The 144,179-nt window shown below is 43.9% G+C and overlaps 1 protein-coding gene and 1 long non-coding RNA gene across 3 annotated transcripts; one reads left to right on the top strand and one right to left on the bottom strand.

Moving 5' to 3' along the window:
- Positions 1-24,504: 24,504 nt before the first annotated feature.
- Positions 24,505-47,816, top strand: LOC115644322. The gene is made up of 3 exons (XR_003998473.1): positions 24,505-24,609; positions 45,650-45,653; positions 47,805-47,816. It is a non-coding gene; the product is annotated as an uncharacterized LOC115644322 (long non-coding RNA).
- Positions 44,036-139,073, bottom strand: NTN4 (netrin 4). Of its 2 annotated transcripts, XM_030548514.1 has the most exons (10): positions 138,402-139,072; positions 132,507-133,036; positions 95,977-96,255; positions 76,456-76,582; positions 70,364-70,552; positions 60,152-60,365; positions 57,558-57,670; positions 54,702-54,770; positions 51,787-51,957; positions 44,036-46,089 (listed from the first exon to the last, which is right to left on the bottom strand). In XM_030548514.1, the coding sequence occupies exons 1-10, from the start codon at positions 138,523-138,525 to the stop codon at positions 45,953-45,955; spliced, it is 1,953 nt and encodes a 650-aa protein (XP_030404374.1). In that variant the 5' UTR covers positions 138,526-139,072; the 3' UTR covers positions 44,036-45,952. The 2 variants fall into 2 exon arrangements, with proteins under 2 accessions (XP_030404374.1, XP_030404375.1); XM_030548515.1 differs by lacking the exon at positions 51,787-51,957 and having other exon boundaries at positions 138,402-139,073.
- Between the last annotated feature and the right edge of the window lie 5,106 nt (positions 139,074-144,179).

Here is a 144,179-nt window from a genome sequence, read left to right as displayed (position 1 = left end):
TCTGTCATTACCAATGTTGCTGATGTACTTACTCAATTTCCCATCTATTCTCTCATTTCTCCAGTTCCTATTGGTTTTCGAATAGGGGCAAGTGTTTCTTTGTTTTGACTATATTGACTTCAATGGGCTTACATCAGAGGAGTATTTAGGCTCATAGTTCTGAAGACCCGTTGGCTAAGATATGAACAGAAGTCTGCATAGTAAGATTTTGAACTTTTGCTTTTATGTCTTATTCTGAATCACTTGGAAGTAAAAGAGAAAGCTTTCTTAAAACGCATGCTACCAAGATTCTATTTCTCTTATCTGTTCCTGTGGTGAAATTACTCTCCAGAATATCTGTTTTAATACTAATATTTTTACCGAAGTGTCTCAGACACTTCTATCTAGGCTGCCACAAAACCTAATTAAACACACCTTGGAATAAGCCAAAGACAACCTTGCTGTAAGGCAACATAACTCTGTTAAAGTCAGTGGAGTTGATTGCTTTACAAGAGGGCTGACCTTGGCCTTAAATATTGTCTATAGTGAGCACACTGTACCTTGCTTCTAACATTTATGGTGTGATTCAGGGCCCAGTGATGTGAAAACACACACACACACACACACGTTTCCCTTACTGCTGAAAACTTGTCTGTCTTGATGGATTAGGAGCTGAAACACAGACGTGGAGTGTAGTGGATTCTCACCTAACGCATACGATTCTCAAAAGGGTTAAATATTATAAGCATAGAGGCTGGCAGGCACACATTTCTTTATGATTTTGGAGGCAGCAGACCACAGAAAGGTTGCTCTTGGGTTTTTTTTTAAATTCTGGGCCAGTTTTGCGCAGTTTTAATGCTCTTCTAGGTGCCCGCCCATAATCATCACAGCACCTTTCTTCTTTGAGGCCATCATCAGTGCTTCACCATATACTAGATTATCAGTGTGGCAGAGTGCTGTAGTCAGCTCACACCCTCTCTTATTCTCTTTCCCCACAATCCCCATACTCTGATGTGTGTGTTCTCCATCTGCCTGGAGTGTCATCATCCCCAAATTCCCTCCAGAATACAAAGCACCATCATCACAGCATGAGACCTGGCTGCCCTGCCAAATGGTAACATCCCTTTTTTCATGTGTTTGTGTGTGGTGGTGGTGGGGGGACGGGACCCTTAGTGCTTGTTCTGCTGACAGTGATTTTGGCTTCACTCTGACTTCAGTAGAAGTTGCATCCAAGGGTACAATTGGACCTGTGATTTTTCAAATTGGCAAAAATCGTAGGGAGGGCTTGATTTATACCTGGTATTGAAATAGTTATACATACGGCAAATTTGGCCCTTTTTACTATACATCTGGAGAATATTGCTTTATATTAAACAGATGTTGGGACACAATCTGTTTTATAAACTGATTGCATTTTTTCCTTTCTTTTGATCCAGTGCCTGGGTTAAATAGCATTGGCTGCAGAATTAACAGTCAGCAAGCTAAAATTTACAGATATCAGCCCTACTGACTCTGTGTTTGCTAGCTAGATCAGGATGCCATTGAAATGCATCTATAACTAAAAACAATTATATATGCAAAAAGAAAATTTAACTTTTGGGAATTACTGTTATGACTACTCTGAAAGACACAGTGACAGTTCTTCTGGCTTGTTCAGATGTAAATGGATGTGAGACCACGGCTCTTAAATTAAGCTGTAGTACAATTCACTGAAGTTTAGCCAAAGAATGTCTTTAACTGAGAACGCTTAAGTGATATAGTAGGATTTGGTTACAGACTTTGCATTTGTTTTCTCAACCAAGTGTAAAACAATAATAAAGTGATCTATAGGAGAAAAGACTGTATTTAGTTTTTGTTTGAGTGTCCATGTTAACAATCAGAGCTTGAGTGTTTTAGATTTCAGTTTGAAATTAGCAGTTCCAAGACAACAATGAATGCTTTTCATGGTTGTCAGCTTTGATTAATGTAACATTAAACCCCTAGAGTATAGTGCATTACACGACTGCTTTATTTCAGGACTGGCAAGATCAACAATAATGAAGACCTGATTATTTTGCAGCCAGAATCTTTTAAACATTCCAATGTTGCTTTTTGTTCACTGTTAATTATTTTAGTTATTTGGGTTTTGTTTGTTGGTATTTTCCAAGGTATATGACAATACTGGTTATGATTTTCCCAAATTATACCCATTCCAGCTTAATAAAAAGTCTTTCTGATTTATGGATTGTGGGCCTGATCCTGCTGTTGCTGTACTCAACCTCAGGTGCCCAGTTCACTGCCTTCTGCTCTGTTCTTTGAAGGAAAATAATGCTAGGCATATGCACAGGATGTCCATACACGTCTTCCTTGTGTGGAAAAGTACAGAGAAGCACAAAGAGAGTCAGGGAGCAAAAATGGTAGCTGAACAAGCTGTAGGACTCAGAAAAATAGCACAAAATTATTTCAGCAATTCTGCAATAGAAGTATTTCTCTGCCAGCTAGGTATACTTTTGCTGCCATTTCCATGGCTGTGGAATTGCTGAGTATATGAGACATGGATTATTATTCCCCTTTTACAGAGGGAGAGACTGAGGCACAGATTAGGGGACTTTTCTAGGGTCACACAGGAAGTCCATGGCAGAACTGGGAATAAAATCCAATTTCCCTGACTGCAAATGCTGTGCTTTAACCACAGACTACAGCTTTATGAACTTTTAATTGAGAGACACACTATACTGCGTATGCAATTTGTTTAATAGTGTGTGGATTTTTCACAGTTACTTTATGGAAATGTTTGTATGGCTATTTTAGGAAAACTGGATGAAGAGAACGTCAGCTTCCAAATCTGCAACTATGAGATAATTGTACTGTCATTCCACAAATTCCAAATGTTTCAGATATAATCTTTGAATATAGAGGTAATATATTCACTCTCACAGAGAATACTATGTGTGTGAAGCACACAGCATAAAAGATGAGAAGTTGTATAAAGTAAATATGCTCTTCCATTTGAGGTACTGTACTTGTATCTCTTCATCTATTAATTCAACTTTTCAAAGAATTAAAGTTGAACCCGGTCTTACTTCCCTCTCATGTCACCCCCCAAAACATGAATGTGTGAGGGCAAAATGCTGCATCACATCAGACCAGTATTGCACAGCAACCCAGTAAATAAAGCATTGAAATATCTACTTGATGTGCTGGGTCCAATTCTGCATTCTCAGCACACTCCAAACTCCCATTGAATTCAGTAAGAGTTTGGGGATGTGCAAGGAATGTGAAATTGGTCCTTAGCTTTCATATGTGTAACTCTCTCTGCCCCATTGCTTTTGTGAACTTAAAAGAATGTTTACACATGTATATATGGTATAAACCCTCTTCCCCCTCACATATGATGGTGTAATCCTTGTAATAAATCATCATTTATAATGTGTATTATGGTAGTGCCTAGAGTCTCCAACTGAGAGAAGGGCCCTATTATGCTGGACAGTGAACCCAGTATTGCCGAACCCAAATGTTCAAAAATCATGAGTCAGGCTCACTAAAAATCATGAGATTGGCTTTAAAACCCTGAGATTATGTAGAAGTAAGAGCTTTGGTGTTCTTTTTATATGCCAACTGCGTTTTGAGCCTTTTGGTGCGGGGTGTGTGTGTGTCACATTTTGAAGCTTTCTCCACAGCCACAATGACTAGAAACTTACTTTTTCTTTAAGAATGAAGGCTTAAATCATCACATATCCACTTGATTCCAGCAGCTAAGGCTTTAAGGAAAACAATATTTATCGTGGGACTCATGACAAAATCATCGCATAGCCCCCCCAGAGCACTGCCAGCACAGCGCGCTGATGCTGCGGAGGAGGAGGGAGCAGGGGAGGCTCTGGCTGCTGGAGGCCCCGATGCGAGCAGCTCAATCCGGCCCGGCCGCTCTGTCAGCTGCGCTGCGCTCTGCATTGGGAGGGAAATCCTGGACCTTTTTAGATTTTTACAAAGTTCTCCCGGATGGCTATTTAAAACCCAAAAATCCGGACATGTTTGGGATAGTCCAGACGTATGGTAACCCTAGGAGGGGGCCCTCTGAAGAGCTCAGGAGAAATCTGTTTCCCTAGCTTGAAAAGACTGGGCTGTGAACATGGGTGCAGTATCTCATTTGTGCCAGTAGGATAGCTGGCAAGCAGTTTGGGGGAAATATCACAAGAGGTCTTAACTGCTTAAGTCTGGGTTGGAATATATATGAAAAAACTATCTGTGCTGGCATGACAAAGCAGTGGGTACCCACAGAGTGGAACTCCTTAAAACTTACCTAGCAGGATTTTCTGGCAATTGTTTCCTCCAACAGAAAAGCTTTTTGAGGGTATTGAAAATGAGAAAAAGATGTGACCTGGTCCCTGAGACCCAGCTACACGGAAGGGCTGCCTCTCTTTGATGTTGCTCCAGTGCCCTCCCCAAACCTTCAGAAGCATGGCGCTAGCAGGAGTCATACTGCCAATGAGTGATTTTCTTGCAGCTGACAGCAGTTAATGCTGCTTGAAGTAGCATTCATTGCTGATGGAATAGCCACATACTTGGCTAGGATGATGCCGCAGAGAGCTAGTCCCTCTCTGACCCTAGTTCTGTGGAGCCTAGGCCCTGTGCTGCACTCATAAAGACGCTTCTACTCAGCCACCCCTGGATCCAGTAGGATTTCTTTCCTTTTTCAGAATGGAGAAAGGTAAATAGTGGTGTCCCCTAGGGCTATACTGGGCCCCATCCTATTGAACATATTCATAAATGATCTGGAAAATGGGGTAAACAGTGAGGTGGCAAAATTTGCCGATGATATAAAACTAATCAAGACATTTAAGTCCCAGGCAGATGAAGAGCTACAAAGGGATCTCACAAAACTGAGTGACTGGGCAACAAAATGGCAGCTGAAATTCAATGTTGGTAAATGAAAAGTAATGCACATTGGAAAACATAATCCTAACTATACATATAAAATGATGGGGTTGAAATTAGCTGTTACCACTCAAGAAAGAGGTCTTGGAATCACTGACAATTTTAGAGAATTGTTTTAAAAGGCCTCCCATCAACTTAAAAAATCATACTTCTGAAAATATTTACTCTATATTGTTACAAGTAACTCCTCAGGCTAAAGCTTGCAGCAATTCAAGAAAACATTTTTTCCCAGTCTGTTTACTGTATGCATTTGACACCATTTTGTATGGAGCCAGTTTCAGTGTTTCCACTATATAATCAGTCAGTAAATCAGTTACCTCTTTGGTATATGTGAAAGACTCACCCAACAGGGGAGAGAAAAATAACGTAATACAAATATGAATATCGGCTTGTAAAACTTCAAGAATTGGCTGAACGAATCAGGCAGGTATCGTGTCTGAAGCTCCTTTAACTAATTTTTTTAAACTGACTAGATTTCAGGTTGATAGTGTCCCTTTAGCTTGAATGTTTCCACACAATCAGTACAAGTTTTTAAAACTGCCCTGCGCAAATATGTCTTGCTGTGCTTTTCTTGCACTATCCATTGACCTGTGAATAAAGTATTGAAACTAGTTCCTCTCTCTCTCTCTCTGCCATATCATTAAAAGGCTTTGTGTTTTTAATCTAACCATACTATTATTATGTTCCCAGCAATAAAATATCATTAGAGCAGAGAACTGAAAGCCAGGACTCTTGGATTCTTTTCCCAATTCTTCCACTGACTCTCTGTTCAGCCTTGAGCAAGTCAAAATGCTCTGTGTCTGTTTACACATCTGTAAAATGGTTTCATATTTACTTCACTTGGGGGTTGTAAAACTTAGTGTGTAAAGCTCATAGAGCTCTTCAGATGAAAGGGCAAAATACTGTTACTTTCTAGGATCTAATCTTTAGAACACAGACTACACTTCTGAAGAGTCAACCAAGAAATAAACAGATAAATATATGATCTTCTAAAGCATAAAGTAGATCTGCTTAACATATTTTTTGTATCATTATGAACCTTTCAGACCACATCACACATGCCTTTGGAGACCCTTGAGAAAGGCATACTGGCAGTTTTAATAGGAGTTACTGTGCTGGGTTGGCCTGGTGGCCTTCTGATAGCCATCAGAACAGCCATATAGTGTTTGATGTCTGTGTAAGGTCTCTTGTTCTTCAGACTTGCAGTCATAGGGTTTGAAATGCTACTATTGCAGCTCACTAAGCACTTGGAGAAACCAGATTTCCTTGGGTAGCTCAACGGCAATCTCTCCTGATGGTTATGGAGCAATACTAATGGGTTTGAAAGGAAATTCTATCTGTGGTGATTGCCGCAGTCTATGTCAGTGTTTTTCAAACTGCAGGTACTGGGTCACGGAATGTAAGGCACTGGGTCGCGGCAGCTCTGGTCAGCACCACCATCCGGGCCATTAAAAGTCCCATCAGCGGTGCTGCCCAGCTAAGGCAGGCTAGTCCTTATCTGTTCTGACATTGTGCTATCCCCTGATAGCAGCCAGCAGCACGTGCAGCTCCTAGGCAGGGAGGCCATGGGGCTCTGTGCACTGCCCCCACCTCGAGCACTGACTCTGCACTCCCATTGGAACTGGCCAGTGGGAGCTGGGGGGGGGGGGGCCTGGCGGTGCCTGCAGGCGAGAGCCGCACGGAGCTGCTTGCACGCCTCCACCTAGGAGCAGGACCTGATACTGGCTGCTTCCAGGGTGCCATGCAGTGCACAGTGCCAGGACAGGCAGGAAACCTGCTTTACCACCCCCGCTGTACTGCCGACAGGGAGCCGCCTGGCGTAAGTCCAGACTCCAACACTGCACCCCAATCCCCTGCCCCAGCCCCCCAATCCTGGAGCCCCTTCCTGCACCCCAACCCCCTTATCCCTGACCCTACCTCAGAGCCTGCACCCCCCAGCCCAGATCCCTGACCCCCTCTTGTACCCCACCCACCTGCCCCAGCCCAGAGCCCCCCCCAAACCTGGAGCCCCCTCCTGCACCTCAAACCCTCATTCCTGGTCCCAGACCCACCCCCACCCCAGAGCCTGCACCTCCAGCGCAGAACCCCTCCTGCACCCCAACCCCCTGCCTCAGCCCAGAGCCCCAGCCCACAGTGAACCCCTCATTCCTGACCCCACCCTGCAGCCCTCACCCCCACACCCTGCCCCAGCCCTGCCCCCCTCCCACACACCAACCCTTTGCCCCAGCTCTGTTGGGTGGCGGACATCAACAATTTTCCTGAACTGAGTTGTGAGAAAAAAAAATTGAAAACCACTGGTCTATGTAATATCACAGCCATTCTAATGTAGGGAAATATTGCAGTATTTTAGGCATGATGCTGGGGGCCTTCATGTGGGCTCAGCAATTGCAACCAGGGCTACTAACAGGAAGTTTTGAGAGGGACTTCTCCAGGTGGAGGAGGAGGAGGTAAGTGGCTGTCTGTAGGGTGTGTTTGTGTTTGGGGGTTACTTACTGTGTGCTGAGCTTGTGTTTGTTTGTCCGTCTTTTGTTTGTTCATTTGTTTGTTTGATGGACTTTGTGCTGTGGCTGGCAGTTGGAAGCTGTGAGCTTCAAAGTAAGGTTTGAAAGCTAGAAGCCTCTGTTAATTGGCTGAGCCTTAGAGGATGGGCCTATCAAGAAGGCCAGGGCTTTATAAAGCAGTGAGCAAGCGACCAGGGAGCTTTGCAAACAGGGCTGCTAAAGGGGAGTTTCGCAAGGGAGTTTAGAGCGGGAGTGGGAAGGGGGCAAGGTTCATTTGCCGTCCTTTCAAACCTGTAAACTAAACTATATTCAACTTTTTGATTTAAACAAAACCCTTTCACTAAGCTAGGTAGCTGTAGGAGAGAATGCAGTTTTTTGTGCTCAGAAGGATGGTGACTACAATGAGGAGCTTTAAGACCAAGCAGTTTAAAATGAGAGGAGAAATAATGGGAGTTTTTGTGCCTTATACAGAAATGTTGAGGACCTCTGGGAGAAAGAAAAGAATTATCCTACTGCCAGGAAATACGTGTATTTTTTTGTACTTGGTGACAAAAATATTTCCTTCAATTGGCAGCATTGATTATTTTTAATACTCAAAATCTGTAGGTGATTATTCTTTCCCTTCTTTTGTACAGTGTATTAAAGAAATATATTTGTATTAATTGTTATTTTCTGGTATAGTCTGACCTCTAGTGGTACATGACTGTACTTATCACTTCAGGAGATTGAAGGTGGGCAATTGATGTGGGCCCCGTAGCATTAGCACAATTTTTGGTCACTGGCCACTTAGTATATGAGTTAGTGACTTTAACAAATCAACTAAAGGAGTTAATAAGTCACATTTCTGTAGCACTTTTCATCTAAGGCTATCAAGACACCTGAGAAATGTTAATTTCTCAAACTTCACAGAACCCCCTCTGTGAAGCAGAAAAATACGAGGTGACAGATGGGTAAACTGAGGCAGGGCCAGGTTTTGATTTGCTCAAGGTCACACAGTAATTCAATTTATAACGAAGAATATAACCTAATCCCCCATTCTCAGCAGCAAATCACACTCCATTCAGTTTTCCAGCTCTCAATAATTACAAATGCGATTTGTCATTTTTGTCCAAGAGCATCTGATATTCTCTTTCTCTCCTAGATACTTCTGTAAAAGAGCCTATTTGGAAACTGTTTCTAGGGTACAGTGTAATATTTATGCTATGTCTGGCTGTACCTGTTCCATTTTTCTTTCATCAAAATCAAATAAGAGATTGGTTTAGGGACACACAACACATAAGAAAGACTGAAAGACCAGAGCCATGGCTGATATTGTCAATTTCCAAGAAATTGACTTTCTTTTGTGTTTTCTGATAACTTAGTGCCCAGTCATTCCTCTAAGATCTAAGCACAGGGGAAAACACTTCTTACATAGAGCTCTCCACTCCCACATGGAAAGAGGGAAGAGTTGCCCAGCTCTGTGAATTTCCCTTTTCCCAGGGCTCCATCAGTTGCTATCTGTGGGGACAAACAATGGGTGGAGGAATAATCATGTCATCTGCCCCCACTGCACCATCTCTGCGGGGACTACCTGGGAAAAGTAAATACATATGGAGCATATGGCTCTCCTGCCTTTCCTGCAGAATCACCCCCAGGGTGGGGAACTCCTTTTCAGGTAGTTCATGGGGGCAGCCATGGCCAGGGATAATCCCTCATAGTATGGCTGCATTGGAGTCTTATTACTAGGGAAAGGGAAGGTGGAGGAAAACACTGGCTCCAGGGCCGGGGTGGAGGAGGATGCAGATCTTCTGTGTAAATAGTCTTGGCCGGCTATGGATCTGCAGGTTTGGGGGTAGACCAGCTTCTCATTTGGGGGGGAGGGGGAGAACCCTGGCCTTGGTGGATCAATCAAGGAAAAACCCAAATGGGAACCTCAGAGTTTTCCTTTCCTTTATCCTCTTCTCCTGAATTTTTCTGTTGGATGGGGTGAGCCAGAGTTCAGTTTTTATTCAAACCTTGTACTGTTTTGGGTTCTTTTTGTTCCAGATCTAATGCTGGTGAAGTGTGCCAAGGCTATCATTCCTGGAGGTGGAAGCCCTCCATTTATTCATGGAGAAGGCACAGCATATATGATAATGATAATAATTCCAATGTACATAGAACCTATCATCTGAGGGTCTCAGAGCACTCTACAAAGGTAGTTATTATTCTTGTTTTACATATAGGAAAAATGAGGTTCAGAGATTAACTGGCTTGCCCAAGGGCCTGCAGCAAACCCGGCAGCAGTTACGAAAGGAATCCAGCCCTGCCAACTGTGTTATACTTCCTGCCAATAAAATTCCCCCTCACCTCACCAGCGCTGAAGTGATGACCATCTCCAGTACTGAGGAGATACAGAATTGGTACTATCTTTTCAATCCTTGATCTTGCTGCTGAGAATGCTAATTAGGGTGCAATTTAGTACCCTTTTGAGATGGTCAGTTTTGTAACATGGACACCTGCTTATTAGAAATAAATCAGTTTATTATTTATTTAGCTTTCACAGTGACTTAACTCTGTTGAAGTTTCATTTTCACTGCAATGGTGTATCAGTGATGTACTGTGTGTATTTTTAATTGAAGCAATTGGTATTCTGCTACATTGTCCAGTTTCTAATTTAAATTGAATGTACATCTATTGAGCATGCAGAGACCCAATCCTCAGAAATGTTGTTTGTGGATATAAGTGTGATGACTTCTCATTCTGAGCAGGAGTGTAATGTGCAAGCAAGATGACTCCCATTTAAAAGTAGAAAATGGGGCTATTTCTACTCCAAACTGCAGGTTTAAATGAAAGGATGTCAAGAATAAATTACTTCAGTAAAAGTAGCATATGCTGAGGACTGGGAAACCAAATGTGACTGACTAACATTAGATTCAATTATGTGTTCACCTTTCATCTCTATTTCGCTACAGATAAAGCAGGCGTAAGGGGAAATAACTCTTCACAGCCAGATTGTAGTGCCCTCCAGAGTCTATATATCCCTTCACCAGTTCTTTGTCTGTTATAATCAGGTAAAAGTTCTGCCTTCAAAATGATTTTGCTGTTTGAGAGGTATAATCATATCTGTGGATTATATAATCATAAATGTCTCCAAGGTACTGGATGGCTCAGAGGGACTGGTAATGAGATGTGGAGCTTTTTACTTCCAGGTCACCAGTTAGCATAATTAGTGTGATTAATGCAATTTCCCAGCTCTGCCTGGTGAGATATGTGGGAATAGGCTCTCTGCTAGTGGCAAATTCCTCAGCCTCTTTCATGGTCCTGGAGCTGTGAAAAGCATAGGGCCCTAAAGGTAAGTTGCACAAATGGTGACTTCAGCTGAGACAAGTTTAGCAGAGTGTAGAATCATAGAATATCAAGGTTGGAAGGGACCTCAGGAGGTCATCTAGTCTAACCCCCTGCTCAAAGCAGGACCAACACTAACTAAATCATCCCAGCCAGGGCTTTGTCAAGCTGCGCTTTAAAAACCTCTAAATGTACTGTGGTAGCCAAGGAAAAACTATTTTTGGCTCACTTTTTCAAAAAAATAAGCCAAAACTAAATCTAGGAATTCTGTATCATTATAGACAGGTTCCTATCAAATTCACAGTCCATTTTGGTTGGTTTCACAGTCATAGGATTTTAAAAATAATAAATTTCATGATTTCCGCTATTTAAATCTGAAATTTCACAGTGTTGTATTGTAGGGGTCCTGACCCCAGAAGGAGTTGTGGGGGGGCTGTCGCAAGGTTATTATAGCGGGAGTTGCCATACTGCTACCCTTACTTCTGGGTTGCTGCTGGCAACAGTGCTGCCTTCAGAGCTGGGCAGCTGGAGAGCAATAGCTGCTGGCTGGGAGCCTAGCTCTGAAGGCAGAGCCACCGCCAGCAGCAGTGCAGAAGTAAGGATGGCATGGTATGGTATTGCCACCCTTACTTTTGCCCTGCTGCCTGCAGAGCTGGGCCCTCAGTCAGCAGTCACTATTCTCTGGCCACCCAGCTCTGAGGGCAGCAGTGCAGAAGTAAGGGTGGCATGGTATGGTATTGCCACCTTTACTTCTGTGCTGCTGCTGGCAGGGTGCTGCCTTCAGAGCTGGGCGCCTGGCCAATAGCCACCACTCTCTGTCCGGCCAGCTCTGAAGGCAGCACAGAAGGGTGGCAATACTGACCCCCTTAAAACAACCTTGTGACCCCCCCTTCCCTCTTGCAACTCCCTTTTGGGTCAGGACCCTTAATTTAAGAAACACTGGTCTCCCCGTGAAATCTGTATTGTATAGGGTAAAAGCACACAAAAGACCAGATTTCCCGGGGGAGACCAGATTTCACGGTCTGTGACGCATTTTTCATGGCCGTGAATTTGGCAGGGCCCTAATTATAGGGCTACTCTGTCTGGGAGGACCTTATTGTCAAGTGTTATAGCAGTTGCACGTTACTTTTTGCTTGCATGAAGTGAAGGCTATAATGGTTACACAGTAGTGCTTGAGGCTAATTTTGCAGTAACAGTGAGTTTCATCCAACTATCCAAAGGTGAATAATAAATTTGGCAAAGATATCTTTTTGGCATATTCAGTCTATAATAGATGTGCATATAAAATGTGCTGCACATATGTATTTACACAGCTAATAAAGTATTAGGTAGTTTATGTGTCTACTACTGGACTCTACTGAATTCGATCAGAATTACTCAGATGTGTGTTATAGGCTCTATGTTGCCAACAACTAATGGAAATTCTCTTTTAGTTCAATAAGCCTTTACCTGTCTTTCACATATAACCATACCATTACCAACATGACGGCCCAATGCTTGGACGAGATCAGCTGGCAGAAGCTGAACCTGAGGAACTCAGCGGTTATACTGGTGGGCAGAGGAAAGCACTTTGAAGCATTTGCAGCCATGTCTCCTTCAGTTGAAGGTGCACACCCACAATTGGTCAATTCAGTCTATAACTTATGAGTGCTTCTGTATTCCTTAATGATAGTAAGGTCTCATATAGCAGCACCTTGGAGTAACATTTCTATAATCTCTTGTTGGCTTGGAAACTCCGTCCCATCCTGGGAAATGATGACCAGGCATCACTTATACACACTTTTGTCATCTCTCAGTTGGACTGCTGCAAGGCAGTATACTAGGGCACAAAGCCTTCAGCAGTCAGGAAATGCCAGTGAGTATGGAACACTGCAGTACACCTCCTCAGCAACTGTGAACACACCAGACCTGCCTTTACTCTCCACAGTGGCTTCCCATAGAATACAGAATCAAATTCAAGGTCTCTGGCCTTATCTTCAGGGTGCTCAATGGCCTGGGCCCAGGGTATCTAAAAGATCACCTAAGGGTCTGGAATGAAGACTGTGGTCAACCACTTTGCTCTTTTGGCACAATGGAACTTTCTCCCAGGAGGGTAAAGCTCGTCTCTGTGGGAGATAAAGTTTTCTTGGGCCTAGCTCAAGACTGCAGAACAAAGTCCCACAGGAACCAAAGACTATTACAAACCTCACCAATTTCACTTCCAAGTACAAGGCTCATTTCTTTGACCATTGTTCTCTAACAAACACAGAGGAATGTGTGTTCATGTGTATATAGATCATAAAAAGAAATACAAAACACTGCATTGCGCACATTTCTGCCTCTTGGGGAAAGAATGAGAGAGCAAACGTAGCAAATGCTAGGGACATAGCACTGCTGGAAGACATTCTGATATTACAGTTATGAGCATGGCATATGAGCCTATATAAAATAGAACCGAATCAGGATATCTCTTCAGTGATCTAAAAGCCTCCAACATTCAATCTCTGCTTGCAAAACCTTTCAATCTGAAGAAACCAGTCTTATTTCTCCCTCTAGAGTTTTTTGTTTTGCCATAAGGGGGCACTCTGGGATAACCACACAGAGAAGTTTTACTTTGTAGAAATGTATTTTTGTTTGTTGAAAACCAAACCTATGATTTGATTAATTCTGCCAAAAAAGTCATGTCTTTAAATTTAGAAGGAGTTTGTTCTATTAACTAAACAGATACAGTGTAAAAGAAAGTGGCTTGAAATAAGAACAGGTGTTTGACTTTCCTCGTAGACAAATAAAAATGAAGGGCTGAGTCCTGCACCTACAGAAGTCAAAGGCAAACTCCCATGTCCAGTCTACAGGAATGAGATTAACCATTGCACAGGTGTATTCTTCAATTAGAAATAATGATTAATATTTTCCCTTCCGAGGAAACACTATGTGGGCTAACAGATTGAGTCTGGGATTGAAAGCCGTGTCTCCATCTGTAAAGCAGATATAATACCTTACCTGAAAGGGATGGGGTCCATTAGTTAAAGCAGGGTTTGGCAATCTTTGGTACGCGGGCCGTCAGGGATATCCGCTGGCAGGCTGGGACAGTTTGTTTACTTGCCACATCCACAGGTTTGGCTGATTGAAGCTCCCACTGGCCACAGTTCACATCCCTTGGCCTGCACTGCTTTCCGCAGCCCCCATTGGCCAGGGACGGCAAACCGCGGCCAGTGGGAGTCACAATCGGCCGAACCTGTGGATGCTGCAGATAAACAAACCATCCTGGCCAGCCACTGGCTTTCCCTGACGGCCCGCATGCCAAAGGTTGCCGATCCCTGAGTTAATGCTTGTACCGCAATTTCAAAATATTGAGCCAGATTTGACTCTATAATTTGTCCCCTTTTTGCTGCTGTGGTACATGGGAGAATCTCTAGGGAGCAGAGTAAGCGTAGCAGCTGTTTCCTACCATCCCCTCCACAGCATAGGGGATGTGGCTGGGGAAAAGTGGGGTCTAGCTAGAGTGCCATTGCCTTCTGTTAATTCCTGGCTCCTGGAATAACAATTTGGAGCTGATGGCAACCATAGGTTAGAACAATCCTGAGATTGCTCTGAATCATGTTGAGTACCAAACCAGCCCCAGGCTGGCCCCAGAATTGGGTCGGTGGGGGAGAGATAGTGTGAAGCCAGCATTTTCCCCTCTGAGTCATGCACTGAAGCAGCTCAGCTAGACCCAAGAGTCAGGGCCATGCAGTGCTAAGTATTATTAGAGAAGAAAACATTTTTTTCAGTATCATCTTTATTGAAAACATGGTACATCTCATTATCATTAGCTCAACTAAAAATATTTTCTTCATGACACATTCCAAGGGCAGCTGTTCTGGCAATAAAAGTAGAGAAGAATGCAAGTGTTGTCTGTGTCCTGCAAGCCCCCTGCAGGATGAAGATAATGCATCTTGGTTTCCTCCAAAAAGAGACATGCTAAAGGAGTAGGGTGACCAGACAGCACGTGTGAAAAATCGGGCCAGGAGATGGGGGGGGGGGGTAATAGGTGCCTATATTAAAAAAAGCTCCAAATATTGTGAAAGTCCCTATAAAATCAGGACATCTGGTCACCCTATAAAGGAGACAAGCAGTAAATGCTGCCAGTAACTCTGGGACTCTTATGTCTTGAAGCATGCTTCTCTCCAGAGAGGGAGAGCTGGTGCCTAGTCTCCAGCTGCAGAACAGGAGTCCACTCTCACTGAAGTCAGGAGGGGAGGGTTTTTTTGCCTGTGTTACATCATAAGAGGTCAGAGTAGAATCGGATGATCTTTGACCTAAAACCAGTATATCCATGAATGGGAGTTACTTTTATCCTGCTGTGAGAGAATTTGGCTCCAGTTGTTGAAGGAAAATTCTTGTGTCTAATACATGGAAGAAATTGTTAAAGAATGGTGCGTCTTAATGACCATATAATCCTAGCTATTCTCCCGCTGTCAACTAAAGCCAAAGGTATCTGTTAAATACGTGTCACTGATGTAAACTTAGTATTTCTGGTTGAGTGAAGTTGGAAGCTGTCCTGACCAGCACGGTCTGCGTTAGAACATCAAAGTCTGTGGGAGGTCTTGGTTCAGAACCAACTCTAATTTTAATTGTGCCTTCTGTGTTTCTCAAATTTCAGAAATGTTTGGTAATGAGACTATGGTGACATATTCATTTTTCTTTCCTCTTTCCCATCTCTATTTCCGACATGCACACTTCTCAAACATGTACAGTGTATATTATTCCTGGCAAGATTCTTGAGAAGCAGCACCATAGTAATTAACCAAGAAAGACTCATGCCACTATTTGTTTTGTTTTGTTTTGTGCTTAAATTGTCCCTAAATCTATGCTTCATAGGTTGTTAGCAAGATAGTGAGCTTGGAATAAACCTAACAACCTCTGAATCTTAGATTTAGGGACAATTTTTTTAAAAGGTCAGTTTTTATGATAAAATATAGTAATTCAGTAACAAATTACTAAAGATTAAACAGCACTAACTTAAAAGTGATAGAATCTGCACACTTGGAAAAAAATGGAAGATTTCACAACCTGTTTCAGCAGGCAATACCTGAAAAAAGGTGTAGTGATTGGAAGCATTTTTTGAAAGGACAGAGGGGTGTTAGAAGTTTATGCTTGTAATGCACCATTAACATGGCTATTTGTTTGTCATGGCCAAAAATGTGAAAAGACATCATTTCAGTTCTGACCGAAAGGTCACAGCACATGATATTTTAATTAATATTAAGTTGTTCATCATGGGAAAATGAGAAAATATAGTTTTAATCTTACAATAAAAATTGCTTAATAATCTTTAACTAATAGCTTAAAACTGATATCCTCTGTTTCTTTCACACAACTTCTAATTTTAGCCACTCTCTGTTCATACCTAAAGGATGAAATTCACCCTTGTGCCAAAGGAGCAGAACCAGGCCTATGTGCCACGTAAGCTGTATTTTGAGGGTGTGGAAAAGTCTATGCAAGGCAAGTGCACCCCCCTTTGTGGCTGGGCAGAGTGCAATGGCTCTCCCCCTCCTTTAGCACCCTCTGCTGACAGTCCTGCTGGCCCCACCGTGTTTTGCTGCGTCCTGAGGCTCAGCCCTCCAGCCAAGTCAGTTTTAGTCCTGCCCCTTCCACAAAAGCCCTAATCCAGTACGACAGTGGTCTTGCATAGGGTTACCAACCTTCTAATGGCACAAAACCGAACACCCTTGTCCCGCCCCAAGGCCCCATCCCTGCCCCGTCCCTTCCTAGAGGCCCCACCCCCTCTCACTCCATCCCCCCCATTCATTACTCGCTTTCCCCCACCCTCACTTGCTCATCTTCACCAGCCTGGGGCAGGAGGGGGTTCTGGCTCTGGCGTGCGGCCAGAAATGAGGGGTTCAGGGTGCAGGAGGGGGCTCTGAGCTGGGGCAGGGGGTTAAAGTGCAGGAGGGGGATGAGGGCTCCAACTGGGAGTGTGGGCTCTGGGGTGGAGCCAGGCATGAGGGGTTGAGGATGCAGGAGGGGACTCCCACAGCCCTGAGCAACAGAATTACACTGACATAAGCACACGTGTGGACAGTGCTAAGTTGGTGGGAGATCTTCTCCCATCGACATTGCTACTGCTCCTTGCGTGGGCCAGAGTAGTTAAACTGATGGGAGAGCTCTTTCCTGTTGGCTTAGAGTGGTATGTTAGAGAGCTTACAGCTGCGCCACTGTAAACTCTCTAGTGTAGCTGTAGCCTTAGGTACATGCTCCCAGAAGTGTCTCTGGCCTGGTGCAGCTCCAATTATGCTACCCACTGCTGTCTCCTGATGGCACAATCTGGCCCACAGAAAATAGAATGGAATGTTAAAGGCAACATGCCTGATTTTGCTCTCACCAGTTTTACAGCAGTGTAACTCCACTGACATAAGTGGAGTTACCTCTCATTTACACCAAAAATGGCTCATTGGAGCAGTCACAACTTTGTATCTTTTTAACCCTTTTGATTATGGTGCTATTGTAAAGAGATCTGGGTTCCTTTTCACTGTGATTGAGCTTCCAAGATGATATTACCAAATAGCTGAGATAGAGGAGCTAGTTAATATCATGCCTTCTCTTTGCATATTATTCCAGAGCCGGGGTTCTTAAAGGAGGTTTGTTATTTCACTAGCATGCCCATTTGAGCTTGAGATGTGCCATGTATACCAGTTATTTGGATAGATGTCACATGACATGAAAGGTCAACTTATCCTCATTTATACTGGTGTGGTCCCATCCAAATCAATGGGGGTGGGGGGCGGGCCCGGGTAACTAAAAGGAGATTTGGCCAAAACCCACTTGTATAATGCAATCAGCTAGCATGGACCCCTGCACCTATGGAGCATCTCATCGCCTTCAGGGGCATGTGCGCAGGGTGTCCAATGATTGACATTAAGGCTCGGGTCCTGGAGTGTGATCTGCTAGCTCTGCTTTACCTTGCGATCCAAGCATCCAGCTCAGCTGCTCTTGGCTCAGGGCTTGAGTGGGGAGGTAAAGGTGGTTTTAAGCCATCATTAGGCTGCCTCTCCCACACAGGCTTATGTCTGCCTGTAATTGCCTCCAAAGGCTATTCACCAGAGGGGTAGCACTCCTGCTGTGGCCCTGCTGTGCCATCCTCACTGGAGGCTACAGGGAGTGTGGTGGAGGATCAGACACACTGGGTCTAGGCTACTGAGAGGATTCCCCTATGTAAGAGCAATCCTCAGCTGGCAGGTCAGGCCAGCTTTCTTTCTGCTTTGTGGGGCCATAGCGAGGTAAAGCAGATTTCACAAGGGCCAGAATCTGGCCCTGAGTGTTTACTCCGAGGAAAAGATTTTGAGGAAAAATAGGACGTTAAAATTAAATGGCTTTTGAGCTGCCTTATTTGCTATGTATAATAAGGCTATGAATAACATTTAATTAAATGTATGTTTCTGCCAACATAACAAGCCCTTACCTGCAATTGTGTGTGAACCACAAATAACCTTAAGGCATCATACTTGAAGGAGAAATTCCAGTCCCTTGCATAAGGCATTAACATTTTTAGTGTCCATTTAAGACAGCTGATACACTATTAACAATGTAGGCAGGGCCGGCACTACCATTTAGGCAGCCTAGGCAATCGCCTAGGGTGCCAGGATTATTCAGGGGGCGGCATTTTGCTAGGGGGCAGCAGGCGGTTCCGGTGGAGCTGCAGCAGTCATGCCTGTGGACGGTCGGCTGCTCGCGCAGCTCCAGTGGACCGCCCGCAGGCATGCCTGCAGCAGCTCCACCAGAGCCACGGCCCAACGGACCCTCCGCAGCAATGACTGCGGCAGCTCCACCGGAGCCGCGGGATCAGCGCAGGAGGAGGCGAAATGGCCGTGCGCCTAGGGTGCGAGAAACCCTAGCGCCGGTCCTGAATGTAGGTACTGGTTGGCTTGATTTATAATCAATAAGAGGCAGTCGGGAAGACTTCAGCTTTCATTTTATGACTTTTAAAGGTGCATCCTTTGTTGAAATCTGTTGGCATAAGAGAAGACTTTGGGAAGTCAGCTGGAAAAGCAGGATTTCATCATTAGTCAGTTGGAAAGTTCTGGGCAAACAGATGTATCTTGCAGTTCTTCCTAAGCAGGGTCAGGTCTGTGTTTCAGCATATTTCTGGAGTCAGCAAATTTCAAAGATACTGGGCAGCTAGCAAAAATGTAAGCCCTCCAATAGCCCTGAGCTCCACCTTTGGGAGTGAGTCCCAGAGTTCCTGATAAGGATAGGTCTTATGGGAGATCAGAAATGGCAAAGCAGTTCTTAGGGTAGTCTGGGCCTGGGTGAGATCTTCACATGGCTGCCTCGTCCGGCTCTGGCTACACGAAATGGCAGCACAAAAAGTGAGAGCTCCCTAGTTGGGGTTCCCTTGGCATGGGGTAGTTCTTTGCGGGGTACAGCTGGCCTGTGCCCTTCCTGCCCCCCCCCCCACAGCCCCTAGTGTAGGAAGGTGTTGGGGCCGTGAGGAATGGGGAAGGGGCATGGTTGGAGCAAACTGTGCTCCAGAAACCACCAACTGGGTGGCAGCCCCCTGAGCGCTGTTACTAGCCAGCATATTTTATGCTACGTCTACATGGCTGTGGTGATGTGCAATTCCTGGCTCGTGTAGGCAGACACATGCTACCTCTGTTTGAGTGAACATGCTAAAAATAGCCATGTGGCGGCAGCAGCACGGGAAGCAGCTTAGGCTAGCTGTCCAAGTACAAAGCCATCAGACCCCGGGTACGTACTCTGGCGGCTAGCAAGCACAAGCATCCTACCTCAGGCAGACCTAGCATGTCACGCTTGGGAGGTCACGCTTCCCAGCTGCTGTGTAGACATACCCAAAGGCTGCTCTCAAGTCAGATGATGCAGGGCTGGCGTAGAAGTGGTCCAAGGCTAAGAGAGCTGCAACCAGCTCCTTTGCCGCCCCCTACACTGATTTTTAATCTCAGCTGAGACTCTGACCCTTTCTGCTGGGCGACTGGTACTTGAATTTCAGCCAGCCATTCACAGGCAGCCAATTCAAAGCACAGTGGTGAGGTGCTCCCATTGGGTCACCTTATTCAGAAAGTAGGAGGCTGTGTTCTGAACTTGCTGGCATTTCCAAATGGCTTTCAGAGTCAGTCCGTGCTGTGCTTGTACTGGGTAGGCCCACAGGTGTGAGGGAAGAATGAAGTGATAGAGAATGGCCGTCCCCATTGCCTGGCCCTCTCTAGTCCCTTCTGGGTCTTGGCACTTGAACCCCTTAAGAGAGGCTTTTATGGGAATGGGGCGTAAAAAGGAAGTGTACTGTAGAGGTATCATGTCTTTCTGCCCCCAGCTGGATCCACAGGCTGCTGGAAGCACAAGGGAAGCAGGCCTATATTTGTGAATGTGTTCATTCCTGAAATCAGGCTTAATTTCAGACTTACTGTATATATCTAGTTAAGGGAAATGGCATATTAGTACAGTCACAATGTAGTGGTTTTATCAAAAAATACTTTAATACTTAACATGCAAAGAAAAGTGATACTTTTTCTTTCAGTACATATTTGTAGCAAGGTTCTCACCAAAAAGAGAGCTGGAGCAATAATGGCAACCAACAGCGAGAGGAGCAGTGCTGGAGTTCAGCTAAACAAAATTTACTTGGCAAGAACAAGAGGACTGAGGCTTTTCAGGAATGACAACAGTATAACGGCAACAGTATAACGACAACAGTATAACGGCAACCAACAGCGAGAGGAGCAGTGCTGGAGTTCAGCGAAACAAAATTTACTTGGCAAGAACAAGAGGACTGAGGCTTTTCAGGAATCCTTGCAAATGCTAATAAGGTCTTTGGAACTATGTTTACTTTTTTTTTTTCAATCTGGGAAATCTTTCTCCTTAATATTGGACACATATATTTAATTATTTGAAAATAAAATCCAAGATTGCAGTGGACCGAGCCCATTTAAATTAGACTACAGTTTGCATCAGTTTTAGAAAAATTGCACAGTACTTTTACCTAGATGAGCTTTCCATTCTGAGGAGCAGACACTAAAAATCAGTGTCTCTATTTGCATTTTTGAACTATACTGCCATGGAGATGGGGACACCTCATTTGCATCCATTTTTCTCAGTGTTGTGTGAATGTGAATGAAATACATTTGCAATGTGTAAATAGTTGACTCAAAGCACCAGCTCTGTTCGCATGAATAGGTCTTTTAAGCTTCTCTGCCCTTTCTGCCCCATGGTTGCATAGATAAATAAAGAAAAGGCCTTATTATTTTTGTGGTGCCTTAATTTAAAGATCTTTGCTAAACCAACTATAAACTAAGCCTTCCCACATGTACCCTATCACTTTCTGCTTCTTAAATCGCTTGGCACAAACTGTATAAATAACCCGGTGAAAGAACACTATTTTGAGGGTGTGTTAAAACTAGACATGCTGTTATGTCCCAACAACAGCAGGGTCTTTCCCAGACATAAAACATGAAGTCTCACAGCTGATGGGCTTCAGCCCCCTTACTGGTATAATTAGATGGATGGAGCTTTTATCCTGTGATTTATTTTCTTTTTCAGAAGCATAAATCCCACAAAAAAGGGAAGATAATCTGCGAAGAATTCCCACAGAAAAGCACTTTAAAATCTTGCTGTTTTGAAAATGTTCAATGGGGACACAATTATTTGTGGAGTAACAAAACAGAACAAAAAAAATCCAACCGAACCCCCTCCCCCCATTTCAATTATTCCATCCCAATAAGCTGTGCTTCTCCTCTTGACTCTCATTTAGGACTAGTAATTCCTATACAGTGGAACCTGCTTATAGTAAATTTTGCGGGAAAATTCCATGTGTAGTGAAGAGGAGTCAAAGTCACCAACATTTTCTGTGCATTGCTATGTGCAGTTCTGATTTATAATTAATTTCTATGTATAAAGCCAAATTCTGCTCTCAATTACAATTGGCCAACCCTCATTAACTTGAATGAAGTTGAATGAGTGTAATGAAAATTGCATGTTGCCAGTATTGGATACATATAGTAGTCCCTTTCAGTCTTACATTTCTGTGATTCTAGAACCAGTTTCTGAAGCTAAGTAAGCTATTGGGGTAAATTCTCCATTGGTTTAAATGGGTAAAACACCACTGATGTCAATGGAGCTGCACCCATTTGCAGAAGTAGAGAATGTAGCAAATAGATGTATTTATAATAACCCTACTAGTCAAGAGTTTGCAAATGTTTCTTTCAAACACGGACGTTGCTTCCATGATTCATGCCTTTGTCACCTCTAGGCCTACAGCATGTGCTCTCCTGGAACTACTTCTTAGCTCTATCTAGAAGCTGAAGCTAATGCAGAATGTGATGCTCTATTTAAGTGAAGTGCTGGCTTCTAGCTAAGAGTCTGAAGTGTTGATTGTGACCTCAAAAGCAGGGCCGTCCTTAGGATTTATGGTGCCTAGGTGGGATTATTAAACTGGTGCCCCTGTGCCTGACTTGCTCTGAGCGACACAAACATAAGCTTACACTATTGGAAAACTTGCACATGCATGTTATTAAAACCAGTTTAACTTAGTTAAGCACACTGTAATGCTGATGGACTAGCACTAAAGAAGTAGCACTATAGAAAAAATTCTGATTTGACAGAATGGTGCAAATAATATAATTTTTTTAATTTGTCAACATTTTATTGGAAATTTATATGAAGAGGTATTGAAACAAGGATTTGTTTTTAATTAAAAGCAATCTTTCTGGCTTTTTTGGCTGCAAAATCAGTAATGTCATCGTATGACAAAGACAAAGTGATGTCTTGTTCGATTGCAAGAATAGCAAGACCAGTCACGTGTTCCTGACTCATTGTAGAGCGGAGATAGTTTTTAATGAGCTTTAGTTTTGAGAAACTCCATTCTCTTTATGTTACTATTACAGGAATTGTCAGTAGAATACGAGTGGCAATTTACACATTAAGAGATATATATATACATATATATCTCAACAAGTTTGCTGGTATGAATAAACTGTACAATGTCCATCATTGATTTTGCATGTGGCAACACTGATGACAGTGTACTCAATTTTTCATACAGTTCAAGTCCATTTAAATCAAAACTATCACCGTGCTTCAGGAGACTCTCTAGGTTCTTGCACTTTGTCATTAGTTGCTCTTGTTTTCCTATTTTGTTGAATTTAGTCCCATTCAGCCTGCTGCCAGCTGAGTGAATGGAACTCCAGGCCGACAGTGGGTTTAGTGGCTCAGCCCGGGTGTCAGCCACCAGCCTGCTTAGCCTGCTGCCAGCCTGGAGTTCCTTGGGGGTCCTCAAGCCAGCAGCGGGTGCTGAGTGGGGCCGGCGGCCAGGACTCCAGCTGGCAATGGAGCAGCAGCCGGAACCCCAGAGCATCAAAAATCCGCTGGCATGCCATCTTTGGCACGTGTGCCGTAGGTTGCCGACCCCTGGTCTATACCAGTGGTTCCCAAACTAGGGTTCGCAAACCCCTGGGGGTAAGCAGAATGTTACAGGGGGGTCGCCAGAAAAATTTCAGTAGTGGCAGCCAGAGGACCCCGGGTATTGGAGACAGCAGGTGGGACCCGGTTGCAGGGCAGACACCCCAAGCCCCAGGGAGAGCGGGGCCGGGCAGTTTGGGCTGGCAGCCCGAGTCCTGGCGGTCAGCAAGGGAGCCAGCAGCCTGAACCCCAGTGTTCTGTGCGGGGCTGGCAGTCCGAGTGACAGGAAGAGAGGGGCTGGGCAGTTGGGGCTGGCAGCCTGAACCCTGCCCCCTGTCAACCCGAACCCCAGCCTGAGCCCCAGGAAGAGCAGGGTGGGCAGTTGGGGCATCCATCACACTGAGGAAATTTAAACTTAAATCCCTGAAAATATTCATTTGGGGCGGGGGGGTTCATGACATTTCACAATTTAGCGAAAGGGGTTCACAGGCTGTTAAAGTTTGGGAACCTCTGCTCTATACGCTAGTAAGGAGATGAGCATATTACAGCTGCTGGAGGGCTCTATTTAGCAGTAACAGGGCTACAGGAAAGTCAGTCAACATTTTTTGTTTATCTGATGAAAACTGGCCCACTCCCTTCCCCATACCAAACTTGTCACAAATAATTGTCAACAACTTAATTTTCTGTTTTTGGCTAAGATATTGATTTAAAAAAAACAAACAAACTTGAAATTGAATTTAGGATTGTTAGCAAGCATTTTTGGCAAACAAATTTGTTAAATGACAGTCTAAATGGCAACACAGCACTGCTTTCATGCTTGGCTCACCCCCCAGCCTGCTGGTGCAACAGCTGCAGTAGAGGAGGAGATAGGTGGAAAACTGCAGGACCCCAAAATCCACCTCTTGGGGTGCAGAGTGGCAACAGCAGCAGCAAACCCTCAGGTCCAATCACACGCCAATAGGCACCACTGCCAGCCCAACGGACCATGGTGAAGTTAGCACAGCATCTGATCTCAGGGATGGGGCACCCATGGAGCCACAGCAGCTCATCCTGTCCTTTGCAGCTCCGCCTGGGGGAGAGATGCGCTCCCCAGCTAGGGTGACCAGATCCAGATGTCCTGATTTTATAGGGCCAGTGCCGATATTTGGGGCTTTGTCTTATATAGGCACCAGGAGCCTATATAAGAAAAAGACCCCAAAATTGGGACTGTCCCTATAAAAGTGGGACATCTGCTCACTCTACCCCAACCCCCTGTCCTGATTTTTTGCACATGCTATCTGGCTGTCCCCAACCCAGCCCTGTGCGACCATTCCAATCCTGGCTGCCTGCCAAGGAAGTGAGTTACTTTCACTTTCATTCCTCAGTAGGCAGCCAAGGAGGGGAGGGGGGAGAGAGGGGTGCTGCATGGGGGGAGGGAGAAAGGAGGGGATGCTCCGTGGGGCAGGGGGGAGAAGAATGGACATTATGGGGGACAACAAAGGATACTGCCAAAGCCACCAAGCCTGTCTCACCTCATGCTGGGGGAAAGAGTCAGACTCACAGGTGAGTTCCTTCCCTCATCCCTTCCCAGAGACCCCAGCAGCCAATCCCCTCCCTCAGACTGTGCTGTATTTGGCTCTCTCTAGGACCTAGCAGCCCTGCTCTTACATGCTCCACCGCTTCCCGTCTGGCTCCTGGCAGAGTGGTGCCCCCAAACCTAGTGGTGCCCTAGGCGGCTGCCTATGCTGCCTATGGCTAAGGACGGCCCTGCTCAAAAGTTCTAAATGGCTTCCACTCCGCCTGCTTGAGAGAGCCTGCCTCTTACCTTGTGTGACATCAGTGTGACTGTGAGTGGCATGGTTTTAGCTGGAGTGCCTGTGGTTTACAGCAAGGAAGCTGTTGACAGGGTTTTCTCCCTTTCTCTAGGCATGCTGAAAAGCTCATCTTTTAGGCAGGAATTTGGGAATCACTGAGGCACATGGGTGAGTAGAGGATTCTAGGGCTACTGGCGGATGGGGATTTTTTGTTTCCTTCTATAGAAAGACACAGAGCATCTGGCTGGGTGGGTTCTGTTGCTGATTTTCTATATTCTTAAAATGGTTTTCTGCTGCATCTTATTGTCATGTATTGTATTTCAAATATTTTGTTATGGCAATCAGAATCTGGGATAAAGCTTTTTTGTGTCTTTTAAATTGAAATAAATAAAATAAAATAACATTCTCCTTCAGTGATAAATTCCTGTTTTTTTAAAAGGCATTTAGAAAGGACTCATAGGCACTGGTTTAAAATCTTAAAAGTAGAGGCTATGTTACTTTGCTGTTCTTGACCCATATATTTACATTGCTGATGAGAGGAGATATTTCTGAGATTCAGGTGTTCATTGGGTCAAAGATACTGGTACTTTTCCAAGTGTGTTGTTACTTTTTCACTGTCAGAAGTGTTACAGTCCATATCGAAGGCAACCTGCTATTCTGGGAAGTGTCCGGAATTGTGAAATAAGTCTAATCTGTCTGACTGTGGTCTTTAGATGCCCTGTAAAGCATTGTGATTCCTGTAGGCCTGTGTTTTGGAGATGAGAATTAAGACCTGCTGTCCATTTACAGTGGAATTGAATGGCCCATGCATGGGGTTAAATTCTGTCACCCTTTTTGAGCAAACCTCCCCTTTGAAGTATCTTTAACTTGCAGCCTAGTAAGACCACAGCCCAAGGTGTATTGCTGCAGGCCAGGAAAGTACACAGGAACCACATGGCTATTTCTGCCTTTGAGGTCATGATTTCATTTTGTAGCTACCAAATGTAATCATTGTGATAAAGTTCCTCCTCTGCCTTGGTGAGTCCTGTGCTTATTGGTGGATTTGCTTGCCTCATTGATTCATGGCAGCCCTCAGTTTGGCCACTTTTGGCCAGTGGCTCAAACCTGCCATTCAGTCAGCTAACCTCATCACTGGCCAGCATGGGGAAAAGGAGGAGAATAATCCCCACAGTCTCTGCTGGCCCCCTTTGGTGGGACCCACAGTCCAGGTCAACTCCTCTTATATCAAATAGGGAGTTGGGGGTTGAGGGGAACCCGGGCCCACCCTCTACTCTGGGTTCCGGCCCAGGGCCCTGTGGATAGCAGCTGTCTACATCATCTCCTGTATCAGTTGCATGACAGCTACAACTCCCTGGGCTACTTCCCCAGGGCCTCCTCCCAACACCTACTTTATCCTCACCACAGGACCTTCCTCCTGATGTCTGATAACGCTTGTACTTCTCAGTCCTCCAGCAGTACGCCTTCTCACTCTCAGCTTCTTGCTCCCAGCTCCTTGCATGCACCTCACTAACTGAGGTGAGGTCCTGACTCTGCTTAGCTTGTGAGGCCTATCACAGATCCAAGTGATATTGTTGCACAGCAATGCTTCACACCATTTTGTTTGGATACAGTCAAAATGGGTTTCTGAGACTTCTAAAGCATAACAATCTTTTTGTTTTGTTTGGGTTTGCTTAGGCTTATTGTGAGTATAGTCAGGTAGAGATTTCCCACAGGAATTCACTGAGAGGCCCAATAAGCAATTAAAAGAGGGGGAGAAGCAACTCTTTGCCTTAGTTAACTTTTTGCCATGAAGTGAGCCAGTTTATATCAGACTTCAGTCACATTCAGTTTTGGTTGCTGTTATAAAGCAAGAGCACTAGAGGAGGAAGCACCACCAGCACAGTGCACTCCTCTGCTGTAACGCATAAGCAGTTAAAACAGGGGTCATGGTGCCTGTGATAATCACACTGAAATCCTTCCTGACCTCAGTCTTCAAAGCAAAGTGATTTTCATTTTGGCGCATGTGGAATTTTTTCCTCAAGGTTGAACTCAGACACTTTCAATGTGCTTCATCCCCCCACAGATGTTGCCTGTGGATATGTAATCAGTGCTCTGCAGAGAGAACACCTGTGCCTGCATGTTGAGCCAAACCATTTGGGAATGCTTATTATTGTACAATGATTGCGATTGGCTCGTTTAGATTCAAGTCTCTTCATCAACAGGCATCTTTAATAATGTTAAATGTGAGTTAAAATAGCCAAAGTTAAATCTGTTTCTGTGCTACTCTCTCACATCAGACTGCAAACCTCCAACGCCACCCTGAAGGAAGACTTTGATTTCCTGGTTCACCAAGGTCTCAGGATAATGGTGTGCAGATGAAATTAAAAAACATGAAATGACCACACCAGAATTGATGCTAACATTTCCCAGGAAAGAGAGAAATACAAAAGTTTCTGAATCTGCTCACAAATTCCAAGAGACATGAGGAAGGAAGGAGTGTATTTTCTGGGTGGCACGGAAAGTAATTTACATTGGCAAAATGTGTAGGGTCCTTTTTCACTAGTTTGGTTAAAGATGGAGAACTAATGTGAGTAGTCAGTGTATGAGAACTGGTGACCGAAGATTTCAAAGGATGTGCCTACAGTTAGGCAGCGATGGGCAGATTTTCAAAGGTATTTGGGCACCTAAAGATGCAGATAGGCACCTAGTAGGATTTTCAAACATATCTAACAGAGGTTAGACACTTGACTCTCATTGAAGTCAATGGGAGTTAGGCACCTAAGCAGGTCAGGAGCTTTTGAAAAGCCCACTAAGCACCTATCTGCATCTTTAGGCACCGATGTACCTTTGAAAATTGGACCCTTAGGGCCACAGCCTGCAAGATGCTGAGTGCTTCCAAAGAGTGCTGCCTGCCATCAGCTCTCATTAGCTTTAACAGGAGCTGAGCATGCTCCCTCTGAAGTCCTCAGTATCTGCAGAACTGTGGCCTTAAACCCATTTCCAGACAACTAAATACATGTTGAGATTTATAGACTTGCTGAGCCTCAGTAGCCCCTCTTCATTTCAGCACCTCTGACAACTAAGGCACTTAGGTAAGCCCTCCCTTTTGACGTGTCTCTTTGGTATTACATCACTACAATAAAATTCAGTTTTGACCTTTTTGTTCCCAACAAGCTATTTGCTTAAAGGGAAAATGTTCTCCTTTAAATAGCAGTCATTAATATGGGTGTCCTAAAGGCTAATATGAGTGCAGTGAATTCTTTTCTTTGTTCTTTATTGTTTGTTTCACCTGCTGTGAAGTTTGGTGGTCAGAGAACTACATAGTTCTAGTAGCAGATTGGTAACTGCATACTTTAAAATACTGATTTGTATTGGTTTGGTTGGTCAGAAAGGGGAAAAACAACCAGGAGGTGATAAAAACATCAAGGCTATAAACTTCATGGAAGCTTTCCGACAAACATGGAATTTTTATTAATTCTTTAAATGCAAATAGCAAGGCAATGTATGCACGTTCCATACCTCCTGCAGAGTGCCTGGTAGGAACTTACCATTAGTCCTCCAGAACCATAGCATGGTCCAGAGCACAAGGAGCTCAATTCTGCTCTCAGCTACCTGGATGCAAGTCCAGATGAACTCCATCAAAGCTATTATAATTATTAGAACTAGTCCAGATTCACTCCCATGTAAGTGAGAACAGAAACGGGATCTGGCTGCTTCCTGCCTCCAGACAGTTTGGGTTTTTGAATGATGAGAAAATGCTTCCAACTCTTGCACTGCAAACTTTCTAGATGCTACATTGGACGCATAAAATGCTTTGAGGATTTGGAACTGGAATCAATGGGAGTTACAGCAGTTCAACATCTCTCAGGATCAGGTGCCGAATGTTTAAACTGTTCAATACAAACTTCTTCGAGGTTATTATGTCACAGCACTGGAAAGATATTTTTTCCTAAATGTGCTCATAGTGATAATATGGGCATTGTTAATATACTTACCTCTACTATTAACACTGAGATTGCTTAAAATTGTATAGGTTAATACAGTGGTTCTTAACCTCTTCCATATCAGTATCCCCTCCATTCTACCTGGGACCTACCCCCTGTTTAGCTATAACCTTCTGAAAGTCATGGGCCCCAGGCTGAGAACCTCATGGCTAACATTGTTACCTTGAATTGTACCCAGAAATGAAACTGGAAGCCACAGGTGTAACATGCTCACAACAGGAAATGCTCCATTACAAATGGGCAGCTGCATTTTGCTCCAGCTGAGGTTTCTGATGGTCTTAAGGCTAGCTCCATGTAGAGCACATGTCAGTAATCCAGACCTGAGGTGACTTTTGTGTGGACTACTTTAGGAAGGTCAGCATCAGAGGGAAAAGGTCATACCATTCTGGTCAAGTATCAGTGATATAAACGTGTCTTTCTCACAAGCTGCTACCATAACATCCGGAAGTTGCTGAAGATCCAAGAGGACTCCCAGGTTTTGGACCTAAGTAACTAAAGTCAGGCTGAGGGTTTTATTGACTGTTTAATTTTTTTGTTTGTGGCATCAGTATACGTACTTCTGAGTAATCAGTCTTTTTTCACTGCATAATATATGGGACAAAGTCAGAGTGGCTTTTACTGCATGCCTCTTACATTTTACAAAAATATTTTGTTTGCCAATATTTAGCACAATGACATACTGTTGTAATTTGTTCCCAGTGCTTAATAAAGTAATCTTTGTTATAAGAGAATACCAAGGAAAAAAATAACATTAAGGGACATTAGATATGTCAAAAAATAACATCTATGGTTTTTTTCATAGATGAGAAAAGGTCAGATTAATTAACTGAATTCCTGGGACTCACACAGTGTGATTTGGAGTATGATGGAAAGCTATGTAACCTATGGGGAATGTGCAGCAACACAGCAATAGGCTAATTAGAAAACACACAAATGGTGTATTGTCTGGGTATTAATACCTGAAGGTCATTTCTTGGTTTATGATGGGTAACAGAATTGATTAAGGTGGATTACTTGGCAGGAATCTTTGTCCTATGAATTATGTTAAGTTTAAGCTAATTGACCAATTCATTTCCCTGACTTGGACAAAAGGAATGGTCTTTAATATGCCTTTATTGCCATTATTATTGTGGTGTTTACCCAAGAGGTGCTGAGGAGAGGAGTGGACCTGAGGTCAATGCTCAGCTGCCTGATGGTCATGAGAATAAAATCACTGAGCCACAGCTAGTAGGATCCAGCGTGTGTCTGTTTTTAGGATTTAATACATGACTGTGCACAAACAATGGACCAGCCTTCACATTTTTAGTGGCATCTACACAGATAGAAAGATTGTCATTCACTCATTTTATAGGAGGTGAAAAAAAACCCAAAGCAAGAGAAGAAATAGGGAAGGAAAAATAATAGAATCCATCCTGGACTGTGCTTTGGCCAATGCTTTACAGATCTTTAAGCCTGATCCAAAGCCCACTAAAATCAATGGAACGACTCCCACTGCTGTCAATAGACTTTGGATTTGGCCCTCAATTACCTGTTCAGCACTTAGCTACTAGGCTGCTAGGTACTATTGAAAAATATAAGGCTTATGGAGCAAAAAGGGCTTGAAAAAATATATCATATAATCTGTTGGAATGGGTAGGAGGTCAGGGAGGAAGGATGGTCTTATGTTTAGGGCACTGGAGTGGGAGTTGCGGGGTCCTACTCTTCCCACTGACTTCCTGAGTCACCTTTGACAAATCACATAAGCTCTCTGTGCCATTTCTCCCACCTTGTGTATTTAGATCAGACCTTCTTTGGGGAATGGACTGTCTGTTACTATGTGATGGAATAGCACCTAGCGCAACAGAGCAGCAATCTTAGCTGGGCCGCTAGACTCTACTGTCAGACAAATAATAATGAGGCTGTTGCATCAGCATAGTGATGTCACAGAGTCACTGTGATTTACCTGTAAAGCCCATCAGCAAACATACTCATAAGCCATGTTTTTCATAACTGCACCTCAGTTAGAAAACAATGCAATTTTATTTTGCATTGTGCCTTCATACACACTGTGTCTCCAAATACTTTACAGCGATAAATAAAGCTACAATGGTAAAATCAAAAATAATAGCAGAGAACAAAACAAGTTAGAAGGCAAAGAAAAAATGATCTAAGTTGATCTAAGTTTTTGAGCTAGAAAGTGGACAGATACCAGAAGGCTGTTTAATATGGCAAGACCTGCAGAGATAAAGACACTTGCACAAAAATTTTTTATTTGATGTATTCATTTTCTTCATATTTGATACCATTTTAACTTTTTTTTTAACAAATAATATTGCAGATAATATTGCAGATTATGAAATGAAGATGAGTGAGAGTTTGTTTTTCCCAGTGGTCATGTTTCTGTGTGCCAGGATAATGTACAGAATACGTTTGACTTTTTCCATCTCATGGATGGTGCAGTTTATATGATAGGCAGAGTACACACATAGTGTATATGATCCATCAAGCATTAAAGTATTTTCAGGGATTAAGTTCATATACTGTTTGAGAAAGTGTCCTTACTGTTGAGTAATTCTGATTCCTGTACTTTGGAATGCAGTGTGACTTCCCTAAGGGCTGAAAGCAAGAATGGAATTTTGTATTATTGTAACTTATTATTTTCTTATACCTAAGCAGGTGAGACTTCCAGAGCTGCTGTGACTTGACTGGGATGCAGTCGTTTGTGGTGATCAACCCATGGTTGCTCCATGGGTTAAACTGGCATGTAACAATACCTGTCTAACACATGAGTGTCCAACAAAGCTGTCATAAATCTTTAAGCTCAGAAGTAAAATTAATAGGAATTGCATAGAGCAAGACCTTGTCAGTTTCATAATAGGTCTGTGGGTAGAAAAATTCTAGTGGTTTCCTTCAGGCATTTGGCAACCTAGCAGTTGGCGCTTTGTGGCCATTATCCAATTATAAATGCTTTTTGCTCAAAAGAATTTGGTGGTTATTGCTTTTAACATGCCCAAGTTAAACAGTCACTAGCACAGAGTAAAGGTGAACAATAGACTGCATGGTGATAATGATATAATACTTGGCATCTACACAGTTCTCATCTGCAGATCTCAAAGCACTTTACAAAGGTGGATAAACCTTATTCTCCCCATTTTGTAGTAAGGGAAACTGAGAAACAGTAACGATATAATCTCTGGAAATTATAGACCGGGTACGTTTGACCAAGCAAATATTTGGCTGGTAGCCCAAGTGAGTTCCAGTATTCCAAAGTCAGGGAGAGATGCAGCAGGGCTTAAAGTCTACAGCACTGGACTGAGAGGCAGGAGACCTTGATTTTTGTTCCCTCTCTGCCACAGAACTGCGTGTGACCTTGGATAGGTCACTTCATCTCTCTGTGATTTCGTCTTTCCCTGCGTAAAGTGGGATGATACTACTTGAAGTACTGCTTGTAGGGATGGGGTGTATCTGGGCAGGGGGGGCACTGGGCATGGGGGAGGAAGGGCAGTGTGGCGCGGGCCCACCTCCAAGTGGAAGGGTCATGTCTGCAGCACAGAGCCAGGTGGGCCAGTGTGCATCTGGCGGCTGCTGGTTTGTAAACAGTGCCCTCGTACTGGGCTGGGTGGAGTGGGAGTCGCCCCTGCTGCACTATGCCCCATTGCTCCCAGCCAGCCCCTAGCTCTGGGGACTGGCCCCCCCTTCCTCTGTGCCACGCCCCATTGCCCCCCATGGGGACTCACAAATATGTTTGCGACAGGCCCACAAAAGGTTAATCCACAGAAGGGAATACTGCCTTCCTTTGGAAAGTGTATACAGAAACTAAGTAGTATTAAGGTTTATGTATGGTATAGAGATACATTTTTGGTTGTGTGTCCTTATTCTGTTTAAATCAGATGGGTCTGATTCTGATTTCACTTATGTCAGTATAAATCAGGGGCAATTCCACTGAGGTCAGTAGACGTACTTGGATGTAAAACCAGTGTGTGACCAAGATCCAGCCCAATAGTTTTACTGGATGCATGTTTTTATCTCAGCTAGGACTAAATAAAAAATAAAAGCTGACAGAATAGCCAACCATCCCATCTTCTCCCAGTTTTTGAAGCAAAATCAAATTTAAACTTTTTCAGAGTGCTGAAATGTTCAGCTGACTTTATCAGGGTGTGAGTGGGGTAGCCTAACTTCCTGTTTCCATCTGTGACCAGAACTGGAAATGCTCCAATGCCCAGCAAGTCAGACTGCTCTCACAGTGTTTCTGGATGCAAATATTTTTTTGTGGAGCATCAAAATCAAGGCTCCTAAATGAATAAGTAGGTCTAATTATAAATGTAAGACATGAGAAACAAGCAATTAGTCATGGGAAAAAGTGAATTTCAAAGGAGTTGGGCTCTTACCTGCCACTGAAACCCAATGGGAGCTAAGTGCCTAAATCACTTGGGCACAGAGTTGCCCAGAGTATTCAGGGGGCCCGGGGTAAAGCAATTTTGGGGACCCCTTCCATAAATAGAGTTGCAATACTATAGAATACTGTATTCTTATGGGGGCCCCTGCAGGGCCTGGGGCCTGGGGCAAATTGCCCCACTTGCCCCTCACCCCCTCTGGGCAGCCCTGCTTGGGCATATTTGAAAATCTCATGTGATGAGTTTCTCCTTAAGTCTAAAATGTTTACATTAGTGAGGAAAGACGCATGTGAGGGTTTGACAGGTGAACTCTGGCACAAGCAACTGGTATGAGAATCACTTTTATTCTTTATTAGAAAACAGGACAAACCTGAAACAATGGCTTCACGCTCACCTACTGATGTGTGTCTCTTCCTTAGATGTGTATATGTGCTGGATCTCTCATGCACTAGCTTTACACCCATATGGGCCAGATCCTTCGCCCTGCTCTGTCCCTTTTGTGTCACTCTGCAGCCCCTGGTGTCAAAGGCATGTTGGCATTATGGCAGGGCAGGAGGTCAGGCTGGACTGCTGCTGAACTCCAGTTATCTCCATCTCCTCTAAACAGCCCTTGAGAGCTAGTTCTGCCCAGTCAAGTTAGTGCAGCCCCACGTTGTGCTGCACGGGGGTGGGAGGGGCAAGATAAGCATTCGGCTGCTTAAGGAATGTGTGGGGCCCAAAACAAAACAGCTGGGGGAGCGGGAGGAGCCCTCCCTTATAACCTGTAGTGAGGTTTAGGTACTTACCTGGGATGCAGAAGTCATCCCCCCAAGTCTAATGCAGAGAAGGGATTTGAATAGGGAGTTGCCACCTCTCAGGTGTACTCAAAGGCCACCTACTGTGTCAGGCCTTACATGCAGCTTAGGGCGGATGAACACCTATCTTCCCCGGTCTGTGAGTAGCTCTGGGGTTTAAGCAGGAGAGAGGCACCCACACGCCTAGAAGGAGGCAGCAGTGTGCATGCGCTGAGGAAAGAAATGGTTACTTACCTTCTCTTAACTGTTGTTCTTCAAGACGTGTTGTTCATGTCCATTCCAATCAGGTATGTGCACGCTACATGCATGGCAGTCAGAAACTTTTCTCTTAGCAGCACCTTTCGGGTTGGCCCGGGCGCCCCCTGGAGTAGTGCCTTCATGGCGCTCAATATAGAACCCTGCTGACCCGCCACCCCCTCAGTTCCTTCTTGCCAGCTACTCTGACAGAGGGGTAGGAGGGTGGGTATTGGAATGGACATGAACAACACATCTCGAAGAACAACAGTTACGAGAAGATGAGTAACCATTTTTTCTTCTCTGAGTGCTTGTTCATGTCCATTCCAATCAGGTGACTCACAAGCCCAAGTTCAGGAGGTGGGGTCGGAGTTGTCTGTTGATTGGAGCACTGCTCTTCCAGAGGCCACGTTGTCTCTGGCCTGCTGGATGATCACATAGTGCGTTGTGAAAGTGTGTATGGAGGACCATGTCGCTGCTCTGCAGATTTCCTGGGTGGGAACCTGTGCCAGGAATGCCGTTGAAGAGGTCGAGCTCTGGTGGAGTGCGCAGTTATCAGGGGAACAGGCACACCTGCCAGATTGTAGCACTCTTGGATGCAGGACGTGATCCATGATGAAATTCGTTGAGAGGAGACTGGAAGACCCTTCATTCTGTCTGCCACTGCCACAAACAGTTGAATGGACTTCTGGAACGGTCTTTCAATGTAGAAGGCTAGTGCTCTGCGAACGTCCAACAAGTGAGGCTTCTGCTCCCTGGCACTGGAGTGCAGCTTAGGATAGAACACTGGGAAGAAGATGTCCTGGTTGATGTGAAACTGGGACACAACCTTCGGGAGGAAAGCGGGATCAGGTCTGAGCTGAACGTTGTCCTTATAGAACACTATGTAAGGAGGCTCTGATGCTAGGACCTTGAGCTCAGACACCCTCCTGGCTAAGGTTATTGCTACCAGAAACACCACCTTGTATGAGAGATAGAGCAGGGAGCACATCGCCAGTGGTTCAAAGGGCAGACCCAGGAATCTGGAAAGGACCAAGCTGAGGTCCCAAGCCAGGACAGGCTGTCGGACATGTGGGTATAGCCTGTCGAGACCTTTCAGGAAACAGCTGACCATAGGGTTGGCAAAGACTGACTGGCCCTCTGTGCCTGAGTGGAAGGCCAAGATGGTAGCCAAGTGGACCCTCACTGACGACATGGACAATCTCTGCTGCTTGAGATGGGGATGGTAGTCCAGTATAAGCGGTACGGAGCTGAGTGTCAGGGACAAACTGTGCTGCACAGACCAGATTGAAAATCTCTTCCACTTGGCAAGGGGTAGGTGACCCTCACGGAAGGTTTCCTACTGCCAATGAGGACTTGTCTAACTGGGTCTGAGCAGGAGAGCTCCATTGGGTTCAGCCATGGAGTTTCTACACCATGAGGTGCAGCGACTTGAGATTTGGGTGTTGGAGAGGGCTGTGATCCTGTGTTAGTAAGTCCGAGAAGGGCGACAAGGTGACTGGAGCTTTCATGGACATTTCCAGGAGTCATGTGTACCAGTGCTGGTGGAGCTAGGCTGGCGCTATCAATATGACCGAGGCTTGCTCCCTCCGTCCCTTGAGGAGCACATTGTGGATGCGAGAGACAGGTGGAAATGCATCTGGGGAGGTATGATGCTTGCAGATGTATTGAATGCTCTACACAGACATTCCACAGCGTGAGGGCTTCCTGGCACAGGAGAGAGGCGCGTGCACCTAAGTTCCCTGTAAGCTGCGTGGAGGCATGTCCACGCAGCAGCCTATTTAGTGCCATGCATGTGCTTAGGGAACCTGCTCGGGGACCTGCTGTGACTGGTGGAGGGGCACCCCTCCCCCAACCCCCCACCTATCCTGGCTCCCAACCTGCCACAGGAGGGGCGCCCTTTCCCAGCCCCAACTCACCCTGCAGCTCAGACCCAGTTGTGACCAGATCGTGTGCCCAGGGCAGTGTGGCCGGAGTGGCACGGACCCACGTGTGGCCGGATCGGACCCCGGTGTGGCCCGCCCCTGGCACGGACCTGCTGGGGTTAGGGGAGGGGCGGCTATCCTGCAGCCCCAGCCCCAGAGCTCCCGCAGCAGGGACAGGCACCTCTCCTCCACCAGCCCAGGTGCTGCTGCAGGGAAAGAGCATTGGGTGGGGGGAGTCCTTTCTCCTTGCCTTAGCACCGAAACACCCTCCTTCACCCCAAGGCCCTTATCCCTGGCCCCACCCCAGAGCCTGCACCCCCAGCTGGAGCCTGCACCCCCTGCACCCAACCCTCTGGTCTTGCCCTGAGCCACTCATCCCTGGCCTCACCCAGAGCCCGCATCACCAGCCACAGCCCTCACATCCTTGCACCCCAACCCTCTGCCCCAGCCCTGAGCCCCCTCCCACAAGAATTCCTCAGCCCCACCACATGAATTTTGTTATGTGTACCAATATGAAGGTGATGTGTGACACATCACCTCCATCTCGGTGCACATAACAAAATTCATTCTGCACACGGGTGGGAAAAATTAGAGGGAACACTGGTGTGCACACCCCTGTTTGTTGATATAAAACTGCCATGGTGTTGTCTGTCATAACTGATACACATCTCCCTGCCAAGTGGGCTTGGAAAGTCTAGTATGCCAGGCAGACTGCACTCAGCTCTCAGTCGTTGATGTGGAGAGCGAGTTCCGCCTGAGACCAGAGGCCTTGTGTCCTGAGGTCTCCCAGATGTGCTCCCCAGCCCAAGGCTGATGCGTCTGTCACTAGAGAGAAAGAGACGGCTGAGGGCTGGTGAAGGGGACCCCTGCACACACTACCTGTGAGTTGAGCCACCACAAGAGTGAGTTGAGTACCAGGCGAGGCAGGGTTACTATCTTGTCCAAGCTGTTCCGAACTGGCCGTTACACTAACATTAGCCATGACTGAAGAGGTCGAAGTCTGAGTCTGGCATGCTGTACTACGTAGGTACAAGCCACCATGTGTCCCAGGAGTTTCAGGCAATTCCTTGCTGTGGTGCTGGGGAACTGCCTGAGACCTTTTATGATGTTGCTGAGAGACCAAACCCTTGCTTCCGGGAGGTATGCCCAGCTTGTGTTGAGTCCAGCACTGCCCCTATAACTCTCCTTTGAACCTGGGACAGTGTTGATTTCTCCTTGTTCAGAAGGAGGCCCAGTTTGTTGAACATTGTTCTTATGAAGTTGACTTGTGCCTCCACTTGAGACCTGGAGCGGCCCTTGGTGAGCCAGTCACCAAGGTACGGGAACACCTGTGTCTGTTGCTGGCACAGGAACGCAGCCACGACTGCTATGCACTTAGTAAACACTTAGGTGCCGTCGACAGGCCGAATATGAGGACTGTGAACTGGTAGTGGGTGTTGTTCACCACAAACCTGAGGTATTTTCTGTGGGACAGAATTATTGCTATGTGAAAGTATGCATCCTTTAAATTGAGGGCGGCATACCAGTGTCCTGGATGATGGAGGCCAAAGAGACCATGTGGAACTTGAGCTTCTTCATCAACTTGTTGAGTTCTCACAGGTCTAGGATGTGCTCGAGTCCTCCTTTGGCTTTCGTTATTAGGAAGTATTCTGCTCCCAATGAACCTCTTCTATTGCCCCTAGCGATAGGAGCAAGTGCAGCTCTTGTACAAGGAGTTGCTTGTGAGAGGGGTCCCTGAAGAGGGATGGGGAAGGGGGGTGGAAGGTCAGGAGGGCATTGGAATGGTGTATCCCCTCTCTACCATGCAGAGCACTCAGCGGTCCGAGGTGATACAGGACCATGCTCGGTAGAAAGGGGACAGTCGGGACGAAAAGGTAAGACAGGGTAGATCCAGTTCTTGTCCTGGTGCACCATCCTTGACCACACCCTCAAAAGGCCAGTCTGGGCTGGAAGGCGGTTTGGGCTAGCTCATGCATGGTTGGTGCCGGAGCACTGAGCACTGATGACGAGGTGCCGTGTGTGGATTCTGCTGATCCTGTGTCAGATGGAAGAGTTCAGGTCACTCTTTGGCATAATCTTTCCATAGTCCTTGCAGTTTGAACCCCTCCCCAGGGACTGGGGCATACTCTGGTGCTAGGGGAATGTTGGTGAGGGGAACCCCCGAAATGAAACTTATGACCTAACTACTAATACTAAACTAACACTAATAAACTACTGAGAACTAACTCTAAACACTAAGAGTGGACACTGTTCAAACATGTTTGCAAAGCAAGAGCAACAGGTTGTTACAGCTAACCGTCACCGGCGGTAAGAAGGAACTGAGGGGGTGGCAGATTGGCAGGGCTCTCTACTGAGCACCATGAAGGCACGACTCCAGGGGGCGCCCAGGCCAACCCGACAGATGCTACTAGGGGAAAAGTTTCTGGCTGCCGTGCACCTGTGCGCACCTGATTGGAATGGACATGAACAACCACCCAAAGAAGAAAAACCTAGACACCTAGGGAACTCTTCTTGATCGAGCTTAGGCCCTGAGTGAGTTTAGGCATGTATAGGGTTTGGAGGGAATTTTGTTGATCACAGTGGAGTCAAAACTGGAACTTGGGCACCTAAATGTAAGTACCTTTGTGGATTTCCAACTTTAGCATCTCTGTGCCTCAGTTCCCCATCTGTAAAATGGTACTACACTACCTCACAGGGGTCATATGCAGATAAAGATAAATGATTGGGATGTGCTCAAATTTTACATTAATGGGGGCTACATAAGCACCTTAGGTAGAGGATCTGTCCGTAGTTACTCCTAATTCACACCAATGAGAGGAGAATCAGAGCCTATGAATGGCAGCTATGTATAATTTTTCTACACCTGCATATTTGAAAGATGTAAGTTTACAATACCTCTGGCATTGACCCATATAGAGATGATACATGAGCATCGTGAATACACACTGAGCAGGGCGATGGAGGCAGCAAGCTTTATCTACCAGTCTTTTAAACATCAGAACTTGTCAGTCTAGTGAACAGTTATTTTATCTTGATCTCTACCTTGGCTGTGTGGTGTTGAAACACACAGTGAGTCCCAAGCCCTGGGCTGGAAGGGGCTAGCTGGTTTTTGTGCCTGATGCATTTGATCTCCAAGTGAAAGGTGAGGGCTGCATTCTTACACATGCACACAGCTAATTGATTCATGGAGCTCGCATTGATTCTCAGTTTCAGAAAATATTTCCCCACCTCTCTCCATCAAGAGTTGATGTGTAAAGTGATGACTTTTGGCAGCAAGACTTCCAAAATGAAGAGAACTGATTTAAAATTCTGGCCTTGTACTTAAGAAATAAATGTGCTTAAGAATTAAATATGTACACTGAGCGTCCACTTGAGGAAGAAAATACTGTAAATATGGGTGCAACATGTAGGGTTGGAATAATGTCATAGTTTGTGGAGAAGAAACTATTACTGATGTGAGGCAGCGGAGCTCAGGGTCAAACAGGCCACTAGGGATTGCTGCCTTCCTAATTATGTTTTCTGCCTGTTCTACTGGAATATTGAGAAAGTATCCAAGAAAATACTGGAAATGGCTTAAACTATGGGTTGCTGCAAAGCAGGTACAGTGCGGTATTTCTCTGTTTACATGTGTGAACTGAGCCTAACAACACATCTGTGAAATGACCAAGGATCATTATTATATAGATGGGCACTTAAGTGATGGAGAGGTAGAACAAGGCAGTTGTCCAAAGTCACACAGCATGTTAGTGGCAGAGGTGGGACAAGAAAACAGAAATCTTGGTGCTTTCATCTTTAGATCATGGTAATATTTTCAATATGTCATGATGTTTTTTCCATATATAGTATATCTTTCGGCCTGTTTTTCTCAGGGCAGCCCTCCCTTTCCTGGAAGCAATTAAGTGCATTCATAAATATTTTCATGCTGAACTGTGGGAAAGAAGCTGTGAGTAGCTTTGACCTCTGGGCAAGGTTAGATTTTAGAACGTATTGTCATTGAAAAATCAACACACCAGAAGAGAAACCCTAGAGACTGCCGTTGTCCTTAGCGGCTTATCAGCTGCTGTGGGAGCAGCCACTGGACATTTTTGAGATTTTTTTAAACTAGCTACTGTTGATATGGAAGTAAATAGGATAACTAAAAATAAATGATTTAAAAAATACACTGTAGGTATTTGTTCCAAAGTTATATTTCTCCAGACCCAGCCTGGATTTATATTTAGACAGTTTTGTAGTGCCAAATGTTCCGTCATTTTCAGAAACATGGTCACATCCCAGAAGAATTAGCCCACTAATGTAATTATATGAAAATATGCCTGTAATTTTCCATTGCAAATGGCAGATCATGTTCCTCCACTGTGAGTGATGGGTCATTGGAACAAGAATCATGTTTATTTGAGAAGCTCACCCAGTGGGATCAATCCTGAGCCCTGTTGTGGATTCTTTCCACAATTCCCATGGCACAAAGGGGCCATGGGGCTCGGACTGAACATCCAAATGGGTAATTCCTCAGGGGCAGAAGAGCTCCTTAGGTGATATAAAGCTGGTCTAGCTGCCCCATACCACTCCCTTTCAGTCCTGGTGTACAGAGCATGCTGGGAGGAGGAAGGGACATGGCCAGAACACACTGTCCTCTTGCAATCACCAGCTGACCGTCAGACCCTTGGGGGCTGTTGAATGGGGGACATATTTCAGAGCAGTCCCAAGGCTGGGCTAAAGTAGGCTAGGGGTTGAACTGGTTCCTGGTTGTGCTCAGGATCAGGGCACTACCGCAGGCTCTTTTGTGGCTCCCCTCCTCTGCTGTGCCCAACAAACACAGGGTGCAGCAGAGGCTGGAGCCCAGTACATGAAGCCAGTGCTACACACATGCCTCCCTCACTAATAAAACTTGCACTGTTCTATAGCTGAGGGCAGGGGTCAGCAACCTTTCAAACAGCTGAGACAGACACGTGGTTTGATCTTGCACATCTTGAAGTCAATCATTTTCAAGCTCCGTCGCGGATGTCCCGATTTTTTGGCAAAACTGGGCATTCATTCCCATTTGTTTGCTCTTGCCAACTGATCATTGTTGTCAAGAATAAATGGGACAAAATGCCCAGTTTTGCCAAAAAAGGGGGGGAAGAACATTCAGGGGCAATCAGCAATGACAGGTACCGGGCCTTGGGTTGTCAGCCCCAGCCTCTGGCAGCAGAGCTCTGGCCAGCCTTGCACCGGGGGTAGGAGGGGCTTAGGCAAGCCCCACGCAGGGGGGGGAGGGATTTGGGCTATCAGCTATGGGCAGTGGGGCTCAGGCTTCAGCTCCAGCCCCAGGTGGTGGGGCTCAGTCTGTCAACCTCAGACCTGAGTGGTGGAGCTCAGGCCAGCCCTGCGCCAAGGGCTGGGAGGGGGTCAGGCCAGCCCTGATCAGTGTCCTGTTTTCCTTTTGGGAAATATGGTCACCCTAAGTCAATGGGAGTTTTGCTAATGGCTTCGGTGGGAGCAGGGCTGGGCTCACAATGGGGAAGAGCCACTGGACTTTTACTACGGCAGTAAGGATAGCTAACCGAAGTGGGGGCACAAAGCCACAGGCCATTACTGGGAACCTCCAGGATCTCCAAAGCATGGAAGTCACTATGGCCACTCTGCTACTCTTTAAGGAATGGGCACTCCTGTCTATGGCCAGTCAACACCTTTGGCTTGTGCAGAGGGGATGCAGTTTTGTGGACCCATGTTCTCTCGACTCCTTGTATTCACAAGCACCAGGAGTGCAGTCGTGGCTGGTGCCTATTGATGAGGCACAAGGAGAAGGAGGCTCCATGCTGGATTTAAACAGGTGACCTCCAAGGGAAATGTTCTGTAAACCACTAACAATTTCCTGAGCCACCCAGTCACCTAATACTTACCATTCCAATGGGATGATAGGACAGAAGCAGCCAAGTTGAGTGGAGAATAGATGTGAAAGCACATTGGGCAGGATGTCATAGTAATGAGAAAGGAAGGTGGGAGCTGGGAGGGGAAATGGAGGCTGGGGGTAGAAGTAGAAACATTTGTAGTTCTTTCAAAAGCCTAGTCCAATCAACAAAGATCCAGAGACTGAAGATATTCTGGACCTGCAGAAAAGCTCCATGTAAGCTCAAAAACATATCTCACTCAGCAACAGAAGCTGACCAATAGAAGATATTCCCTCACCCACCTTGTCTCTCGGGGACCTTTATATGCATTTTACAGAAATTCTGTGCTATAACTGATGTGTGTGCAAATATTAAGGAAGAAGTAGGCACAGGGAAAGCTAATTATCTTCCCTAAAAAATAAATTCTGCCCTGCCGTCATGAGTGGACTGCCTCAATCACAGGCCCAGATAACACACTGCAAGCAGACCTTTCTCTTCCCATAGCAGATTCTGCCTCTCCAGCTCATTCTAATTCACTTTAGAGATTTAAGCAGGCTGGCTAGTGAAGACTCACAATGCTGTACCACTACTACGTAAATATAGTCATTAGTTACTGGATACCCTTACTGAAATGTTGTGCTTTTCCTTAAGCATAAAAATGGATTTCAAAGGATAAAAGAGATCTGACCATCAGCCTCACCTGCTCTGAAGCCACAGCCTTCCTCTGCAGGTGCTGTCAAGTTGCTTATTGGCATAGTTGTCTCCAGACTAACTAATAAGACTTACAAGAGCTGGTTTGATTGTCATTTGCAATAGTGCCCCGTTTACTGCGACCAAAGACCTTGAGCCACTATGAACACAGCAATCTGCACTGTGTTTAAGTAAGTCTCTGTGCATAAACTAGGCCAGTTCATTCTATATTGATCTGGGGGTGGAGGTAGTCTCTGCACATATATCTCTCCTGCCTCTGCGGAAGAGAAGGTTCAATAAACTCTGTGGCTCTGACTGTTGGTCCCTGTTTTGGACTATGTGGTCAGCTCTGTGCAGGAAGGGGACAGGCCAAGGAAAATTATATCATTCCCCCACCAATGCTCAGAGAATCTGCAGAAAATCTAACATAGTTTGGGGCTCTGTACTTTTCCTTTGGAGCCGGAATGGAGTTTCATGGGCAAGAGAGCCACAAGGGTGAAGAGAGCTCTAGAGTTGGTGTGGAGTCCCTGTATGTCTGCATGGATCTTCCCCCACTCAAAGATCCATGCAGATCTCCCTGGGGTCCGGAAGCTAAAACTTCTACTTCTTCCACAGTGGGGCAAACCCAGTCTCACAAGCGTAGAATATGGTCTCTCCTGACCCCAGTCCTCTATGTTTTTCCATTAGGGAAGAACTGGAAGGAGAGAAATCAGTGCCACGGTGAGATAATTAACCCCTTGGTTACTGATTAACAGAGCACACCCAGGATGTGCATATCTAAGAGTATGTGTTACCTATAGAGTAGTTCACCACTTGTGCCTTCTGGCCATTCCTTTTCAGCACTTGTGAATTATTTTACTTTTGTTTTGTTTTGTTAGCTGTAGGCCTTTCGGTTTGGTTTTAATTTCCCACAGCATCCTCCCTTTTCAGTTTCAAATGAAAGCTGGAGGGACAATGGATTAGCATGGATTAGCAATGGATTAGCATGATTTGGATCATCATTGGCCTGATATTCATGTGTAGCCACTCTGCTTTTCTGTGAGTACCAGATTCTGGTTAAGTCTAAAGACATTAAGGATGAAATCACCCCTGTTCAAAGGGCCTACCTTTGAGACCCTCAAAATAGGACAAAAAAGTGAATTACCTAGTCCTTAGGCCTCGTGCTGATTCTTTGCACAAGGGCTGAGTTTCTTCACAGAGAATAAAATTCTGCTGTACAATGGCTTTCTTTTTTCCTTGCATTGTGGGTGTCAGAACAATATTACCAGAGATGTAAATGGGAGTGAGCGATGAGGCTGCTGAAATCATATCATATTTATTACATACATGAGATATAAAAACAAATTACCAAAATAGTATAATTTTTGTGAGCCAACACGACCCTGAAAGAGAAATACATTTGTGAAGCAGATTGGCAGACTTGGAATTTTTATGGCATTGCAGTGCCTCCTATTTTTTCCCCTCATGCTCATGAACAGAATTCACTCTGTGTACTGAAGTTTAAAGATGGGTTACAGAAAAGGTATAATCTAGTGATGGGAATGGCAATAGCTGTGATATGTCCCATAAATTGGTGGTAAACTGGAAAACGACCATATGTACTGTAAATAAAAACACAGGGGAAATGAAATTGAAGGTTCCGTTTTAAATACTAACATCAAAAATAAAATAAGCTCTAGGTCTGCCATGAATTACGGGGCTGTGATATGTGAAACAGAGTTCTTTTCACTTAACAAGTCCATCTCTTTGTCCGCAGGCAGAGTTCTTATCCTCTGGCAATTGCATTCTTGTTTTCTATGTTGTTTGTGAAGTCTCATTATAGTCAATACCCATCGGGTTCAAACTCCGGTCTGAAATTGGGACTTCAGTGCAAGTACATTATCTTTCAGATTGCATCCTTGGATTCTCTGAGAGGTCAGTGCCAAGACCAAAGAGGACTATTCCCTTTATACCATTAATGTTGTCCACATTTAGGGGTCTTCAGGAGTGCTTCTCTTTTAATAGGTTGTTTGTAGGCCAACTTCACCCCCTTTTGTCTCCAACAAAATTAAACTTGCCACACATGAAGCAGCAGGTAGTAAAGTGCTTTATACAATGAAATATTTACATTTGGATAGGATCCGTTTTAACACTTTGTGGACAAAACTTCACACATGCTGCACCTCTTTAGTAAAACGACATTGCTGACAAAGGGCTGGATTTGGCTCTTAGTTATGCCCGTGTAAAAACAGTCATTCCACTGACTTCAGCAGGTTCAACATGGTATAAGTGAAAAGACAATTTTGCCCTAACTTAAATTCTACACATTCCTTTAAAAGCATGCAATGCACAACTGTTTTTGATGATGGCACATCCTAATCAGACCTTGTGCTATTACAGAGTAATTGCAAATGACGTGTTGCCAACAGAGTTCTCCCACTGATACAAACAATATCGCCAGTTCTACAGAAAACTGTTAGAAGTAGTGGGCCAAAATCTGATCTCAGGGTCTGGCTATACTGCAGTCATGGGATGTGACCACAGCTTGAGCTGATGTACCCAAATTGGCTTTAATCTCACTAGCTCAGGTACTGGAGCAGTGACACCACAGCAGTGCAGGCTTCAGTGTCGTTAGCCCTGCAAAGCCAGGGTTGCAGACAGGTTTGCACAGCCTGTGCTGAAGCATGAGCTGCTGCAGCTTCACTGCTCCAGGATCCAAGCTATGGGGATTAAAGCTAGTTTTGTACTTTGGCCTGAGCCCCAATCACTCGTAATGACTGCAGTCAAGACATACACTCAACCATTGTACAGCAGTGTAAATACAGGGAACTCCCTCAACTTCACTGAAGTTAGTCAGGATTTACACTGGCGTAACTGGAAGCAATTTTTTTGTCCATCCTCTTTAGTTTATGGGCATGATTTTCCTCTCATTTATGCCAATTTTATAGTGGTGTAACTTCACTGACTTCCGTGGAGTTACTTCAGAATTACATTTAGGTATGTGAGACGAGAATCAGACCCTACATTTTTTAAATGTAACATTGGCTCATATGAGCATCCTTCCAAAGAAGATCCAGGAGAGTACATGAACATTGACCAGGAAGGGTTAAACTAGACAGAGCCTATGAATTGGAACACCACGCTACACCTTGGGAACTATTTTCTTACATTCCAGTTTTCATTTCAGAGGTCTTCAGTCTGCGAAGTTTGCATTTTGTGCATAAAGAAATGTCCTACCTGTTCGTGCACTTCTAGTTGCAGTCTCTTTTTAAAATCTCCAAGACTTTTCTTCCAAGAGCTGATTTCCACTGGTGGACAAAACTTTTCATATTGACTATCAGTTTCCCAGTCCGTACTTCCTCATGCCCTGCTACAAGGTATTCCAAGCCTGTAAATCATCAAAGCGGTCAATGTTTGTATAGCAGAATGCTTTAAAAGGTATCTACACTGAAAGTTAATATAAGTAGATATTCTGAAGAAAAAAACCCTACGTTTGTGTAGAAATCCTGTATATATAGAGAGATGCATCAAAGTTAGCCCTGTGGCCCAACTGACAGTGAGATCTGCATGAGATGATGTTGTCAAGCTCTGAATCTGGTGGTGACTCACTCTATATAGACAAGTGGCATGTGGGAAGAGCTGTGGAGACAGAGGAGGAGAGGGCGCTGGGTAAAAGGTGCTCATTTTCATATCCTCTGTTTACAGACTTAATAGAAGTTGCTGGGTTAAATTCACTCCTGCGCAGCCAGCATAAGGTTTATGCATCATTCAGACCCCACTTAAATCCTCAGATTAGGGCACAGGTGGGGCATAAATGATCCACAGGCCTCATAGACTTTAAGGTCAGAAGGGACCATTATGATCATCTAGTCTGACCTTCTGCACAATGCAGGTTGACCTTCTTCTGCACAGGGGCAGATTTCATTCCTGTTCAGCCCCAGTTGTCCATGCAAAGTTGGCACGGCATGTGTATAACTTGTCTATCTGTGTGTGTGTGTGTGTGTACGTACATGTCATAAGGGTGGCACTAAAGGGGAAGATCATGTAAATATTTCCACAACATTATTTTTAGCTCTAGGGTTAAAAGTGAATTAAGGCTCATAATGTAAACAGATTAGAATAATGTAACCTAGCAAAGCAGTTGTTCTCACTGATACTGAATTTATCTAAAGAGTTTTAGATATTTAAAAATATATGATCTGCTGCAGATCAGTAAGGCAAGTTTCATATATATTCCTATCCTGTCATGGAAATCTACAGCTGCAGGTTAAATGCCTGTAGGAACACAATTAGCTATGAGACACTCCAATGAGGCAATGGGGCTATTAGAAGAACTGGAATGAGCACCTGGAGGGTGCCTGAGGGCTTGCATTCAAACCAAAACATGCTTCATTAAATTCTGCCTCACCCAGACATTTCAGAGATATGTTAGCAGCGTCCTTCAAAAATCTTGCCTGAATTCTAGATGCTTTCACAATCCTGTGAAAAGCAGTGACACAGAATCCTGGTACATGGCTCCATCACATGCTTTTGATGCCACAGGCCTGATTCTCAACTCACTAGATTTTACACAGGTGTAACTCTGTTCACTGCAGTGGATTTGCTTAATTTATAACAGATTACTGGCACTGGCACTGATTCAAGAAGGTGCTTAAGCATGTGCCTGACTTTAAACACGGGAGCAGTTCCATCGAAGTCAGTGCGATGACTCACATGCTTCAAGTTAGGCACATGCTTTCTGAGTACCTTGTTGAGTCAGGGCCAGTGGGGATCAGAATGAGGCCCTAGATGTTTCATATAAGGCTGCAAGTTATATGAAGAAACACTGGGCCAGATCCTGAGGGCACACAGGAATCTGAAAGCTGTCCTAGAAGGGCAGCTGAGGATCCTTCTGGAGTCAGGGGATGGTGATGATGATGATGATTTATATTATGATAGCACCCACAGGCACCAGCCAAGCTCAGGACCTCATTGTGCTAGGGGCTGTACAAACACAGAGTAAAGGACAACCACAGCTACTGTAAATATGGCATAATGGCCTCTGCACTAGACTCTTCCGGCTCCCTGAGCATGGTAGGGAGTGTTCCAAAGGTAGCATGTCAGGGATGTGGGTGCTCTAACTTGTCCTAGCCAGCCTAATGATCTGGACAAGAGAAAGCTGGCTTGGAGCCATCTTTGCCACCTATAACTCCCTACGCACAGCTGAGGATTTAGCCCAATGTAGGCAGTATTTTGTTTAACAGGAGAAGGCTATTTTAAAAGTATCAACTCCACAAGTAAAGGGGATACAGATATTTATATAATTTGATACAATTTACTATCTGGTACATCTGAGTTTTTGGGCACACACAGTCATCTTTCTTTAAGGTAAACACAGGATACATATTATAGTATGGCTATTTGCAGAGCACTCACTATGGCTCTATCAACATTTCTGTTCGAAACATCAGTTTTCAAAGGATCATAAAATCTCCCTACAGGAGGCAGCTTGGCATGAATGAAGCTCTGAGTATGGGAGCAAGCCTTTTTTTAATTAGCAGTTGATGTTGTAGACTTGCTTTTTTAAAAATGCTGCTGAACTGTCTTTATGGAAGTGCAAAAATAAAACGAAAAAGCTTCCTTAGATGTCTCATTCTGTTCTTCAAGGTTGTGAATTTCATCTCAAATTCCTTGCTTTCAGTTGTGAGGAACTCTCTGTTCTTTTCCTATGTTTGGCAGAGCTGCGATTAGGAAGTGGAGTCTGTTTCCTTGAAGGTGATTGAGACCCTTAAATCTTTTGTGTTTACTGTCTTCTTAGTTCACTTTTGTGTGTGTGTTGGCAATATTCCTTGTAGGAACTCAGCGAGCTTATCATCTGAGCAACAGGGTGGTGCGATTTGATGAGTGTTTTTAGATTTTCTGGCTGAAAACTCTAAGATCCAAGCTGTTGCTCTGTATTGCTGGGACAGAATGAAAACATATTTTTACATTATTTTGCTCTTTGATCTCTTTCATGTTTTAGGAGATGTTGTTATCTGAGAAGTTATGTGTGAGGAAATAATTTCATGTCTGCTTTGACTTTTTGTCCCACTGTTCATGGTTTTTATTGATCTGAAGGTTATAGTTCCTATGCTAAGAGAAGAGTAAATGGGTCATTTAACTTACAAATACCTTACCGCCAACTGGCCAAAAATTAATTAATTAAATTGGGTTCTTTTTTACTTGCCTTCTAGTTTTTGAGTGTGAACAGTGCACTTGGTTCATGTTTTCAAGCTTCTCTTTATGACCATGAGGGCTAGAAATGTACTATTTTTTAAAAGAAAGCTGAGATTCTTTTGCAATCACAGGACTCCAGGAGCTGGGGCATTAAGAAAAACATCAGCTATCACAAGACTACAAATAAAAGTTATCACTTGATCCAGTGATGAGCTCCATGGAAGAAGATCCTGGTGCCTGCAGCAGAGCTCTGTGTTGGTACAGGGTCTTCTCATGCTATCTCACTGAAGAATCAGGGCCTTAGACCCTTTTCCTGCTCAGGGAATATTTGTGAGTATATCACTATTTTTTTAAATTTATTTATTACTTGAACTCATTCAATTAATTTTAAAAAGTATTTTTATGGTATGGACGGATTGCAAACAATTCACCCAGTATTGGATGGTCTGTCATTGTTTTACTCCAGATTTACACTTGCATAAAACTGGAGTAGGACAGTGATGGATCAGGGCCACAAAACTGAAAATCTGAGCTATGTTGCTTGTGATTGCCCACATAAGTCGTAGAATTGGCTCTGTTCCCTGATTGGAAATATATACAAATATGTGTGTGCGCAAAATTAAAGCGCAGTTTCCATTTTGCTTTTCACAAACATTTCTGATAGGAAAATTCTCAAATGCTCCCATAAAGTTGAACACAAAAGGGGCACAAGCATAGCTGAAGTGAATGTGCTATCAGAGGTAACAGAGGTACATTTCTAATGGTTCTCCCTGACAGACCACATCCCCAGCGTGGGCAGATATTTCCCAATTCTTCTTTCAGCATGCAGAAATTTAACAGCTACTAAGCTTCACCTATTGAAAACTAACACAGGTAAGAGCAATTTGTACATTTACATAAATTTACAATTGATGTGTACCGAATATATGTTTTTGAATATTTGCCCCAAAGACCACATCTCCGACTCTTCTTAGCGGTCTGACTTATATTAATTCACTCTGTGGTTGGCCTTTAACTTGGTGAAATATGGAGCTAGAGCGTCTGCTGGTGTGAATTAGTAGAGTTTCACTGAAGTCAATACATTTTCACTGTTACACACCAGCTGAATAGCTGAACTATAATATTCTTTGTTCTTCAACCTTAATGGAGGTTCTTCAGCTTTATGTCAGTAGAGCTGAGATCAGAATCTGGCCTTTCCTGTTTGCCTTTGCTTTGCATATGGAAACATTAAGAACCTGTATCTATCACATTAAAATGTTTATGGATTTTTGTGATGATCCAAGGTCTTATATGCTTAAATAATAAACTTAAGCATAGGGATGCTGATTCACCCTAACCCCTGTACCATGGGAAGTATATTAGAAAGAATTCCTAAGTACATCTGTCTTACCTTCTGTATGTTAGATTCGAAGCCAAACACCGAGCAATATTTCTAACGACGACAAAAGATTGCAAAAATCTCCACAATGTCCCATTACAGACAGTTGACAAGAAGGTGTGAGTAATAGTAGGGACCAGACAGTCCCTATGCAGAAGAATAAATGAACACAAATCTCACACCAGGAACCATAACATTAAAAAACCAGTAGGAGAACACTTCAGTCTCTTTGGTCACTCAATAACAGACCTAAAATTCGCAATTCTTCAAGAAAAAAACTTCAAAAACAGACTCCAACGTGAAGCTGCAGAACTGGAATTAATTTGCAAACTGGATACCATCAGATTAGGCCTGAATAAAGACTGGGAGTGGTTGGGTCATTACAAAACCTATACTTAATTTCCCCATTACTAATTTCTCCCTACTGTTATTCACACCTTCTTGCCAGCTGTCTGTAATGGGCCACTCTCTTACCACTTCAAAAGTTATTTTTCCTCCCTTGGTATCCTGCTGTTAATTGATTTATCTGGTTAGATTGACCTAACACTTGGTAAAGCAACCCCCATCCTTTCATGTATTTATACCTGCTCCTGTATTTTTCATTTCATGTATCTGACGAAGTGGGCTCTAGTCCACGAAAGCTTATGCCCAAATAAATTTGTTAGTCTCTAAGGTGCCACAAGGACTCCTAGTTGTTTCTTGAATAGTAAAAAAGATTGTTTAGGTGGATTTTAGTTTCTCTCTACTGAAAAATTCTGCCTCTGAATTTCTTGGTTCCTGCAATGATCACAGAGGCAGCATGCATTGTTTTATCAGCATTGATTACACTTCATTTGAAACCTAAACACTTGTTCACTGAAAGAAGATGAGCAAAGATGATGAAGCTAAAGCTTCCCACCCACACCCAAAGAAAGAGCTTCTTTTGTGTCATTTTAGTCTAAATTAATTGGTCCTGCTTTGAGCAGGGGGTTGGACTAGATGACCTCCTGAGGTCCCTTCCAACCCTGATAGTCTATGATTCTATGAATTCAACACTACTTTTGAAGACAGCATTCTAAGTGTGTGCTCCTTTGAGAGGAGGTTATAACCGCAGAACAGTAGTTTAACCAGATCTAGAACTGAAAACTTGAACATGTTATTATGGATCTAAAGCTAAATTAGATTTGAAAAGAACTCTGTCTTGTAGAAGCCTGGCTCTACATGCAGCTGCTTTCAGCAGTGAGAGCAGTGAGTGACTGGTGGATTAGCTATGTAAAGCTGTACTACTGTAATTCTGCTTTACAAATGGCAGTTTCACTATTCACAACACGTGACGCTAATAAGGATTTTCTATACCAAATAAAAGTATTCCACTGAGACTCCTCTTAGAGTTTAAATGATGGAGTAAAATCCAGTGTCTTAGTGCAGGACTGTAAATTAAATGTGCTGGAGGATGGGGTGGAGGAATGAGGAAGAAATCAGTATAAACTTGACGGGGGCGTACTTTTCACAGAGTCCAAGCCAAATACCTACCAGGATTAAGAATTGGACAAGTGCAGCCTCTGTTAGTCCAGGATTCTGGGTAGAGAGTTCGCTTTCCTCGCAGAATCTTAAACTTTGTTGATTTCAACACTTTCTTGATCTTCACGTTTACTTCTGCATGGGAGCCTTTGTCGTGAGCTGATAAAATCTTTGCTTTCACCACTGGGAAGGCACAATTTCAAAAGCAGCAATAGATAAAATGGTCACATCCACTTTTCTTTCTAATGCAGTGTTGAGTAACACAGTTAAGGTGAATATACATTGCAGAATTAGCCTGAAAGTTTCCATTTTTAGGCTGAGCCAGCATGGGTACGTCTACACTGCAGTCGCAGGGTGTGATTGCAGCTCAGACCTAAACTAGCTTTAATCTAGCTAGCTTGGATACCAGCTGGAGCAGTGAAGCTGCAGCAGAATGGGTGTCAGCTGGGGCTGTACAAGCCCACCCAGATCCCACTGCAGTTCTCACAGGGCTAGCTCTCATCAAAGCGAGTGTTGCCTTAATTTCCCTGCTCTGGGACTTGAGCTTGCTAGATTAAAGCTAGCTCGGGTATGTGCACTTGAGCCGCAATCACACCCTGCGACTGTAGCATAGATATATCCTGCGAATCTTGCTGTCAGACTAGTGACATGCAGAAATCAATACTTCGCAGTTGCTGGAGAGAATGCTGGGTTAATTTTATTTAAACAGTAACTGTGCCAGATGCTCACCCATCCTAAAGACCACGGGGTAGGGAGATGCTGAGTGGCCTGACTTTCAAAAGGCTAAGCACCCTCCCCTGCTTCCATGGAGGTCAGTCTGGGGAACTGCTGCTTTTTCAGCTTCAATATATTTTTAGGAACCAAACTTTAGGCTCCTGCTATTGCAAACCTTTGTCAAGGCACACGAAATAGAATGACAGGCACCTGAAGAGGACCATCCACCCCTCCCCCGCCCCAATCCCGCTCATCTCTAGCTGCTGATACTCCTGCACATGCCCGAGTAACTAATCTAAAACATAAGAGCCACCGCCCATCGGCATTTGGGCTCGCTGATGCCCAGAGTCACCCCCATATTCTTCTCACAGCAGATCTTTTCTCAGCGTTCATTGGGATGGGTGTGTGCCAGCCTTAGGATGCAGAGCAGTGTTTCCATACCTGTGGACTGGTTTCGCTTTCTGCACTTGGTGTTGTGAACAAAACCTGCTTGGTATATCTCTGCTGGCTCTGGAGGCGTGATTCCCAGCATGGGTAAACATACCCGCACTACCTCTGATTGAGCTAGCGCACTAAAAGTCGCAGTGTGGCCATGGTAGTGCAGGTGGTGGGTTGGGCTGGCCACCTGAGTACACACCTAGGGTCTCAGTCAGGATGGCGCTTGGGCAGCTCACCCATTCTGTGCCCATGCGGCCGTGGCTATGCCTACATTGCTATTTTCAATTAGCTAGATTGATCAAAGCTAGCTCGTGTACATCTACCCAGGCTGAAAATTACCCCTACAGCTGCAGTGCGGACATATAGTCCTGCTGCCATGCTACGCAGGCTGCTGCAGAAATGACCTCTTGGAGAGCCGTGATGGTATTTAACAGCTTCCTCTGATGTTGCTTTATTTAGAGCCCATATTAAAAAGTATAAGAAGACTTCTCTTCTACACTGCAGCCCCTCACTTCACGCACATGATGAACCCTACAATTCAGCTGTGGTCTCTGTAATTTAGCTGACACCCTGCAACACTGAGTAATGAAAGGGTGGGAGGCCTGAGTGCACTTCAGATAAGATTTATGAAGGTTTTTTTTGCTTTTATTTCTTATCTTTTTCTAGATTAAACACTGTCACTATCGCAGTCAGGAAGCAAAGCAAAGCAGAGACGGATTTTTTTCTAATACCGCTAAGCCAGGACCATATTTCAATGACATGCGGCTCCTTGAACTTCTCTGTGTGGGTCACTGCGCAGTCTGTAATGGCATGGATTATCTCTCAATGCATTTTAAACTCTAGCACGAGACAGAGCAGGTGCAAAAACGTTTGAAAGCTCACGACACGAAGAGGGTGTTATACAAAGAATTCCTTCCCCTGCACACTATAAAGGACACAGTTCACTGGCATAGGGCTGCACGGCTCACCATAGGCAAAGTTTTCCCCTTACTCCTTTAAGTCTCAATATGCAAAGGTTCTAACATCACCCCATTCCAACTGGTGAGCTCTTGTTGACAGGGTGCCAGTCCTTAGGAGTGAACTCTTTAGGGTTGGCAGAAGAGTCTTCTCAGTGAATGGTCTGTGCCCAGGGAAATCACCCGCTCTTGTGAGTTATCAGAGCTTAGTGCTGGTGGCCTCTAGGCAATGGTGCAGGGTGACCCTCTTGAGCAAGGTCTTCCTTTTAGTATTGGTCCTCCAGCCAAGGGGATTTTCTAGTGGTTAGTGGGTGGATAATAGAGCAGGACACTTGATTATGCTTGGCCATTATGCGCAGTGTGTGTGTGTGTGTGTGTGTGTGTGTGTGTCCATAATTATATATTTTGCACATTGCCTAAATACTGTGACAACTTGCATGAAATAAAGGTCCTGTCCTGCATTTCTTGTGCACCCAGTCCTCTCACTGAGTTCCAAATTTGTAAATAAATAAGTAATTTTCTTTATAATTGCTCCTTGAAAATTATCTTGGGTATAATCAGAACACAGGCAAACTGGATGTCTGCCAAGTGATGTGCCTAGTGAGTGTTCATGGGAATCCACCTCTGAGACTTGGCTTTTCCTGTAAGTTGCAATAAGAGATATAAACTTTATTACCTCCTTTCTTCAGCTTCTGCTGTTTTAATCCATTTTTATGGGGTAAGCACCAGCTCTGCTGTTCTTACACAGACTCCCCAAACTGCCCTTTATGTGCTAACAATAACCCAGCCCAACAAGAATGTGTCCATCTTGTAACTCACCATATGTGTATTTCATTCCACAGAAGACCTTGGTATTCCCTAAAACTTGTTCTTTGCATTCACATTTACCTGTGGAAACAAGCCAAACCAAAAGTGTCTCATGGATGGTACTCAAAAGATTGAAACGTGCAACAAAGGGTGGGGATGGACTGGATCAGGGGGTAACTAATGGGCTATAGAGCCTTTCACTCCAGTACTGCTTGTTTAGATCAGCCCGAGTGGATAGAGACAGGGTCTGGGGTGAAATCCTTGCCCCACTGAAGTTAGGGAGAGTTCTGCTATTAACTTTGCTGTGGCCTGGATTTCATTCCTTGTCCTTCTCTCACATTAGCCTTACATGGTGTAACTCTACTGACCTCCGTTGAATAACTTTGCTTCACAGTTGAGTAAGTGAGAGGAGAATCAGGCCAGCAAAGTCATTACCCAATGACTGCCTATTCAGTGATTTGTGTGAGAGGATTTTGAGAGCTCCATCACTTCCCAGCAGACATGAGGCACATCTTAAAAGAACAACTCCCCACCACCATTTGTAACCTTGCACAGCGAACTAGAACGCAGGGGCTGCAAGCATTGGTAACCAAGAACCAGACCCAGGCAGACTGTATGGGCAAATGGTTACTTGTATTTTCATTAGCACAACTCTGCCCATAACGAGGTTTGAAAACACCACAGGACACCAGGTGAGACATAACTGAGCATCTGTTTCCCTAGTGCAGGGATCGCAACTTTTGGCATGCAGCATATCAGGGAAATCCACTGGCAGGCCGGGACGGTTTGTTACCTGCAGCGTCCGCAGGTTCGGCCGATCGCAGCTCCCACTGGCCATGATTCGCCATTCCAGGCCAACAGGGGCTGTGGGAAGTGGCGGGCAGCACATCCCTTGGCCCGTGCCGCTTTCCGCAGCCCCCATTGGCCTGGAACGGCAAACCACGGCCAGTGGGAGCCACGATCGGCTGAACCCGTGGACACTGCAGGTAAACAAACTGTCCTGGCCCACCAATGGATTTCCCTGATGGGCCATGTGCCAAAGGTTGCTGATCCCTGCCCCAGTGCATGCCCACCTCCCCAGTTTTGAAAAGCACTCATGTAACTGAAGCACAAGCTCGTCTTTCAGAACATACAAGCTACCTTTAATTAGATGTCAAGTTTATTTATTTTAAAATTGGAATCTTCCAACTTTTAGCTTTTAATAATATAAACTCTCCAGCCTCCCACTGGCCCTGACTCTGTGCCAAGGATTCCCCTATGCCAAAGGAATGCTCAGTTCGGGAGATCCATCAGCTGTCCACCCCAATCGTGCCATAGGAGTGGTGCAAAGGGGCCTGAGCCTAAGGACTTCCCAATATAGCTCGCGATGTTCTGTAGTATGCCCCACTGCACTACAGTCTTATAGTGCAGCCATTTGTTTGCCAGGGTTTTCATTTTAAGCCCCTAAGCCAGCAATGCACTTAAGCAGGAGCTTAATTTTATGCCTGTGTGTAGTTCCAATTACACTTGGATCACATGCCCAAAGTCAAGCACAGTGCTTAATTATTTTGCTTGGTCAAGGCCCAACCCCCTATCTTCAAGAGGTCAGATGAAAATTAAATTTCAGGAGGTTAGCTAAAAAATTGGGCTCCAGGTTCGCAAGATCTTAGCCCAAGAGGAAGTAGTTCTTGCACAAAAACTGATGGGGGGGGGGAAACCTTTCTATTTTGAATTACAGTACTAAAATAAGAAGCGAGTCTTTTTTGATTCTATCTTTGCATTTGTACCAGCCAAAATTTGCTTAAAAGGAAATGTTGCAGATGATTATTCTGTATTTTGCTGATTAATTGCTATTGTGCTCTTGAAATGAAAAAAATATTTAAAAGTCTCATGGAAGGACACTAGGTTTTTTCTCCCCACTTAATGTGTAGTCAGAATTTTTATCATGCAATTTAGTGCACATGCAGAAAGTGGCACTTGCACTGACTTGATCAGATGGAATGACTTTAGGAAGCAGGTGTACTGTCAATCTGCAAAACATAAAGGCCCTATTTGTGGAAAACTTCTGCTGGTGAATGCTCACTCACACAAGTAGTTGCACTGAAGTCATTAAGACTAGTCATGAGTAAGCGCTCACCAACAAAGGGGATGCACAATCAGGCTACACTGCCTACTAATAATCATATGGTCCAGCAAAGTTACACAGTACTTTTTAGGAGGACAGGTGGAAAATAACTTCTCCAGTTGAAATCATAGCTGGACTATGAGGTAGTCTGTAACCATGTCATCAACCACAACAGCTTTCAAACTTGATATGATAGTCTGAGAAAATTATGGTGTCGTCACTCTTGGTTTAGAAACTCCCTAATTACTCCCTAATTCATCTGGGCAACATCACACTCTTTAAATAACATTATCATCAATTTACCCAACAGAATATAACAGCTCTGGGCAAATATCACATAAAGGAGCTTATTAAAAACAAAGTAAAAGAAAAGAGCATTTAAAAGTATTCTGATGTAAATGCGCAAAAGCCCAAGAATACAGAGCTCAGGATCAAAACCCAGGCAGATACTCAAGCTATCAACCCCTACACACCGGGATCAGATTTTAAGATGGGACTGTCTGCCTAGACTTTAGATATCCTTGTGTATGTGGGTCGAAGTCAGTCTTTCAATGTTCCTTAGGCTTTTTTTTTTTTGGTAGTTGAACAGTACTGAACGTTGGACATTACATTCCTCGCTACCACCATTGCTAAGGCATTAATCCAAAGCAACGCTCTGCTGCATTTTCACAAATCACTTTAAAAGATCCTTTTCTTGTTCATTAGGAACAATCTCTTAGTAACAGGAGGGGAGATGAGAAATATGTTTGAATCAGCTATCTCACCTGAATGCCGGAGAGCTGAGAATCCTTGTTCATCCTCCCATCCCCAAGCTGGCTCACTCTTGTTAAACACGGAGCGGAAATCAGGAATTTCGTGATGCCAGACTATATCCCCACTGTTGTAATAAAGGAAAACTGTGAGGTGTTTCTTATGGAATAAGTAGAAAATACCACAAATTCAAGAAAATTATCACACTTACAATCAATAGCCCATTTTTCAAAAATTTACCATGAAGTTTCTCCAGATTTATTGGTGTTGTAAAACACACAAAACTGAACAGTTTTAGACAGTGAACAGCTTGATCATTGTAAACTCCCAGATTTGTGTTATGGATCCATGTTTGGTATAAAATATATTTTAGGAATTTGTATGTGATATATAATCTCAAAAAATATACAATGTCCATAGAAGAATCTGCTTGTACAGCTCAGAGACTCAAAGACTTCAAGGTAAGAAGGAACCATCATGATCATCCAGTCTGACCTCATGCACATCGCAGGTCACGGAACCTCAGCCATTTACTCCTGTATCCCATAAAATCTGGCTGAGTTACTGAAGTCCTCAAATCATGATTTAAAGACTTCAAGATACAGAGACTCCACCATTTACACTACTTTAAAGCTGCAAGTGACCTGTGGTCCACGTTGCACTGGAAGGTAAAAAAAACCCATAGTCTCTGCCAATCTGACCCACAGGAAAATTCCTTCTTGACCCCAAATATGGTGATTATTTAGACCTTGAGCATGTGGGCAAGACCCACCAGGAAGACACTAGCCAGTCAGGATCCATAACACAAATCTGGGAGTTTACAATGATCAAGCACCAGGAAGACACTAGAGATGGTAATTGGTAACCTAGGCCTCCTGAGATGGTTAGATTTAAAATATGTTCTACTCTAGCATCCAATAAGTTAGGGCTTGACGTTGGTCCATTTAAGTCAATGAGACATTTGTGATTAACTTCAATGGTAACGGGATTGAGCCCTTCAATCTTTCTTCAAATATATGGAAACCCCCACATCCCTCAAAAGTGTAAGAACTTGAAAATACCAGCACCAAATACCCAGATGTCAGGAAGGGGAGGCTATATGTCATGACTAAGGCTACGATTTAGTCATGGAGGTCATGGAAGTCACAGAATCTGTGACTTCCAGCAATTTCTGTGACTTCAGTGGTGGGGAGCTGCAGGGTTCCCCGCCGGCCACTGGCAGCGGGTGTCAGGGTACCCCGCAGCCCCTGGCCACCGCAGGCAGTGGGGGAACCCTGCAGCCCCCAGCTGCTGTGGGTGGTGGGGAAACCCCAAGCTCCCAGCTGCTGTGAGCCAAGGAACCCCCAGGGATGGCAGGGGAACCCATGAGCTTCCAGGTGGCAGGGGCATCTGGGGAACCCTTGAGCTCTTCAGCGGTGGTGGCTGGGGAACCTCCGAGCTCCCAGCAGTGTGGGTGGCGGGGAAACCCCCAAGCTCCCGGCCGCTGCAGCCCCTGGAGCTGCGGGTGGTGGGGGTACCCCACAGTCCCCAGCTGCTGAAGGCAGCTCCTAGCCCCTGTGCAGATATGTTCCCCCTTCAGGAGGTATGGGGATCCAGAGTTCCTCATCTTGTCACAGATATTTTTAGTAAAAGTCAGGGATGGGTCATGGATTCTGTGAATTTTTCTTTTTTGTCTGTGACCCATCCCTGACTTTTACTAAAAATATCCATGACAAAATCTTAGCCTTAGTCATGACCCATGATACTATAATAAAATGGGATATTCTCCTGGCATATTATTGTTAATACCTTAAAACGAGTTACTAACCCTCGATCCTGTTCCGTATCATATCAAAGTGTGACTGGCTGAACTCTGAGGCTCTACAATATAATAAAGATAAATATGGCAGGGCCAGTGCATCCCCTGTGCATATGCACATCAGGGTGGACGGATTTCCTCTTGGGCTCCATGAAAACGCACTTTCATGGCCAGCCATGGGCTCTATGCTCCATATGGGCACAGGAAGAGGGGACACTGGAGGGGCACCAGTGAGTCGAGGATTAGCTGAGTTTTACAGCACCACCCATGTTCAGACCTGCTCTACTAACTCTCTCTGGCTCCCCTCTGGGACTGCTACAGATCAGCTGCAGGGCAACTCAGACAATGGCAGCACAGCTTCAGCTACTGCCCTGCTGTCACAAGGGGATAGTTGGGCCAGTAGAGAAACACAGCAGGGCAGCCATCCATACAGATGCTCCTGCTTCCATGTATCTAGATGGCTCCTTCCCTGTGGATCCTCTAGATCTGAAGGCTTGGAAGGTATTGTCCCCTGCTAACCCTGCAGACAGCAAAAGCCCTCCCATCAAAAGCCATGAAATCTTTGGCAGGAAACTGTGCCAGGTAATCACACGGAGCTTTTAGTCTTCTCTGACTCTCTCCAATAGGTTTTTCCATAGGAGGAAGGTAATCTGGCCCAGTATCCATTTGTAAACTGTGTGTATCATCAGGTTTTCGTTAGTACCAATCCAAACAATAAGGTCTGTCTAAAATAGAACATATCTGGGATACGAAGGTCCATGATCTAATTGCATTTGAGAGTCTAGAGAAATAGCATGTTTGTCCACTCACCTGCTGATGCAGTCACCAGTGAGTGGGTCACAGCTTCCGGCACAGTCACATGGTCTGCAGCCATACTCTCCAAAGCCCCAGTATCCCACCATACACTGGTCACACTGAGGACCTGCCACTCCAGGTTTGCAGGGACAGTCACCGTTGCTAGGGTCACAGAAGGTATTAGTGCTGAAAGGAAGCATGGCTGATCCAACTGGGTGGCAGGAACATACTGCAGTACAAAGCAGGTACATCATGTAAGTGTATTGCTGATGGAAAACTAGCAATACTAGATATGAATGCAGAGCAAAAAGATTGGTTCACCCAACGCATGGCTGAACTGGATGTGTTTATTATTTTACACTACTGGGGAGTGAGCAGTAGTAGGTTGACATAGTTACCAGAGGAAATATGTTTGCTACATTACTGAAAGTTTACCCAGAGTTGCTGGACTGGCACAGCACAGACAATTTCCAACCATTACATGAAATGTGACCCAACAATAAAGTAAAACTTTTGCTTGACATAGTGTGAGACACATGCCAACTTCTAATGGTTTTAATAATAATGATGTTGTTCCTGGACTTTATTCTCCTTACTTGTATGAACTTGACCTGCGGAATTCCCTCTAAAAATGAAAAGACTTTAACTTTTGTTGTATTATAATTAGTCAAGCTAGCTTTGTTTCCTGTCATGTTTTGCCAAAAGTGAAAAGTACTACGTCAGTCAGCTTATAACTCCAGAGCCCCAATTCAGCAAGGCACTTAAGTACATGCATAACTTTAAAGTTTGCAACAAAGTACCTTGTTGAATCAGGACTTGGATCATTATTGTATATTCTACAAAAATGAATACTAACACAACTGCTTTCTGAAGTAACAATTCATGATTCTCTTGCTCCAAGAAGGTTTGAAAAAGTCATTTTAATTTAAATGAGTGATGGATAAAATTTAGTTCTTTTTCTGGCATTTAAAACAAAGTGTCTATTTTGAAGTGCTGAATAAAAAACGAGGTCACTGATAACGAAGGTTTGCGTTGTATACAAATGCCATCTGGCTCTTGTACAGACCCTTAAACATGGATTTTTCTGAATTTGTGTAAGGTTTGGAGCCCGAAAATGGAAAAGTCTCGTTATTATTGAACAAGAAAGGGGTCCGCTTCACTCTTCTTCCATTTTCATCTTCCCTGCTTAACACATTGCAGCAGATCTCCATTTGCATGGATAGAGCTAGATGTGGCTCCTTCTGAAGACCATCAGAGTGGATCAATACGGCAGCCACAGGCATTATTAGAGAGCAAGGTGACGTTGCTTTTCTTCTTGGGGAAAGAGAGGGGGCAGCTGGGATAAGGGGAGAGAGAGACAAATCCTACATCCAACATACAGAGGGTTGAAAAAGTTTTAAATAGGTGTTTTTTTTTTAATTTATTTTTTATTTTATTTTTTTGTGTGTGTGCAAATTCAAATACCAAAAAATTTAGAGTGAAATCCAAAATAATTTGCTCTGGAAACACCTGGCTTGGATGCCTCAAGGGAGCTGTCATTTGGATGCCTCATGCTCTCATTCTCCATTACAGGCTGAGGCTCCCTGGTGAAAGCACATCACGCATGATGCATTACAGTCTTCTGAGAGAGGAGAGGCTGTACATCATGGGAGTCCCTCGCTGTGGTGCATCATGGGAGATGTAGTCCAGCCAAGGAGCCCAGCCCATACAGGAGAACGGGGACACGAGTCAACTGAATGGCAACTCCATTAGGCACCACAGTATCATTTCCAAAGCTAAATATTTCAGTTTTCAGGCATTCTTTTTTTGATAAAAAAAATCAAAATTTTTCACAGAAAGTGACAATTTTCATTTAGTCAAAACCGCAAATTTCTGTCAAAAATAGTTTGGGCAGAACATTTTCAAGCAGCCAAGGGTTTTCTCTTTCCTGCTGTGGAGGCAATGCAAAGAAAGACACTACATAGAGCTCAGCCATGCTTCGTCTTAGAACACTTACTGTTATGCATGTATCTTTGATTCTGACCTGATGACGTTTTTGTGGTTTCCAGAAATTCCAGGGTTTGAAGTACTCGAACTGCAGTTTTAACATACTAAGTCAGCCTTTAATATTGGCAGTCAATTTATAGTACTGTCTGTGGTTCCAGAATCTTTGCAAAAAACTCTCCCAAAAACCCAACAACGCCAAAACAAATAAAGTAACCCCCCTCCGCCCCTTTTCCCCCAAACAAATATAATTATAGAAAATTAGAAGATTAAAAATCCTCTCCACAAACTGCATAACTAGCTGCAGGCAATAGACTCCAGTACCTTTAATAGCATAGTTTTCAGCAGTGCTCACTGAGGCTCACATACCTTTCTCCTGAATGCTGTCAGGTATTTTACACTTGACACATGCATCTGAACATGCTCTTTTCTTACTCGATGCAGTGGATATTTATGGAATTTCTCAATCCCCTGAGGGGGAAATAAAGTACCCTATACTCTTCTGGTCTCATGCACTCAGTGGGCTAAATTTACCAGTGACATACATGTATTCAACTCTGCTGAAGTCAATGGAATTGTACAGCCTTAGGCCAGGGATGAATCTGGTCCAGTATGTTACATTTTACTCAAAATTTCCTCCATTTTTTCCTAAGAGCTGCAGTTTGGAAATCCAGTTCCCACAGCTTAATGGGTTCTGCAATACCATGGCCAGTAGTTAAAATTATCCCCATGAAAGCTGTTAGCAAAGATCCAGTCTGAGCATAAGAGGAAACTGGACTGAATCAGAGAGGCGCATTTAGTTGATTTTATTTTTAACTTCCATATTACAGTCAGTAAGTGTCAAATTTTCAAAGACCCCGCATCCTCACATTTGTTCACCTACATTTTTGTGCACTTATATTTTGAGATTTGGAAATAGCTCCTGGCAATTTGCCCCTAAAATCAGCATTCACAAATATACTTGACATGGCAGCTCAGAACTATAGCTGGACTACAGAATCATTTTTCCGTCTGAGGGAAGGTTCTCTTAAAAGTCTCTTTTGGACATGTCAGAGTTGCCTTTGGACATTAGGAAACTGCCAAGCAAATTATAAAAGAGGCCTTGCAAACTCTCAACCTCCTCTCTCCCCCCAAAGGAAATATTTTCATTTCCTAGAGGCTAAGGGCCAGAAAGATTATTCCAGCAAATTCACACTATTCTTTGCTAATCTTAACTAGGATGATCAGATCAGCGCTACTATAACCACAGAATAAAGGTACACCTCTACCCCGATTTAACATGACCCGATATAACATGAATTCGGATATAACGCGGTCAAGCAGTGCTCCATGGGGGCGGGGCTGTGCACTCCGGCGGATCAAAGCAAGTTCAGTATAATGTGGTAAGAGTTTTTGGCTCCCGAGGACAGCGTTATATCGGGATAGAGGTGTAGTTACATACTTATGGGACCAAATTTAGAGCTGTTGTAACTGGATGTAACTCCCACAGAACCCTTAGGGTCGAATTTAGTGGAGAAAGCAAACTGTTGTGCAAACACTACACATTGGATGTAATATGGTCAGAAAATGATGTAAGCAGGAAAACAGTGTAAAGTCCACTGATCTGTACCAGTGCAAAACAGCTATAAGACCTACCGGAAAGGCCCCTTGAGAATTCCCCAGGCATAGGGAATTCACTGGTGATGTAAGTCATCCCCTTGTTAGTGCCCCCAGCATAAAGGGCACGGCTGGAGTATCAGTACACCTTGGTGATTCTCAACTGGAAAGGCTGTTCTCTGTTATGCTTGGCACCCATCTCAGGGTCCTACAATCTTTCCTCCTGAGTTGCACCAGGTGCACAAAAACTGCGCCCCAGAATCTGGCCCAGTAGTTGCACAAAATGAGTGTAAGTTACAGGACCAAGAAGAAGGTGGGTTATCAGGAAAAGCAGGAAGGTGTGTGATAAAATGGACAGGGCTAATGACTTGCTTTCTTCTTTACCTTCCAAGATACATCAACTTCTGACTCCTCGGCATGTCTGTAATATTTGTTTCACACCTGCTGGATCTGATCTGTGGTCTTGCTATGGCCCCCTTCTTCCACTTTGGTAGTGGAAAGGAGCTATAACATTGGCTTAGCCTGGGGATTCGCTACACCATCTCCTGTCCTGGGGCCCAGCCTACAGGGTGTGACTGTGGGAAAGAGGATGTGGCTTTACTGTTCCATCATTCTGATGATCCCCTGACTGCTTGTTGGCATACCAATGTCAGTTAGGGGCAGTGATTTTTATGCTATTTTTATACTGGCAAAATCCATAATGTACATGTATTTATATGGCAAAACAGTGCTTTTACTGGCACAGCTTATGTTTGGGAAATTGGTACAAGTTACTCTAGCTAAAGCCACCCTTTGCTGGAAAAGGTGTGTTTACACTATGAGGGTTTCCCAGGACAGCTAGACTGGCCAACTTTTCTAGTGTAGGCTGAGTCCCAGAATGTTCTCTTGGACCGAAGCAGATGGTGCAATTTAGAGTAGCTTTGAGGCTGTTCTATGTAGCACCAAGAGCCTAATCAGCTTCCAGCTGGTTTCAGTACTGGGGGGAGCACGAAGGCTGATGCTGAGTTAATGTGGATAGTTTTGAAAATATGGTAACTGTGTGTAATGTATATGTGACTGGAGCCTAAGAAAGGCACATACTATGAAATGCCATAAAGAAATAAAGTGCACCCCACAACGATACAGAATAAATGTAATAGACACTCCACATCACAGAGCCAAACAAACAGCTAAATACCCAGACAAAACAAGGACATCATGAAAAGAGAAAGGTAAATGTCCAAAAATGTGTAGGGTCAGGACACAGCAGGAAATTAATTCTGAAGCATTGATGACTTGGAGCTTGGCAGTTACAGCTATTACTGTCTGCGGCCTGATGATCTACTCCTCTTAGAACTGCTTTTGGACTCTGTTTTCTCCAACTATCCTATCCCTAAATACAGGGTCTGTTGGAGAAGCTCCCTGAAGAAGGTGGGGAAAACAATAAAGCAGCAGAGGCCACTGGAGCAGTGAAAATCTGTGGACATGGGTAGATTGGATGCTGCTTCTTGGAGAATATATTTATAAACTTAGAGAGACATGTTCAAGGGAATTCCTATCACACGGGTAAAATGTGGCTTTCACATTGGGGACATTTTACCATGCACAATGCAAAGGACCATAGAATCATGGAAGTAAGAGAGGAAAAAAGGCTGTTAGATCATCTAACCCTCTCTCATCAATAAGACTGTCAGTCTGTGCTCCAGGGCTAGCTATGACTAAACACACCTGGAGACAGGGCATTCTCTTCCTTGTATTCAAACGTAGTGGCATTGAGATAGCAACAAACAGTGTAATACATAAGACTACTTCGAGCTCAGCACCTACAAAGTGCAAATATTAACCAGCTGCCTGTCTTTGCTTGGGAGTTGCTGGATGGGAATACGATTGTGGGGGAAAACATCTAGGCTGAAATCCTGCCCCCATTGCAGTCAATGGGACTTTTGCCATTGACTTCAATGAGGATCAAGAGTTCCTCCCTAGCTCTGTGTTATGAATGAAGGTTTTGGTTTTTGGGAGCTGCCAGTAAGCTTTGGAAACACCAATATCTACCCTAAAACCTTGTAGTGTAAAAGCAAAGAGAACTCAGCAATTATGAAACTTGACTTCTTGTCCCTGGTTACACTAGCTGGGACTTAAAAAATCCCTGAGAGATATAAATAAAAACTGAAGGTACAGGAGGGGAAAGGGGAGTTACCTTCAGTCAGATTGCTATGTTAAATGGTAGAATGCCCTGTTTTATCTGGTACACACCTTCTCCTGAGCAAATATTGTATATTACTAGCCTAAAAGTATCTTGAAAGATTATGGCCTAACAACTCCTTTATTTACTTTGACCTTGGTGCCGTTTTAATTTTCATTGCTACTCTGTGGTTGAGCAATAATGTTGACTTGAGCTAAGCACAGCATTCTACAGTCTTCTTTATAAGAATAAAAGGTTATCAGATATGTCCCTTCTTACTACAAACCATGCATGATGTAAGGCTTTGAAATGTTTCATGCACAGACTGTAATCAGAATTATGTAGGTTCATCTAACAGTGTTCACTCATTTGCTATTCAACTGGAGCTATCCAAAATACCACTAACCCTGTATGAGGAAGACTCTTGAAAACTTTTGGGGCTCTGAAATATTCCATACAGGAAATACCAGTCTCACCTGAAACATAACATTCTCTGTGACCCCCACTCCTCAAAACTGCACTGTGAGCTCCCCACAGATGAAGATGGCTGCTTGTAAGGCTGAGATGGGGGTCTGGACAGGAATGGAGGGCTAGCCATAATCCCATAGAAGGAGTTGCTGAGACAGGGTTGGAAATTTTCCAAAGAAACATTTTTTTGTCAGAAAACATTGATTCAATGAAACCGAAACTATTTGCAAGAAAGGGTCATTTTGGACCAACTTTCTGCTTCAATTAAAAAAAAGTTTAAAAATTATCAAAATGCCCCACTTCTATATTTTCAAAAAACAAGTTTTGTTCTTTGATTTGAAATTATTTTGTTTTAAAATTGCAGTTCATACTAAAAAAGTTTAAAAGGTCAAAAATTGGAACAAAATGCTTCAAAATTATTGAAACAAAATGTTCCGATTGATCCAATCCAAATGTATCTATGTATTTATTTAGTTTGTTAGTTATCTGGATTATCAGTGTGTGAAAAGTTCTGAAATTTTGATTTTTATGCCGTTCCGGGAGAGAGAAAAAATCTGGAATCTCAACTCTAACAGGATGGAAAAAATAATTCCTGCCCAGTTGTAGCCGTGTGGCCCATTCTGGAATGGAAAGTAAACTGGCCAAGAGGAGGAGGTCAGAAAGGAAAGCACTAAGGGGAATCTGGAGTTGTGGGAGTGTCCAGAAGAACATTTATAGATTTCAAGTCTTTGCCTCTCCCAAATGAAGTCACCTTTGCCCTATTAATTTGTGAGTTTGCTGTAATATACTTTGTGAAGCGTAACATTCTGAGTTACATAATCTTCATGAAACCAGCTTAATGCTGTCAAAATTATTTTGCTCAGCTGAACAAATATTCTATGTTCTGTTACTAAGGATCTGTCTACACAGGAAAATTAGTCCACATTAACTAAGGCTATGGCTACACTAGAGAGCTTACAGTGGCACAGCTGCATCGATGCAGCTGTGCCACTCTAAGCTCTCTAGTGGAGCTGCTCTAAATCAATGGGAGAGAGCTCTCTTGTCGATTTAATTAATCCATCCTCAATGAGCGACGGTAGCTATGTTGGCGGGAGAAGGTCTCCCACGAACATAGTGCTGTCTACACTGGCATTTAGGTTGGTGTAATTTATGCTGCTCAGGGGGGTGGCTTATTCACACCTTTGAGCGACATAAATTATACTCACATAAGTGGTAGTGTAGACATAGCTTTAAAGTGTGAATTTGAAGTGGATTAGTTAACTGCATTATATCCCAGAGTGAACAGAGTCATTCAGAAGTAAAGTGACCTTAATTCAGTTTATCTTAATTCACATCCAAAGTAAATAAACTAAACTGCATTCAGGACACACAGGGATTTACTGTGGTTTAACTAATCCACTTCAAATTCATACCTTCAGGAAAATTAATCCAAATTAACTAAATCTCCCCATGTAGACAAGCCCTAATATGGTCTTAAATAATAACAGTAGCAAAGGTAGACACTATTAATGCAAAAGGTAAATTATTAAGACTTTGTCTTATTGTAATAATTGCTGTTTTATGGGTCATTTTAAACATACATTATCTTAGCAATTTAAAAATCACAGAGTTCTTAAATATAGAGAGTTCCTTAAATGGGTTTTCTAGTTACATTTTTAAAAAGACATTGTTAGTAGACAAAATCCTAGCCTTTATGTCAGGGATATATATAACATTTTGCACTTTTTAAAAATGAAACGAAAAGTAGAATGTTATGGGTCAGTGATTTAGAACTGAATGAAGGAAACTGATGTGACTGTGCAGCAGGGTTTATGTCCATCATTGTGTCAGTAAAAATATCCATTAATCATATCATCTGCACAAGTCTGCTTCCTGCCAAAATTGCTAAGCTTTTTAGCCAGGATCTTAGCAGTCTCTTAGGATTTAGTGTCAGTGGTGATACTTTCAGATAATTAATTCTGTGACATGATGGTTGATCGTTAGTTTGATTTTTTCTATATACATTGGTATTTTTTCATTTGAATCGTTATCTCCATTTTGGAGTGGAACTTTCCAATAATTATACTGATACTTAGTTTGGCAAGCAGGTTTTCTCTGTGCTAGACCCCAGTCAGTAATGGCCCTTCCCAACTTAGGCAAGGTTTGCATTGGAACTATTAGACCTGGGTGGACTGAATGATACTCTCTTTGTAAAACATTTCAGTTCAGTTCCTAGATTTGTCAAGCAAACACCACTACCAGTGTACTGATACAACCCACTTCTTCCATCTCCAAGGTGAAATGTGCTGCTTATCAGGTGCTCCCAATGCCACAATCAAGTTCAACTCCCATTGAAGTCAATGTAAAAACATAGATTGGCTTCAATGGCCTTGTCTTCACCAGGAAAAAAGGTGCAGTAACAAACATGAGGTAAAATCCTAGTGAAGACATGGCAGCTGTACCTTTAACACATGACATCAGGCCAACATAAACCCTAGGTTCCCCCATGGTGTTTAGTGTGATCTGCTGACATGTGAAAATTGCCTTTTTTCCTTTCACGGATTTTACCTCATGATAGTTGCCATGTGTCAGTTAATAGGAGGTAAGGATGCACCTTTTTTCCTAGTGAAGATGGGAGTTGGAAAAGACCCCTAGAAAGTGAGGGGCTGAGTCCAGGTCTCTAACCTGTTTTTTTCTGAGTGGGATGAGAGTACAAAACAAAAACACTCTTGTATATGACCTGGCAATAATTATTGAAGAAAAATATATGATATCACAGATGAGGAGACTAGAGACTGCAAAGTAGGTAACGGAAGTAGGCAAAGGGACACTAGGAAAATATTTGAAGTAAAATTATTTAAGAAATGTGTTGTCTACATATTATAACATCAAAATATTATTTATTTCTGTAATGAAGGATTGAGGTCACATACATTTTCATAAACTGTATTCTAAGAGGAATGAGGTTGGTAAACTACACAAGGTGTATTATCTGGGATAGACACACATCTAGCCAGTTAGTGAAATCAAACATCCAGAGGAGAACAGATTCCTCTGCCAGCTGGCTAGGGCAGCAGAAAGCCACAGTGGAACAAGTAAATGTCCAATGAGATGACAAGGTTAGTTGCCACACAACTCCAAGTGAAGCCAATGGGAGCCACATGCCATATTCAACAACAATGCAACTCTACAGTTTCAAAGGATACTGACAATTTCTCTCCTCTGAGAAGGGATTCTTGTAGTTCTTTCTGAAGAAGATGGATACAATTTTTTCTTAAACAACACTAGCAGTACAGGAGCCAGATTCTGTCTGCCACATATGAAGAGACGCCACCAGATTATGCTCTCTTATGCCAGTGTAAATCTCATGAAATCAGTGGAGTTTGTAGTTGTGTAGCTGAGAGCTTTACTTGTCTTACTATATTTCTCTTTCATTGTAATCCATTCAATGTGGTGTGTAGATCTGAAGTTCTCTACAAGTCTCAAATCCCTCAGAATGTTCTTGGGCGATTTTTGCATTTGGATCTCCCTATGGACTATATAACTCAGAAGTCTCACCAGAGTCAAACTTTCTGAAATAATGTTAACTCACACTGAAATTTCTCCCTTCAGATCCACCTTCTTCTGAGAGTCAGATGAATTAGGGTTGTCGGTCTGTGCTAATTCCATCCACTTTTGGCCAAACCATCCATTTCAGGGCTTCTGCCAACACTAATGCAGAAGGTGTGCCGATATGGAGATCTGTTCTCCAAAAATAGCTCAGGAATCCTCATTTAAGTGAAGAGGCAGCTGTCAGCCCCTCCAGTGTATAAATAATACTAAATTATGGAGAGCCAGAGTGCTGACCCTTAGTCTGGCAAACTCTACTGTTTTTTGTAAACAGCCTTAAACAAACCCGAAGATGAAGAAGTAAATGTACTGTTGAGAGCTTACAGTCCCCTGTAAAAGCAGCACGAATGAAAAATGGGAGGATTTTGTCTTCTAGTATTTAACCCTTGAGTTTCAGTAGGTATTTTATTAGTTAATTGATAGTGACTTACATTTGCAGGCATCTGGGACAGAGAAAGGCCTTCTGAGATCTCGGTAGAAGCCTGGTTTGCAACGCTGGCAATGCTGCCCTTCAGTGTTGTGTTGACAGTTATCACAGACTCCACCACTGCGATTCCCTGAGGCCAGCCATGCATCCATGTCAAAATGACACATGTCAGCATGCCCATTACATTTACATGCTGGGATCAAGCCAAAGGGAACAAAAAGACTCATTAAAAAAGGAAAGATTATGGTGTGTATAAAAGGTTAATACAAATGCTGAAAAATGAACATACAGCAGTAGTTGAAACAGCAAAGAAAATCAAATGTACATACAGGCCAGCAGATGTCTTTAAAAAAAGTACCCAGTTATACCAGTGTATATTTCCTGTGTAACTAACTGTTCAAGGAATCTTGTAAATGAGACCCGGGCCCTGCTGGGGGGCCATGGGTGAGTTACGGTGGTTTGAGTCTAATGAATTAGGGATTCATGTTTTAATGTAATGTAAGTGCTCCAACATCTTGTCAATATTGTTTATTTTCTTCATTTTCTTAGGTACAGTTCTTTAAATTTACAGAATTAACACATATTCTAATTTAACCAGATTATGTTCAGGCTCAGTAGATATGGTTTTGAGTAACATACAGAATGATCATGGAAGAAAATAATATGGATTCTGATGTATGCTGAAGGTCCTTGCAAATAAAAAATAAAGCACTCAAAACCAAATGTTTGAACAAGGGGCCTCATTTATAAAAACTTTATAAATTCAAATGTATAAAGAACTTTCACATTATCACAAAACATGCCAAACCAACCTAACTCTCTCCTTTGACAGAGTTACTGGCCTAGCGGATGGGGGGAAACAGTAGATGTGATATATCTCGATTTTAGTAATGCTTTTGACATAGTCCCACATGACATTCTCATAAGCAAACTAGGGAAATGAAGTCTAGATCAGGAGTGGGCAAACTATGGCCCATGGACCGCATCCGACCCCTCAGACCTTTTAATCCAGCTCCCCAGGAGCAGGGTTGGGAGCTTGCCCTGCTCTGGGGCACCTGCTGGGGAGTGGGGTTGGGAGCTTGCCCTGCTCCGGCACTCCCGCTGGGGAGTGGGATCGGGGGCTTTCCCTGCTCTGCCTGTCCGACGCTCCCATGTGTTCAGGTGGGACCTATGTGAGGGCACACGTTACTGCAGCTGCACAACCCAAACGTGCCATCAGAACCTGGAATGTGCAAGCCCACGTGCCTGCTACGTGTTGGCTTAGGTGACTCTGCTGTTTTAGTAGTGTTAATTCTCCATTGTTGAGGATAAAACAAAGAGTAGTTGGCCAGGGATTGCCACCTGCATTGTTCAAATTAATCAACGAGGGCATGGAAAGGAGGCAAGTTTGGTTTAATTATTATAATACTTTATGATGGTATTTATAATAGTAAGTAAGGTTTAATGTTTATTTCCACTAAAATGTATCTTTATTAAATAAAGTTTATTTGAATATCTCTGATTTGTTAATTTTGTGAGCATTCATGGCCCACCATACAATTTCCATACCCAGATGTGGCCCTCAGGCCAAAACGTTTGCCCACCCTGGTCTAGATGAAATTACTATCAGGTCAGTGCACAACTGTTTGAAAGACTGTAGTCAAAGAGTAGTTATCAATGTTTTGATGTCAAACTGGGAGGGTGTATCTAGTTGGATCCCACAGATGTGAGTCTTGTGTTCAGTACCATTCAATATTTTCACAATGTCTTGGATGCAGGGGTGAAAGTAAGCTGGTATGGGCTGGTAGCACTGGTAAGAAGTGGCTGCCGGTACCAGCCCATATGCAGCCAACTTTAAAGCGCTACCATGGCAGCGCTTTAACGTCACTGCCCTCCCCTCTCCCCATCGGCGGCCCTGCCGATAGGGACCCGGGGGGCTAAAAGGGGTGGTCGCCCCAGGGCCTGGTGATTTAAAAGGGCCTGGGGCTCCCGGCCACCTCTGCTACCATACAGTGGCTGGAGCCCTGGGCCCTTTTAAATTGCCGATGGAGTCCCAGGTGGCGCGGGCCGGGCAGTGTGGATGGGCTGGCCAGGAAGTCTGACCTCACAGCTTCGCCCCTTCTGATCAAGGACTCGCCCTTTTCGGGGGTTCAGAGCTGGGCCCCTGTACTGGTAAGTCCTCCGTGCTATTTTCACCGCTGCTTGGATGATGGAGTGGAGAGTTTGCTTATAAAATTTGCACATGACACCAAGATGGGAGGGGTTGCAAGCACTTTGGAAGACAGGACTAGAATTCAAAACAAGCTAGACAAACTGGAGAACTGGTCAAGATTAAATTCAATAAAGACAAGTGCAAAGTACTATACATAGGAAGGAAAAATCAAATACACAACTACAAAATGAGGAATAGCTGGCTAGGTGGTAATACTGCTGAAAAGAGTATGAAGATTATAGTGGATCACAACTTGAATGAGAGTCAACAATGTGATGCAGTTACATAAAAGGCCAATACCATTCTAGGGTGTATTAACAGGAGTGTTCTATGTAAAACACAGGAGTCTTGCTGTACTAGGCACTGGCGAGGCCTCAGCTGGAGTATTGTGTCCAATTCTGCGTGCCACACTTTGGGAAAGACGTGGACAAATTGGAGAGAATCAGGGAGATCAACAAAAATGATAAAAGGTTTAGAAAGCCTGACCTATGAAAAAAGATTTAAAAAACTGAGTGACATTAGTCTTGAGAAAAAAAGATGGATGGGGGGACCTGATAACAAGCTTCAAATCTATTAAGGGCTGTTATAAAGAGAATGGTGATCAATTGTTCTCTGTGTGCACTGAAGGTAGGACAAGAAGTAATGGGCTTAATTTTCAGCAAGGGAGATTTAGATTAGATATAAGGAAAAACTTTCTAATTATACAGGTAAGTTCTGGAATTGGCTTCCAAGGGAGGTTGTGGAATTCCATCACTGTAGGTTTTTAAGAACGTGTCTGTCTCATCTCAGTCCCTGGAAAAATCATGGAGCAGGTCCTCAAGGAATCAATTTTGAAGCACTTTGAGGAGAGGAAAGTGAGCAGGAACAGTCAGCATGGATTCACCAACAGCAAGTCATGCCTGACTAACTAATTGCCTTCTGTGATGAGATAAGTGGCTCTGTGGATGAGGGGAACACAGTAGATGTGTTATTCGTTGACTTTAGCAAAGCTTTTGATATGGTCTCCCAAAGTATTCTTGACAGTAAGTTAAAGAAGTATGGGCTAGATGAATGGATTATACGGTGGACAGAAAGCTGGCTTGATCATCGGGCTCAACAGGTAGTGATCAATGGCTCCACGTCTACTTGGCAGCCGTTATCAAGCGGAGTGCTCCAAGGGTCGATCCTCGGGCTGGTTTTGTTCAATATCTTCGTTAATGATCTGGAGGATGGCATGGATTGCACCCTCAGCAAGTTTGCAGATGACACTAAACTGGGAAGAGTGGTAGATACGCTGAAGAATAGTCATAGGATACGGAGGGACCTAGACAAATTAGAGGATTGGGCCAAAAGAAATCTGAAGTTCAACAAGGACAAGTGCAGAGTCCTGCACTTACGATGGAAGAATCCCATGCACTGCTACACACTAGGGACCAAGTGGCTAGGCAGCAGTTCTGCAGAAAAGGACCTGTGGGTTACAGTGGATGAGAAGCTGGATATGCGTCAACAGTGTGCCCTTGTTGCCAAGAAGGCTAACGGCATTTTGGGCTGTATAAGTAGGAGCATTGCCAGCAGATAGAGGGATGTGATCATTCCCCTCTATTCGGCATTGTTGAGGCCTCATCTTGAGTACTGCATCCAGTTTTAGGCCCCACACTACAAGGAGGATGTGGAAAAATTGGAAAGAGTCCAGAGGAGGGCAACAAAAATGATTAGGGGTCTGGAGCATATGACATATGAGGAGAGGCTGAGGGAACTGGGATTATTTAGTCTGCAGAAGAGGAGAATGAGCGGGGATTTGATAGCTGCTTTCAACTACTTGGAAGGAGGTTCCAAAGAGGATGGAGCTAGGCTGTTCTTGTTCTGTCATCTGCTACCACTGAGTAATGGTCTCAAGTTGCAGTGTGGGAGGTTTAGGTTGGATATTAGGAAAAACTTTTTCACTAGAAGGGTGGTCAAGCACCGGAATGGGTTGCCTAGGGAGATGGTGGAATCTCCTTCCTTAGAGGTTTTTAAGGCCTGGCTTGACAAAGCCCTGGCTGGGATGATTTAGTTGGGGATTGGTCCTGCTTTGAGCAAGGGGTTGAACTAGATGACCTCCTGAGGTCCCTTCCAACCCTGATATTCTAGGATTTGATGATTCTGTGATGATTCTATGTTGGACAAACACCTGTCAGGGATGGTCTTGGTATACTTGGTCCTGCCTCAGCACAGGAGTTGGACTTGACTTCTGGAGGTCCCTTCCAGCCCTACATTTCTATGGTTCTATGATGAAGTGGGTTTTAGACCTAGAAAGCTTATACCTCAATAAATTTGTTAGTCTCTAAGGTGTCACAAGTACTCCTCATTGCTTTTGCTGATACAGATTAACAGGGCTACCACTCTGAAACCATTCACAAATTTGTTACTTCTAGAGAATGACACTTTCATCAAATTCTTTAATTATTATTTTATTTTTTCTTTCAATTTGGAACACCACAAGAGTGCCCAAATGCAAGTATATACTATACAAAGCAACATCTTATATTTAAGTCCAAAGACAAAGAGAGTAGCATTGGGAAGGTGAATGGATATGTCCAAATAATCTGTGTCTTTGCACACATGCAGAGAGCAGAGCCAGGGACTCAGCTAGAAATGTCCAGAGAAGTATGTGGCAGCTACTGAGTATATTCAGTAGATTTCTTAAATCTTCATAGAAAGTCATCATTATGGTCAGGCAGGTCTTCCATAATCTCTGTCTGAGATATGAGCCAACCAGAGCTCAGCAGAAAATGTTATAAATACAAGGGAAACTGAGAGACTAAGAGGGAGGGAGAAAGAAGAACATGATTCACGGGCAGAAGGTTTGGCTTTGAACCGTTGTACTGAAAAATAAACTACTGCAGTACAAATCACAAGGGTTATACATACACAAGCTCTGAGAATTCTGCCAATCATTGAATACTTCAAAATGAAACATAAATTGCAGTCAGCTCATCCTTCTATACAGGAGCAGCTCTAAAAACAAATAATACCGCATCAACGCACTGGCCAGTATTTCAGTCTACCCTAACTCCTTCAAAAGCCAGGCAAAACATGAAAGATGGCAAATCTGAGCTATTTCAGACCAGGGTCAGGAGGGCATTCCGAAGCTCCCTGATGCCTTTCTGGAGAACACCCTGTGTATAGTAGCAATGACCAGAGTTGTGGATTTATTGAGTGGCACCACATAAGACACTTCAGAGCTGATTCTTCTAGAGCTGCTGAGAGCCTACAGGTCTTGTTCACTTCATTTGGAATTATAAGTGCTTAGAAACTCTGAAATCCAGCCTTAAAAGTGACAAGTTAGGCACCCAGAACTTCATGCACACCAAATTAGTGGACACTTTAAAAAAGGTTGGCCTTAATCTTTAACACTGGATATTAAATGCCAACATTTAAAATGGCAAAATAAATAAATAAATAAATAACCCCACCACCAAAAAAAGTACATCTTCATTAATTTATAGAGTATCATACAAACAGTTGTTAGTTATGGCTGATTCTACTTTATACTGAAAAGCCAGAAAATGAAAGCTGTGCCAACTCTTTATCTGTAGTTCTGTTTCTCATCCAGTGTCCAATACATTCTGTTTAACTGCACTGTGCCTGCAATAGGAACCCAACATCCCAAGTGGTTGTGCTTTGATTCCACAGGAAAGACAAACAAATACCTAACATGTTCTTGGTAGAATTTACATGCTAGCAGCTTTGCAAATAGAGCAGTTACCAATGTTTAAACACAAGGTGGATGCTGACGTCAGTTCTCTACTCAGCAAGTTACTTCACAAACAGCTGTCTGTCATCTGGCTATTGGCTACCTTTTTGAAATATCATAGAAAGGGGTGTGATAAGGAATTTCATTTATGCTGATAGTCTTGAGACACTTTCATGAATTGGTTACTTACATCGACATTCTTTTGGGGCTCCAGTTTTGCCATTTGCAGCCTGCCAGGGCTGGTCATTGTAGAGTGGAGAACAGTGCTGACAGTGGTGGCCTGCTGTATTGTGCTTACACATGCACCTTCCATGGACCTAGTGAAGGAAAACAGAACCAGGATCATTCATAGCATAGACTGCAAGGTCTCTGGGAGCAGTGACTGTGTCTTTACATGTGTTTGTTCAGCACCTAGTAGTCCAATGGAGTCTTGACCCTGGTTCTGGGCACCATTGCAATAGTTAAATAATAATAGATAAAACTGAAAAGGGCCTGCACCGTGTCTGCCTCACTAGTCTGAAGCTAGTCATTGGATAAATAGTCTGCACTTACGCTTTCAACCATATATACAAATATATAACATCCCAAACTCTTCTTGTGATTTTCAAAGCACTACTTGTTGAGGGGCTCTGGCTATGGAATGAACTTCCAGAGGAGCTTAGGTGAAGCCAGAGTCTGACTGGCTTTTGAAAACACTCCAGAACCTTTCTCTTTGAAAAAAATCTTTCCAACATACGAGAGAGAGGCAGAGTTTTTATCCTGCAAGGGAGAAGAGCCAGAGATGCTGTGAAATCCACTCAGGATGCTCTTGCTATTGATTTAATGTTGAAGGTGCACAGATATCATAGTGATGGGTGACAGTATAAAACCCTAAAACAGATATAATATTAATATAGAGGGTAGTTTTAGTAGCCTACTCTCTGAGTCCCATAGTTTATCATGTACCATTATATAAAAGCCATAAGCATGGGTACACACTTAGGGCCAGATCTGCAGCCCTTCAAGCTGCTTTGCACCGCTCCAGTGGCGCCTAACAGCTGGAAAGCCTAGCGCAAGGGGAACCCTCAGGTGATGGAAAGCCAATGCTCTACTACCCCTCTTCTAGCCACTAGCATAGGAAACACATAAGAAGTGTCACCAAGGGAAAGTGGGTGTGGCCAGAGTACCACTGTGGTGTGACTATTCTCAGATACCAGCATGGCCTATTGAAAGGCTATTGCAGTCAGATACATGTTAGATGAGTTTTGAGCCTCGTGAATACCTGCACACTGAAAATGTTTTGTGGTGCTCAGTTGTAACCAGGCCATGAATCAAAGGTGATCTGCAAGATGTTGCAGGTATGCCAGGCACATCTCTTAATATGGGAAGCAACTTCATCAATCATCCATATTATCAAAAAACATTGAGGACTTTGCTATTGTAACCAACGCATACCTTTTGGAGCACTTACAATAACAGAAATGTAGGGCTGGAAGAGACCTCGAGAGATCATCAAATTCAGCCCCTATGCTGAGGTAGGACCAAATAAAACTAGACCAGCCCTGGCAGGTGTTTGTCTAACATGTTCTTAAAAAATCTTCAATGATGGGGATTCCACAACCTCCCTTGGAAGCCTGTTAGAGTGCTTATGATCAGAAAGATTCCCTAATATCTAAACTAAATCTCCCTTGATGCAGATTAAACCCAGTATTTCATGTCCTACCTTCAGTGGACATGGAGAACAATTGATCACCATCCTCTTTATAACAGCCCTTAACAGAGTTGAAGACTATTATCAGCTTCCTCCTCAGCAGGGGTGGCTCTAGACACTTCGCCGTGAGGGGCGGCTCTAGACACTTTGCTGCCCCAAGCATGGTGGCATGCTGCGGGGGGCGCTCTACTGGTTGCCAGTCCTGCGGCTCCGGTGGACCTCCCGCAGGCACCCCACCGGAGCCGCGGGACCAGCGGACCCTCTGCAGGTATGGTGCCGAAGGTAGCCTGCCTGCCGCCTTCCCGACGACCGGCAGAGCGCCCCCCGTGGCTTGCTGCCCCAAGCACGCACTTGGCGTGCTGAGGCCTGGAGCCGCCACTGCTCCTCAATCTCATTTCTCAAGACTAAAGATACCCAGTTTTTAACATCTTTTTTCATAGGTCAGGTTTTCTAAAGCTTTTATCATTTTTGTTGCTCTCCCTGGACTCTCTCCAATTTGTCCACATCTTTCCTAAAGTGTGGCACACAGAATTGGACACAATACTCCAGCTGAGGCCTCGCCAGTGCCTAGTACAGCAAGACTCCTGTGTTTTATATAGAACACTCCTATTAATACACACCAGAATGGTATTGGCTTTTTGTGACATTGTTGACTCATATTCAAGTTGTGATCCACTATAATCCTCAGATTCTTTTCAGCAGTACTACCACCTAGACAGCTATTCCTCATTTTATAGTTGTGTATTTGATTTTTCCTTCCTATGTATAGTACTTTGCACTTTTCTTTATTGAATTTAATCTTGCTGATTTCAGACCAGTTCTCCAGTTTGTCTAGTTGTTTTTAATTCTAGTCCTGTCTTTCAAAGTGCTTGCAACCCCCTTCTAACTTCTACATGATGAAATTTGTAAAGGCCTTTTAGTATCTTAATTGAGTTGACCAAACAGAGGTGTTTTATTTTTAAATAAAAATTTACCAAGAGCAGTAATAGAAAAATAAATGTAAAACAGTATTCAGGGCATTTCAAATGAGTCTTTCTTCAGATGTCTGACTGATATCCAAGCTCAAAAGATCTTTCAGTGTTTCATTTTTGCTCTAAATGAGAGTTGAACACCACCTAATTACTTGGCTTTTCCCCTTTGTCAGCTACACTTAAAATTATATAGAACAGAAGCTAATAAATCAAGCAAGCTTGCTCAGATTACTTCCTATTAAGATAATGAGCTAGATTCACTGGTCCAATCTGGCTGATTTGTGCTGTTCCAACATTGCACAACAGCTGCAAAGCCAGCTTGACCAGCTAGTTACGCCAGATTTATGGCTGCTTTAGGTTGCAGGAGCAATTGAAAGCAGTCAGAGTGTGTTGATGAAACTGACTTAATATCTGGATATGTTTTTAATTACTGCTGTAAAATGGTACCTTAAACTCTTTTGTTTGTGCTTTTATAACCACATAGTTCTCAGTGCACTGTTTGCCGCTGGGCTTCACAATAAAAAAAAAAGATTCTGGAGAAAAACGTGTATGTAAACATGGGACTATTATGTACTCCTGAAAGAAACTAAACAGAAAAGGGCCTTGAACATACTGTAACAACCAGTCCTTGGCACACACCCGGAATGGGCAAGCGGGTATTATGTAAATACTGTTTGTCTCAGAAATGTCCAGCTGCACAGTGGGAGAAATGTATTACACCTACTTGGATCTGGTGGCTGTGTTTTTTTGTTTGAGTATGTAACACTTTGATGATATTTCTATTGCTGAGTGTTATGTAAGACTTTGGCTGTTTGACAATTAGACTGTAACTAACCTCTTAGACCATGTTTGTGTCGAAGAAATCCTTGAGCATGTTTAGTGGAGTTCCCCATGTGACTTATACAGCTATCAGGGAAGAGGGAGCCACAAGGTCCATGGATGCAAGTGTTTGATGGGGGAGAGAAATAAGGGAAACCACTAAGGGAAACTTCTGTTCTGTGACTGTGGTAAAAGAACAGTGTCTTCTGATCAGGATTAGGCTCTTTGCATGATGAGTCCATAGGACTTTTGCAGCCACGATGCCACATTTTGGCTGGCTAGCACTGTTGAGCTAGCGTACAGACCTTTACAAACACACACTGCATGAGGATGCCTTATTTAGGGCTAGACTGTGATTTGGACTTCACACCTGCACAGGAGACTAAACCGCCCTTACTCTCCTACCTGGGCAGTCTGAGCATTCACCTCCCTGGATCTAGCAGTCAGGGAGTGGGTGGAGATTGAGTGCAGCCTTGGCTACACACCTCCTCCTCGCCAGCCAGAACAGCTGAACTGTTGTAGGGGAGTGTCAACGGTTTGCTGCTGGTATTTGTCTCTGAGACATGCCTCCTTGATACTCCTGGGGAACAAACTCCTGAGCTACCACACCTTGCCCAGGGCTGTGCCTAAAGCCACAGTCTAGCCTAAGTGTTCAGCAATTCTTCCCATGCCCATTGGCCATGAAAAAAAAAGTGGCATCTCAAAACAATCAGCCAGCAATTCACAACAATAGAGCAAAACAGCAGTTACAAATAATGAGAAGGATCAAGCACCCTTGAACTTCAACAAAGAGATATCATGGATACCCACCCCCCCAAGAAAAGGACACATGGACCCAAAGTATAGCACCCCCTTTCTGTAATCAGTTGTATATGTCAGTGTCTTATAATACGTTACATTATACAGCCACAACATGAGGGAAGAAGGGGCAGAGATAAACAGCATGGGTTGTATGTCCCAATATTTGTCCATTAAGATGGTATATATAGCAAGAATGCCAACCACTGAATTACTTGGCACTTGACCTGTGGAGAAAATGGCTCTAATCAAGAAAGTGTGAGCTGTCATAAAACCCAGGTATAATGAAGAGAGACTGTTGTGATCAGAGTGATAAACAGGTCACGTTTAGAAGAGCTCTCTAAATGACTTCACTAGATATGTTCTTTGAACTCATTGTGATTACAGTGGTTCTAGCTTTCAACCTATTAGTTTAAGGAATAAAAATATCAGGGCTACAAGAAAGTGTGAGGGTCTTTCCACTGTAGTGAGGAGAACTGTTTTGTGATCTTTCAGGTGCTATGGTGAAGAGTACCTCATAAGAGCCAGCTCCTGAGGTGGTCCAATTGGCACAACTTCTATTCAGATAGAGACAAAGTGGCAGAGTAGATGCATGACTCCCATGTGGCTGACTTTCTTTTTAAGACATAGTTCTCTTGTGTGGTAAACTGAACAATTCCAAACAGAAAGGTGGTGGGGGGTGCAGTGGTAGTACCACAGGAAGTAGAATTAGTAGCCTATGACAGCCCAGAACTGCAATAACAGAGGTAAGGCTGAATTGTTGATCAGACTTGAGGTGCATTGGCAGTGCTTTCTCTGTCTGATTAAGCAGAGATGGAAGCTTTCTCTTCTACTGAAAGACTCCTACTGCTGCCTGATTTGTTCGGTGACATCACAGGGCAGTACGTGTGTTTATTGGAAGCTTGTTGCAGTTTAACTAGCCCCACTAGCACAAGTGATGCGTGGTCCTGTGTAGTGACAGCCCAGCATTGGCCTATACTGCAGCAGCACCAAGACATTACAGCAGCTCAGGGAGGAAGGAGTCAGAGGTCACGATGCTGGTCAGCTGTTTGCAGCCAGACAGAAATGACACCTGCTCAGAAACAGAATAGCTGCGAGACTGCAAAGACAAAGTGTTCTATGCCCTGCTCTGCACAGGCAAGAGGAAGAGCCCTTTTTCAGGGTACTAGGTTGAGGGAGGGGGAAAAGGAGCCAGAAAGTGGGATGGAGAAAAGGGAGAAAGGAAAAGAAAGAATGGGGAATGGAACTGCCGTGCCTGTGTCTCAGAACTAAACATGAAATACCAGGCCCCGCTGAGCTCACTTGTTTTCTTAGATCATAGAAATATAAGACCACACACTGCCCCGACTCACCTGTGCCACTCCCACTGCCATTTGCAGACGCTATCAGCTCCAGCTATATGGCAAGGTGAACTAGATCTCACACCAAGTCTTTCCTGATAGCCACTGAAGTCTCCCCATTTCTAAGTCTCAAATTGTGCTCCTGGGTCCTGACTTTGTCCCATATTGTAAATCTATTATTTTCTCCCAGTGAATCCTTTCTGGGGAACTTCCTTTAGGCATCAGGGGCATATTGTCATACAATCTCCTTTTTCAAGGCTTATCATGCTGTCCTGAATGAGCATCTTCAGAAGACTTTCCCACCACTCCCACATTATCCCTTTTCCAAAATGAGAATATCCGTTCTTCAAATCCAGCTCAGGGCAGTGGAGACTGGAAGCTGTTACCGTCTGATGGCTGTTTGGGGGCCGGAGTGAAATGAGTTTGCTGGGCTTTATCTAGTTTGGCAGGGACTGTGATCTACTTTACCGAAAACATCAACACAATTGGCACTACTTAGCCCCCACTGGCAGTTTTCGTTGAAAGGCCAAGGGCTGAATGGGCTTAAGGGCTCTTATCACCCTTAGGGATCATCCCTCAGATCAGGGATGGCAGTGCAGAGAAACTTGTCCTTCCTGTGAGGTACAGTTCTGTGCATAAACTGAGGCCTCCGGCCTTATCTATCTGCTCTAATAGCAGTGGAATTACTAGCAACCTCCCTTACACCTGTGCTAACCTAAAAACATGTATCCAACTTTCAGCTCAGTAAACAAAGCCATATACATTATTCCTCGTGTGTATGAAGATTCTCATGCAGTGGAAACGGGTAGAGAATTAAACATCAGCAAATCAGCTTGTTTTAGCAGCACACAACACAGACATGTATTTTTCTCATAAAGGAATATTGTAAGGCATGCCAATGAAAGAGGGGAAAGGACAAGTGAAGGGGAAGTAGAAGGAAAGGGGAATGACAAGAGGAACAAGAACACCTAAAGCCCAGCCTACAATAGTGCCAACATGATGCTTGCAGGAACTATACAATACGGCAGACAGGGCCTACAGTCATCAATAATACTACAGTCAACGGGAAAGCAGCTGCGGAATTAGGAGTGGTTAGAGAGGTAAAATTGGTAATGAGTAGCTGGTAATCTGATATGGCCGGATCCTGCAATTGATTTCTCTAGAGGCCCCATGTTCACCTGAATGCAGAGCTTAGCTCACACTCATTGTCGATGGAAGGAGCACATTTTTCTTCATTTCCTTCAACTTACATTTGCAACTATAAGGCTTTTCCGTCTGGGATCATTATGGAGCATTGCTAAACACACAAATACAATTCTCAATTCCTCTCACTGCTTTAAGCATTCACACAGTCATTGGTTCATTTAACCAGAAATTCCTTTCCCATTATTTTTCTTTCTGTCCTGGGGTCTTTATGTCCTAGTTCACTTTCACACTATTTCCCTTCTTAGCTTGACAGCTCTGTTGTAATGTCACTCATTATGCTATACAATGCAAACAGTGTTACAGAAGTTGACTTGTGTAAGATAAATGAGTGATTGATTTCTATGCACAAAGCCAGTTGCTAGGGCATGTTTCCTTCCATTGCCTTTTGTTGCTGAATTAATACCTTCCAGTGCTTCTTTTCAGATTGCATATATGCTGTTGTTTTGGTAAATCTTTATAAAATACTTTCTCTGTGATTTATCATGTCCCAGAATTCACTGTAGTGAGCAAGAAGAAAGTGCTGTCTACAAGTAACGTATGTGTCAGGTCACTTGTTATTTATTAATTTGTATTTCTGGGTGTATTTACACTGCAGAAAAAAAAAAGACCACTGGCAACAAGTCTCAGAGCTCAGGTTAACTGTCTTGGACTCATGGGGCTTAGGAACATCTACACTGCTATTTTTAGCCTGAAGCAAGAGCCCTATAGTGCGAGCCTGTGTCAGCTGACCAAGGCACTCTGACTTGCTGCCAAGGGTCCTTTTTTTGTAGTGTAGACGTACCTACAGTAGTGTCTAGGTGCGCCGCCGAGATCAGAGCCCCAACTGTACAGTGCCTAACACAAACACTTGGTAAGAGAAAATCCTAGCCTCAAAGATCTTACAATCAAAATAGATAAGATAGACAATGGATGGAAGGGAAAATAGACTTTAATAGACTTTCTTTTATTTAATTTTTAAATGTATATCTTTTTTTGCAGGAAGAGGGCAAGATGCAAGTGCAGAGGAAAAGAGCTTAACACATGGTCATTCTCCACAATGGCTTTTATTTTTGTACATTTTATACTAATTAATGTGCCACTCAGTTTACTGAAATTATTCTCTGGCCTCTACCCAAGTCTAGTCTATCTAGATATTTATAATTAGCTCATCACCCATGGCACCTGATTTGAGACCCAATTTCAGGTTTGTATACATCTTCAGTATTTAGCAAGCCATCTATATTGTTGATGTCTAAACTCCATGGCCCAGATCCTCAAAGATATTTAAGCTTCTAACTTCCATTGAAAGCAGTGGAAGTTAGGTGCCTAAATACCTTGGCGGACCTGGGCCCATGCAACTAAACTTATTATTGAGAGTGCCCTAATTCTCACAGCCTCCCTTGTTCTTGCTAGGAAATGAAGAGCCTTTTGCATAGGGACAGCCATGTTTTCAGTGGTTTAGGAGCAGATCCTCAGCTGATATGAAGTTTTATAGCTTCACTGACTTCAATGGAAATAAGCCAGCTCACACCAGCTGAAGGTCTACCCCTAGTGTCTCACTATTAGGATATGCTGGATGGTGCTAGCTTGATGCTCGTTTGTTGTATGTTACATGTAGGTTTGCTGCCACCTGTCAAGTCAGACAGTTTTCAAGCTGTGCTCGATGACAGACCAAAAGACGCTGTCAGTTTCTCTGCTCAACTTTGAAAATGAAACACATCTTGAAAAAGTCCTTGGGGTAGATTGACATAGTGCCTGGGAATATTAAGCAGAGCTATGAGGTCAACACCTTGATTATAGCTTTGAAAACGTACATTATTCATCCTCCCATTCATTTTTAACTGCTGTAAGGCCTAACTCTGTTCTGATCCTGTGTGTGTGCTCATCTGTCATTACTTTTATTAAGAGTAAATATAAAAATACTATATCACATTATTAGAGATGCCTCTTCAAGCAATAAGAGAACAAATTTGTACACCCTGCTTGTTCGCTCTCCCACTGCAATGCAGGGGAAAATGGGGATGATGGGCAGCACTTACAGCAAGGGATGAACACGGTGGACAATACTGGCTCCCAGGAAAAAGGGTATCTGATTATGTGTGGGGAGGAACACTGGAAATACTATTGTGATGCCAGCTCTTACCTGCAGACATCAGCTGAGCACTTCTTCTTCGTATGGCTGCTGCAGATGTAGAGCAACAATACAATTTTATATTTAGATGGTTAAGTCAGAGAATTGTGTCTGGAGTAGCAGAGTGTATTGCTGTGATGCCTCCTTCGTATCTGTGAATCGGGCATGGAGTCATTACATGTTCATGGTCTGTTCTGGGTAACCACAATCGCACACTGGAGAGTTTTTAATTTTCCATTTGTGCAGCAAGTATCCGCAACTGCCATGGTTTGTGCAGATGCAGTTTAGGGTTGCTCATGAGCATTGTGAGGGCAGATCAAAGCCAGGGCTCTTCTACGCTGGATCTTTCACAAGGGGTTTATTTGTGACTTCTTGTGAATCCCATTTGGCTTCGGAAGCTCCAGCAGGGTTGAAGTTGCATTGTTGAAGTTTAAATGTGTGAGTCCAAAAGGGCTTAAGCGACTTCAAGCAGTGGTGAGGGAAGTTGTTCAGACCCTTGTGGATGGGAAGACTTCATTTTCCATGGTCCTCTGGAATTCCCAAAGCATTGCAGCATCTGAGACCTCATCTGGAATACTGTGTGCAGTTCTGGTCTCCCATGTTTAAGAAGGATGAATTGAAATTGGAACAGGTACAGAGAAGAGCTCCTAGGATGATCCGAGGAATGGAAAACCTGTCTTATGAAAGGAGACTGAAAGAGCTTGGCCTGTTTAGCCTAACCAAAAGAAGGCTGAGGGGAGATATGATTGCTCTCTATAAATATATCAGAGGGATAAATATCAGGGAGGGAGAGGAATTATTTAAGCTTAGTACCAGTGTGGACACAAGAACAAATGGATGTAAACTGGACACTAGGAAGTTTAGACTTGAAATTAGACTAAGGTTTCTAACCATTAGAAGAGCAAAGTTCTGGAACAGCCTTCTAAGGAGAGTAGTGGGGGCAAAAGACTAAACTTGATAAGTTTATGGAGGAGATGGTATGATGGGATAGCCTAATTTTGGCAATTAATTGATCTTTGATTATTAGCAGGTAAATATGCCCAATGGTTTGTGATGGGATGTTAGATGGATTGGGATCTGAGTTACTACAGAGAATTCTTTCCTGGGTGCTGGCTGGTGAGACTTGCCCACATGCTCAGGGTTTAACTGATCACCATATTTGGGGTTGCGAAGGAATTTTCCTCCAGGGAAGATTGGCAGAGGCCCTGGAGGTTTTTCACCTTCCTCTTCAGCATGGGGCACAGGTCACTTGCTGGAGAATTCTCTCACCTTGAGGTCTTTAAACCACGATTTGAGGACTTCAATAACTCAGACATTGGTTAGGAGTTTGTTTCAGGAGTGGGTGGGTGAGATTCTGTGGCCTGCATTGTGCAAGAAGTCAGACTAGATAACCATAATGGTCCCTTCTGACCTTAAGCCTATGAACCTATGAATCATGGTGAATGGATGGTGAGTGATGTGCGACAGCACTGGCAGCCAAGGTGTTGGAGTCGACTTGTGGGTTCCATTGATGCACTGCATTGTGGTGTTCAGTTGGACATCAACAAGTCAGGAATGGCTACTTCCGTTCCATACCAGTGCACAGTACTAGGCTACGGAGTACACAAGGGCCATCGCTGATGTCCGTAACACTGATGCTCTCCAGCTTGTGCCTGCCAGTTTCTGGACCAGATTGACCCTTGTCTTTGTCTTGGCAGCTACCTTCTTCAGATGGTCCTGGAAGGTCAGAGTGCGATCCAGCTTCACGCTGAGATAGGTTGGAGAGGGGTCACGACGCACAGTGTTGCCACAGAAGGTCACTTTCAGGGTGTGCTCAGCGTTCCTGTTATCAAGATGGAATGCTGTGACTGCTGTTTCGTAAGGATTTGGCTTGAGCCTCCATTTCCTGAAATATTCCTCCATGCTGTTTAGGTCCCCATTCAAGTGGACTTGATGTCGCTGAAGGTGTGTTGCCAGGGCAAGATCACCAGCATATGCCAATTTGTGTGATTTCATTGGAGGCATGTTGCTCATATAAACACTGAAAAGTGTCAGTGCAAGTACTGAGCCTTGTGGCAGCCCATTGTTGAGGAACTGGGGCGAACTGACTTTGTTTCCCAAATGGACACATAGCTGCCTGTTGCTCAGCATCGTCCACAGCAGGCGTAGTGTTTTGTGCAGGGGATGATCCTTGCAAGCTTCAGCATCAGGCCTTTAATTCAGACCATATTGTAGGCTGATGACGGGTCTACAAAGGCTGCGTTGGTCTTAAATTTCCTCTGTAATCCGGCCTTGATGGGTGTTACAAGGGCCAAAACTCAGCTGCAACAATTGCGTTTGGGCTTGAATCCTGCTTGTTCTTTGAGGATCACTGACTTGACAAAAGGACTGATTTTTGGTCCCACACCAAAGACAGATTCCAGCTGAACACTAACAAATTCATAGCTGGAAATCAGCTCATATGTATGATAGTATTGTTCAAGATAGGCATTAGAGTTGTAAAGATGTATTTAGTGTTTAGACTATATAAAATGCTTGTAAGTTGCCTCATGCATTAATTTTACTTGTAATGTCTGTTCCCACGCTATAAGGTAATATGTAAGTTTTGTTTTATAACTGTAAAAATGCTTGCTCTGGCTCCCCGCCCACCAAGGATTATGAAAACCAAGTGGGCCATTGTTGAACATCGTGATAAAAAGACACGGTTAATAGCTCTCTCTCATACCCATTAAAGTGCTATGTGCAAGAAAGCCCCTCCCATCAGCCTGAATGCTGGAAGAAGGGGATAAAACATGGACACACACAAATTTTCTCTCTCTCTTTCCTGTTTAGACTCTCACATGGGCCAGAGCTAAAAACAAAAGCAGAGATCCCCAGGCCAACCTGGGTTAGCCCTAAAAGACATTCAGTGCTGAAAGATTACTACAACTCTGTCACCTTTTGTAACTATAGACTGTAACTCATTTGTGTATATATGTTGCCTTCTTTAACTTGTAAATAACTCTCATTTCTTTTTCCTAGTTAATAAATTCTTAGTTAGTTTCCTACAGGATTGGCTACAAGCATTGTCTTTGGTGAGATCTGAGGTACAAAATGACCTGGGGTAAGTGACTGGTTTCTTGGGATTGGAAGCACAACCTGAATATTTTGTGATCTTTGGTGCATGGCAACCAACTATCTTTAGTCCAGCTTGCCTGGGTGGCAAGCTAGACTGAAATGCCCAAGGAGACAGTCCATGACTCTGTGGTAAGAATGTAATAGTGCTTCAGGAGTTCACATTTGTTACTGGGTTGGTGAAATCTAATTATAGAACATGCCATCAGTTTGGGGTGTCTGCCTTGTTTTTTGATATCTGCCCTGAGATTGGCACTCATGGTCATGACCCACTCCAGACAGCGTGACAACTACATGTCAAAAACCCAACCTCTGGAGGTTGACAGCTTGGGCTAACCCTGAAGGCCACTCAGAAGTTGCAACTGCTGGAAAATAAGACAGTCCCTGAGATAGTTGGGCTCCTGTTCATTTGGGACCCAGGAGTGGATAGATAACCAATGCAGAGCACAAAGCACCAGTGAAAGATGTTCTTCACTGCTTATTATCTGCCAAGTTGAGGCCCAGTTTCTGGTTCTCACAGCAGATCCAACTGGCAGGAACCCTTTGGTTGGTAGAGCCCTGGGTATATTTTATAATGGCTGAGTCCAGATTGATCTCGATGGTGGGCTTGCAGCTGTAGAACTTTCTGCTACTAGAGCCTGGGCTGAGCTCATTTCCTTTGTGCAGTGCGTTGAAGCTGTGGTTGAAAAGCACTCTATAAGAGTCAGATATTATTATATTATTTTAAACAAGACTGTGCCAAGCACTTAAATCTTCCATTGGCCAGGCCTGACCTAGATAACCTACCAAGTTTCTTGTGTCTCTAACTTCCATGATTATTTGGTAAAGCCCGAGTGAGTCTTTATGGTTTTTCTCCCCTGCTGATAATAGCTTCTCTTAATTAATTAGCCTCTTACAGTTGATATGGGTACTTCCACCTTTTCATGTTCTCTGTATGTATAAATATCTCCTTACTGTATGTTCCATTCTATGCATCCGATGAAGTGGGCTGTAGCCCACGAAAGCTTATGCTCAAATACATTTGTTAGTCTCTAAGGTGTCACAAGTACTCCTGTTCTTTTTATGGTGCATGTAATTCCAGAGGCTTTTTAAAAACAGAGCAGGTGTAGTAACAAATATACACACTGGATATGAACAACTTGCCTTTAAGAATGTGTAGACCATTGAAGATAATTCATAAAATCAATAGGTCAGCTTGAACAATTAAGAATTATCAGCACAAAAAACCTGCCACTTGAGACATATAATCATTAGTCAATCTGCAGTAATAATGTAAACAGATTTGACATTAGGTCTAATTTATTAATGGTAAATAATTAAGTAATCAAATGCCACTCCTTCATTCCTGTGACCAAAATCATGATACTGATCAGCATGTCTCAAAGCCATAGCAGTTCTGGATGCTAAGAATGAAATAAAGCTGTTTCTAAATCCCAAACAAACCTGGTAGTTTCATATCCAACTTTATTTCTTATTTACTTTGTACATCTACCATAAGCCTTTCACCTTAGCGCTTCTACCTAAGTTTACCACCTCCTGTTCTGAAATGGAAGTCACTTTAAGAGGCCTAGGTCTTCCTATGGGGTTGCCCTACATGAGCAAGCAGGAGCAGATGAACGCAGAATAATACCAACCAGCTGATCCAAGTTGCAGTCAGAGAAATTAGCCATTGGGTAGGTAAATTTAAGTAATTATTGAAACTCATGGCTATCACAACACCCACAAAGTGAAAGTTAATGGAGTATTCATTGGGGAACATACAGACCTCTGCATATAGACAAAAATGAATACCTGTAAGTACAGCCTCTTGTTTTATATCATTCTTGACCACTGTTTTATATATTGGAAGCTAACTTGAATGTATTTTTCTTAGAGCAGCTTATCAGATGTCCATATTAGCCATCTTAGTAGTCAATTGTCCCGGCTGATGTAGAAAAGTGACCCAGAGTCTACTCTGCTCCAGATTCAGACGTGGTGTAAGCAATGTAACTCCTCTAACTTCACTGGAATTACATCTGTTTCAACCAAGAGTGAAATGAACTATATATGTCCGTGACCCAGGTACTATACAATATCTGTTCCTACCCCCAGGCCCTGAGACAGGCTTCCAGCCATTCTTCTACCCAAAAAAGGCAACACCTACACAGAAGATTTTTTTTTAAAGTTGGGCTCCCAACTCATGAGGCCAGAACTCATGAGGCCACAAAAAAGGGTTTTCAGGGAATAGAGAAGAGCTGTGTAGCCACACTGGAATATTAACAATCTGAATTTTAGTCCTCATGCCCCATATCAAATTCCAGACCAATACAAATATTATTTCACCTACACCCTTAGCACTCGTCCACCGGTTTCCCACATATCTGAAATTCAGCTTTGTAGTATCATCTCTTCCAGATTGCTGAGTGTGACATGACTGAAATACTTCAACTTGCTTTGCTAGTTCTATCTGAGACCTGTCAGATACACCCTGAGCTACCAAAACACACATTTGTTATTCTTCTGTTCACTCCCTTGACCTGCAGAACAGAGACTGCCAACACCACATCCTGCTCTTTCACTGTCCAGCTTTGAAAGCCATAATTAGCTAGGAGCTGAAACAAAGCCTAGATATTTGTAAAGTTGGAAGTGTTTCTTTCCCGTTTTCATCAATATAATCTATATGGGATTGATTTAATTGTGATGGGATTAAACCACTGACAATTTCCTAACAGCAGACACACTTACAGGGTGAACCACTCTGATGCATGGCATGTCATAAACATACAAGTAAGTAGTATGTTGTGCATTTACAGACATATACATTCACATGTATATATAAACACTACACTACATATATTATACATAATATAAAATCAGGCAAAATGTAAGTAACAAATTTACTAGAATGTGTTTACTGCACAGTCACAAAAAGCACAATTTAGAAATAATTGTGAATTTTTGTTTTTTAAAAAACAAAAATTCACACTTGCCAAATAACTGTTTCCCATTGAGGACAAACTCCATGTGAAATCTGAAGTTTTAAAATTTTGCCATTTTTAAAAGTTATATGTGTAATCAAGTCAACTACATATTTTAAAGCAAGAGTATAATTTCCCCCCACGCCTATGGTTGAACAGATTCTACATGAACCTTCCTATAAAACTTTACCTTAGAGTCTAAGCATTGAAAGTTTTATCTTAAGAAGAAACTTTTTGGAAATATGGATGAAGGCCCCTAACTCCAGGCACCCCCTTTTGAGCATTCTGCCTGTGACAAGTAGCTTTTGTGTCAAATTCTGCAGTACTATTGGAAAACTAAAGCCTCGATATTTCCACTTTTGGTAATTGCTTTTACAATGCAGATGTTAGTGACAAATCGGAGGCTAAAGTTGTGTTAAGATTTGCACTGAAAGCAGGACTGACATCCTTCTGTTTCAAACTTTAATGATTGAATGCTGTCTTCTAATCTGGCACAATAACTCTTCAGAGCACATGTAAACTTTCTGTGTACATTTCTAAGTAAAATGCTTCCTCGACATGAATTTATTTTCCTGATATTTCTTTGGGTTCTTCTAACTAAAGAGCTAATGTCTCCACAAACCTCCCGTCTCCTGCACCCACCTGAGGTATTCTCTCAGACACCAGTCCCTTTCGAAATATTAAAATTAAACACATAAGACCAGATCCTCAGCTAGTGTAAACTGATGTAACTCCACTAAAGTCCTCAGAACTCAGCTGATTTTCCACAGATAAGGATCTAGCCCATGAGGCTCAATTCTGAACTGATCTGGTCTTATTGGTGTGAAATGCTTGGGTGGTTCTAAACCATCTTTTCAACTCTCCTGTCCTAGGCTGACCAGATGCTGAAACAGTGCCTGATGCAAGCCTTGTGGCTGCTCCTATGCTGGCTGGAATGGACTAACAAAGCAGGCCCTAAGAGTTAACTTTGCCATAGGAACTTTATATTTCAATTTCCTGACATTTGTGCATTTAAATTATCAACATAGGGCTTGTCTTCACTATGGGGATAAATTGACCTAAATTACGCTAATCCAGGTATGTGAATAACATAGCTGGAGATGACGTAGCTTAAGTTGATTTACTGTGGTGTCTTCACTGCACTGTGCCAACAGGAGATAGTTTCCTGTTGATTTACCTTAATCTTCTCGGCGAGCTGGAGTACTGGGTCAACCAGAGAGTGCTCTGCTGTCAATTTAGCAGGTCATCACTAGACCCAATAAATCGATCACTGTTGCATCGATTGCAGCAGTATCGAACTCCCCGTAGTGAAGACCAGCCCTGAATGTCCCATTCAATTGTGGGGAGGTGTTCTTCTGTTTTGGCCTTTGATTTCTTTCCTTATTTCACACCATTACCTGCGCTCTATTATGTCTACAGAATATATTCATATATGTGTAACCCTTGTGCCAGGTTAAACCAGCAGCAACAAGGGCTGGGTTCGTATCTAGGGTTCCTTTTCAACAATATAACACAAAACCGGCTCGAGCCCCCACCCAGTGACCTGGGACAATTACACACCTCCCCCTGGGCACCTCTAAGAGGATTTACTTCCCCTCTCACAAGCACAGAGTCTGAGTGTAGCAAAAACTTTTAATAAAAGGAGGAAATTAACTCAGCATTAATTTGGGAAAACACTGCAACTAGGGCCTATAAACACAAACCATGAGCAAAAGACCTACCCTCAAGTACAGGGGCGGCTCCAGGCACCAGCACGCCAAGCGCGTGCCTGGGGCGGCAAGCCCTGGGAGACACTCTGCCAGTTGCCGCGAGGCCGGCAGGCAGGTTGCCTTTGGCGACATGCCTGCGGAGGGTCTGCTGGTCCCGCAGCTTTGGTGGACCTCTCACAGGGGTGCCACTGAATCTGAGGGACTGGGGACCTCCCGCAGGCAAGCCACCGAAGGCAGCCTGCCTGCTGTGCTTGGAGCGGCAAAATACCTAGAGCCGCCCCTGCTCAAGTAAGTTGGGCAGTGTCCTTTTCCCCTCAGGGTCTTAAGTCCAGCAACCCAAAAGTCCCTTTAATGCACCCATCCCTTCTCTGTACCCTACTCACAGATGCTGTCCTTGGCCAGTGCAGCCCCAGAGTTCAGAGGTTCATCCACAGAGTTCACCTTCCACCCTGTGTGGAAGGTGGGTGGTGGTGGTAAGGGGGTACCTTACATGCTGCACTGCTCGGGCACTCGCTTGTCGCCCCAATGGCCGATTGCCATTCCTCTGCAGGGCTCTGCTCTGGCCCTTCCCACCAGCTTCTCTGCTGGCCACTTGCCATGCCTCTCCACCAGCCACCCTGGTAGCTGCTGGCCACACCTCTCCTCCAGCTGCCTGCTCACCAAGATGTCTTCGGCGCCCCCCCCTTAACACAGCTCTCAGTGATTTCAGCTATTAGTGGGGGAGCCTCACCGTTGGTGCACACTGGACAGTCTCTTGCAATAGAGATGCTATCTTAAAGTAGGTCTAATACTTAGTCTTAGATATGAGTGAGTTCAACTCTGCAGCATGTAACAAGACTCTCAATTGAGTCTAAATTAGCTCTTTTATTATATCATGGAGTGAGGAAGGGTCAAATGGTATCTAGGACCCTTACACAGGCTCCACACCACCAGGTGCAGGTACCTGTCCCCACTCTCTCTCAATTCATTGGGCTTTGGAACCCTGACCCCTGCCTACTGAGTGCTGTTCAGTTGAGGGTGAGTCCCTTCATTGGGGTATGCCAGGTACAGTTCTGCTGCCCTCAGTTCACACAACAAGGATAGCAACCCTTTATAACTCCTGCTCCAATAACAATGAGACTGAGGATACAACATTTAGGCAAGCAGTCCCATCGTGCTGAGCACCTAGACAGGGTGGATATGTCCATGCAAACAAGATCAGCTTCTGAAGTCTTTTTTTCCACAGCTCACCACTAGATGTCAGAGGACAGCTCATCCAGACTCTGCTTACATATGAAGTTTGTATGGCTACAACTTCTATTATAACTCTCAGCTATGCTTCTGGGCATGCTCCCACACAACTGTATCATAATGAATTAATCCCAAGGAAATAGCTCCTTTCAAAGAATTTCATTCTAAAAACAGCTGTGAAAACCAGGGTTTTGCTACTTGAAACAGACTTACCAAACTGTGGCATGCTTTCAGATTTGTGGATCTTCAGGTGGCAAGACTAGCTCTGTTATGGGGAAACATGCCATCTTCTTCATGGTTGAGGCTATAATTTAACTCAAATGAGAATGTTCTATTCTTTCCCCAAGGAGCTCACCAAATGTCAGATTTCCTCACCTATAGCATTTTGTTAACCTGCCTTTCCCAACTTTTTTTACACCAGAGTGCCTAATACTTCCTGAGATGGTTATGCTGTTGACAGTAAGCAGAGGACATCCTCAGTAAAGGCATGAGCCAAAGTCCATTGAAGTCAATGGAAAGATTCCCTTTGACTTCCATGGCCTTTGGATCAGACCTCTAGTGACTAATGCACTGTTTTCAGATTAAATTTGATGACAAGATAGTTAAAATGCTGGTGACCAACATCTTATTTACTTTAATCTTCAGTTAACATTCAAAGAGTCCAGTTAGACTTGCAGATCCAGGCATCACCTGTTTTGAGTGTGTCCATGTTCTACTCCACTATAGGTAAGGCAGACACATGCTTTTATATGATAACCACACATTTAAAAATCTTAAATCCATATAATTCAGTTAGTAACACAGCAAAGGATCCCAAAGCCTTTCACAAACTACACACACATGCAGCCATCTCTGGAATGGAGGATGGCAACCAACTGGTGCACAGCCTGCTGCAGAATTACGTGAAAAGTCTGACTCTTACAACAAATACTGTAGGAACTTTAACATCTATACAGAGCCAGCATCTAGCTTATCTATCTGTTTTAGGGCTTTATATTGTCACCCATCACGGTAGTATCTGAGTGCCTTCCATGTAATAGCAAAGCAAAATTCCTAGCAGACTTCATGGAGTCCCTGTCTCTTCTGCCTTCTGGGGGGTTTAAACTCTGTTTGGAGTAGGTTTTATTTGGTTGGATTGTATTAATTTCCTCTTTTTTTAGTAAGGGTTTAGGTGAAAGGTGTGGGGCGGGGGAGAGTGACTTTAGTTATTAGGGTTTCATCTGAAAGAGGCACAATAATATACTGCAGATAGGTCATTTATCTTCTTTGGAAGGATGACGATCTGAATTGACCCTGCCCGGCTTTCAGCTACAGCACCAGGAAGTTAAAGTAGTTCAAACCTGATGCTTAAATCACTAAGCCATCCCCTATTAGAACATTGCTTTGGTTCAGTTTGTTTTGATTTTGAGGAATACCATTTGACTAGGGTTATACATATAAATTATATTGGAAGTTGAAGCTAGACAAATTCAGACTGGAAAAAAAGGTGTACATTTTTGACAGTGAGGCTAATTACCCACTGATGGAACAATTTACCACAGGTCAGGGTGAATTCTCCATCACTGACAATTTTAAAATCAAGATTGGATGTTCTTCTAAAAGATCTGCTGTAGGAATTATTTTGAGGAATTTCTATGGCCTGTGTTATAGAGGTCAGATAAGATGATTACAATGCTCCCTTTAGGGCTTGGAATCTATGAATATTATGTACAAAAACAAGCAAACAAAAAGCAACTCTACTGTATTTCTTGTCTATCTTAGGGTAAAGCTTACGCAGGTCATACATACCACATGGAAGACTCCTGCTGCCTTGACAGGTGTAAATCCAGAAACAGGTACACAGTGATCAGCGTGGCCATTACAAAAGCAGCTTCCCTTTACAATAAAATCATAGATTGCATAGTGTATGAACTGCTGAGGCTTTGAATTCAGGTCATTGCTCTGACAGGGACAGGCCTGTCGCTTAAGCAGCTGCACTCGAAGATTGGTGATCTTCAGTTGTGCCTGAGCTTCAGCGCTGTACGGATCCTCAGCCAAATACGGTGGTGACAGAGCTCGGTATATAACCTGAACAAAAAAGCAGAGACAAATAAATAAAGAAGAACTGGGAATATGAACTGGAGTCTTCTGAAAGGATTGCAATGTGTTGTCTGCAAACTCTGCACTCTCTGAACAGTTTGCCTCTGGTTTGATTTACCGGACTGTCTGTGACATCTGGAATTGATATGACAGTAAGATGTGATGAGGTTTTTAGAGCTTGATCACACCTGCAGAAGGGTTGCCCTCTGTTATGCTAGGGAACAGCTGTCTCCCATGGTGCATGAAGGAAAGCAATGAGTTGAGTAATGAGATTCCCAGTGTGCTATCTACAAGGTAATGGAGTAGCAAAGTAAGTTTTATCCAGAGGAAAAGCATTCATGTTCATCTTTGTAAAAAGACCCTGATCCTGGAAACACTTAGGGTATGTCTACATGGCAATTAAAAATCCACAGCTGACCTGTACCAGCTGACTTGGGTTTGCGGGGCTCAGGCTATGGGGCTATTTAACTGAGTTGTAGATATTCAGCCTTGGGCTGTAGCCTAGGCTTTGGGACCCCACAAAGAGGGAGGGTCCCAGAATTTGAGCTCCAGCCTGACCCCAAACATCTACATTGCAATTAAACAACCCTGTGGATCCAAGCCCCGTGAGCCTGAATCAGCTAACACTGGCCAGCTGCCAGTGTTTAACTGCAGTGTAGACAAACCCTTAGGTGAAATCCTGGCCTCATTGAAGTCAGTGGGAATTTTTCCATTGTCTTCAGTGGGGCCAGGATTTCACCCTTACTATCTGGCACAGAACTTTACCATGAATAATACTGAAGTCAATGGGCTTACTCACAACAGTAAGCACTACTTGAAGTAGTGAGCAATGGATGTAAAAAGCTTTTTGTCCATTTGCTTATTAACCCCCACTCGCAAAACTGGGTGTAATTTTTGGCAAATAAAGCAGGTTTCCAAATATTTGGCTCATGTCTGACCCATGGTGCTTCCTAGTGTGAAAGTGATTAGGTGTGGTGAGTGATGACAGCAAGAAGATAACCCAGAGGACTGAGATAAGAAAGAAAAATTGGGGGCCTTTTAGGTTTAAGGAAATAGCATTTAGTCTTCTTTTTAACTTCAGTAGGACTGAACAGGCAAAAACTGGTTTAACTGGAGAGCACTAGATAAAAATAACTAGGTTTTTTTAAGAGATTTATTTGGAACTTGTTAATGTAGTTGTCTATACAGTGTGATACCAGAAACGACAAGCACGCAATGTATTTAATCTATTCGTTGATTATTATTGGTATGACATCACACTTTATATTGAGTACATTTCTACATTGCTTATAAAGAGATAATGAATAATATTTTTAATTATATTTGAATGAATAGTTTATCAATTGTTTATAAACATCAAAAACCTTTTATTGATGTGCTTATAACTGTCCATAACACATACTAACCCTATATGTATCATGCTTATAAGATATTAGTCATTTATGAACCATTCATAAATGTACACATGTACCCTTAATATGAAGTGTGATCATGAACATTGTCATTAGTGTAGGGTTGACTATATGCTCAGCACTTGACAAGATGCAATGTGAGATAGACCCTGACCCAGGGACCTTACAATCACAGATCTTGATCCTGCTCTTGATAGCACCCATGTACGTGGACTAATCTGCTTAGATGGACCCCTACTGAAATCAATGGAGCTTCGTGTGTGTAGCAATCAGCCTTCATACCACCAGCTGCAGCCCTAACCTAGACAGACACAGAAGTCACATACGGGGAAACCCAGAGGAGGGAGAAGCTTGTTGTTCTTTAATATTATTATTAGCTTTCAATGTACAGTATGATCTTGATTTTCTGAAGGTCTCAGGCAAGGAGGCCTTACAGTTAAACCACAGAGCTGGGCATCAAGAAAGTTGAGTTCAATTCCCAGCCACGCCACAAATTTCTTGTGTGACTTTTGGGAAATAAGCACAGTGGTCTAATCCTCAGCTTCCCCAGCTGTAAAATGGGGTTCCTAAAACATACTCCGCCTACCTCACTGGTGGTGTTTAAATTCATGAATGTTTATTAAGCAATTTTAGATTCCTGTCTGGAGTGGGCTGTAAACAAGAAGTGTGTTATTACCCAGCAGTGGGGGAGTTCATGGGGAGGACGCTGGAGAAGAGACAGAATACAAGATGCATGAGGGCAGCTGAAGCACTTTAGTGTGCCAGATGCTAAATTGTTCTCCTTGCAGTCCTTGGCACTTTGCCTCTTACTTGGTCCCCTGTCTCTTTTTCCTGGGCTCCACCCTTGATGGATAACGGGGGAACCAGCTAACAAGCTATATAGATAATCCAGGCCTTTTAAAAAAAACAACTCTGCTGTTATTGAAGGACATTGTTGTTTCAGCTAACCAGTAACTAACCAGCTAAACTGTAACTTTAAAAGAATGACTCTATGCAGGAAATAATAATACTGGCTCCTGGGGCTGCCAACTCACCAGATGGCTGGCTTTGCCTCTCCTGGCTCTCTCACCCCCAGAGCTCTGCCTGGGCTCCCTTTCTGGCCATGACCTGGCATTTTTCCAGAACTGCCAAATTCCAGTCAGAGGAAGCCTTGTCAGGGGGATGGAAGGAGATTTAGAGCTCTTTACAATTCTGAGCTGAATGGCGGCAGTGTGCTTTGTGTGCCTTGTCAGCGTGCCAAATGTGGCAGCAATCAGTGTGCTGGTGACAGCAGCGATTTGGACATCCCGGTGCCTGACACTGCACGTTAGAAAGCGCATAATACCACAGCTCCGGGCTTTGACAAGTGCAAAGTGAACAATGGTGCATGTGCTGTTTCTGCATCCAGAGCACATTTGTGCCAAGTTGCACCCATCGTCCAATTGGCAGTTTTAAAGGTAGCCAAGCACTTAATTCCCTTTACCTAACAGACCATAAGAAAGGGACTGGTTTAGGGTGGGAGAGGCAGTGGGAGGACAGGCTGGTGAGTTGTATTCACCATGAGTAAAAGTGTCGAGCCTGGGATAAGGTATATAAATAATTAGTTACGTGCTTCAAAAGGCCTTTGTTTCTCTTTCAGTAACATCCCACCTCTTTTATACTCCTCCAGAATTAAAAACTAAATCAGGCAGGTACGAACACAAACCCAAACACATCCCAAAGTCAGGACCTGCACACATCCCCAGGGTTTATTATTTACTCAAATTTAAAACTGTATAATTTTGACCACAATAGCATTTTAGGGACTTCATGAACATGAGATGCCTTCAGATAGGGAAAGAAAATTGGCTGGTAAACATCCAGGTTCTAGACATTCATTTCCTTTTAGCTGATGTGATGGAAAAAGCAGGCTGAAAATTTTCAGTAAAAACTAACACTTTGGGTTCCTCATGATTAAAGATCAACACAAATAGCTTCTGAAAATCTTTTCTGGTTCAGATCAGAGTAGTGAGGGAAATATGAAACAGGGAATAATTCATCCTAGACATAGCTACAGGCATGGTTCTTTATTCCCATCATTTTCAACTATTCTTGCCTGTCAAGCCCATTTGAAACCAAGCACGTGGTCAATATTTACAACTGTAGTATTGACAATTAAAAGGAAAAAAACCTCTCATTATCTTGACTCAACTGAAGTCAATAGGAGTTTTATTATTGACTTCAGTATTTCATCCTGGTTCTTAAAAGGTTACAATTATTTCTTTTTATGATTGCTTGAATACAGTGATGCTAAACATGATCTCCTATCTCTAATTCCCAGTAGACTGTAAGGCCCAGATTCACAGTATACTCTGGCTGCTTTTTTTGCTGCTTCAGTGATGCAAAACAGCTATAAACTCAGCTTAACTGGCCAGCTACATCAGGTTTATTGCTGCTTTTCATCACTGGAGCAGTGCAGACCAGTTGGCGCATACTAGTGAATCTGGCCTTAAAATCATTAACTTAATAAACACCCCCTACTACTTGGTTCATTGTAATAAAATGCAAGTTCTCGCTAACACAAAATAAAACCCCAATTGCCATATAAACAGTAATCCTCTTCTCTGTGCTAGCCAATCGAGCTGGAACCTCCAGATGCAGTATATTAAGAACAAGAATGCATTTCCTGGCTGGATTTTTCTGTTCAGTTGTCAGGCTCATTGACTTATTCCATCACCTCTCAGCAATAACTCTAGTGTATCCCTTGGTTCATTTCATCCTGTCTCATTAATAACTAATTGTCACACTTTCAGGGCTAGCTGCTCCAGTGTCTTCTTCCTGATCTTTCTGTATGCACCCTCTCAGGTCTTTAGGCCTCGGACCTTTACCACTTCTGGGGTGGAATCATATGATTCTCCAACTCACAAAATGGACCCTGGGCTTCAGTATTTGGAAGACTGACTGTGCTTACCCTGCAGGTCTGATTGGCTTTTGGCACCTGAGGTTCTTCCCTTCAAGAGTTTGTGACCAAAGGTGAGTACAGCGACCACATGGCCTTCTTAAACCAAAATCTTGTTTAATTTCAACAGTACAAACAAAGCATTTAGACAAAAGGATTTTAAAATAAGCTATATGTAGGTCTATCTTACCTATATTGCTTCCCATCCCTCACGATAGCCTTGGTAGACCTAACTTCTTCAGATGCCCCAGCAATGCCCATATAGACAGACTTACAGCTCCTCAATAACAACAACTGTAGAGAGGCAGTCCCTTTAAAACCCGCTAGGGATCCTTGTTCTTGTGAGTTTCTGGGCTTTTATCCTTCTTGTCTGAACCAGTTTGGTAGGCTCCACAAGAGGTCAAGCCAGACTCCTCAAAGCCAATGGTTTTGCCATTATATTGTAACAACCCTCAAGTGTTTACTGTGTGTGGCTTATTATGAGCCATTGTTTCCTCATTTTGCTTGTTTTCCCAACATCCCTATTGAGTTAACCCAATATAGTAATACAGTACCCCAATCACCAGGTCATTATACAGTATTAATAAAGTATAACAGTGCAACTCCACACCCATCATGCTATTCTTAGCTGATTTAACTGGGAGAATTTCAGCATTTGACTGGTGCCTGACCCAGGATTTTTGAACAGCTGGAGCTGGCAATACTGCATTCACCGCGTCTTTAAGTCTGTCTACCTGGGCCTCCAAACAAGAACTACGACAATTAAAACTGAATTCATTGGGTAACCCTCAACCATAAACCCAGGGGGCATGGATTCACCAGGATCATGAGTACAGGCATGCACAGTCTTTCCTGCCTGCATGTCAGTCCTGTTGTGGGGCCTGATTTTGAACTCCCTCCAGTGTAAATCTGGAGCATTTCCATGGAAATCAATGAATCTTGTGCATCTGTCAGTTCAACATCTGTGTTTTCTTTATGTGAGAGATACATTCCTCCCACATCACATGAAATTCTTCTGTTGGATCATTAGTCTTATAAATGAGATATAAAGCAATGTCGATATAGCAGTCTTTTAAAATTGAGATGAGAGATTTTCCACCTTCTTGGGAGCAACCTCTCCATATAGTCAAAACTGTTTTTTAAAAAGACTTCATGGTAGTGTTGGTCAGAAAATACCCTCCTCCCCATGGGAGTATTTTAACAAAAGTGAAAAAATATTCAAGTTTCAGCAAAAAATTGAAATCCAAAATATTTCATCCACAATCTGAAATATTTCAATTTGGAAATGTTGCTGAAGTGCTTCATGGGAAGTGTAGTTCCGGTGCCGCATGCTCCCATTCTCCTCTATAGGCCAGACTCCCAGGTTGGATTACATCTCCCAGGATGCACTCTCTTAGTGAGGGGAGGCTGTGCACCATAGTATGTGAAGTCCAGCTGGGGAGCCAAGCTCACAGAGGAAACTGGGAGCACCAGGACCATGAACTTCAACTCCCATAATGCATTGGAGCAGCATTTCAGACTCAAAATATTCTGTTTTTCAGCCAAATAGTTTGGTTTTCAAACATGCTTTTTTTTTTTTTACATTGGAAAAAAAGTTTCAATGGAAATTCTTCAACCAGCTCTGTTTTGTAGTCCAATGCACTTGCAAAAAAAAAGAGGGAGCAAATATCATACAGATTTAGGCTCACTGTCCCTTTAAGAAAAAACCCTACTGTGCATGTGCATGTTTCTTCTGTCTCTTATGTGTAAGGGGACAGTTGGCCTGTTACTAAAACTTAGTGGGGGATTTTGGTTGGCTAGCTCCCAGTACCAAAAGAAAGGGGAAGGGTCTGTGGGAAATCAGGACCCTGAGACTGATAGTTCCCAGGGGCAATGGGGAGAGGCCCATACTTCAGGTCAGTCTGATTGACAGGGCAGGCAGGTTAATGAAGGAGTCAGGAGGCCAGGGGGGTCCCATTCTCCGTGTGAGCTGGAATTGTCTGGGCCAGAGTGGGGCTGAACCAAGCAGAAAGCAGTGTTGCCTATAGGCATTTACTTCCCTTCTTTCCCATGGGTGCTCGACCCCTACTCTGCCCCTGTCCCTGCTCCCACTCCATCCCTTCCACGAGGCCCCACCCCTTCCCTGCCCCATTCTAACCCCTTCATCAAGGTCCCTGCCCCAACTCCGCCCCCTCCCTGCCAATATTCCAACTCCTTCCCCAAATCCCCGCCCTACCCCTGCTTCTTCCCTGCCTCCTCCCCTAAGCGCACCACGTTCCCGCTCCTCCCCCCACCTGAAGTGTGCTAACGCTGCCAAACAGAAGGCAGGCAGAGGAGCAGGGACGCAGCGTGCTCAGGGGAAGAGGAGGAAGTGGGGCGAGGGAACTTGGCTGCCAGTAGGTGCGGAGCACCCACCAATTTTTCCCTGTGGGTGCTCCAGCCCTGGAGCACCCATGGAGTTGGTGCCTATGGTGTTGCCAATTCCACATAGCAGGAAGTCACCAGAGAAACCCTGAAAAGTTGCTAGATACAGCTGTTCAAGCACTCAAAAGGAGTCAAAAATATCTCTAAACAAAATTTCCAGAGAATTATAGCTCTGTGTATGCGCCCAGGCAAAATCATTCACAAGCAGCTCAATAGTGTTAACAAAATCCATTCCATGCTCCTCTTACTACATTCTTTTGCACACCAACTCAATGTCATTGTATCTCAACTGAGCATGTCTTCAGAAAGAATCACAATCCAGGGGCTTCTTGGGCTGAGATCACCATAATCTGCAGGCGAGAAAAAGAAGTTTGTGGAGGCTAATTAGATATTTTGCTAAAGCCAGGCACACTTTGGAGAGAGCAGCACATTAGCCAGGGCTTGTTTTTACCCAAATGTGTTCTTTCTCGCTGCTCCGTAGTAGGTAGCGCACCCTCTGATGCAGGGAAAGGTGGCTAATGAAGCGAGCAGGGCGGGTTGGGGGGAGGTTAGCTGGCAAGGAGAGCCGCACAGATGAAAGGTGGGATGGGATGGGATGAGACAGGGCCATGTGCCCAATGGAGCGGGGGGCACCGTGCCTCCAGGGATAAAGCCCTTACTACAGGATCAAAGGTGTGGAGCGAGCTTGATTTCAGCTTTCCTTTACTCCTTCCCCAGGCTTGGCCTGGGGTCAGCTGCCCAGGTGTTTTCAGAAATCAAACCCTGGAAGTGGGGGGATTGGGAAGGGGTCCGGCTAGCAGATTTTTGTTTTATATCTACTTTCTTGGCTCCCTGTAACGCCAAGCTCAGGTCAGGCGAATGCTCTCTTCTCCCTGGCTCTGGCTCTCCCTTTCACTAATGTGTTGGCTCAAATCCAGACTGGCAAGAAAGGGAGACTTGGCTGAAATTAACCAACCCCAGCTGTATTGGGCTGCAGTTTACAGAGAGTGAGGGGGACCCTGGGCACAGAGCCCAGCACAGGGAGATGCCCCAGCCAAGAGGTCTGCAGGCCAGACCTGGCGGAGGTGGGGGGGGGGGAATATCATAACCCCAATGGGGGTTAGGGGAGTGACACTGGGAAGAAGGGTCCTGCCACATAGAGCCTGAAGGCATCTGGCCACCACCAGAGCAAGTCACTGATCCAGGGCATCGCTGCAGCACAGTCAGGGCCTGGGAAGAAGACCTGGGACGTGTGAGAAACAGGCTGTGAACTGCCCTTACATTCCAGAGACAGCTGTTTGTGATGTCCCTGTGCCACACAGCTGTGTTATGTGTTTTCCTTTAACCTATCCGATTGTTTTTCCTTATTTTTAAAAACTGATTGCTGTTTAATAAATTATATTTGTTTGAACTATATGCAAGTTATATGTGCCCATGGTGCCCAGGCTCTAGCAATATTCAAGGCCCGGGAGCCTGGCTCTGCCAATGTTTGAGGCAAGGTCTCTCTCCCAGCCCCACCTGCCGCCCCCTTGCGCCTCCCCCGAGTGTCCAATGGCCCCCACTTGCTGCCCCTGTGCGCCTCCCCGGGGTCCCTGAGCGTCCCTGCCTCTTCCCTGCAGCTCCAGGGTTCCACTCTGCTGGCTCCCGGCATCAACTGCCGCCGCAGGGTCCTAGTGCCCCCCATCCACAAGTATAAAGGCAGGCTGCCCCTGCCCCTGCCCCTCCACCTCAGACCCTTCCCTTTTCCAGCAGGACCCCCATCAGCATAGCCCCCCCCAACATCACCACTCCTGCCCCACACTGGGCAAGGGGCAGCCCCACCCCCAGTGAGGCTACAGTGAGGGACAGCAGCAGGGGAGGAGATGCACATGTGATGGCAGGCCCTCCACCTGGCACTCACCACAGAGGAGGCGAGGGCGCTTCCTGGCTTCTCTGGCCCCAGCCCCAGGGCAGCTTGCCTGCATCCCAACTCCTCATTTCCAGCCCCACCCCACCCCAGAGCCTGCACCCCCAGCCAGAGTCCTCACCCTAACCGTCTGCCCTAGACCTGAGCCCTTCCCACACCCCAAACTCCTAATCCCCAGCCCTAGCCAAAGCCCTCATCCCCCTGCACCCTAAATCTCTGCCCCAACCCTGAGCCCCCTTCCTGCATCATGAAACCCTCATCCCCGGCCCCACCCCACAGCCCTCACCCCTGCACCCCAACCCTCTGCGTGAGCCCCTCCCACACCCCAAACCCCTCATCACCAGCCCCACCCCAGGGCCCTCACATTTTTACACTATTTTAAAATGTATATATTAGTTTACAAGGCACGTGTTTGGGGGCGGGACTTGGACCTGTTCTGGGCACCACCAAAAATTATACAAACCTGCCGCCCTGGCAATCATCAGTGGGTTAGGGAGGTGTCCAGAGCAGAGGGAGCACCCGAAAGTGGGGACACTCTGGCCCATGTCCTAAGTGACCACAAGATTGGGGGTTGAGCCCACCAGGAATCCTGGACCCCACCTTGTTGGGGTTACGAGGACTCTGTGACACAGGAGAGTGGTGGGGAAGTCCTTGAGGTCAGGCAGGCCTCTGGGTAAAGGGAGTGAGCAAGCATTCAGATCCTTTCACTACTCAATTCCACTGGGGTAGTGTATAAGCCAGGAAAGTTCCCCACTATAGTGGGACCAATCCCCGCTCACATATGCAGCAAAGCAGCCCTTTCCCTCACACACTTGAATGGGTGATACTTGAGCTAATGATTATTTCATCTTTTTCATGGACAAAGAGCCTTATCTGCTTGCAGTTCCACAAATGTGACAACACAGCCCAACATGTAAATAAAACAATGTCTGAGAATGTGCTGCATTCAAGTGACCAGCCTGTACCATAATAATCTCTATTTATAAGTACATAAAAATCTTTTTGCAAGTACCCAAGTATGTTTACACTTGTGAAGCAATAAAAAGGCAGCTTTTTATAGATCTACAGCAGGAAGGAAAATGGCACGGAGAACACAAAAAATAGGCTCTGACATCAAAGTCACTTGAGGAAATCAACAAAAACAGCAAAAGATTTGCTGAAATGCTGGGTAGATGTAGCAGGGCAAGCCCCCAAACCCCAACCCCGCTCCCCGCAGGAGCGGCGGGTGGGCAGACGGAACGGAGCGAGACAATCAACCTTATAACAGAACATTGTGTGACTTTAAACGAGTATGTTCTCTAATAGATCAGCAACCTAATAACAAAAAAATGTTAACCGAGATGACTTTAAGTGAGGAGCTACTTGTACAGATAGCGAGATTTTCCAGATGACTCATAGGTGTGTTTAAGTCACCAGAGCTTCCATTAACCCGACCTCCTGGGGCCTGATTCTTTCCCAGCAGGATACCAGGCACCGCCATCAAAACTAACATGAGGAATTCATACTACATTGGGAAAACGGGGGCCCTGAGTTTTTGGATGCACATGCCCTATCTCGGGATTCATCACTTTAAGAGACCTGTGCATGCTCCCTCAGGACGCTTCCTCTTCACAACTAGTCCTGTACATGTACACTCAGCGGAGAGAGACTGCACACACACATATCAGTGTATTTCATATAAATGGGAAGGAGTATGCTGCAGCATCCAAAAGGATGCAGGCCGGTGCCAGCAATGCATCATCTCACCTGTACCAAATGGTAAACAATGATCATGCTGAAAATTTAAATATAAACCGCTTTGTTCTACTAAAGATCTTCCCAATCGGATCCTTGGCATTTGGTACAGTTGAATGTTGATCCCATTTAGTTTTCATTCTTTTTTTTATTACCTTTTATGTATCTTATATGAACACAGGAAAAAACTGCAATAGGAAAAGTATGTAAGATTTTCTATTTTCTCAGAAGGGAGAGTGAAGCGATGTCTACACAACAGAGCCTATGATGGCATAGCCTTCCAAGGTAGATGCAGCATATGCAGGAAGAAGTTTTTCTTCCAGTGTACAAACACCACCTCCCCAAATGACATTAGCTATACAGAGAGAAGCACTCTTTTGCCAGCACAGTTGCATTTACACTCGGGGATTGTCGGCATAGCCGAGTCACTAGAAGGTGTAATTTTTTCACACCCCTGCCCAACTTTGCTATGTCAGTATAAATTTTAAGTGTAGACCAGGCCTGAGAGAAGAAACAAGAAACATGCACAGATAAATAAGAGGGAATAAAATGTACAATAAATTATTTAACAAAAATTGTCAAGTTTACATTAGAGGACTCTATCATTTTTGTTGGTATCCTGGCATTAGGGATAAATATACCTAACCTGACCATGGTTTGGGGTTGCATTTAATCACCGTGTTGTTGTGACATCTCTAGTTTAGTTAAAGTCTGTTTAACACTTGAACATGTAAAGCATTAACGGCTGAGGGGAAGATTTTCAAAAGAAAGGGCATTAGGCACCCAACTCCCGCTGACTGTCAGTAGGTACTTGACACATAACTCCCTTTCAGACCTTGAAAAATCTCCCCCTAAATCCCTGAGCCCTGTGCATAGCCCCAGGAGGTAACTAGGTCAGCTAAGTGCTAAGGAATTCTGCAGGGGACAGGGGAAGAAGGAATCCTTACTCCCAGGCCACAGGATCTGCAGCTGTATGAACAGCACCAGTCTATGTCTGTGCATTGCCATAAGCTTGAGTTTGTGAATGCACAAAGCTGTAAAGATAAGACTAAATTTGACCCAGATTGCAGTTTAGTGCAAATACTTTGCACACCAGCCCATTCTCCTGGCCTGCCCCAGCATTGCTCTATAGTACATGGATGTGCAGACCCTGCTTGCACCCATGCACTACGGAGCAATGCTGGGGCAGGCACCAGAATGCACCCCGACATCCTCTCACTCCCTGCTTAGTAGTACTGGTGCAGCTCGCTGCAATCCAAGTCCCCCATATAGAGGGGCAGGCTTTGCCCTACGTAAGATTGTTATTTCTATTCAAGACTTTTTTTGTAGTTTAGATGATCCCAGCAGCATCGCGCAATAAAAATACAGGTTGACAGCATGGTCTGGTTGACGATTGGATTTTTTGCCATACTTTTCCCACTGCTGCTTCTGCCCGCAGTTGCTAGGATGAGACCATACGCACGGCACCCGCAGCCACCAGCATGTTAACTACCATGGTGGATAGGCCTACTCTGAGCGAGGTCAAATAAAATGGGGCTTACAGTGTCAGTGCCTCCCTGGAGCCCTTTCTACACTAGTGTTCCCACCAGTGGCACTACCACCAGTGGTGGCAATGATGGGAAATTTATAGCAAAAATGCCTATACTCCAGCATAGACGACATCCCAGTGTGCACCAACAAGCGAGTTGAGTATTCCCACGTAATTCACAGTAATCTATGGTAATTCATAGTTCTCTTCCTGAAACCCATTTTCTCCTGTGCACTCCTCCTCTGGCTTTGTCCTGATGCAAATCCCATAAACACCTGACCTTAGTCTCCTTGGGCTCCACAAGTGTACCAAAATGCACTGGCCAAGGACTTCATCTGAAGCTGTGCGTGTTCAGCTCCTCTGAAAATCAGGTTCCCAGTGCTCTGCACCCTACAGACTACCCCCTCTGCTGCTGCCCCACGGATACCATCCTCCCCGCACCCCCAAGTTCCTCTTACAATAATGCAAGTTTCCCCATAGAAATAGCCCAGAGTGGCAACTGCTTTTAACCTTATTTTTTCTTATTTGAAAAAGCTTAAACAGGAGATTTTATTGGTCCAATTAAGCTCTCTTTATAAAATGAGATGTAAAAGTTAAAAGCAATCACTTCCCTGGGTGAGTGTGATGGAAAATTGCACAGCTGGTAATTAAGGTGATTTGTAGAAATGGTAATTGTTCTGGTGCAACGTGTGTGCCCATTGGGACTTTCCATAATGTGAGCCTGAAGCAGTGGTTGCTTTCAACTTTCATCCAAGAAATTGTATTGCGAGGGGGAAAAAAGACTGACCAAGCTTTATAAATAGAAAGTAAAATGAAAGCTTAGCCACCATGGTGAGGGAACGCTGTAGAAACCCATCCCAGCCAGGCAGTCCCACTTCAAAGGGGTTCCTGCCCCCTCTACTGCACCCCTCCACAAACTACAATGCAAGTTTGGCCTCACAGCTGGGCAACTTGTTTAGTTCTTGTATAGATGCAAACTAGCCTCACAGGTGAGATTGCTTCCATGCTCCTCTCTCTGCACCTGCCCATTAGCGGTAATTACGACCATAAACCTACCAACACATTAAAGAAAGACAAAAGTGAAACTATACAGTTGTAAATAAGGGTGGGAAATCTCTGGGTAATCAAGAACTGAGACATAGAGTCACAGAGATTTAGGCCAGAAGTTGACAATCAGATTATCTAGTCTGACCTCCTGTATCTCACAGGTCACCAGCATCACCCAGCACTCACACACTAAACCCAACAACTGAAATTAGACCAAAGTATTCCAGCCCACAGGCGACTAGACTATTATGTGCTGCAGGCCACAACAATGCCTCAGGCCCCTGCAATGGCAGCAAAATGATTAAGTGAGATATACACAGATAATCCTGGCAAGTGACTCGCACCCAGGCACTGCACAGGAAGGCAACATCTCCCCCCGCTGTCACTGCCAACATGACCCAGGGGAAAATTCCCTCCCACTGCACATATGGCAATCAGTTAGACCTTGAATATGTGAGCAAGAACCACCCAATCAAACACCTGAGCGAGAGAATGCCACCTCAGAACCTTGGCCCACGTGCCCATTGTCCCATAGCTATGTGTGGCCATCCCTGTTGTTTCAGAGGAAGAAGATTGAAAAAAACCTTCCCAGAATACATGGGAGGGACAAAGGATGGGGGGAAGGGAGGAGAAATCCCTTCCTGACCCTGAAACACTGAAGCATGAACTTGTCGGAACATAATACATAAACCAGAAGTAAGCTGGGGCTGTTGAGCCCTGCCTGCTACCATCACACGCAATTGTGGACTCACAAATTTGTTCATCTCGCTCTTACAACTAATTAAGTTGTTTGCCCCCACAACTCCTATTGTGAGGCTGTTCCAGAACCTCATCCCACTGATGATTAGAAACTTTCTTCTAAATTTCCAGCCTGAATTTGTTCATGGCCAACTTACATACATTAGTTCTTACCTTCCTTGTTATTTACCCACTAATATAGAGAGCAATCCTATCCCCTCTCAGCCATCCTTTTGCTAGACTAAACAAGCCAACCTCTTTCCCCTCCATTCTCCTGATCATAATAACAGCTCTTCTCTTTGCCTGTTCCAGTTTAAATTAATTTTTCTTGAACATGGGTGACGAGAATTGCAGACTTCTCTGCCCTGGCACAATCAGGGACTGACATATTTCCACAGTCACAAAATATATACTTTTGTCACTATGTAGCTGGGGTAAAGTATGTGCCTAGGAGCAAGCCTATGATAGTCTCAGCTGGGATTGTTAAAGGAAATGGACATCCTGACATCATCTGTAAAAAGTGCGATTTCCAAATTCTGCTGCATCACCCCATCCCCAGGAGCCAGACTTCCACTGTAGTAATAATACATAGTAATGGGTACATACGTAGAGCACCTTTCATCCAAGCATCACATAATGCTTGACAAGTATTAATTTGTTATGCTTCACAGCACATCTGTGAATTACAGATGATCATTCCCTTTTTCTCAGTTGGGTACACTGAGACACAGAAGTTTAGTGACTTGCCCAAAGCCACACAGCACTGGCAGTAGCAGAGCAAGGAACAGAACCCAGGCATCCTGACTGTCAGTCTCCTGTTCTGACCATAGACCAAAATGGCTCTCAAACAGCAGCCAAATGATTTCCTCCAACACAGTTCTATTCTATTTTACACAGGTTTTTATATTGCCCTCAGCACCTATCAGAGGTGAAGTGTTTTGTTGTGGGAGGGTTTGGGTATTTTTTAAAAGGTACATACTGGCTAATTGTTTACATTAGAGAAGGCAGGTTGAATGAGTGCACCTTGCCCTGGGAACAGATCATGGTGAGATTTGTGATGGTCCTTACTTCCTGGGAGAGTTTGTTCCACAGTTTCAGACTGGCCCCTGAGAATGCTCTGTTTCCTGCACAGACAAGCTTCACCCTTAGAACATTAGCCAAACTTTTAGATATGCTGGGCCCAGGTCACTGAGTGCTTTGAAGATGAGTCAAGTTCAAGATCTTGGCCTTTAACAGCATCGCTCAACAGTTTTATTTTACATTGTTTTAGTTCTTTCCTATCAAACTATTTTTGTCTTTGCAAAAATCTAAGATAATGAATTTCTGCTGTCATTAATAATGCTGATAATAATAAAATACTTATAACATTTCCCACTCAGCAATTAACTCTTCTTTGTAAGTACCAAAGGTTTATCTGACTAACTTGGCATATCCACCTGAACTTTAAATGCAATTAAAAGAGAAACTTATGCAATGTACATCATGCCTTGGGTAAAAAAAAAATGTTGGCAGAAGCTGTAAATGATTAACAAGATATGGGAAGTATAGAGAGCTTAAAGTGGGCAGGTATAGCTCATAGAGTCCTCCTCTAATATAGGATTTATTTGTCTGCCTGTCAGACAAAGTGGACTATACAGGAGAGATGCTTCTCTTTTTCCAGTGAAAAGTATTAACATTACCTGTGTTTGCACACTCACATTGTGCACTTCAGCATTATTAATGTGAGATTGGACACCATGGGGAAAAAAATCAGAAGACTGATTAATCACACAGATTGCATAAAGCTCACTATGGACCATAAATGTTGCCTTATGTGTCATGGAAAACACTAGATCTCTGAAGGCAACCCCTATTTATGGCACAGCAGAATTCCTATTGCATGACCAAAGGCAGTTCATTGAAATCCATCAATGAGAGACCACAGAGATGACACATTTTGTGTTCTTTATGATAGGTGGCTGCTTAATCCAGTGACGAAGACGACCATTCAGACAACTCCCACCAATCCCTTCTGTAACCTTTATAACATAGAGATAAAAATAGGCAAACAAACCATAATTCCTGCCTCACAATTTAAATGTAAAACAATTTTAACAAAAATCAGATGCAAATTCCATAAATTTGAAATAAGTGATCTTTCTGGTGGCTTTCGAAGATTGATCACAATATTCTATTTATTTACTTTGTGTGTTTGAATTTGTTTGTTTTCATAGTTTCAAGGAACTAACATATCTCAACTTTATAAATAAATATCTAGGATAATAAAACATTTGCAGAGCTGTGGAGGGCTGTGGAGCTGTCACAACAGGGTGAGTTAATATGCAGAAAAAAATTTATGCAACTCATACCAAGGACCACCCCGTATGCGGTTTATGAGTGCTTCCAGCCTCAAAGACTATAAAATGTATGGGTCAGATCTTGAAAATCCTTACACACACACACAAACCAACAGGTGTTTGCCTGAGGGATGCATGAGTAAAAGCTACACAAAATCCTTAAGGGTTCCCTAGAATCCTCTATAACGTGGTAATAATTAGATGATATCTTCTTCTTCAAGATCTCACTGGTTAGTTGGTACAATCTCAGTACAGCACAGTGCTAGATCATGCTAGTCTTCATTCAAATGTTACACATATAAATGAGAGACAAGGTGGGGGAGGTAATATCTTTTATTGGACCAACTTCTGCTGGTGAGAGAGACAAGCTTTCAAAGGTACACAGAGCTCTTCCTCAGGTCTGACCTTCTTCAGGACTCAGTCCCAAAGAAGAACTCTGTATGCTCGAAAGCGTCTCTCTCTCTCAGCAACAGAAGTTGGTCCAATAAAATATTACCTCACCCACCTTGTCTCTCTAATAGCCTAGGACTGACACAGCTACAACAACACTGCACATATAAATGACATTCACACCACAGAAATATCAATTCAGTACAGATAGCTCAAAACTGTTGGATTTCTTCACCTCAGATTAACCTGTGCTGCTCCTTGAACAAAGAGTTTGTTCCCACAAAGGCTTAGTTTGCTTAATCAAGAATTTCCTACAAGACGCTATTACAACAAATAAATAAATAAATAAAAATGCTTGACCTTTTTATTGTAACTGTTGTGAGACTACATCAGACACATATAGATACACTTAGGTTTAGTTTCCTGTCTTGCAAATCCCTTTAGATTTATAGCATCATCAGATATGCACCATTAAAGGCAAAGTTTTCATTTCAATTAGTCTTTTCATCCTGATTCTTCTTTTCAAAAGTTACAATTTGCAAGGCTGCACTGTATGGCCTAGGAAAAAGAACAGACGCAGAAGAACCCCTTTGGTCTGCTGGCAAGAAAAATGATATTTAAATATTCTTCCCTCAGGCAGCTTTCTCTTCCCTCCCTGCCCTCCCCCAATAAGATTTATGTTCTCAACTTTGGCCTGCCTGCAGTACCTGTTTAGTGTATGTGAGATCAACTAAGCTTGGAGCTTCATCCCAAGAATGAGATAGAAAGAGAGCTGCACTTGCTTGTTCAGAGGCAGTGCCATTAAAAAAAACTGGCTCGCTCCCCAGAACCACAGAATAACCTCCGAGCACGACACACAAGCCTGCGAGATAGAGTGTTCAGTTAGAGAGTTTCAGTGAGAACACCTGCAAGGGGACCAGGGATCAAGGGAATTCCTTTGCAACCCAAGAGTAATACATTTTCCCAAAATATTTTTAATATGCTAGTCTGTATAATATGCAGTGTTGGTGTAGCCATGTTGGTCCCAGGATATTAGAGAAACAAGGTGGGTGAGGGAATATCTTTTACTGGTGAGAGACACAAGCTTTCGAGCTTACCCAGAGCTCTTCTTCAGGTCTGTGAAATGTCATATAGAATGTCAATGCATATAATTGGAAGTTTTGTGTCTATAATTTGCAGAATTAAAGCGAGTCTGAGAATCATCCAGTTGATGGTGTGTGACATCTAATATAGGAAAGGAAAAATGTTAAATGCAAATGAAAGAATAAAAATGAAAATGTATTAAAGAAGTGGGAAGCCGCCCTCTTCCTACCTGTGACATAGGTGGTGACACGGGATATGGAACCCTGGGAGTTCTGCACATAGATTGGTGTCAGGATATGGTCCGACATCAGCCCACTGGGGGCCTTGTTGGGAAGCAGCAGTAAAATCTGGGCTATCATCTCACTAGATCTTACAACGTGGGAGCCCTCCATGTTAAACTAGTGTGCTGCCAAAATCTGAATAGGCAAATCAGTCTTCCCTAGGTGTTAATACTGGATCATTGGCGCACAATATTGCAAGAGATGCTAGCTATGAGATGTAAAACCAAGGGCCTGACTTCTTGTGGTCATTAAAAAATTCCAAGCTACTTGCCAGTGGTAGCCCCAGGATCAGGGCCTGTTTCAGATGGATACGATGTTCTTCGCTTCCTGTTCTACGCTGGGTAGTGTTGCTGAGCACAGTTACACATTTGCCATGTTCCATCCCAGAGGTGGCTGCATTTCAATAGCTGGGGCAGCAAAAATGGTAGAGCCAGCCCTGCAGCGTGGCAGGGGGTGTGTGCTCAAAATTTTTTTTACTGATAGGGGTGCATGATCAAAAAAGTTTGGAGACCATTGCTTTAAACGTTGCAGCTTGCTCTCCACAAGTGTGGCATAGTCCGGCCTCTTCCCCTGGGCACCACTAGAGGCATAACAAAGGAGAACTGGTTCAAAGATCGCTGAGGGGAGTAAAGGCCCTGTCACCTCCTGGTGCAAAGTGCTTGTCTGTCAATAGCATCCGAAGCACTTCACACAGAGAAAACAAATACACCATTAAACAGACTCAAAGTCTTCCTCCCCTTCATCGCTTTCCTAGAAAATCATTATGTCAGTCTCTGTCTTTTCTAAATGAATTAAGTACTTGCCCCCTCTCTTGGTCTCTGATATAATGTAACGCTGTTGTGCTGTGCCTAGCTCCCAGCTACTTTTGTTCTAGTCAGGACTACCCTCTAAAGAGATCTGTTCCAGCACCATGTGGAATTTTGACATTGACTCAAGTGGGTGCTGTGTCCAGTCCCGTAATGCCACCTCTGTGTAGCGCATGAAGTACCTTTGTTCCAAAGATGGAAGATCAGGAAGAGTGAGTTTAAATTCTTCTATGAAATGTCAGCATACACCAGGGACATTTGAAAACACGTTGCCTTTCATGCATGTTACCATTCGCTGTGGTCTTCTGGGTTTGTCCAGCTGCCAAGGGCAACTAAAACAAATAGGGCCAACAGAAATGTTAGTTGCGATGAGCAAACCTCTCACGGTTTGAAGGCTACATCTCTTTCAAGGCCACATCCACTTCTCCTTTGCAAAGCTCATTTTAGGGGTCCTGAGTCCTGAAAGTTACTGAATCCAAATTGCCCATGCGCTAGGGGCCTGTGTATCCCAGAGCACATGAGATTTGGATTTAATTGAGAAGGGATATTGTGGGTTCTTAGGCAAACTTTCCAAAGTCTAAAAGAAGGTATGAGTTTGGGTTAAGAGATGGGCAAAGATTTTTGTGGTAAGAATGGGGTGTTTACATAATGTAAACGTGATCCCATTGAGGATTCTGGACTCCCATTGGCGCCAATGGGAGTTAAAAGTGACCAGTGCCTTAAAGGGTCAAGCGCTTGGATAAGTGGACACCATTTATTTTTATTCTCTGCTCCATCAGAGTTAGTTCCAGAAAAAAATCTGTAGGAGCTGGTATATAAATCCATGAGGAATAAAGACAGGCTGGATGCAATAAAGCTTCATTAGAGATCATCTGAAGGCTAATCTGCCACAGCAGATACATAAAATATTAATCAACCATTCAAAGACACAAACACACACCAGTAAAAGTGCATATGTGATGCTTCAAAAGATGGTATTGTGTCAATATTTGTTGCTGAAGAGACTCTCTAACAGCAAAGAGTGACAATGAGTAAAATCCTCAAAGTGATTTATTAGCACCCCCATGAATTCATGAATAGTTAAATACAAGTTATTAACGTATTAAAATACTATAGTGGGCACTCAGCTACATTGAGGCCTTTTATCTTAATGATGAGCTCTGAACTAGGATAAGTTTAAGATGAGAACCATAACTAAGAAGTATTAATATGACCCTGTATGTGGTGGGGGGGAGTGGATGGGAGGGAGAGAGAAAGACTTTCATGTGCACTAGAGATGCTTTTTCCATCTGAGCATGCAACTGAAAGATTTTATGTCTGAGTCTTTGGGGAAATACATTTTAATTTGCATCTGACTATTTCTGACTGTAGCATCCAATTCCAATCTCCATCAATGTAACTGAGCAGTAGCTTGACTGAAGGCAGTGAAGTTATTCCGGATTTGCAACACACGAGCATGCTTTAGATCTGAACCTGGCTCCTTATACTGATCTTATTACAATTATAACGTGGTCAAACTTGACCACTTTACCAAGGCCACATTCCCCACTCCCATGCAAAAAAGACCATTAGATTGGAGGTCAGCAACTCTGCAGAGATTTCCCCCCCACACACACAGAGTTTAACCAAAGTGTTCGAGGCTGGGGACAGAGATTGTCCTCTGCACTCATCTTGGAATTTGGCCAGAGGTTTGATCCATCAAACTGGCAGATCTCAGGGATCTGATGGAAGCCCAAATCAGTTGTGCAGGGCTCCTCCTCTCTTCTTGCTCCCTGGTAGCACAGATCTAATGGAACAATGGTTGTAGTGCCCAAAAAATTCCCCTTACAGAGGAGGAGAATCTGGCTTTCAGTTTTCACTCAGACAAAACTTCCAGAAGAGTACAAGGGCTGCAACTGAGACAAGTTCCTGCACAGGGTACACAAGAAGAGGAGGATCTGTGGACTCTGTGCAGGAGCTGGCCACCACGTACCTTTTTGTATTTCCATTCTTTTCTCCTTACGAAGGGGTTAAAACACTTCCTTGGCTCACTGGTGCATACATTGTTTTCTCTTGCCCTTTAAATACTTACTTTTTATTTGAGACCAGACTGAAGTGGGAAAATAGAAACACATGCTACCAAATTGGAGGCCAGATTCTGCTCTCACTTAGAATCCAGTTTGGCAAAGAACTTAAGTGCATGCTTAAGTCCATCCCTATTCAGCAAAGTACTTATATGTGCACTTAAAGTTAAGCATGTGTTCATGTGCATTGCTGAATCAGGACCTTACATTACAGTGATTCCACAATCAACCTATTGACTTCATTGGTGTTATGATGATTTAAAGTGATAAAAGTAAGATCAGAATATGCTCTCTGCTCTCACTAGATTATTCATTATAATTTAACAGATCAATAAAAAGTCTTATTTATTTCAGCAATCATATTTAACATGAAGAGCTAATCAGTGACAGTCTCCATAATTATCATGCTTTCACAATTGAGTGCTACTGCTTTTCTCCCTGGCACCACCCTCCTCAGCTAGTGAAATCAGTGAGTTCCAAATCAGTGGAATTATACCAACTTGGTTCAAAAACTCCATTTGCTATCATTTCTGTGAGACTTTATTCTAAGAGATTTTGAATATCTATACTGAAAAACCTATATCCATACACAAGAAAAAAATCTCATTTACTGCAGGACGGAACCAAAATGAAGAAAATGCAATTCTTGCTTAATTTCATGCCTAACCAACAGGTCCCTTTAAACTATTAACATATGTTTCTTGCACAAAAAGTTAGTCAGTAGCCAGGAGAAAGGGGACAGCTTTTTCACGTCAACACTCCGTAAAAGGCAGCTGTACGGTAAGTTATATTGAAGAATAATGGATCAGTCCACATGGGATTTGCATTCCTTTGTACTACATGTTCTTTGGGGTCTGTGATTAAGTATAAACAACTCTTCAGAATCAGTAGATAGTTTTTCAAGCTGATGCAAAATAGAGTGATTGGACATTATGCAAAGCCCATGCAAATATGTTGCAAGCAAGCAATTAAATCGTAAAATGCAAGCTGCATCATGACAACAATGAAGTGCCTGATAATGACTCTCCACAAGAAATTGAATTTACTGTCAGTTTGATCCCAGCTCTTGAGACACAATATACTTCTATGAAGATTCAGTCAAAATTTATTCAAATGTTAATGTTCCTAAATGTAATATTTGAAGAATGGTTAACTTTTAATTGTGCAGTCCTATTTATAATGCATCAGCGCATCCTTTGTGTATATTGTGGAGTATTCTGTTGTATAAACTGTGATAGCTAGACATACATTAATTAATAGACAGAAAGATGTTAACATTATTCAGGCTGCTGTCCATTGTTATGGAAATCTGTTTCATCATTACCACATTAACATAATCTACATTGTATTAAGCTCCAAAAGTTCTTCTCTTAGTAGACTGTACTTCTAAGGCCTTATTCTCCTCCCTCTTACAGTGGTGCATATCAGGAGCCAATGAAGTTACCCCAGGGTAAAGCAAGAAGAGAAGTGAGAGAGAGAGAGGACTGTCCGAGTTTCCGGGCAGCTGCACCTGTATTTGTCCTTGTGATCCAATGGCACCAAATTTAGGCTTCTTGCTCTCAGCTGTCACCATTCTTGGGTGGAGACCCACATCTCTCTCCCTCCTGACCAGGGGTTCTAAGGCTGCATAGCTCCCTGCCTTACTCTGTGATATCCCCAGCAAGCCAGATGGCCTAAAAGGCCAGTGCCTGTGCTTTGCTTTCTCTGCGAAGGCTATGATGAGTGTATTGCAGCAGATGTGAGGTACCACACAGCTCCTTCTAAGCAAGCACATTTATTCGTATGGTAAAAAACACTGAAACAATAAAAGAACATACACACATGCTAAAAAGCTGCCTCACTCCCACCTCACCCCTTGTCCAAAGCCCCCGCCCCTGCTCCGCCCTCACCTCGCCTCTTCCCACCCCTGCTCCACCCCAGCCCTTCCCCACTCCACCACTTCCACAAAGCTCCCGCCCCTGCTCCACCAGCTCCCAGCTGGGCCGCCGGTGAGTGTGGGGGGGTGGTTCCCTCCTGCCCCCCAAATCCCAAGGCTGGGAGCCAGGGGAGCAGAGCGGAGCAGACTGAGGCCAGGTCACTCCACTTCCTGCCACCCCATGAGTGCAAAATCGGGCCCGCCTTGCAATCACTGGGCAGCAGGAAGTGGAGTGACCCAGCCCCAACCTGCTCCGCTCTGTCGGCTCGTGCTGGGGGGCGGCTTCTCCCCTGCCCCCCAAGCCTGCTCCTGCCCCCATAGACCTTGGGAGCAGCCCCCGCCCCGGAGGCCTGGGGATGCCCACCCCGCAGAGGCCTGAGGCCATCCCCACACACCCCCCCGTACCCCTGTGGCGGAGCTGTGTAGAGCACCACAATGTCTAGAGGTGGCCCTGAAGGTCTTTCAAGAACATTTCAGGAAATTACCATATTTGTCAATCAGGCTTATAGTATGCGCTCCTCATTCCCACACTCACTCCTCAACTCATGTTAAGCAAATGTACATGCTGGCCCTTGACTGGGAGTTGGGTCTTTGGTGCTAATTTCTCCAGTGGACGTAATTTCAGAAACTGACTAGGAACCATTTTACAAGCAGTAACTCAATACAATGAATGAGTCAAATTCTGGACAGTTATGTAACTAGCTACAAAATGGATGCACATTAATATTGTGGAAGCAGTATTTGCAGACTCCTTAGCTTAGAATCATAGAACTGGAAGGGACCTCAAGAGGTCATCTAATTCAGTCCCCTGCACTCAAGGCAGGACTAAGTATTATCTAGACCATCCCTGACAGATGTTTGTCCAACCTGCTCTTAAAAATCTCTAATGATGGAGCTTCCACAACCTTCCTAGGCAATTTACTCCCGTGCTTAACCACTCTGACAGTTAGGAAATTTTTCCTTATGTCCAACCTAAACCGCCCTTGCTACAATTTAAGCCCATTGTTTCTTGTCCTATTATCAGAGGTTAACAAGAACAATTTTTCTCACTCCTCCTTATAACAACCTTTTATGTACTTCAAAACTGTTATTATGTCCCCTCTCAGTCTTCTCTTCTCCAGACTAAACAAACCCAATTTTTTCAGTCTTCCCTCATAGGTCATGTTTTCTAGACCTTTAATCATTTTTGTTGCTCTTCTCTGGACTTTCTCCAATTTGTGCACATCTTTCCTGTGGCGCCCAGAACTGGACACAATACTCCAGTTGAGGCCTAATCAGCGTGGAGTAGAGCAGAAGAATTACTTCTCATGTCTGGCTTACAACACTCCTGCTAATACATCCCAGAAAGATGTTTGCTTTTTTTGCAACATCGTTACACTGTTGATTCATATTTAGCTTGTGATCCACTATAACCCCCAGCTCCCTTTCTGCCGTACTCCTTCCTCAGCAGTCATTTCCCATTTTGTATGTGTGCAACTGATTTTTCCTTCCTAAGTGGAGTACTTTGTGTTTGTCCTTATTGAATTTCATCCTATTTACTTCAGATCATTTCTCCAGTTTGTCCAGATCATTTTGAATTTAATCCTATCCTCCAAAGCACTCCCAGCTTGGTATCATCTGCAAACTTTATAAGTGTACTCTCTATGCCATTATCTAAGTTATTGATGAAGATATTGAAGAGAACCAGATCCAGAACTGATCCCTGCGGGACCCCGCACATTATACCCTCCCAGCATGACTGTGAACCACTGATAACTCCTCTCTGAGAATGATTTTCCAACCAGTTATGCACCCACCTTATAGTAGCTCCATCTAGGTTGTATTTCCCCAGTTTGTTTATGAGAAGGTCATGCAACAGTCTCAAAATCCTTTCTAAAGTCAATATATACCACATTTACCGCTTTCCCCCTATCCACAAGGCTTGTTACCTGTAAAAGAAAGGTATCAGGTTGGTTTCACACAATTTGTTCTTGACAAATCCATGCTGACTGTTATTTATCACCTTATTATCTTCTAGGTGTTTGCAAATTGATTGCTTAATTATTTCCTCCATTATCTTTCTGGGTACATAAGTTAAGCTGACTGATCTGTAATTCCCCAGGTCCTTATTTCCCTTTTTATAGATAGGCACTATATTTGGGGACTTCCTCTTTGATTTGTCACCATGCACATCTATAATGGAATAGAAATAATAACAATATTTTGTGCTTCTATTTTCACCAACTGTGTTCCCTTTGCAGTCCCTCCCTTCCAGAATATTTCTGGCAAAATGTCTGGACTATGCTTTCTGATCCTAGACCTCACCCTGTGACAGCTTTCCATGGCTCATCTCTGCACTGGCTGGAATTAGAATTAGGGTCAAGATCTTCTGCCCCTTGCTCTCCTTCAGCTCAGGGTTTTTCAGGTGTGAGTTTGTATGTCCAGGCCTGATAGAAAGTAGCCCTCCTTTACAGTAATTGTGTTGGAGAACACTTCAGTTTATCACAGTATACTTGTGCAAATAAGAGTAAACTACATAGGTTACAATAAATCACACAGGATCAGACTATGCACCACTCCTTTGCAAAGGGGTTTGGCCTGGTCTACACTACACGTTTATACCGAATTTAGTGGAGTTAAATTGATTTAACCCTGCACCCATCCACACAACAAAGCCCTTTATATAAAGGGCTCTTAAAACCGATTTCTGTACTCCTCCCTGACGAGGGGAGTAGCGCTGAAATCGGTATTGCCATATCGAATTAGGGTTAATGTGGCCACAATTAGACGGTATTGGCCTCCAGGCGGTATCCCACAGTGCATCATTGTGACCGCTCTGGAAAGCCATCTGAACTCGGATGCACTGGCCAAGTAGACAGGAAAAGTCCTGGGAACTTTTGAATTTCATTTCCTGTTTGGCCAGCGTTGAGAGCTCACCAGCACAGGTGACCATGCAAAGCTCATCAGCACAGGTAAAAATGCAGTCTCCTGAGAATCGAAAAAGAGCTCCAGCATGGACCACACAGGAGGTACTGGATCTGATCGCTGTATGGGGAGAAGATTCCATGCTAACAGAACTCCGTTCCAAGAGACGAAATGAAAAAACATTTGAAAAAATTTCCAAGGCCATACCAGGTAGTCAGTACAGTGCTGTGTGAAAGTTAAGGAAGTCAGACAAGCCTACCAGAAAACCAAAGAAGCAAACGGAAGGTCCGGGGCAAGGCCGAAAACATGTCACTTCTACGCTGAGCTGCATGCAATTCTCGGGGGGTCCGCCACCACTACCCCACCCCTGTCTGTGGATTCCGAGGTGGGGGTGGTAATCTCAGCCATGGTTGAGGATTCTGTGGACGGGGAAGATGAGGAGGAGGAAGAGGAGGACGAGCTTGCACAGAGCACACAGCACTCCTTTCTCCCCAACAGCCAGGAGCTTTTTCTCACCCTGACGGAATTACCCTCCCAGCCCTCCCAAGCCACTATCCCACGCAAAGAAGCCATGGAAGCGACCTCTAGTGAGTGTATCTTTGTAAATATAAAACATGGTTTAAAAGCAAGCATTTTTTAATGATTAATTTGCCCTGAGGACTTGGGATGCATTCGCGTCCAGTACAGTTACTGGAAAAGTCTGTTAACATGTTTGGGAATGGAGCGGAAATCCTCCAGGGACATCTCCATGAAGTTCTCCTGGAGGTACTCCAAAAGCCTTTGCAGAAGATTTCTGGGCAGGGCAGTCTTATTCCGTCCTCCATGGTAGGACACTTGACCACACCATGCATGTAGCAAGTAATCCGGTATCATTGCATGACAAAGCCTAGCTGCGTATGGTTCCAGTGTTTGCTGGTATTCAAGCAACATCCGTTCTTTATCTTGCTGTGTTATCCTCAGGAGAGTGATATCGTTCATGGTAACCTGGTTGAAATTCAGGAATTTAATTAAGGGGACAGAGATGGCCAGTCCTACTGGGCTGTTTGCTTGTTACTTAAAAGAAATCCTTCCTTGCAGGTAGCCAAGCACGGGGAAGGGGGGCGGGTGATTGGCACTGAGCTTTTTTGCATTTGGCTAGCAGGGATCTTCCCTGCTACCAGCCACGTGGTGGAGGGGGGAGGTGGGTGTTTAGCAGTGATCTTCCATGATACCAGCCACGCGGTGGGAGGAGGGGTAAAGTGATCATCCCAGAGAATTGGATGGGGGTGGTGGTTTCTGCTGCTGCATGTTAACAGGAAAGAAGCAGCACTGAACCGGCTTTGCTTGCTATTTGGTAAAGGAGAGCGCTGGATATATGAAGGCTGCAGAAGCCGAAAGACAATGGCTTACCATGGCCGCATGCAAGCCAAATTCTGCTGCCCGGACCTGCGTCTGTGAGATCTCTAGCACCAGAGCCGCAGGCACTCAATATTAAGATGCAAAATGTGACCTTGTAGTGAGATCACACGTGCTATGTAAGGTGAATAGTGTTGTTCACTGTGAAAGAGTATAAGCATTGCTCTGTAAAATGTATCTTTTTAAATACTTCTCTCCCTTTTTTCCCCTCCCTTATGCAGCTGCAAATTTTTCAAGCCTCTCCACTCCATCCCAAAGGCTATCTCAGATAAGGCAGCGGAAAAAAAAGACGCGAGACGAAATGTTCTCGGAAATCATGGAAGTGACCTGCAATGAAAGAGCTCATCTGAATGAGTAGAAGGACATGGTATCAAATTACAGGAAAGATGCCAGTGAATGTGAGGACAGGAGGGACGCTCGAGATGAGAGGTGGCGGCAGGAAGATCAGAGGTGTAGGCAGGAAGATCAGCGGTGGTGGGATGCAACTCTGGGGCTGCTGCGTGATCAAACTGGAGCTTCAGAAACAGCAGCAGGATCACAGAGTGCAGCTGCAGCCCCTGTATAACCAGCCTCACCATGTTCCACATCCTCCTCATCCAGACATGTGAGAACGTGTAGGGGGAGGCTCCGTGCACCTGCCCACTCCACCCCCATGGACAGCCCAACCAAAAGGCTGTCATTACTTTGAAATTTTTTTCCTTCTCTCCTATCCTCCTCCCAAACCACACCCGGGCTACCTTGTCAGTTCTCTCCCTCTTTTTATAATGAATTAATAAAGAATACATGATTTTTAAACAATAGTGACTTTATTTCCTTAAGCAAGCTGTAACTGAAGGGGGAAGGTGGGTTGTTTACAGGGAATGAGTCAATCGGGTGGGGGAGGGTTCATCAAGGGGAAACAAACACAGCAGTCACACCGTACCCTGGCCCGTGATGAAACTCATTTTCAAAGTTTCTCTGATGCGCACCGCTTCCTGGTGTGCTCTTCTAATCGCCCTGGTGTCTGGCTGCGTGTAATCAGCGGCCAGGTGATTTGCCTCAGCCTCCCACCCCACATAAAGGTTTCCCCCTTACTCTCACAGAGATTGTGGAGCACAAAGCAAGCAGCAATAACAAAGGGGACATTGGTTTGGCTGAGGTCTGAGCAAGTCAGTAATGTGCGCTAGCGCGCCTTTAAACAGCCAAATGCACATTCTACCACCATTCTGCACTTGCTCAGCCTATAGTCGAACAACTCCTGACTACTGTCCAGGCTGCCTGTGTATGGCTTCATAAGCCATGGCATCAAGGGGTAGGCTGGGTTCCCCAGGATAACTACAGTATTTCAACATCCCCAACTGTTATTTTCTGGTCTGAGAAGTAATTCCCTTGCTGCAGCCGTTAAAACAGAGTAGTGTTCCTGAAGACGCGAGCGTTATGTACCCTTCCTGGCCATACCACGTAGATGTTGGTGAAACGTCCCTTGTGATCCACCAGTGCTTGCAGCAGCACCACTGAAAAGTACCCCTTGTGGTTTACGTACTGGGTGCCCTGGTGCTCCGGTGCCAAGATAGGGATATGGGTTCCATCTATCGCCCCACCACAGTTAGGGAATCCCATTGCAGCAAAGCCATCCACTATGACCTGCACATTTCCCAGAGTCACAACCTTTCGTAGCAGCAACTTAATGATTGCTTTGGCTACTTGCATCACAGCAGCCCCCATAGTAGATTTTCCCACTCCAAACTGATTCCCAACTGACCGGTAGCTGTCTGGCGTTGCAAACTTCCAGAGGGCTATTGTCACTCGCTTCTCAACTGTGAGGGCTGCTCTCATCTTGGTATTCTGGCATTTCAGGGCTGGGGAAAGCAAGTCACAAAGTTCCATGAAAGTGCCGTGACGCATGCGAAACTTTTGCAGCCACTGCGAATCGTCCCAAACCTGCAAAACTATGCGGTCCCATCAGTCTGTGCTTGTTTCCTGGGCTCAAAATCGACGTTCAATGGCTAGAACCTGCCTCATTACCAGCAGGATCTCCAAAGCGCAGGGGCCCGTGGTTTGAGAGAATTCTGTGTCCATGTCCTCGTCACTCTCATCGCCGCGCTGTCGTAGCCGCCTCCTCCTTGCCTGGTTTTGCAGGTCCTGGTTCAGCATAGACTGCACGATAATGCGCGAGGCGTTTACAACATCCATGATTGCTGTCTTGAGCTCAGCAGGGTCCATGCTTGCTGTGCATTTGCAGTTCACCCAGGAAAAAAGGCGCGAAACGGTTGTCTGCTGCTTTCACGGAGGGAGGGGTGAGGCTGTACCCAAAACCACTCGCGACAATGTTTTTTGTACATCAGGCACTGGGATTTCAACCCAGAATTCCAAGGGCAGGGGAGACTGCAGGAACTATGGGATAGCTATCCACAGTGCAACGATCCGGAAATCGACACCAGCCTCGGTACATGGACGCACACCGCCGAATTAATGTGCTTAGTGTGGCCGCATGCACTCGACTTTATACAATCTGTTTTTAAAAACCGGTTTCTGTAAAATCAGTATAATCCCGTAGTGTGAGCAAGGAGCTTTCCCGTTTATGACCCCAAACAGGGACAGAGCACAAATGAAGGCTGTTTTTGGTTACATGAGTGCAAGGACTGCACAAGACCAGTGTTAGCTACCCGAACTGGGATGAGGAGGAGATAGAGCCTATGCCCCATCACTTTCCACACTGGCCACATGCTGTACTTTCTTAAGGGGTGAAGCAGTGGCTGTTGGAACTTCAGGAGTCAATGCACACACTTCTTTGAGTTGCACTGGACTGATTCTTCATTCCTCGCACCTTGTTTTGCCAGTTACACCCACTCTGGGGAGAAAAGGAATGGGAGACTGGTACCTGGACAGAGCAGGGAGCAAACTGGAGAGGAAGAGCTGAGGCTGGAGAGGGAGAATCTATGGAGAATCTCCAAGGGTAGGGATCTTACTCTCTGCTGCCTTGCACCTTGGGGAGTCATTGGCACCTGTGCAAAGGGAATCAAAATGGGTGTGAAATGCTCCCACCAGTGTGAGTGGAGAATTCTGATTTGGTGGTGTTTCATATACATTGTGTACCAGGTGTAAATGGCAGTGAATATAAAACACTGCCAAACTAGAATTCTCCACTCACACCAGCAGTAACATTTTACCTTACAGCTAGATACAAATATACCAGTTATTTTCATAGGAAATTAAGAAATTTTTTTCCCCGTTTCCTCTGAAATTTCCTGGAGAAGTTTTTTGGTTTCTTAATAAAAAAAATTAAATCTAAACCTGATAAATATTTGGTTTTCAAAAAAAACATTTCTGTTATAATTTTCCATCTTTTGTTTAAAATATTTGGTTTAAAAAAATCCAAAAGATTTTAATCACAAATTTCAGTTTTTCATGAAAAACTAACAAAAAAATTATCAAAAATGAAAATTCTATGACAGTTTTCACTTTTGATTAAAAGCCGTTTATCTTTGCTTCTCAATGAAAAAATGTTCACTAGCTTTATTTTACCTCCACTTTGCCCTCTCCTTCTCCCATCTCATCTCTCATTCTCCAGCTTGTTCCCTAGTGTCCCACCCTGGTCTCTCCAGAGTGGATGAAAATAAATTGACAAGATGCAAAGTACTGGAGAATCAGATCCAGCGATTTGCAATTGCCAGAATAGAAAGTGAGCAAGTGAAGGTGAGACACATAGGAAGAGAACAATCATGAAGCTTAGAATGAGATCAGCAGAGGATGCAATTGTGGAAATGAAATGAGCAAGCTGCAAAATCAGGGAGATCAGCGGCTGGTGGCAAGGCTGATAGGCTGTGGTAGTTGGGGTGTATTACGATACAGGGCTGGAAGTGTTTGTGTTCCGCTCTGGAAGACAAGTAGACACATCAGAGGATCCCAAGATTTACCCAGAGAAGAGACTGGGAGTGGAGTTGGAACAGGAATGAAGCTTCATCCATTACCTAGTCTTCTTTTCTTAGTAGAGCCCCGTTACTTTTTCAACATCCCTGTGCTCAGCTCCCAGTCACAGTGCCAGAAAGGGAAACACAAAGCCGCTCTATTAAAGAAAAAGATGAAAAGCAGCTCCCAGGGCCAATTCCACAGCTATTATTTCTCCATAAATGTTGAGCTTTGTGCCTTAAAAATGAACCTACGGACTTGGCATTTTGCCTCTTGTGGTGTCATAAATCTCTGAAAATCAGCATCAAGGTAAAGATGCAAGTAAGGGAGGTTTTCTCACATAAGAATCAGGATAGGCCTGTTACTAGCCCAATTTTTATTCATAAAGCCTTGTCTTTAAAAATATCTGTATTTTGGCCCTAATTAATTGCTTGAGTCGCCTTAAAAAGGAACATTCAATGAGTGTGCAAAGGTTTGAGTTGCTAAAGCCACTGCTGGCTTATACTTAGGACATTGGCTTGGAATAGGCTTTCATTTGCATAAAAAGTATAGCGCAAAAACACAATCCTTTATTTACATAGCATGGAAGTGCACAGAATCTTCAATTAAACTGTAAGATCCTCATGACAGGACCCATCTGCTAATCCACTTGGGCCAGGCCCGATCCTGATTTTCCTCTCTATCTAGCCTCTCACTGACCCCTCCCCTGTACTGCTTACTTGGTTCTATTTTCTGAATCTAGGGCTGAAAAGTTTGTTGATTATACCACCTTCAGGCAAGCTCTTCTTACACAGTATCTCAAATCGCTGTTTCTTCTAGGTATTAAAGGCTAGATCCACAAAGAGATCTTAGGCTCAGTATTGGCATGACCAATTTTAGGCACCCTACTGCCCATTAGAATCTTCAGCCCTAAATTAGGTGAGAGGCTCCTTATACAATGCATGGGGACTGGAGAGTTAGGCATCTAAGAATGGGAGTCACAAAAGCCAGCTCATAGAGCAGGGAGTCACCTTAGTACCCAGTAGGAAATGGCAAGGAGTGGGGGGTGGCTTAAGTTTCACCTGTCAAAGGGAGTTAGGTTGGGAGTTACCTACCTGTGGACTCCACTTGAGATTCACAGCCAAGAACCCTCTCCTGGAGTTAGACACCTAAGCCTTTCTCATTGAAAATGAGATGATGGTACGGCCCCCTCTCATTCAATAGCTCACTGGTTAGAGCCCTGATCTCAGATGTGGGAGATCCCACATTCTAATCCTTACTCTGCCTGAAGTAGGGCAGCAACTTGAACACAGTTCTTGCATCTCCTACAGAAGTGCCCTAACCACTTGTTTAGCCTCAGATGGAGCACCCAAGCTCTCCCACGGAAGCTGTTCCATTTTAGTTGATAAGCCAGTGAGAGCATGCAAATGCTTATGGCCTAGTTGTTACACACTCATCTGGAAGACCCAAGTTCCAATCTCTGCTCTATACCAGGTCTCAGGATATGAGGTTCCACACTCAGAATCAAAGACCATTTTTAACCATTTGGCCCCAAGTAACTTGTCCAAAGTCACATCTGTCAGTGATAAAGTCACAAACAGAACCCAGGTACTTTGACTTCCATTCCCTTTCTTTTTATCTTTAGACCACACTGCCTTTATACAGGCACACACAGCCTGTGTTTTTGTACCTCGACTACTATATATGATACTGAAACTTTTTCAAGTGGTGCTCCAAGGGGCTTGTGCACAGTTGGCTGTCATGCTATACAGCAGTTGCTTTATATTAAAGAGACCTGTGAGCAGTACGGAGTTTACACTGATGTTTTAAAGAATACTGGGCCAACTTAGCTGCAATTAAATAATACCCTTTCAAGCTAGATATTTTAAGATGGCTGCATATTTGAAACTACCGTTTCAACTGAAACTGTTTCCATATGTCTGAAATTAGGTGCTACGATTAGTGGGAGTCGGCAGTGCATAATTCAAAACAGCACACAAAACTCTGGTATTGCTTTAGGTGAGATACACATTGCTATTGGCAGTTAGAAGTAATTGCTGGAATGTAGCACGCTGTAATAAATTAAATGTGATATATGCTAAGCATGCATGCTTGCCATCTGGTTGCCAGAGAGTTGCTGTTATTACTTTGCACGTAAATACAAGTGATGTTTAAATGCAGGGAACTGAAGTGTGCCATATGCATAAACTCCCTAATGATTTAGGGGTCCAGTCCCCTCGACTCAACATTTGTTTTAAAGTATGATATAATGAGACAATTTGGAATTGGAGGTCTCCTTTCTTTGCAATTATTACAAACTACAATAAAATGAAGCCAACATATTAGACACTGCAACAATAAGGCCATTCTGTGAATGGATTGCTTTGCTACCTGGAATACACTGAATAATACTGAATTCCTCCCCTTACCAAAGGTATTTGCTGATTTCTACTTTTAGGACGCTCAAGCCTCAGAGCCCTGCAAATTTGCAGATATCTACTTTATATCTGTAGATGTGTATGGACCATATTTGCGGATGAGTGCAGATTCAAATTTTATATTCAGAGCCAGCAAACCTGCGGACATCTGCGGACCATGTTTGCGAATTGTAGATCGGATGCAGATACAAATTTTGTGTCCACATGGGGCTATCAATCCCTTAGCTGCTGCACATGCAGAAATTCCACTGACTCGCATGCAGACTGACTTGGCCTGTATTTGCACACCTCTATGTGGACACACTTTACTGGGATGACTTCAGTGGGATCTGTATACACACATAGTAGCTACAGAATCAACCTCAGATGAGCCAAATCCTGCCATGGTTTACACTCTTTGCAAACCCAAGTCAGGGCTGAATTTCTTCTCTCTGAGCATCACTTGTAGAAAGGTTACCAAGGAATCATGTGAATGAGAACACACAAATCACACTCTTCTGTGATCATATTAGAGAGGTCACCAATCCTGGTGTAGCTATCGCCATAGGGCTCAACATTACATGGTAATGTATTATGTGACATTACATAACCTTATGGAGATGGCACATAACTGGTGGAGATGCTGAGAGCCTCAGAAAACTCCTCAGTTTGGCACCTCTTGCTACTTCTACTGCAGATTCCCTTGTTTAGTGAGTCCCAACCCCTGCATGAGGGGAAGTTCTTTCTCTGCTTTTACCAAAGGAGGGGGAGCAAGAAGCAGTTTTCCCTTGTAATCTCCTTATTTTAAACCTTAATTGGATTAATAAAGTAACTGCTAAGGACACCGGCCTCTTCAGTGAGCCTAGAGGCTTTCATTCCTTCAATGAAAAGAATGCACTTAAAAGTTTCTCTCCAGACCAGAACAGCTGCTGCCCTCCCATGACGTTTTACATAGAAGGGTGCATTTTAGTGACTAGACTTATGTACTCCTTTGGACAGGTACTCCTTACTCATTTCTTAATCAAACTGGTGCCCAACCCTGGAGAAAACTAACTGAATAACTCCAGTGATGGCTGATATTGTTTGAGTTCACGTGTATTGTTAATTTTTAAACAGTGACAATCCTTATGACCCTTTAGCAAAGCAATTGCTTTCAGACTGTGGGTTGGATGCTCAATTGGAGTAAATGGAATACTGATGTGTGCCAGCTGAGGTTCGGGCCCTTTAAATTCAAACACTATCAAAGCTCTGCTATTGAGCTAACATCTTCTTCTGTGAAGAAAACAAACAAAAAGTGAAAAACTGTATAAAGAATCCTTCCTTCAGATGCAAAATTTGAGGGAAATTAAATCCGAACTTAATTTATTCATATCTGATCCTTTCATTTAAAGATCAGGTTTTACACTGGGATATCTGTATGTGATTTTCACTGAATTCAGTGAGAACCACATATGGCTATCTCAGGGCAAAATTCTCACTGAATTCAGTGTGAATTCCATGAATATATCCAAATTTGGCCCTAAATGTCTATGAACTGAATCATGAAACTGCTGGGATGAGAGTGGGAAACTGTGTCCAAATAAATTTGTTAGTCTCTAAGGTGCCACAAGGACTCCTCTTTGTTTTTGTGAGGATTCTGTATATCAACAGATGATTTACTAAGGCTTAGTCTACACCACAAAGTTTTGCCAAGATAGGTAAGTTGGCTAGAAGTGTTGGAGGAAAAATCATATCGCCAGCTGACAGAGCTATGCTGGCAAAAACCCCAGTGTAGATGCAACTATGCCAACATGAGTGCTTCTGCATAACTAGTGTCATCAGGAAAGTGGTGTTACTATGCTGCTGGAAAAACTCTTATCGTATACACTGTGTTTACACTAGAGGGCTCTGCTGGCATAGCTTTACCAACAAAGACTTTGTAGTGTAGACAAGCCCCATTTACTTGGAGATGTATACTGATCCCCAGCACGATGGCACGGGGAGCCTTACTTCAAAGAAAATAATCAACACAGTCTAATGGAATAAAACTGATCTTTCTTTTTGTTAATAACTCGTCCTATTCTCTATTTTATTCCAAAGGAAAATCAAAAGTTTGATCTAACAAACAAAACACATCTGAAAAGCACTGTAAACTAATCATCTACCTCTTGAAAGACCACTAGAGGGAGCAGATTTTACCAACAGTCCACCGAGGATACCTCACCACTAATGAAGGTGTAAACCCAGAGATAGCACCACAACGGATCTTAATTTTTGTATTAGGGTTTCATTAGAGGGAATCTCTCAGAAAACTAGCTGAATTATCAGTGTAAGCAAAAGAGCGCATTCTGTAGCAGATCTATATGTTCTTTATTTGCTGTTGTTTGTAATCTCTTTTCAATAGTCATTTTTCTTTTAGCAAATGTGATTTTTCCCTTCTATTTTTCTTTTGTTTACCTCTTTTTTACATATTAGTGTCCATGCACATAGCATGTATGAGGGAGTGGGGTTTCTTACTTAACTAGTATGTCCTTCTTCCACAGAATTACAGGAAAATTATAGGGTCAATGTAAGCAGTGGCTCTTTTTGGTTTGTTTTACTTTAATTCGTTGGTAACAGTGGTAGTTATTTAACAAGGACATAGACCCCATCAGTTGAAAAATAACCCCATTTCTGTCAAATTTTGACCTATTGTTACAAGTAACATTTAAAATTACTGGAACTGAAAGAGAATGGAGAAAATTATTTTTCTGTTTTCTCCTTCCATCACATTTGTTTACTTTCTGAAATTAACAATATCTTTGTGTGTATGCCAGTTTCAACATTTTTCCAGTATAGTCAATTCACCTGTTGCTTGTGTGGGTCTTTCACAAAACAATACCGGAGAGAGAAAAACATTTTTAAAAGTAGGAAAACGTGATTGTAAAACCACACAGATTGGCAGAGGGGATCGGGGACAGGTGTAGTACTTGCAACTACTTTTAACTCATTTCCTGAAATTAACTAGATTTCAAGTTGACAATGGCATTTTAAGACGAGAAATATAAATTCTGGAGCAAAGGTTGTAAAGATTATGAAGAGACTGAAGTCAGGGCCAACATTACTTGACAGTATCCCTTTAACATGCCAATGAACTTACCTCTCCCCCAGTGCAAGGAAAGGGACTTGAATATCTTGAAGTGCAAATTGCTCCTTTCTTTGTCACATCGTCCTCTAGGCCAAAAGTTGCTGAACAGTTAGTGGAAAAATACTTGTAAGGCTTCCATGTTTTCCCAAAATCCTGGGATCGCTCCAGAACCATGGCTGCTGGCCTTGGTGACTTAAACACCATGATTATGTGAGTAAAGTAAAACTCAGCTTCCAAATCCAGCTGGATCCTCTCCTTGTGCACATCCTCAGCTGACTGCCACCATGTGCGAGGCAATCGGAAGGAAGAGTCAGCCATTGCAGAGGGCGGGTGAGCCAGATGGGTGTGAGCAGCATTGCATTTGTCACACTTGGGCCGCTTGCATGTCAGGTCTGCATTCTCACTATATGAACAGTAAAACTCGGTGGAGTTGTGCCCACACATGGAATCTGTCCACAATCTTCGTCCATGGGCGAGGTTTCCCATTCGAGGGTTGCATGCTTTTTCGCAACGGGACCCAACTCCAACAACACTGCTCAGTCCTAGGTGAAGAAAAGTACAGGTTAAACTAAAGCAATTGATCTTTAACAGCACTGCTCTCAGAAGACTGCATGGTTACCATTCAGGTTACCATGTGAAACAGCTCCCTGTGTAATCTTCACACAAGTGTAGCTAAATCCTGCACTGGCCAATGCAGAGATCAAGAAGAGAAGCCCAGAATCAGGGGCTGAAGGGAGCTGCTGCAGACTAGGGCAGCCCTCAGGACTGCAACTGTTTCAGTGGCCCCTACAAGCCAGAGAACATCTGGAGCACAGGCCTGCCCCAGCCATACTTCCTCCTGGTCCCAAAATGCTCCACTGAGGGGCGCTTACAACAGCCCTACATCCCCTTTGCCTCAGCCTAGCTCCTTCTCCCTCTACAGTGGATGCTACATTAAGCCCAGGGGTAGTGGATGCCCCCTAAGGCTTAGTGTGGTAGACAAGGAACGCTCAAGGGTTCCCTGGAAACCACATGCAGGAAAAAGTCCTATTGGGTAGTTTCTAGGGAACCTTGAGGGTTTTTTAGCTACCACAATAAGCATTATGGAGCACTCTCTGGTATGGCAGCCACGTCAGTGGGGAAAGGGAATATTCCCTTCTCTTGCTACTCTGTGTTAGGGGGAACCAAGCTGCTTCCTGAGCTACCCCAGAAAACACTGAGGATTTGAAGTGGGGCAGTGACCCTCTCTGAATACCCACAAAGATGCATATTTCAGGGTATGGCCCAGAAAGACACCCATCCAGTCACAAGACAGGGAGGAGGCCACGAAGAAAGCAGTAAGTAGCGTGGAAGTTGGGTGGTGCTAGAGTTTACTGGGCAGATGAGGTAGCTGAGTTTTGGGTAGGAGACAGGGAGGCGAGTTGTGGAGGGCTATTCAAGCAAGGTGCTTCAATATTCCTTCTGAGCCTGGAGGTTGTTTGCATAGTAGGAAAACTGAAGCATCCCCTCCCCAGGTGCTGCAGAGGTCAGGATTTAGCCGGTACACTGGTTCATATTTTGGAAGTTTGTTACTAATGGTGTGTAAAGAAAAAATTCCACTGTTGAAATGGTGCTGGCAAGTTGCCCTGTAATTTAGTCTACGTGGTTTTTGTTCAGGTTTGCCTAGAAGTCTTGTTGATTTAAAACTCATGCAATTACAGTGTCTACACAGAAAATAAAATCACCACAGGGGTTCAGTATGAAATCTTTAGCAAAGTTACAGTCATGGTTTAGTAATTTTTATTATAAACTTTCCACCTATTAATGAAGCTGACAGGCAGTCAGGAACTAGATTGTATTTTATGACCCATAGCCATTTAACTTAAAAAAAATAAACAAAACAGCTATGATGACTTGAAAATGAGCATGCCAAAACATCTGAGGTGCATAATGTGTTCTTTATCACTGGGCCAAACATACACAATAAGCTTTATGCACTAATGATTATGGTTTCTTCTTGGTCTTCTTGCTAAGTTCAAGAGTCATTTTGGTTTAATATCCAATACATCCTTTATCGGGGGGCTATTTTTGTTATTCAGTTTTGGTATATAGCAGTTGCACTGGAGTTCTATCCTGCATTAGCAGAGGGGTAGATTTAATGATCTGATAGATTTTCCCTCCCTCCATTTCTAATACCAAGGGTCTATGCAGGTTTTTTATACAGATTACTTAGAAAAGCTGTGGAACATTGTTTATAAAGCACTTACAAATGGACATTGGCTACAAATATCTTGGAAAGATTTTAATGATCAAAATACTCTGTGAAATAATGAATCCCCTACAGGGATAAGAAATTAAGTGCATTAAAAAGGACAGTTGCAGGCAAGAACTAAAATAAGACAGTCTCAGCTCAAATTTACAAAATACACTTATGCCCATAACAGTGAATAAATACAATTGCAAAATTTACAGAACAAAGTACTGACCAAACATAAACTAATCAACACAGCTCTCTTGAGAGATAGGGAAGTAAGTATTTTACCATGTGCGTTAACAGTTAGCAGGGTCAGCTCCAGCTTTTTTGCCGTCCCAAGCAGTGAAGAAAAAAAATAACGATAAAGCTGGGATTGGTGACACTTAGGTGGCAGCTCTACCACGCCACTTTATGCTTCAGTGGCAATTCTGCAGCCGGTCCTTCCCTCTGAGTGGGACTGCGGGACCTGCCACCAAATTGCTACCGAAGACCCAGACATGCCGTCCCTTTCCATTGGCAGCCCCAAGCACCTGCTTCCTTCACTGGTGCCTGGAGCCAGCCCTGTCAGTTAGGCCTACGATGGGCTGACTTCATGTGTTGGCTGCTTTCTTGGATTCTTTAGCTACATTATTGTAGTGAAGTTACCTGTTAAACAGCTGAATGTTTACTGTAGCACCCTCCACCATTACATTTCAAATTACTGCCTCTAATAGAAAGGACTCTTGTGAAGAAATAAATATATCAGTTCTTAGTCAGGACTCCAATATAATTTTTAATGAGTATCCATATTGATCAAGTGCTATCTTTGTGCTCAAAATTGTATAGCATGTAGAGGAAAACGTGGACTAAAATCATTGCCCTGCTAAAGTCAATGGGAATTTCAATGGAGCCAGGATTTCACCTATAAGTTCTGCCCCAAGGCTCTTGCAGTAACTGTTCAGATGCACATGCATTATATTTAAATTAACAAATGGATTAATGTAAATAAAACACTTTCTGTAGACCTTTGGTAGGCCTGTCTCTTTGGGGCTCTGTCCTGCAGAGGTCTGAGCTTGTCCATGATGTTCTGAGCACACAACTCCCATTAAGGTCTACGGTAGTTGAAGATACTCAGAAGTGGTTAGCTTCCCAGGGGCTTTGAATCAGGCCCATAGTTTTCATTCCTCATTTGGGAGTGGATCCTGCTCCCACTAGAGTCTATGAGGACAGGTTCAGGCTGTTGAAATTCACAAGCCATTGCTTCTTATATTGGGGGAAAAAACAAAACCTTTGAATAATAGGAGGCTTTTTTTCAAAGGAAAAAAATGAGAATGATGGATGCAGAATGCTGCAATTTGTGAGATATGACAGTTTTCTGGCTTAGTGCTGTTTACCACAAGAATGCCGCAAAATTGACAGATTGAAGCATAAAGATTTTCGCACCGTCAGCCACAAACTCATGTCAGCTCTTCCACTACCAGAAAGGTGCATCTCCATACCCCTTAATGGTTATGCTTAACCATATGCTATTTCATACCCTATATACTGTACATATCACTGAACAGCAATCTTTAATAATGGACAAGAGCACACAAGGTACACCAAGACTCACCTGTAAAATATCCAAGCCTAACGTATGCGTCCTGTTTAAGCATTTTTTCAGTTGACACACTTGCCTAGTAACATTTCATGTACACCCTTGCAATTGATTATATGAGTTTTCTATAACAGGCTGATAATGAGGTTTGTTCAAAAAGAAAATCAGCCCTCGGCTTGAAAAAGCTCCAAGAAAACATTATATAAACAGTTTATATAACACAATATTAAAGCCTAATTGTGATGTGTTTTGAGATCCTTGTAAGTGCAAAGTGTTTATTATATTAAATACATTTGGCAAGGGTGGGAAAGGGGTTTAAAGCTTTAACTGTGTGCTAGTTTTGCCAACAGTACTTTAAAGATAATAATAAGCATGACTAAAAGCTTTATTTACTACATTGTGAATTCTGCTTTCCTCACTCCCCTCTAATACTTAAGTAATGGTGCCTACACCAGAAGGATAGTAACTGACACCCCGATTGTCAGAGCTACATTGTCTTGTAGATCTTAGCTGGTAAGATTCAGAACAAGCAGTAACGAACAATCTTAGTGGTACACAGTTGTACTATATGCTAACCAGATACCAAGGAGCTTCTAAATAAATAAGTCAGCCAAAGGGAGTGAATGAAAGCTATCTTATCTTTAATTCAGGTAAAGGTGCTATAAGCAACATGAGCGGAGGCACTGTGGGGTGTCAGTGCTAAGGGTCAGTAAAGTCCAGGCATGTTTATCTTATTTGAGATCTTTAGACTGCTTTGCTTGTGCATAAACTTGAAGTAGCAGTTACTTCAGAAAGAATGCACGTGTCTGACTTTTCCCTCTGAGTCAGATGTGATAAAGGGATAGTGCATAGGAATTACAGCTGGAAAACACTTATCAGGACACCCACTCCATTGCCTACCAGGGCAGCTACAGTGCACTGTTTGGTGCTTTGCCCAGTCTAATTCTGGCTGTCTCACATGGTGGAGTTTCCTAAACTTTCAGTGTCAGGAAGCTTTTCTTGGTGTTCTGTTTAAATATTCATTTTTTCACTTTCATTCTCATTACCTCCAAACTATTCCAGACAGTCACCATGTCCCCGCTAAGATGTTGCTTAGCCAGTCTGTACCTACAGTATTTAGCCATTGAAAACTCCCCTTACTGCTGAGGCTGAGGAGATGGACACAAGACTGCTGGTGTGCATCTGCAGTATTGGATGGGAAGCAGTGTGACAAGCTACCCCATATGGAATGTAATTTGCATTCCTGAAAATCAATTCTGGCAAAATGAGAACTGACTTGGGAAATATGCCCATAGTATGTCCAGGAACTAGCAGGAAAGGAAAGTTAAAAGGGAAAGAAAGGTGACTTGAACCTAGAACATTTTACTGTTTGAGGACCGCTTTGGGAGGAATCAATAAAAACCCAAACAAAACAAAAGAACCTGAGATGTGAATGCACACTTCTCAGAAACACTGACTGTTTTTGACCATGGAAGAGGCACTTTTTCCCTTTAGAGGTCATTCCAGCTATAGCTAAAATAATCCAAGCTCCTTATTCTCTTTCCTGCTAAGGAAGCTCCTGTTCCCTGTATCCATAGGCAGAAAAAGGGTTGAGTTAAAAAAACAAACAGCTTAATGGCATTAACCAGTATGCTACATTGTCATCTTTCCCTCTTGGACGAACTGCGTCTTCCTGATGTCTTCCCTGGCTCTCCCACTTCACTTGACTTTTCACACTCTCTTAGGAACTTGTTAAAGAGCCGATCACATTTTTAAAAAGCGAATGTTACATCTTTTCTTTGAGCGGCTGCTAAGGAACATTGAGATCCGAAACCTGTACAGGAAAAGTCTAAGAGTGTCTGTTCATATACACAGTGGTGTACATTGCAAGTAAAACTCTTCTTTGTTCGCTCTGAAAATGATAATCGGGCTAGAAAGAAACACTTTGATCGTTCAGTTTAAATACTGCCCTTAACCAGCGGTTTACATATATTTACTGCTGTGGAAGGAGGAAGACAGGGAATATGAAGCGATTTCGCAGTCTGAAACTGTGTTCCACAGCAGCTTCAGGCTTTATTCCTTCCTAAGGTTAATGATTGGGGAGAGGGTTTAGAAGGAATGAAAATACATCAAGACTCACCTGCAGCTACAGCAGAGCAGCGCAGAAGTACAATGAGCCAGATCCAGCTCTCCATGGCCAAACTCCTGGTCAAAGTGCATGAATCAAGGAGGAGGACCAGGAGCCTGGAATCTCTTCTGCACATGAAGAAGGTTCTCCTGAGCAAATCCTTCCCGGCAGGTCCTTCATTCGCCACTCACTGGAGTGCTAAGGGCTGGAGCCTCCCCCCCGAGTCTCCCCCGGGGAGTGACATCGCGGGACAGCTGCTGGCTCCTCCAGCCCCCGGGGAGCCGCGTGCCTAGCTGAGAACATTTCACTTCCCCGCGGGGACCCGCCGGGCTGCTGCTGCTCCCGTGCAGAGCATGGCACGCTGAACTCTCCAGCCCTTTCACTTCCCGGCCGCCGCCGCCTCCTGCGGCTGCTTCCTCCCAAGGGGAACTTGCAGGAGGTGCATTTTATTGCATTGGTCCCGATCTCTGTGCCAGCGGCTCCCGGGCCCCCTCCCTCGCTGGCTTTCCCCTCAGTTGACAGCCCCTGGCTCCGCGGGCTGTAGCCTCGCCGTACTGCAGCGGGAGCACGGAGCCAGCCAGCGCGAAGGGACAGGCTGCCGCTCCAAGGGGCTGGGGGTTGACACCGCCCCCAGCCACATCTCCTCCAGCGCAGCTACCGGCGCCCGCCACGCACCCCGCCTCCCTGTGCCCCGCGGAGCAGCCTCCCTCAGGCCGGGGCGAGCAGCCAGCTCCGACTGCCAGCTGCTGGCGGGAGCGTTCCGGGGCGCCCGGGCTCACCCGCCTCAGACCCGGCGTGCTCAGGGCCCTCCTCAGTCAGATGGACCGCGGGGGGAGGGGGGGGGCACTCGGCCAGTCCCAGCCTCCCCGTCTTGCTCCCACCAGCGCTTCTTCCAACCACTCCGCCCCGCCCAGCTAGTCCTGTTCTCCCCTCCAGCCCAGCTAGCCCTTCTCCCCTTCCCCCTCCAGCCCAGCTAGTCCTGTTCTCCCCTCCAGCCCAGCTAGCCCTTCTCCCCTTCCCCCTCCAGCCCAGCTAGTCCGGTTCTTCCCTCCAGCCCAGCTAGCCCCCTGCTCCAGCCCAGCTAGCCCTTCTCTCCTTCCCCCTCCAGCCCAGCCAACCCCCTGCTCCTTTCCTGCTCCAGCCTACCTAGCCCCCTTCTCCACGCCCAGCTAGTCCTGTTCTCCCCTCCAGCCCAGCTAGCCCTTCTCCCCTTCCCCCTCCAGCCCAGCTAGTCCGGTTCTTCCCTCCAGCCCAGCTAGCCCCCTGCTCCAGCCCAGCTAGCCCTTCTCTCCTTCCCCCTCCAGCCCAGCCAACCCCCTGCTCCTTTCCTGCTCCAGCCTACCTAGCCCCCTTCTCCACGCCCAGCTAGTCCTGTTCTCCCCTCCAGCCCAGCTAGCCCTTCTCCCCTTCCCCCTCCAGCCCAGCTAGTCCTGTTCTCCCCTCCAGCCCAGCTAGCCCTTCTCCCCTTCCCCCTCCAGCCCAGCTAGTCCTGTTCTCCCCTCCAGCCCAGCTAGCCCTTCTCCCCTTCCCCCTCCAGCCCAGCTAGTCCTGTTCTCCCCTCCAGCCCAGCTAGCCCTTCTCCCCTTCCCCCTCCAGCCCAGCTAGTCCGGTTCTTCCCTCCAGCCCAGCTAGCCCCCTGCTCCAGCCCAGCTAGCCCTTCTCTCCTTCCCCCTCCAGCCCAGCCAACCCCCTGCTCCTTTCCTGCTCCAGCCTACCTAGCCCCCTTCTCCACGCCCAGCTAGTCCTGTTCTCCCCCTCCAGCCCAGCTAGCCCTTCTCCCCTTCCCCCTCCAGCCCAGCTAGCCCCCTGCTCCTAGCCCAGCTAGTCCTGTTCTTCCCTCCTGCCCCAGCTAGTCATGTTCTCCCCTTCCCCTTCAGCCCAACTAGCCCTCTTGCCCTTCCCCCTTCCAGCCATCCCCTCTGCCACCAATTATCCTTCTTCCCTCTCATAGCTCTCCCAACCATCTGTCTCCAGCTCAGTTATCCTTCCTACCCACTTCCTTCCTTCAGCCATCACTACCTCCAGCCATTTTTCCCCAGCAGTTTCCCTCTCCTATCCAGATTAGCCACCCCATTGCCACAGCCACCCCCCTTCCCAATCACCCCCTCCTGCTTCCCAGCCCTTATCCCCTGACCCCAGCCCCAGCCCCACAGCTCAGCCATCCTTTAGTCCTACATCCCTTGTGTCAAATGGCCCATGAAGCAGAGACAACTCACTTCCAGGCTCCCACCTGAACACTGCTGGGGCCTATTTGACATAAGGAGAGAGGAGGGCTGGATTGGAGACTGCACTGCCCTGAAAGCCATTTGCTTGCTTGTTCTTTAAACACACACACATTCATGACTATTCCTACACCAGAGTGACAACATAAAACAGTGCTCATCATAATACACCTGTACTTGATTCCCTTCATCTCGCCCCCGCATTTCACCTCCCCTTCTGCTAAGTGTGAACTAAAAATCATTAGGACCTTCTGTCTCCTCAGCAGCCACCAGCTGGATGAGACACAGAAGTCTGGATCCAGTCCTTTCAGAGAGGTGACAGTCAGTCTGCAGCACAGCACTACGACTATCAAGTGGTAAGCGCAAAAGAGATTAGCCTGGTGGGTATGGGAGAGTGAGTTCCTGTCTAGACACACACATGCATACTGCACAAGTCTAGCTGAGGATTAAAGAAAATGACATCAGCAGTGGAAATGAGAAGCCTACTCTTGTGTTATGTAAATCTGCACTGAAAATTAGGTATTCAAAAGCTATCAGCCTAGTTGTGTTACCGAAATAGAGATAATTGAATACTTGGAGGCAAATGGTACAGTTCTACAACCATAATGGATTATAACAGGACTAGATACCTCTCAGAGGGCATTTTGATAGCCCATACTCATGAGAGAATTATAAAACCTACGATCAATGGAGTGATATTTATAAAGCATTTTTTAATCTTGGAGGGGGAAAGCTGAAAGGCGATCTAAATATGAGAGCAGTTGTTTTAAAATAAAGTTATCCAAGTTCAAAGTGCAAAGAATAAAGGCTGAAAAATTTCATAACAGTTGCACATGCTCACCTGCCAGGTTAGATTCAGATAAGTAAAAAAAGTGATTGTTCAGAAGCTTTCCACGCTGGTTCTTCTAATCCTCCTGTGCTGAGAATGAACATCAGAAATTGCAACTTAAAAAGGTAATTATTTAAGGAAAATATATATTTTGTGAAAAGCCACGGCTGGTGGACTACAAGAATATTCCCCCATCCTCCACCATAAATGACAGGCCCAGAAAGCATCTCTATAGCACTGCTCTACAGCCAAAATGCTTCTGAAATAAATGTAGTCAAACTTTACTAATTCTGGGTCACTGAGAACGAAAATGATGCTTAAAATTGTTGATTGGCTCTAGTTTTCAAGATATGCTATTGGGTCAGTATATATGACCCTTGACTTGGGAATGGCGGAGGGTAAGTGAGTTATAAAGGGAAGGGATCTCAATTTAAACCAGAAATGACTAAAATACATCTTTGACTGGATCTATGAATAAATTTATGACTGGGTTTGGACAGTACTTGCTTTTGAGGCAAAACAATGAATGATGCAATCTGAAGCTGGTATTGCGTCATAAATGATATGAATTGCATCAAGTTATTCCTAGAAGTCATGGATGATGCAATCCTAACGAAGCTTACATCACTCTGCTGAACAAATTGCCCTATATCAGCTCTAGAAATCATACAGTGTGGTGCTCTCTTATTTGTCAGTGTCTGATTTTGCAAAGGGACACATTTCTGTTTAGTCAAAGTGAGCAGAGATGCCTCATACTTGTGTGAACAGTGCAGATAACTTCTGCTATGTTTGTGGTGAAGTGACTTTTGCATCACAAAAGCACAGTATAACCACTATGGTTAAGAAAGCCTATCTCCTTTATTTTGGCTGCAAAATTGGAGATCAGGACAAGAGGTGGGCCCCACACATATGCCGCAACACTTGTGCAACAAATCTTCGCCAGTGGTTGAACAGGAAAAGGAAATCTATGCCTTTTGCAGCACCAATGATTTGGAGAGAGCCAACAGATGATACCAGCAATTGTTACTTCTGCATGGTGCCTCCAGTTGGGAAAGGTGTGTCAAAGAAGAAAAAGTGGACTGTGCATTATCCAAACATTCCATCAGCTATACGCCCAGTACCCCACAGAGAAGGACTGCCGGTTCCTGATGCACCAGAATCATTCTCACTTCAGTCAGACGAGGAAGAGGAAGAGGATGAAACTTCTGGTCCTGAACCATCAATGTCACAGGACCCACATTTTCTCCCATCCTCCTCCTCTGAACCACACCTCATAACACAAGGTGAACTGAATAACCTTGTCAGGGATTTGGAACTACCCAAGAGTAAGGCAGAGCTGTTGGGCTCCAGACTACAGCAGTGGAATCTCCTGGCCGACTATCAGGGCAAATGGAGCCCATCAGTGCTTGCAGACTATTGCTGGACAGTGACAAGAGATGCTCCATTTAATGAATACAAGAGACAAGCCAAGAAGCGCCAAGTAGACACTGAATAGGACTAAACTATGTACATAATAGTTTTTTGCCTTTTGTTTCATAATAAATTTTAGTTATATAACCCTTTTGCTGATTTTTAAAGTGTTACATAAACAGGACAGGTGAAATATTATCATGTAAAGCAACCATAAACACATGAAAAGACCTAGGTTTACAATTTATGATTAAAACTCTACTATCTACGCAATATACATAGACATAAAATGTAAAAACTTAAATGTCTTAGAAACAGTAGCCAATCAGTTGTTTTAATTGTCATATTTGAATTCAGCACATCAAAATACATAATAAATATCACATTTTATCTCTGAGGCAGATGACTTCTCAAAAATTGTAGACCAGTGTAATCTGAAGCTCTCAACATAGCACACACAACTGTCCTCTTCCACTACACCATTCCAAATGTCCAGGCAAATGATATCCTACTTTTGTATTTCCTCTTCAAAGATCTATTCCATTCTACTAATGTTGGAAAACTAGAAAGAGTTCAAAAAAGAGCTACAAGCGTGATTCAAGGTCTGGAAAATATTCCTTACAGTGAGAGATTTAAGAACCTGAGTCTACTTAGTTTATCCAAGAGAAGGTTAAGAAATAGCTTGTTCATGAATGAGCTATAAGTAGCTACATGGTGAAGACATTTCTGATAGTAGATGGCTCTTTAGCAGAAAAAGGCATAACAAGATTAAATGGTTGGAAGCTGAAGATAAAAATTTGCATCTAAATTTGTCTAACAGTGAGGGTGATTAACCATTGGAACCACTTTCCTAAGCACATGATGGATTTTTCATCACTTTAAGTCTTGAAATCAAGACTGGAGAGCTCTCTACACGTTTTGCTCTAGTTTAAACAGAAGTTATATACTTGATTCAGGAATTACCAGGTGAGGCTCTATGACCTGTGGCATACAGGAGGTCAGACTACATGATCATAATGGTTCTTTCTGGTCTTAGGATCTATTAATTATATCATGGCAGATTAATTCTAGGAAGGAAGGAAAAACTTTTGAAATTTACATGGTTCTACTGCATAATCTGTCAGAGTAACCAGAAACCAATGAAACAAGAAACATTTCCAGTGTTTCAATTACAGTTTCTCTCTTAATTTGGTCACTGGCTAATTTGATCCTCCTTTTAAACTGATCTAAATGTCAGGAATAAAAAAAAAATCACCTCTGTATTTAAAAGTTTAACCTCCACCCTTTTTTGGGTGCTAATGAGTAATGCAACTACTAGCTATGGAAAGT

The sequence above is a fragment of the Gopherus evgoodei genome, chromosome 1, assembly GCF_007399415.2.
Source record: "Gopherus evgoodei ecotype Sinaloan lineage chromosome 1, rGopEvg1_v1.p, whole genome shotgun sequence".
Taxonomy (NCBI): Eukaryota; Metazoa; Chordata; order Testudines; family Testudinidae; genus Gopherus; species Gopherus evgoodei.
The sequence above is the reverse complement of the archived record's forward strand: the minus strand, read 5'-3'. Positions and strand labels throughout refer to the sequence as shown.

Excerpts from the sequence above, each read along its gene's own strand:
- NTN4 (XM_030548514.1), bottom strand. The coding sequence starts at position 138,525 with ATGTGCAGAAGAGATTCCAGGCTCCTGGTCCTCCTCCTTGATTCATGC. Across the intron at positions 76,583-95,976 it reads CAGCAGGAGTCTTCCATGTG|GTCCATGGAAGGTGCATGTG; the intron begins GTATGTATGACC and ends TTCCTTCACTAG. Across the intron at positions 57,671-60,151 it reads ACTGGTGACTGCATCAGCAG|TGGGGATATAGTCTGGCATC; the intron begins GTGAGTGGACAA and ends TTATTACAACAG.